Source organism: Pseudophryne corroboree, chromosome 4 (assembly GCF_028390025.1).
Source record: "Pseudophryne corroboree isolate aPseCor3 chromosome 4, aPseCor3.hap2, whole genome shotgun sequence".
Taxonomy (NCBI): Eukaryota; Metazoa; Chordata; class Amphibia; order Anura; family Myobatrachidae; genus Pseudophryne; species Pseudophryne corroboree.
Window position 1 is genome coordinate 578,663,203 of NC_086447.1, and position 144,179 is coordinate 578,807,381.

Genomic DNA, 144,179 nt, shown 5'->3' on the forward strand with positions numbered 1-144,179 from the left:
ACTACACTGTGTATTGAATGGGTGGTATTCAGTATACCGGTTGTTGGGATCCCGGCGCACAGTATACCAGCACCGGAATCCCGACAACCAGCATACCAACACCTTTTCTCCCTCTTGGGGGTCCATGACCCCCCTGGAGGGAGAATAGATAGTGTGGTGCGCGAGCCCGCAAGTGGCTCATTTGCGCTCATCCCGCTGTCGGCAAGCCGGTGGTCAGGATCCCGGCACCAGTATGCTGGCTGCCAGGAACCTGGCCACCGGTACCTCATACCACACCCTATTGAACAAGTTATATATCAATTGCTGCTCTGGGGTTTTGATGCTTTGAAAACAATGCAGAATCAGTAATTATCTTCATTAGAGTTGTTGATGCTTATCAGGCTGAAAAAGGTTACAAACCCATCTTTAAAGAGTTTGAACTCCACCAATCAACAGTCAGACAGATTGTGTACAAATAGAGGAAATTCCAGACCATTATTACCTTCCCCAGGAGTAGTCAACCAACAAAAATCACACCAAGAGCAAGGCATCTAATAGTTTGCAAGGTCACAAAGGAACTCAAGGTAACCTCTAAGCAATTGAAGGCCTTTCTGACATTAGCTAATGTTAATGTTGATGAGTCCACCATCAGGACACTGAACAACAAAGTTGTGTATAACAGGATTCCAAGAAGAAAGCCGCTGCTTTCCAAAAAGAACATTGCTGCTCATCTGCAGTTTGCTAAAGATCACCTAGACAAGCCAGAAGGTTATTGGAACAATGTTTTGTGGACAGATAAGTCCAAAATACAGCTTTTTGGTTTAAATGAGAAGCGTTATGTTTGGAGAAACGAGAATACTGCATTCCACACAGTGGTGATATCATGGTTTGGACCTGTTTTGCAGCATCTAGCCCAGGATGACATGCCATCATTGATGGGACAATTAATTATACCAGAATATTCTAAAGGAAAATGTCAGGACATCTGTCCATGAGCTGCTACTCAAGAAAATGTGGCTCATGCCGCAAGACAATGACCCAAAGCACACAAGTCATTCAACCAAAGAATGGTTAAAGAAGAACACATTTAAAGTTTTGGAATGGCCAAGTCAAAGTCCTGATCTTAATCCAATTGAAATGTTGTAGAAGGACCTAAAGCGAGTAGTTCATGGGAGGAATCCCACCAACATAACAGTGTAGAAGTTTTGAATGAGGTAAAATTCCTCCAAGCCGATGTCCAGGACTAATCAACAATTACCGGAAACATTTGCATGCAGTTATTTCTGCACATTGGGGGTCATACCAGATACTGAAAGCAAAGGGTCACATATTTTTGCCACTTAAAAATATGTGATATTGGATAATTTTCTTTTTAAAAAAATGAACACATCTAATTTTTTGTCTCATTTGTTTGATTTGGTTCTCTTTATCTACTTTTAGGACATGTGTGAAAATCTGAGGTTGTTTTGGGGAAAATTTCAGCAAATTCAGCAATTGTGAAAATTCTACCCACAAAGGGGTTAAAAGGGGTGAGATGATTATTGGGATTTACCTCTCACAGAGAAGAGACTGAGGTACTGTAGTTTTAGGCCAAATTTCAGCAGAAATACAACAAGCCATTCAAGACAAGAGTATGTTTGCTCCAAGGTACACTATGTCCTGCTCACCTCCTCTCTGCATTGCAAAGTGGCAGTGAGTTTAGGGGATAGCCTTCTGCCCAAGAGGCACAGCAATGCCACAAAGTGGCATGGATTTGTCCTAACACATTATTGGGGCTAGAATTCCACCTTGTAGCAATGGCTCTATCAACAGGTATGGGGTGACTCTCCTATAACAATGAGTGTTCAGATAACAGAGAGCCCCCTATTTGCTAAATCATGTTTGGCCAGAATGTCCAAATTGGACTTCAATTGAATGTTTACATTTGCAGTGAAATAAATCTTTACTCGGCAATAGCAACCAAAGTGACATTCTAGTTCTACATGAATGATACATGCACTATCTCTATTTGGTTATGTTGCAATGTTGGTCTTTCAAGTAATGAATAAAATTGTTTATTTTTCTAACTTATCCCCCAAACAAATAAATGTAGGTAGAAAAGAGTTCACCAGTGAAATATGCTAGAAAGCACAAGAGCAAATATATGGACAGTACAATTATGTGGCTAGATCGACATAAACAATGGAGAAACTGTGTACAACTGAATAAAGATTCTGGTCATTCATTTTTAGGAAAATGTGAAATAATGATAAAACAATGTTCTATTATAGTAATGTAACATTTATACAACCTGGGAAAAATCCCCTCTCTCTACTAGCAATATAATACTACAAGAGGTTTTCAGTCATTTTTATGGTAAAGAATAATATTTCTTTTCTTTTAGAATATATGTTGTAGGGAAAATTTCATGATGAAGTAATTTACTTCCCAGAAATCAATTGACTGTTTGCATCATTGCACTGGGTTATTTACGGACTTGCTTGCCAGTCAGGTACGCCAGAGACTGCGCTTACAATAAATGCAAAAAATAAATAAATACTGAAAATGAATAAATTGTACGTAAATATACCACAAGGCAATCTGTAATATGTTTACTTATTTTTTGCTGTAAATGCCCTGTTTCATTTTTCCCTTTGGTTTTGGAAATAGTGACATACATCAAAGACTACATTTGGTTTTCTTTTATAGACCTACATTACAAAGAGTTTCAATAACACTAAAACATGGCGCTACAAATGCATAATATGAAAAAGGAAATGTTTTTACAAGTCAGCCAAATATTAACAGAAGTACTAAAGAACCATTTTGTAAAATATAACATTAATCAAACTAAAATAGCATTATGTTCAGTTATTACACATAAAATAAAATTATAAATACCCTGTGTGTACAGCATTTATTATCCATGTTAGCACAAAATAATCTGTGTGCAGTGATTCCACTCCTGTTTTTCCCCTGTGTGAGAGTGGTACATGCCTTAAATTGTATTTATTGCTGTAAAGGCAGGGGCTGATATCCTGGTGCTCAGTCTATGTCTGGGAACCTGGCCATTGTCTTTATATAAATGTCAAATCACATACACAATATACAGCAAAGCCAATACAAGAATATATAGCACCTGCTGCCACCCACCCATCAACCAGTGATCAGTGAAATGTTTTTGAGCAGAATAGAAGATGTGAGTGATTGTGCTGATCGTGTTGGATGTAAAAACCTGTGCAGACACATTTGATGTTCCATACGTAGATTGCAGTATAATGGCATTCAGAAGGGCATTAGGGCATGTGGTAAGCAACAGGCTAAGAGGTATTTTTCCTACAAGGAAAAGTGTCTGAAATCCATATTTACCACAAAAACTGTCACTTTTTACTTCAGTTGCACCACCATTTTCCTGTGCACTGGTTTTATGGAAGGCCCCTGTTATATTGGTGTTTAATTATTGTGAAATATAATATTGTATTATATTATATGATCATACAGACAGCTTATTTGAGTATATTTGAGTATATGTTACTTGATTTTTGTACCCACCAGTGTACCAACAGCAAAGAGCACACTAGTAAACAGCCAAACCCCTCTACGAAAATGACATAACTTGTAGTTGTATCCCAGAGTAAAATGCTTTCCGTCATTTACTCAAAAATGTTTTCCAAGAGAAAAATATTCTTTACATTTCTAGTTGTAAACAGACTATGGGGCAGATTTATCAAAGCTTGGCAAGTGATAAAGTGGAGAGAGAGTAAGGGGGACATGTACTAAGCAGTGATAAAAGTGGAGAAGCAAGCCAGTGAAGCTGCCCATGGCAACCAATCAGCTGCTCTGTATACTTTTATAGTATGCAAATTATAAATGGTACGTCAATGCTGATTGGTTGTCATAGGCAACTTCTCCTCTGGCTCACTTCTCCACTTTTATCACTGCTTAATACATGTTCCCCTAAGTACTGGCCACTCAGCTCCCAACTGTAATTTTTCAAACAACGACCTGTAACATAACAGTGAGGAGCTGATTGGTTAGTACTTTATCTCTCTCCACTGTATTTCTATCCAAGCTATGATAAATCTGCCCCTATGTTTTATGAGAACTTCGTATATTTTGGAATTTCATTGACAATAGGAATCTAGCATACAATAATAATTTTACAGCTTGGTAAAAGTATTTTCTTGAATACTGTAATTAACGTTTGAGATTAGTATATTTTTTATTGGACCAATTAACTCTTAAGATCATCAAGATTATACAAACTGCATTCTATTGAACATAAACATTTTTGGAGCAACATACAGTACGCACAATTTACTTCCAAGTGTACATAAAGAGCACTGTGTTTGTTCCTATACCATGTTATGTACCTTTTGAAGGAGATAATATGTATTCTTTTTTGCCCATGCTTTTTGCATCCCCCCCCCCATCCTACCAAAACATTCTAACCAGAAGTGTGAAGACAAATGGCTGCACCTGACTAAGGCATTGGTACATACTGGTACACATTGGTACACACTAGAGTGATGGGCAATCGTGCAGATAGTCAGGCTGAATTCCTCTCAGCCCAGACCATGCCAGATAAGGTAATAAAGGGCAGAGCAACATCTCGTTCCGTCCTTCATTACACTGCACTGGGTCACACGCGATATCTTCTGATTGGCCGTACTGAGGGTGATACCAGGAGAGGTCTCCTGCAACCCATGGAAGCACGCAATAGTGGGTACACACTTGGTGATGTAGACAATTTGTCGTTCCAATACGGCAAATCTTCCCGACATCGCTCTGGTGTGTCCTCAGCATAAGTTGGGGAAATATTCCCCCCCCCCTATCTGGTCATACACTGTTACAGTTTGCAGAGAGCTGGAAAGAATCATTCCTTGTTCACCATTTCGCAGCAGTTACAATATGTATCAAACTGATTTATCGTGGTTGCTTAATCTGAGCTAGGAAATTTGATGTACCAGAACAGGGATGAAACTACAGGGGGTGTAGGTAGTTCTATTGTTATGGTACTCAGCAGTGAGGGGCCCTGGCAATTCTGAGTTGGCCCCCCTGCAAGGCTCCCCCAATGGTTCAGCATAAGGTAAGAAACAGACATGCTTGGCTTAATTCAGAATAAGGGCAAACATTTTTTTTATTGGTTAAGGGCCCAGCCATGGGGGTGCATCGTCATAAGGCCCAACATGTTCTTTTGAGTATGTAGGGCTTAACTACATGTATGCTGTCCTCTTTACATGCTGAAAAGAGGAGAGCAGGGGCTTCAGAAGAAGGGGAAGCATTGCTTGGCACCTCACCTATGGACCCCAATGCAATGATGACAATTCTACATTAATGAAGGGTTAATCAATCAAGTAGGACTGGCTGAAATGTTATTGTGCTGCCATCACATATACCCTAAAGTTCAAAGGCAGATCTACAGGGACATGGTCCAGAAGGATTGAGGTGACGTATTTGTGAAGATATCATGGGAAATATGGTGCTTGTGCAGAAGATAGCACTGTGCTGGACTGTCACACAGAATCTAAAACCTAGGCATTTCTTTTGTTAAAACAACACTACTAAGGTTATTTCTCTGAAACAAGGAGACAATGGTCTTAACTGTAGAGATCTGAGGAGAGGCTTATATTTACAGAAATAATACATTTTATGGACCTATTAATATCAATGTAATTTAATGACCTAAGGGGTAGATTTGCTAACCAAACTACTTGCCTATCTTGTTAAAAGTGTACATTTAACATTACCTCTAAAACTGAACACTTTTTTCCTATGGGCTTTAAACACATATCAGTCAATATCTATCAGTGGTTTCATTTGTGGTTCTAACATGCTAACATCAAGAAAGCCATTTAGTGTACATACATATATACCTAGTATTACATACCTCAATAACAACTGAAATCTTGACATTACAGACATTGTTACTGTAGGTGCACTAATACAGAGTCTAGCAAATGGAAAAAGGTAAAAAAAAATACCCTCTGTATTATTAATGTATACTTATATTGATGTTAACAATATGCCCACAAATATGCACTACTTCATTAAAAAATGGAAATACAAAAACTGTTGAGAGATTGATTTGCAAAAATGGCATTTTGCTATTCCATTTAGAATGTAAGCTCTCACGAGCAGGGCCCTGTTCCCTTTTGTGCATTTCCTTCCCTTACTTATACAATCATCCACTCCCTACTGCCTTATCACTGCAAATTGCAGCAATAATAAATTTTTCAGGGCTATTTAACAAAATCCTACTGTAGAGCTAGAGACTCTGATAAGCGTGTGACCTTGAAAGCGTCACACTCAGGAACTTCTTCAGGTGACTTACCTTTGCTGCCTCTCCTGCAGGTCAGGTTTTCGTATTGTGGAGCTGATGCATGAATGTCGCCATGTTGGATCTTGTCAGCTGACCCCATCTCCTCCAGTCAGAGTGCACCTTGCCTTATCTCAAGTTATAGAGTTCATAGCATACCTGTTATAACTAGAGATGAGCGGGTTCGGTTCTCAGTGAACCGAACACCCCCGAACATTCCATTTCGAGTCCGGATCCGAGTCCAGCTCGGGACTTCCCGCCAGACTCGGAAACCAGAACAAGGCAAAACGTCATCATCCCGCTGATTCTCGCGGGCTTTGGATTCCATATAAACAGCCGTGCATTGCCGCCATTTTCACTCCGGACTTGGAGAGTGAGGGAGACAGACCTCGGTCTCTCTGTGGGTGGTGGCATTGGGTGGGGTCAGTGTGTGCTCTGTAGGGGTGCTGCTCCAGTCATTGTGGTGTACCTGTGCTGTTAGGGGTGCTGTCCTGGCTGTCCTAGCTGTCCTGGCTGTCACTGGTGTTCAACTTTCATGTGCTGTTAGGGGGTGCTGCAGCTGTACATGGGTGTTGCTGTCCTGGCTGTCACTGTGTTGTACAGGAGGCAGGGGCACTGTCCTCCTGTATGCTGTAAAAATGTAGGGGTGCTGCTGTTAAAATAATATTACACTGGCTCTGTATGCTGTAATAATTCTAGGGTGCAGTGAAAATCAATGTACACTGGCCCTATCTTGTTTGCTGTAAAAAATCAGGGGTGCAGTTGTTAAAATAAAAGCACACTGGTTGTGTATGCTGTAAAAATACAGGGGTGCTACTGTTAAAATAAAAGTACACTGGTCCTGTATGCTGTAAAAATACAGGGATGCTGCTGTTAAAATAATATTACTCTAGCCCTGTATGCTGTAAAAATTCAGGGGTGCAGTTGTTAAAATAAAAGCACACTGGTCCTGTATGCTGTAAAAATACAGGGGTGCAGTGAAAATAAAATGTACACTGGCCTTGTCTTGTATGCTGTAAAATTACAGGGGTGTTGTGAAAATACACCTCTTTGGTGTGGAATTATTTCTCCACAAATCCAGACAACAGGTGTCAAGCCATCTTTTGACTTTGTCAATCCATAATAAGTAGGGTTAAGGACTTTAACCACCTTGGAACATCCTCCCTTATACGTCACCTGCAGCACATTCATCATAAGTTATTGCCAAGTTCAGAAACTTTGGGTAATAGCATAAGCAGTCCGCTGACACCTAAATGATGTGGTTTTGTTTGAATATTATTTCTCTATGAGGATGAGGATGTAAATACTGTAGGGGTGGGGGGATCTGAGGATGAGGATGACATCTTGTCACTGTAGAGCCAGTTTGTGCAAGGAGAAATTAATTGCTTATTTTTTGATGGGGGCCCAAACAAACCAATCATTTAAGCTACAGTCGTGTGGCAGACCCTGTCGCTGAAATGATTGGTTTGTTAAAGTGTGCATGTCCTGTTTATACGACATGGACAATACCATCTGACACGTCATTGCCACATCATTCCAAGGGTGCTGCCCTATATGGGGTGCTGCCCCTCTGCCCTATCAGGGATGATGCCCTGCTGCCTGTCTGCTGTGCTGTGTAATTCTCCAGGGGTGCTGCCTATGCTGTATAAATCCAGGGGTGCTGCCGTATAATTCCAGGGGTGCTGCTGTACTTGATCCTAGGTTTAAATGAAAGCCTAGAGCAGATATGAAACAAGCTTCAACATCACAAACAGATTTGTGAAAACATAGTCGCAAAGGTGGAAATGGAAATTGCCAAAGTGTTTTTAAATGAAGTGGGGAGAGACCACATTTGTGGCCAAAGTCAGTGTGACTCAGAAGAGACTGAATCATAATCCAGCGCAACTGACGGAGCGGTAGAAGTGATATTTTCTGCCGGAGCATTAGAGAGAGGTTCTTCTCAATTATTTCATGTTAGGGACTCATTCAAATGAATGGCTCCAATTAGTCAACCTTAATTTTGATCTATTTTGATGTTCCACATTTTGGGATTATTTTTTTTAGAAGATGCGTATTTGTTGTACAGGGATCTTCTTTTCTTAAGCGCTGCGTAGGGTTATCGCAAGACCTCGCTTTGTTAGAAGAACAGAGTTTCAGTGATCTTGCATTGCATCAGCTTTCCATTGCACTGCATCACTATAGATGGGCCAGGAGCTCCTGTGAGGCACAAACAGTTACTGAATAAGGCCCAGTATGGAGTCTCATGGTGGCTTACAGCCAGGAAGATGTCTGGCTTGCCGGGCTGAGGGATGCCATGGGCACAGAGGTTAGCATTGCTTCCTCCTACAGTCCTACTTATAGTATGAAATGAGTTTCGACTGTAGAGTGGTAAGCTCCACTAGGGTAAGGGCTCAATAACAAAAAGTTCACTGCACAGTTGTGCTTAGAAGTTTACCGAACCCACCCAAACTCAACTTGCCCCATCCGGGGCTGCTGTGGGGGCTCAGGAAGGGCTGCTAAAACATCTAAGGGGCTGCTTTATTTAAAAATAAAATAGGAATAAAATAAACAAGACACACAGGTATGCTCACATGCGTGTAACTGGGACACACAGGTATGCTCACATGCGTGTAACTGGGATCTGTGAAAAACAAAGATAAGACATCTGCCACAAAATATGTAAATGAAAATGCAATATATAAATGGATAAAAAGAAACCCATGAGATTTTTACAAAATAAGTCTCCAGACTCCGAAGAGGGGAAAATATCCAATCTTGATCCTGTGGTATACACTAGTTTGTTTGCATCCTAGCATTAGATCCAAGATTATCTTAATCCCTGAACATGAAGAAGTGGGTATAAATTTAGAGGCTTTGGCCCCTAGTTTTTCAGTTTGTCCAGTGATGTGGTAATAATTAATAATTATATATTTGCTTGGTTGAAGTCCTTTCTGTTCCACACCAATATAAGCCTGTGTGTTTTTCCTGATTGCGTGTGACTCTCTAATTTTTAATCACCTTCTTGACACTGTCCTCTTCCTATTGCCTCTTCTCATAATGTGAAAAGTCATCAAAGAAGGAGGTGGTATGTTTGTAGCTAGCTATGATTCAGAGAACTTGGCAAGCTTTTTCCAGGGGGACCACCTGTCGCTGAAATGATGGGTTTATTAAACTGTGCATATGGGTGGGTGGGAGGTCCCAAGACAATTCCATCTTGCACCTCTTTTTTTCTTTGAATTATGTGCTCTTTGGGGCCTAGTTTTTAAAAGTGCCATCCTGTCTGCCACTGCAGAGCCACTCCTAGATGGGCCAGGTGTTTGTGCCATCCACTTGTGTCGCTTAGCTTAGTCATCCAGCGACCTCGGTGTAACCTTTTTGCCTAAAAACAATATTGTGAGGTGTTCAGAATAGACTGGAAATGAGTGGAAATGAATGTTATTGAGGTTAATAATACGATAGGATCAAAATTACCCCCAAATTCTGTGAATTTAGCGGTTTTTATGTTTTTGTCAAAAATCATCCAGATCCAAAACCAAACCCAAAACCCGAAAGGGTGATTTTGTCAAAACCAATCCAGATCCAAAACACGAGCGAGGATCCAGATCAAAAACCAAAATACAAAACACGAAAAGTGTCCGCCGCACATCTCTAGTTATAACCAGTTGCTTCTGATGCTAACTATAGTGTTTGCTAATTGGGCCAAGCTTTGGTTAATTAAGATGGGGACCATGGTCTGTGGTGTTAGCTTGCCCGATATTGCTGATATCTCTGATATCACATGCATTATGCTCTTCTTAAATAGCACCGTATTTTAATTAGACAGAAACTGAGGTGTCCGCATGAGTGATGTTCAGGACAACAAGGGTTGGAAAATGTCCCCCTGAGTATAAAACTGTGACACATCTAATTACAGAGCTAGGAATAGGTCTGGAAAGCACGGTATAAATGTTTGCAGATGATACCAAACTATGTAGGGTAATTAACTCAGCCAAGGATTCAAAGTCCCTACAGAATGACTTACTAAAAATGGAAGTTTGGGAAACTAAATGGAGAATAAGATTTAACATAGAAAAATGTAAAGTCATGCCCTTTGGAACTATATATAGCCATGCAAAATGCAAATTAAATGGAGATAATGTAGGGAAACCGGTGATGCAAAAAGATTTGGGGGTGCTCATTGATAATAGATTTAACAACAGAACCCAATGTCAGAGAGCAGCAACAAAGGCAAATAAGATATTAGCATGTATAAAACGGTCAATTGATCGCGGGATGAGAGTGTAATCGTACCATTATATAAATCATTGGTACGGCCACACCTTGAATATTGTGTACAGTCCTCGGTGCCACAATATAAAAAAAGATATACTAGAGCTGGAAAGGGTTCAGAGACGAGCTACAATAATTGATAAAGGGATTTGAGGCACTGGAATACGAGGAAAGGCTTACTAGGTTAAATATGTTTACTCTTGAAAAAAGGCATCTAAGAGGAGACATTATTAATATTTATAAATTTATAAAGGGACAATACATGGCACTATCAGGGGATTTGTTTATTAAGAGATCTCTACAAAAGGACACATGGACATCCTCTGAGGTTAGAGGAGAGAAAATGTCATACCCAAAGAAGGAATGGGTTCTTCACAGTAAGGGCAGTAAGGATCTGTAATTCTTTACCAGAGAAGGTCGTAATGGCGGACTCAGTCATTATTTTAAGAATGGGTTGGATAAATTTGTAACTGAAAAAAATATCCAAGGATATAGCATCTAAAAGGATTGTATTGCATAACTACGGGTATATATGGATATTTACAGAATAGTATAGGATCTAAAGAAAGGTTGAACTTGATGGACAACTTGTCTTTTTTCACCCTTATTAATTTCTTACTATGTTACTATGAGAGGACTGTTGTCATTTCATTTGAAAACTTGTACAATATTTAAAAAAAGAAAATAAAATATTAATTTTGTAAGCTATCATTTGTCGTTTGCTAAGAATTTTTATTTGTAGAATTGATGATAGAAATACCATACCTCAAAAGCTTTGAAAAAAAGAAATCACCCTTTTTAACTAAAATGTAAGCGAGAAGTTACCTTTAAGGCAGATCTCAAAGCCAGCCTTTAATGTTTTAATACAATGAGATTCTGTATGGATGCAGGCGAATATCACACTTTACCTGTTGCAAGTCCTTTTTATGGGAAACCAAAGCAGGAAATTTAATTCATACCCAGGACCAAAGATCTCAGGAGCACACTGTTAGCATCCTTTTTATAGAGATCTGGGGATTTTTTTTTGTACGTGCAACAGTTTAAATTGGATATATAAGGTTAAATTCTAAATATTTGAAAGCAGCAGGAAGAAGGAAATCGTGTTGGCTTTGTGAAGTGTGAAAGAGGCACTCGCATGACCCATATAAGAAATATTTCAAGGCGAATATACAGGAACAGCCAATTATCTGGACATCACAAGCAGAGTAGGCCCAGCTGTACTTCAAACAAATCATTATAACTAATCCAGTGTGAGCAGGTAATTATTTCCCATTATACAGGGAGAAATGAGCATGAATAGCTTATCCCTACTTTTAATAATTTATAGAGTGTTTATTTTAACTAAGAAGATTTCCATCAAAATGTGTCCTTCATCATTAATTATGTTTCATTTTATGTGGCATGGTCAGTACAAATAGTGTTATAAAAAGAGATCACATTAAAATCTGTATTTTACATGATATCATATAATATAATTCAGTTATTATTTCTTAGTTCATGGACTCATGCCTGATTTTACCAAGCAATAATGAGGTCTATGAGCAGTGCTGTAACTAGAGATTTTGGTGCCCTGTGTCAGTTGAGTGTGGTATGGCTGACCGATGGTCTCCTGACTGCTAGTCAGCATACTGACGCCGGGATCCCGGCAACATACCAACACCGGGATCTCGGCGGGGATTGGCGAGTGCAGAAAGCCCCTTGCAGGCTCGGTGGCGACCTGCAGTCACCACGATTTCTATTCCCACTCTATGGCTGTCGTGGACACCCACGAGTGGGAATAGTCCCTGTTGGTCGGCATGCCAACCGTCGGGAAAGTGAGGGGGCGAGATGTTCGGGGAGGTCATGTGACCGTCGGTCTCCTGTCTGCCAGTCACATGAATACCACCCATGTCAGAGAGTACATTAGTGCCACCTCCCCCCAATCCCCTATTTTAAATAGGGAGAGTGAGCATCGGAAAAAGGGAATGGCCTGGGGGGCAGGACGTAGCCACGCAATAGTACCCCTAATTAAAATTATACCGCACAACAGTGTCCCTTAGTAACATAACCTCATACAGCAATGCCCCTTACACATTATACCCACACACTACTAGAGCACCTTACACATTATGCCCACACAGCAATGCCCCTTACACATGACACCCATACAGCAATGCCCCTACACATTACACCCACACAGTAATGTCACATACACATGATGCGCATACAGCAATGCCCCTTACACATTACACCCACACAGCAATGCCCCTTACACACAATGTCTATATTGCAATGCACCTTACACATTACACCCACAAGCAATGCCTCTTACACATTACGCCCATACATTAATGCCCCTTACACATTATGCCACACAGCTCATATAGCAGTATACAATCAGTGTTCCTTCACTTACAGATGTAGCCATGCTCATCTTCGCTGTGATGCGGCATGCATCTATATTCCTACATGCATGTGTTGGTTTCCTCCAGGTACTCCGGTTTCCTCCCATACTCCAAAAATATATTGGTAGGTTAATTGGCTCCAACAAAAACATAACCATAGTGCATGTGTGTGTGTGTGTGTGTGTGCGTGTGTGTGTGTGTGTGTGTGTGTGTGTGCTGTGTGTGCGTGTGTGTGGTGGGGAATATAGATTGTAAGCTCCATTGGAGCAGGGACTGATGTGAATAGCTAAATATTCTCTGTAAAATGCTGTGGAATATGTGTGCATGTGCACTGCACTATATAAATAACAGAAATAAAATAAATAATAGTTATCTAATAACAAGTTTGGGACCAATAGAGCGATTCTCCGTGATGCACGGAACAGCAACAAAAATTCAAATGACATACTTCTCCAGAATACCAAGATTTTAGTGGCTCTTAAGTTATAGGGTAAGGCATTGCTACTAAGCAATTAAGGGGGTCATTCTTAGTTGATCGCTATCTAGCAGTTTTTAGCAGCCGTGCAAACGCTATGCCGCCGCCCACTGGGAGTGTATTTTAGCTTAGCAGAAGTGCAAACGTTTTTATCGCAGAGCACCTGCAAAAAATGTTGGGGTATTTTCAGAGTAGCTCAATACCTACTCAGAGCTTGCGATCACTTCAGACTATTCAGTTCCGGATTTGACGTCACACACTCGCCCAGCGTTCGCCCAGCCACGCCTGCGTTTTCCCTGGCACGTCTGCGTTTTTCCGAACACTCCCTGAAAACGGTCAGTTGCCACCCAGAAATGTCCACTTCATGTCAATCACTCTGCGGCAACCAGTGCAACTGAAATGCTTCGCTAGACCCTGTACGTCGCTCATTTTTTTGCCTGATCGCTGCGCTGCGAACAAATTCAGCAAGCGATCAACTCGGAATGACCACCTAAGTATTCATATAACAATTTCTTAACAGACCTGTTTTTAAAGGAAAAAAAAATAAAAGCGTGTGATGCACAGGACTTTATGTTCACTTTCTGTAGCATCACCCACCAGTAAGTATATATTTATTCGTTTTTGTTAACTATCGTTATCCATTCAAAATTTTAAATATCAATTTTTGTCATAAATGCTAGTGGTTTTCTCAAACTGGCTATGCTTGCAATTGCAATTTATTCAGTTATTTTCAAATATTTCACAGTGTGGCATAACGTGAACTGGGGGTATTACAGGGGCATAATGTGAACTGGTTAGTATTTGTGTGGCATATTGTCTACTGGGAGGTACTTCGGTGTAATATACTGTAATGTGAATAATTAGGTACTTCATTGTGATATAATGAGAACTGATATGTACATTGGGGTAGTAAAATGTGAACTGGTAGTTACTTCTGTTTGTCATTTTTAATGATAAAATATCTCCTTAAACAAAACTAATGGTGATTGACCCTTTATAATTCTAATAACATCTCTGGTATATCATTTGGACAATTTTACTGGTAGGGCCCCACAAGTTAGTTGCCCCTGTTCCCCCACAAACCTTAATCTGGTCCTGTTTATGTTATATTTTATGAATTAGGAAAGTTTTTAGTTCTCCCTACTCTGCTTTTCTTTACTTTTAAAATATGTTAGATTTTCCTTTCATACTATAGAAGCTAAAGGTCAGCTGCTATGTTTCAATGTTTAGAGCGGTAACAGCGCTCGATTATTCAGGTCTTTACAGCAGGTGAACGTGGTTACGATAGTTATGTATAAACTTGTATCTGGAAGAGTCAGGGAACTCGCTAAAATATAACTTTTAATAAATATTATTAAAATAAGAGTTCTTTCCCCCCACAACTTTTGAATATATAGTATACATATAAAATTAGTAAACTGTGACAAAATATTACAAATTAGTGATATTTGTATAACAGTGGGACAATACACTTAATTAAATAGTCGCATCATATTCTCATATATAGGATAATAGTAATCGGTTAGATAATTAAAAATATAATAACATCAGTCCAGGTATACTGTAAGAGTACTCAGATTGGATATAACATGGAAAAATTAGCCTACTGCAATAAAAAGTCAAGCTAGTTTGAAAGCAAATTACAAGGGACAGAATAGTATATATGTGTGTGTGTGTGTGTGTGTGTGTGTGTGTGTGTGTGTGTGTGTGTGTGTGTGTGTGTGTGTGTGTGTGTGAAACATGAACAGGGGATAAGGTGACGTCTGCTGTCCCCTATATGTCACCAGGTCAGTGAACAAAGGATGAGAGCGTGACAGAGTTCCCCACATATAGTAAGGTAAGGTGGGAAAATGTGCACACTTTACTTCTGCTTTCCCTCATTTGCTGATACAGTGGATAATGGATGAGAAGGTCACTGTTCCATCTTATAGAGAACATCAACTGCATTTCACCTTTATGTGAATTGCATTGTATGGTGAATGTGATATTTCAGTAACAGGCTGTAGTTGTGAGCAGTTACTGATTACAAATTGAACAACAGAAGAAGAGGAAGGACCAATGCTGTCCTGGGATTCAGTATGAAATCTCGACTGTCGGGATCCCGGCGGTCATTATACTTACGTCAGAATCCCAACAGTAGAAATCCCGACCTCGAGTGCAGTGTGTCCCCTTGTGTGCTCGCGGCACTCACCATACTAATATATTCCCCCCTCGGGTGGGGGCATGGGGGGATATTGACATAAGTATCAGGGTGTCAGAAATCCGTGGGATTTGGTACCGTTGAAGACGGTTTAAGTAAGCAAAGGCTAAGCACAAGAGGGTTGGGGACCCTGCTCGTGAGAGTTTACATTCTAAAGGGGAGGGGCAGACAGATGGGTGACACAGATGGGGTAGACAGTGAGCGTAGAACAGAGGGTTAGGATGAGATTAGGCTGGGTTTGGTGAAGAAGTGGGTCTTCAGAGCCCGTTTGAAGTTTTGCAGAGAGGTGGAGAGTCTGAGGGGGAGAGCTAGAGAATTCCAGTGAAATGGAGCAGCACGTGACAAATCTTGGAGGTAGGAGTGGGATGAAATAATCAGTAGGCAGGAGAGGTGGCATGCAATGGCAGAGAGATAAGGACAGGTTGGAGTGTACAGGCTGATAAGGTCAGAGATGTAAGTGGGAGAGGAGTGGGTGAGGGCTTTGTAAGTGAGTGTGAGAGGTTTGAATTGGATTCTAGAAGCAAAGGGAAGCCAATGAAGGGCTTGAAAGAGAGGGGAGGTGGACCTTAGTGTGTGAGGAAGATGAACCGGACTGCAGCATTGAGAATATATTGGAGTGGAGAGAGGCATTTGTCAGGGATGCCATTTAGGAGGAGATTACAATAGTCCAGTCTGGAAATGACCAGTAAATTGATAATGGTCTTAGTAGCATCCTGGGTGAGAAAGAGTCTTATCCTGGAAATATTTTTGAAATGAAAATGGCAGGTGTGTAAGAGGTGCTGAATGTGTGGTTTGAAGAAGAGGGATGAGTCAAGGATTACTCCAACACAGCGCACTTGGGGGCTAGAGGAGATAGTAGTGCCATTAATTAATAATGAAATTGTGGGAGGTGATGTGTGGGGGGGTGGGAAGATGATCAGTTCAGTTTCAGACATGTTAAGTTTAAGAAAGCGCTGGGACATCCACGAAGATATAACAAAGAGACAGTTGGAGATATGAATGAGGAGAGCAGGGGAGAGGTCCGGGGAGGGAAGGTAGGTTTGAGTATCATCAGCATAGAGATGGTATTGGAAGTTAAAAGAGCTAATGAGTTCACCTAAAGAGAGAGAAAACGAGAGGACCAAGTACAGAACGTTGGGGCACACCTACAGTTAGTGGCAGTGGGGATGGGGTGGAGTCATGAGAGGAGACAGAGAAGGAACAGTCAGAGAGGTAGGACAGCCAAGGCAGTATCACTTAGACCAAGGGAGTGAAGAATTTGCAGAAGGAGAGGGTGGTTTACAGTGTCAAAAGCAGCACAGAGGTAAAAAAGAATAAGCAGAGAGTAGTGGCTCTTAGATTTGGCAGCATGGAGGTCATTGCAGACTTTTGGGAGGGCAGTTTCAATGGAGTGGAGAGAACAGAAGCCAGACTGGAAAGGGTCTAGCAGTAAGTGGGAGGAAAGAAAAGCAGTAAGGCAATTGTAGACAATACGCTCAAGGAGTTTGGATGCAAAAGGGAGGCGAGAGATGGGTCAGTAGTTGGAGAGGGTGTTTAGATCAAGGGTAGGTTTTTTAAGAATAGGTGAGTGTATGCTTGAAGGCAGAGGGAACAGTGCCTGATGAGAGGGAGAGATTGAGAAGGTGGGTGAGATGGTAACAGACAGAAAAAGAGAGGTAGTGGAGGAGGCGGGAGGGAATAGGGTGAAGTGGGGAGGTGGTGTGGGGAGAGGAACAGATGAGGACCATGACTTCATTACCAGATACATGGGATAAAGATGTCAGTGTTGGTGAGAGGGATGGGGAGGGGTGGTAATGGATAGAAGGTGGTTGGTTGCTGATGGTCTCGTGTGATGTGATGTACTGACGTAGAGCAGACAGTGAAGAGGGGAGACGAGTTGGGGGAGGGCAGAGGAGGGAGTTGACAGTGGCAAAAAGGCGCCTGGGGTTTGAAGACTGGGAGATGATGAGATTCTTGAAGTATGACTATTTAGCGAGGGAAAGGGCAGCACTGAATGATGAGCGCATAAGTTTGAAATGGAGGAAATCTGCCATAGAGCGTTATTTTCCCACTGTCACTTGTGTGTAAGCATTTTTGACGATATCTGGTGCATTTGGTGTGCCAGGGTTGAGGTTGTAATCTTCTAAGGTGAGTAGTCGTTGGTGGAGCAACAGAGTCAAGAGCAGAAGTAAGGGATGCATTGTATAGGGCAGTGGCTTGTTGAGGGCTAGAGAGATAGAGAATAGGAGATAGAACAGAAGTGAGTCAAACAGGGAGGAGTGAAGTCAATAGTCTCAATGTTACACTTAGTGATGGTAGCCTTAGAAGGTAGAGATGGAGAAGGAGAGAGGAATAAGTTAAAAGAGAGCCGGTGGTGGTCAGGGAGGGGAAAAGGGGAGTTGGAGAAATCATATATATCACAATGGTGTGTGAAAACCAGATCCAGTGTGCTCCCATTCACATGGGAGAGTGAGGAGGTCCACTGGGAAAGACCAAGTGAAGAGGTGAGGTTAAGGAGTTTAGAGGCAGGGGATTTAGTGGGGATATTGATAGGGATGTTGAAATTGCCTAGAGCACAGGTTCTCAAACTCGGTCCTCAGGACCCCACACGGTTCATGTTTTGCAGATCACCTGTAGATTTTTAAAATGTGACAGTTGGTGATACACAGTGCACCTGCTGGGTGACATGGAAAACATGAACCGTGTGGGGTCCTGAGGACCGAGTTTGAGAACCACTGGCCTAGAGTAATGCAGGGAATGTCAGAAGCGAGTTAGTGAGGAAACCAGGAAGCAAAGTTATCGAAGAATTTGGAGGTAATGCCAAGAGGGGGGGAGGGGGGGCGGTAAATGACAGCAACTCAAAAATTAACAGGTTGATAGAGGCATGTAGTATGGACTTCAAATGTGAGGGATGGTTCTGGAGGTATGAGTTGGTAGGTGTAGCTAGAAGGTAAAAGGAAACCAACACCATCACCATGGCAACCCCCTATTGTATGCTAGTGTCTTATTCATCCATTTTTCCAATAAAATTTGAGGTCTTAGGGTGGAACTAGAATAAGATTCAGGGAAATCTGAATCTCTGAAGTGTCATCTGTGATCTCCACCACTAATATGTATGTGTTTTCACAAAATAATAGTCATAGAACGTTGACCAATAATGATAATGTATGTTGTAAAAGGTAAGATACATAGTAGAGAATGTAGATAAAATAAAATCGAAGCAATACCTCTGATAATCTAAAAGAATCTCTGCAGTAATCCATACACAATTCATTCCAATCAATCTTTTGACTTCTAGAACCGACAGTACAATCTCTATAGGACCAGATTACTAACAGTATAATAATTACACCACTAATAGAACTTTGCACATGTCACCTCCTCCTTAAGCTCAAATAGCCTCTTTGCTCAATAACAACCACACACACTCTCAAAATTGCAGCATAGAAATAAACAGTGCAGTATAATATCATTGCAAGCTCAATCTGTTGGTGGGTACCAAAGTAATTGGCGTACATATAATATAAAAGTGAATTTTAGACTTTGGCTCTCTTTATAGCTGTTTCCCATGAAGCACTCTCTGCCCTGATTGCTTCTTTGACTGCTGAGTCACTCCCAGACTGAGCTACGTGATCAAACTGTAGTGATCAATCTGTGGCCATCTTGGAGAAGTCCATAACAGAGGTCATCTTTTTGGATGTGCATTATACAGTAGTTCCTAAAGTCTGCTAGGCATTACAAGCCAGTGGGACCAGGGGGCTACATATGCACTCTATATTTTATATAGATTATTGTTGTATATATCACTCTGATATTACTAATGTTTTTATATTGCTCTTTTCTACTCCCCGGATTTACTATTTTTGCATTAAATGCTTTGATTTATGTTATTGTGCTTACTGTGTCTCTGTGTATAGTGCCACCTTACCTTGGATGGCCTGTGCTGGTTTCAGCACTTTCTGCTGGCTTAATATTCCAACATATTCATAATTATTCAGATCCACCTTTCAGTTGTAAATACATTAATTTCATTTATACATTGGTTGTTATTTATGTATACAGGTAAAATTAACAATGCACACCGTCACAGGAAAAATATCAGTCTCTAAAGTTATGATTTAAACAGTTTTTCAGTACTCTGTAATAAAATTTGATGAAATGAGAGCAAGTTAAATAAATAATTTCCTTACTAAATTACATTTCTAGATTTATCTGTGTTTCAGTGGGAGATATTATTGATTAATCCATCAGTGAACAAACAGATCTACGATGCTGCATATATTAAATATAAAATGAATGGATGCTAAAGATGATCATTTTTAAGGTGCTGTTCAATCCTCAACTGATAGACTAGAAAGCACAACTCCCTTCAATATGGTCGCTCACCCTTGAAATAAGAGAAAGTAAATTGAAGATCATAATTCCATCATTAAACTTGGTGGTTCCTCATTAATGATGATTAATTATCACTGTCTTGTTTCATTACCCCACATAAATCCCGCTCTCTGGTTGCTTACTCATACTTTCATATAAAGCTTGTAAAGATGCTGTGACTCTGAACAACTCTGTAGCCCATTATGGAAATGGTCAAGTCATTTTAATGGAGCCTTATTCTCATTCTCTATCCCACAGTACATTGAATAAGACAAGGTCACATTGACCAGTCAGACAAGCTTTAAAATATTAGCCATTCCAAATTCCTTTCATTTTATATTATTGATTCAGAACACACTGACAGTTTCTAATGAGGCCAAGGAGAAGCATATTTTAAGCAGAATTAATCTTTATTACATAAGTTAAAATGAAATCTTTTGCCCTGTTATCTACACTGAACCATTTTATATATTTTAAAACCCAACAATAAACTTGCCATACTTTAGATTATCTGAAAGAATAATGCAACACCATCTAGGGGATTCTGCTGGTAATAACACCCATTTCAGCATCAACTATTTTTGCCTATTGCAGATACTGCATGTCTGAGACCACAGATTCTAATGGGACAGCCCCACTATTCGGACACTGTCCCACCTGCGGGCCGCAGTGCCCTCTGGGCAGGGGGTAGAGGTTGTGGGAGGCTTTGATCACCGCTGAACTGCTCTGCAAAGCAGCGAGTGATCACTGAATAGATGCCGTGCGCATGTACACAGCCTCTATACAAAGCAAGAGGTGAGCTGGCGGCTGCCCAGCTGCTCAGGGAGCACTCGGCACGCGCACAAAATGAGGAAAACATGACTGAGCCATGAGATCATGCCCATCCCAATAGAGGCCATGCCCACTTTCCATTGCAGCATGCAAAAGTCCCGATCTTCTGGATCTAGAAGTTGGGAGGTATGCATAGTATACCTATTATTTTACAGATTGTACTTGATAAATGCTGGCTAGAAGTTTATTGGTTGGTATGGGCAACCTCTTCATTTGCCCACCTCTCCACTCTTTAGAAGGTTTGACACATCTCCCCCATGAACCTGTCTCTTACTTAGGTATCCTCGCAAGACTAAGCAGCAGCACTGCATGGTGTAACTGAGTTACCACTGATCCCAGTTCATCACTTTGGTGCCAGGTAATAATTACTACCTCCTGTGAGGATGGAAGTGGAATATCTAAAAATATCTAATAATACTTTTACAACATTTACAGGGCATAAGCGAACTGTGGACGTAGGATACCCATGTGCTGATTCTGGGCGTGATGCAGCAATGTATATTTTGTGCTCAAACTTCCAAAAATTCAGTTTTCTGAGGTTTTCTCAAAGCATGTAGTGAAGAACTTCCAGGTCCTAAACCCAGAAGTCCTTCTATTGCAAAAGACAGCTCTTATCATTAGAGCTGTCCTTTGCGATTTTCTTCAAGCATACAGCGTTAATATGCGCCATTATGCTTGTGATGAGTGGTGGGACTCTCATTCATGCATCCCGCCCTCTGAGTCATACAAATCTTTATACATTTTTGCATATGCCCGTAAATTGGCCCAGTCTGTCTTTCCTTTAAAATATGCATTTCAGGGCAGGAACTTCCCTTTAATTTCAGTTTCCAGACTGTGCACTCAAAATATTCATTCTTACTCTATAATACCCCTTTTACACTGACAATTTTATCCCGGGATTTTGCACGTGAACGCGCATTATCCCGGGATTTTTGTCAGTGTTAAAGGGTACACTTACAATTTCACCCTCCTAATCAAAATTAGTGGTTGGGTTAACTGGTCTAAATGTTTTATTGTTTTCTTGTGAGAAAATTATATAATAAATATGTAAAATATGGCATATAGCAAACCACACTGATTGGATCCCTCTCAGAGGGGCAGTAATATAGGAGCCCATAGGCTTCTGATAGACAACAACATCTAAATCCATCCATTCTAGGGCTTGGTACACGTCCATGCAGTACACGTCCAAACCTCTAAAAACTGCATTTTTAAAGGTTTGGCTGGATTTTTAAGCTTCCTACATCCGGCCAGTATGTTACATTATACTGCATTCCCAGGACTATGATATCATTCTGCATAAACATCAGTACCAGTATCAATTATATATATAATATTTATAAAGGGGCCCAGACTATGCATTGTAATATCCATGCCATCTGCAGGGTATATCCTCCTAATGGTTTTCCTCTGTGGTCACTGGCCACACCCCCTGGGGTAGCTGGCCACACCCCCTGGGGTGGCTGGCCACACCCCTTAATCATGGACCACCCCTACCACTCTGCATTCCCCTTTATGCCCCAGTCTGACACTGTGTTTATAGAAGGAATAACTGTGCTGCATAAATCATAAATAATACAGATTCTCATAAAAGATTCTTTACATAATGTCATGTCTGCTTCAGGCATACTACAGTATTTTTATTTACAGGTTTTTAAAGCAAAATCTTAAATCAGTTAAGTTTTAATTCTAGTAGTTATGTTTATTGCTGGTATTATGTAGATACATTTGCAAGAGTATAGTAAACTGTTGTTTTGTAAGGATTTAAATCATTAATAGCTACCTGGAGCAATATAGAACTCACATCCCATCATGTTAATGATAAGTTGCTGAAGCAGGAAATTATACTGAATTTACAACAGACAGGAATTTCAGTCACCAATTTGCTTTTAGGCAATAACAAGTATATCGACATCAACAAAAGGACCATATGGTGGATTATTAAGTAATCTGCAAATCTTAATATTAAATTAGAAATAGCTTAAAGTCAAAGAAGCAAAAAAGTCACATCGCTAGCTTGCCAACAGGAAAAGAACCTACTAGGCAGCTAATTGAATACCCTTGTTAGTGTGAATCCCTAAAAATATTCTGATTACCCTGTAACTTGGGTTTATGCATATTGCCTACTTTCTGATAGCCACCTCTTAAAAGACTCCCCTTATGCTGCTAAGGACTTTTGGAATTCCCTACTTTATTCCACAGCTTTAAAATATTTAAAATGGAAGTGTGAGAGAGATAATTTTCACTTGAGGCTTTTGTGGGAGTGCTGTAATCTGTTAAACTATTTTATGAACAATGTTGTATAGTTTGAAAATGTTTGTACCAAAGTTATATATATCCAATAGATCTAGAATCTCATTGGGAGTAAGCAAGTTCAGGGAGAAGTTGTTAAATGTTGGGGAGTTTAAATAAAGTTATCTAAATGTCAAATTAAATTAGTGGATCTCTGTGCTGAAAATATTTAAATATACCACTTAATATTAATGTAAACAATAGGTATTTTACAGAGTTTTGAAAATCCATTTGTTTTCTTAGGACTGAACAGTGTAACTTGAACTGTATTTTACCAGGCAGTCAAATGAGGTTACTGGCAGCTAATTTTACATCCTGTGAGGATTTCAGCATCATTATTTATGCAATATGGATGCTGTGTTACACTCAAGTTGTTGCCATTACCATATTAGTAATTTTATCCATAATTAAAAATTAATTTGAGGGAAAGATGAACAAAATGCAAATTAAAAACTCATATGTATGCACAGTGGAGGAGAAAGTATATTTTTTGAAATATGCATTATAGGGAGATTATATAGGAATGTAAAAAAAAAAAAAAAAAAGGATGAAGGGAACTTTTGATCTAGTATTTCATCTTTCTATTTTGTCCCATGAGCCTGTGGAGTAAATCTAAAACTATTGACACTATTAATAAACATAGGGTGAAGCTGTATTGCTTCATTTGCACAATAAAACAAGTGGAACTTTAGGACCTAAAGCATTTCCTGAGTATACGATAATAAACAGAATGCTAATTCATAAATGACCTACTGTAAAAAAATGCATCCTTTGATTTATTCTGCTTTAGCTTCACTTAAAGACAGTCTTTAAAACGGTCTGACATTAGAATATGGAAGCTACTGGAAGTTCAGATACAGCAGTTATAATAAGTCATATGACAAAGTGCACCTTAGTGTTATATACTGTGGGTTGGATGTAATCATGCACGAGTTCCAGGGCCATGTGGGATGCTGGCCGAACATGGTATTGCCTTGTAAGTGATTGCCCCGTTAAATACACATCTAAGTTCACCAGGTATTCCGGCATGGCCACCGAACTCAGGCGTTTTTACTTCCGGCCCTGTATGTATTGTGTTTCATGTACAGTACATGTCATTGTTTTTTTTATATATATATATATATATATATATATATATATAATTTTGTATAAACAGCAAACCCAGCTATCCCCTAACCATGGTGGACAGACTGGATGGTTCTGTAATAACCCTATCCCTGATTTATCTTTTAATTTCAGCAGTTTGAGGTTCAGAATGATCACCTCATGTAACTAAATTGAAGCTGCACCATGTGTACATGGTACATAAAATATTGTGCATATCAAAGCATCATTATTTGCATTCTTCTGATTTCTTAAGCTGGGTACACACTATGCCATCTGTGAAGTCATTGATGGCATATAGGACAGTCGGCAGGCAAACACAGCCAGACATCTGCAAGATATATCGACATTGGCTGTGCTGCAGGGCTGATCTGATATGACTGTGAATCTGATATGACTGTGATAACATTAGCGGTCACTACTTTCCCTGTGGAGTGCAGTGTGCTGGAGAGTTCCGGGGATGGATCCTCCAAATCCCTCTGCCACTTCTGTTTGAGATATGTAGCCTATGGACCAGTGGTTCTCAAACTGTGTGCCTAAACACCCAGGGGTGCCTTTCAGGGATGCTTTGGATTGGTGGTCCAGGGCCAACACAAATTATTTATGGTCAATGTAACAGACAAATAAAAGCAAATCTTGTCCCTCACCACACAACTGAACATAAGGATAACATATAAACACAATTTACTTAATTTAATATTTCTTTCTAAATTTCTGGCCTCAAGGTGCTGTGACAAAAATGATGATGCTTTAGGGTACCGTGATTGAAAAACATTTGGGAACCACTGCTAAAGACTACCATGTGAATGTCATCTTCAGATGGCATTAAATGCTTCTGATTCCGGAGCATGGTAAATTCATCGAAAAGAAGCCCCCAAATATTTATATGGGGGCTGCGTTTGTGAACAAAACATGGGGATCAGAGCGATATCATTTCCCTGTAAGTACATTTGAGGAATACTTACCCCATAAAATGGGTAAGGTACAGTCTAATTTATTAATGATGTAAATTTTCTGTACAGTGACAGTGTTTAAACAAAGATCTCTTGCTGCCTATCCACCAGTTTGGCTTCAACCCAAAAGGAGACTTGTAAGTCTACCAAAGGACTCCATCGGTGTAGATTCAAGAATTTCAGCACCAGGAACAATGAATCTCTGGACTCCTGCATAGAAAATATATGCCTCCTCCAGGGGCGAATTTAGAGGTCAGGTCACCCCTAGGCACAACATTATCCGTCACAACCCGTGATATCACTGGCCCCTTTATGTTGGAGCCTCCCGACTGCCAAAATGGAACCAACCTCACCCCCCCCCCTCCACCACCACAATTTACTGATCATGGTCCCCTCTTCTCTCACCAGTTACAAATTTAAAAAAAATAAGTCAATAAAAAAAATCACCTGGCCTCATCTGGCCATTGGCCTAGCTGTGCCACCACCACGCCCCCCCCCTTCAGCAAGTGTCAACCCTAGGCCCGAACCTCACGTGTTTCATGGGAAATCCACCACTGGCCTCCCCTCGTCACTGCATCATACTGCACCTGTAGGAGTTACAGTAAATAATATATTCCATTTCAGTACTTAGAATACATAACAGTGTGTCACAACAAGACTCACTTGAGTATGACTGTCAAATGAGTATCCAGAATGTTTATGGATACTGTATCTTACTTGAAGCACCCATATAGTATTTAACCTACTCAACTAAATGTTCCTAAGAATGTAGCCTAAGCAACAACAACAAATGCCACCACACATGCATACAGATACTAATAAAATCATTATGGTATAATCTTGTAAATCTAAAAAATTTTTGAATTTAATTGTAAATCTGATTAATTCCTGGCCTTGGAAGTAGATTAAACACTTAAAAGGGTTACTGGTACATGTGACTGGCACAGAACAGAAACAAATCCCATTCTAGGGGAGTGAACAGTTGTATTGTTTAATTAACTCCTGACCATGTCATAATCATGATAAAGTAGAATCACTTTTACTATAATTAGATGTGAAATAGTATAAGATATATTTAACAGTTAAGCCATTATACAATGAATCAGTAGCACAAACAGATACTGTACATTCTTATTTTAGATTCCGTGTGTTTGTTTACATTGTGGCTTTTCTCCTGAAACATTTCATGCACTTCGTCCTCCACCTTCTCTATTTTTCTTCTTATTTTAAGATATTTATGTGTTTATCATCTTTACTGTATGACTTTATTTGCCAACATTTTAAAATAGTATTTATGGATGGAATCTATTACTGCTAATTCGCTGCCTCTAATCACATGACTTGCGATTCTTTCTCAGAGTCCTCCAAGCACTACATTCCCCATCATGACATGTGTGTACTGACTTTCAGTATAACGTGTTTTTGTATTTCAAGTGCTAGCTTAAATAATTGTTAAAGTATAAAGCCCAGAAAATAAGAATAGATCGTATTAATAGGTTAATAATAGGATTTTTATTGTGCAATTATCAACATTAAAAAACAGGGTTATTCTTAGAGACAAAATTATACTAAAATAATAACTTGTGATACGTGTCTTGGGAAATTAAGAAGAGCTGTCAAAAATGCATGATGTGAATAAATGGAGGTAAAGTAAGTCTGTACTTGCGTGTAGAGAGATTAGGATAAAGAAATGGTAAAAGTACTTTGTTGCTTGTGATTTGAAATAGAGTAGGTTAGCCATGTTATAGAATAGCGATCACAAGGCACAACACTATTGAACAGTACAATATAAAGGAATAAGCTACTATGTTATCAGCAGAGCAGCAGAGAGCAAATGATCAGAGCTGACTGTTATAGCTGAGCAGGATGTCATCTTTTGCTAATAAGCACATTCCTGCAGCAGGAAATGCTGGGCTTAGTATAGATTCTTTTGATTTGAAAATCTGCTGTGAGTCCTTTAAAGTCTTCATCTAATGCTTCTCAATCCCCATGGCAACCAAATAGGATTGTGCTGGCTAGCATTCAGGATTACTTTTTAAAGTCCCAATATGTTCTCTATGTTTTCTTCCTTATACAATGTACTGCAGTTCCAAGATTGTAAGGAGTGAACAGAGATGGAAGATTTATTTATCTTTCCTTGGACCAGTATATATATTTTTTTATTATACTGCTACTTGTTTTTCTCCAATATTATATATGTATAATTAATATTATGGATAAAAGCAAACACCCATCTATATTTACATTTAAGACATTTATAAACACACATTTATAAGCAGCCTTTGTTTTTCCAGCACTTTTTATGTTCTCTTTACCAATTCATGTAGCATTTAATCAGAAGTGGAACCATATTGTCACCAGTTACCAGTTTCATCAGAAGTGTAACTATATTGTCGCCAGTTACCAGTTTAATTAGAAGTGGATCCATATGGTCACCAGTTACCAGTTTAACCAGAAGTGGAACCATATTGTCACCAGTTACGAGTTTAATCAGAAGTGAAACTACTATATTGTCACCAGTTACCAGTTTAACCAGAAGTGGAACCATATTGTTACCAGTTACCAGTTTAATCAGAAGTGAAACTACTATATAGTCACCAGTTACTAGTTTAACCAGAAGTGGAACCATATTGTCACCAGTTACCAGTTTAATCAGAAGTGAAACTACTATATTGTCTCCAGTTACCAGTTTAACCAGAAGTGGAACCATATTGTCACCAGTTACCAGTTTAATCAGAAGTGAAACTACTATATTGTCACCAGTTACCAGTTTAACCAGAAGTGGAACCATATTGTCACCAGTTACCAGTTTAATCAGAAGTGAAACTACTATATTGTCACCAGTTACCAGTTTAATCAGAAGTGGATCCATATGGTCACCAGTTACCAGTTTATCCAGAAGTGGAACCATATTGTCACCAGTTACCAGTTTAATCAGAAGTGGAACCATATTGTCACCAGTTACCAGTTTAATCAGAAGTGAAACTACTATATTGTCACCAGTTACCAGTTTAACCAGAAGTGGAACCATATTGTCACCAGTTACCAGTTTAATCAGAAGTGAAACTACTATATTGTCACCAGTTACCAGTTTAACCAGAAGTGGAACCATATTGTCACCAGTTACCAGTTTAATCAGAAGTGAAACTATTATATTGTCACCAGTTACCAGTTTAACCAGAAGTGGAACCATATTATCACCAGTTACCAGTTTAATCAGAAGTGAAACTACTATATTGTCACCAGTTATCAGTTTAACCAGAAGTGGAACCATATTGTCACCAGTTACCTGTTTAATCAGAAGTGAAACTACTATATTGTCACCAGTTACCAGTTTAACCAGAAGTGGAACCATATTGTCACCAGTTACCAGTTTAATCAGAAGTGAAACTACTATATTGTCACCAGTTACCAGTTTAATCAGAAGTGGATCCATATGGTCACCAGTTACCAGTTTAACCAGAAGTGGAACCATATTGTCACCAGTTACCAGTTTAATCAGAAGTGAAACTACTATATTGTCACCAGTTACCAGTTTAACCAGAAGTGGAACCATATTGTCACCAGTTACCAGTTTAATCAGAAGTGAAACTACTATATTGTCACCGGTTACCAGTTTAACCAGAAGTGGAACCATATTGTCACCAGTTACCAGTTTAATCAGAAGTGAAACTACTATATTGTCACCAGTTACCAGTTTAACCAGAAGTGGAACCATATTGTCACCAGTTACCAGTTTAATCAGAAGTGAAAGTACTATATTGTCACCAGTTACCAGTTTAATCAGAAGTGGATCCATATGGTCACCAGTTACCAGTTTAACCAGAAGTGGAACAATATTGTCACCAGTTGCCAGTTTAATCAGAAGTGAAACTACTATATTGTCACTAGTAACCAGTTTTACCAGAAGTGGAACCATATTGTCACCAGTTACCAGTTTAATCAGAAGTGAAACTACTATATTGTCACCAGTTACCAGTTTAACAAGAAGTGAAACCATATTGTCACCAGTTACCAGTTTAATCAGAAGTGAAACTACTATATTGTCACCAGTTACCAGTTTAACCAGAAGTGGAACCATATTGTCACCAGTTACCAGTTTAATCAGAAGTGAAACTACTATATTGTCACTGGTTACCAGTTTAACCAGAAGTGGAACCATATTGTCACCAGTTACCAGTTTAATCAGAAGTGAAACTACTATATTGTCACTGGTTACCAGTTTAACCAGAAGTGGAACCATATTGTCACCAGTTACCAGTTTAATCAGAAGTGAAACTACTATATTGTCACTGGTTACCAGTTTAATCAGAAGTGGATCCATATGGTCACCAGTTACCAGTTTATCCAGAAGTGGAACCATATTGTCACCAGTTACCAGTTTAATCAGAAGTGAAACTACTATATTGTCACCAGTTACCAGTTTAACCAGAAGTGGAACCATATTGTCACCAGTTACCAGTTTAATCAGAAGTGAAACTACTATATTGTCACCAGTTATCAGTTTAACCAGAAGTGGAACCATATTGTCACCAGTTACCAGTTTAATCAGAAGTGAAACTACTATATTGTCACCAGTTACCAGTTTAATCAGAAGTGGATCCATATGGTAACCAGTTACCAGTTTAACCAGAAGTGGAACCATATTGTCATCAGTTACCAGTTTAATCAGAAGTGAAACTACTATATTGTCACCAGTTACCAGTTTAACCAGAAGTGGAACCATATTGTCACCAGTTACCAGTTTAATCAGAAGTGAAACTACTATATTGTCACCAGTTACCAGTTTAACCAGAAGTGGAACCATATTGTCACCAGTTACCAGTTTAATCAGAAGTGAAAGTACTATATTGTCACCAGTTACCAGTTTAATCAGAAGTGGATCCATATGGTCACCAGTTACCAGTTTAGCCAGAAGTGGAACAATATTGTCACCAGTTGCCAGTTTAATCAGAAGTGAAACTACTACTGTATATTGTCACCAGTAACCAGTTTAACCAGAAGTGGAACCATATTGTCACCAGTTACCAGTTTAATCAGAAGTGAAACTACTATATTGTCACCAGTTACCAGTTTAACCAGAAGTGGAACCATATTGTCACCAGTTACCAGTTTAATCAGAAGTGAAACTACTATATTGTCACCAGTTATCAGTTTAACCAGAAGTGGAACCATATTGTCACCAGTTACCTGTTTAATCAGAAGTGAAACTACTATATTGTCACCAGTTACCAGTTTAATAAGAAGTGGAACCATATTGTCACTAGTGATGAGCGAGGTTCGGTTTTACTCGGTTTTACTCGGTTTTACTCGGTTCTCAAAACGGCATCTTATTGGCTATCCAAAACACGTGACATCCGTGAGCCAATAAGATGCCGTTTTGAGAACCGAGTAAAACCGAGTAAAACCGAGTAAAACCGAATCCGCTCATCACTAATTGTCACCAGTAACCAGTTTAATCAGAAGTGAAACTACTATATTGTCACCAGTTACCAGTTTAATCAGAAGTGGATCCATATGGTCACCAGTTACCAGTTTAACCAGAAGTGGAACCATATTGTCACCAGTTACCAGTTTAATCAGAAGTGAAACTACTATATTGTCACCAGTTACCAGTTTAACCAGAAGTGGAACCATATTGTCACCAGTTACCAGTTTAATCAGAAGTGAAACTACTATATTGTCACCGGTTATCAGTTTAACCAGAAGTGGAACCATATTGTCACCAGTTACCAGTTTAATCAGAAGTGAAACTACTATATTGTCACCAGTTACCAGTTTAACCAGAAGTGGAACAATATTGTCACCAGTTGCCAGTTTAATCAGAAGTGAAACTACTATATTGTCACCAGTAACCAGTTTTACCAGAAGTGGAACCATATTGTCACCAGTTACCAGTTTAATCAGAAGTGAAACTACTATATTGTCACCAGTTACCAGTTTAACCAGAAGTGGAACCATATTGTCACCAGTTACCAGTTTAATCAGAAGTGAAACTACTATATTGTCACTGGTTACCAGTTTAATCAGAAGTGGATCCATATGGTCACCAGTTACCAGTTTATCCAGAAGTGGAACCATATTGTCACCAGTTACCAGTTTAATCAGAAGTGAAACTACTATATTGTCACCAGTTACCAGTTTAACCAGAAGTGGAACCATATTGTCACCAGTTACCAGTTTAATCAGAAGTGAAACTACTATATTGTCACCAGTTATCAGTTTAACCAGAAGTGGAACCATATTGTCACCAGTTAAAAGTTTAATCAGAAGTGAAACAACTATATTGTCACCAGTTACCAGTTTAACCAGAAGTGGAACCATATTGTCACCAGTTACCAGTTTAATCAGAAGTGAAACTACTATATTGTCACCAGTTACCAGTTTAATCAGAAGTGGATCCATATGGTCACCAGTTACCAGTTTAACCAGAAGTGGAACCATATTGTCACCAGTTACCAGTTTAATCAGAAGTGAAACTACTATATTGTCATCAGTTACCAGTTTAACCAGAAGTGGAACCATATTGTCACCAGTTACCAGTTTAATCAGAAGTGAAACTACTATATTGTCACCGGTTACCAGTTTAACCAGAAGTGGAACCATATTGTCACCAGTTACCAGTTTAATCAGAAGTGAAACTACTATATTGTCACCAGTTACCAGTTTAACCAGAAGTTTAACCATATTGTCACCAGTTACCAGTTTAATCAGAAGTGAAAGTACTATATTGTCACCAGTTACCAGTTTAATCAGAAGTGGATCCATATGGTCACCAGTTACCAGTTTAGCCAGAAGTGGAACAATATTGTCACCAGTTGCCAGTTTAATCAGAAGGGAAACTACTACTGTATATTGTCACCAGTAACCAGTTTAACCAGAAGTGGAACCATATTGTCACCAGTTACCAGTTTAATCAGAAGTGAAACTACTATATTGTCACCAGTTACCAGTTTAACCAGAAGTGAAACCATATTGTCACCAGTTACCAGTTTAATCAGAAGTGAAACTACTATATTGTCACCAGTTATCAGTTTAACCAGAAGTGGAACCATATTGTCACCAGTTACCTGTTTAATCAGAAGTGAAACTACTATATTGTCACCAGTTACCAGTTTAACCAGAAGTGGAACCATATTGTCACCAGTTACCAGTTTAATCAGAAGTGAAACTACTATATTGTCACCAGTTACCAGTTTAACCAGAAGTGGAACCATATTATCACCAGTTACCAGTTTAATCAGAAGTGAAACTACTATATTGTCACCAGTTATCAGTTTAACCAAAAGTGGAACCATATTGTCACCAGTTACCTGTTTAATCAGAAGTGAAACTACTATATTGTCACCAGTTACCAGTTTAACCAGAAGTGGAACCATATTGTCACCAGTTACCAGTTTAATCAGAAGTGAAACTACTATATTGTCACCAGTTACCAGTTTAATCAGAAGTGGATCCATATGGTCACCAGTTACCAGTTTAACCAGAAGTGGAACCATATTGTCACCAGTTACCAGTTTAATCAGAAGTGAAACTACTATATTGTCACCAGTTACCAGTTTAACCAGAAGTGGAACCATATTGTCACCAGTTACCAGTTTAATCAGAAGTGAAACTACTATATTGTCACCAGTTACCTGTTTAATCAGAAGTGGATCCATATGGTCACCAGTTACCAGTTTAACCAGAAGTGGAACCATATTGTCACCAGTTACCAGTTTAATCAGAAGTGAAACTACTATATTGTCACCAGTTACCAGTTTAACCAGAAATGGAACCATATTGTCACCAGTTACCAGTTTAATCAGAAGTGAAACTACTATATTGTCACCAGTTACCAGTTTAACCAGAAGTGGAACCATATTGTCACCAGTTACCAGTTTAATCAGAAGTGAAACTACTATATTGTCACCAGTTACCAGTTTAACCAGAAGTGGAACCATATTGTCACCAGTTTAATCAGAAGTGAAACTACTATATTGTCACCAGTTACCAGTTTAATCAGAAGTGAAACTACTATATTGTCACCAGTTACCAGTTTAATCAGAAGTGGAACCATATTGTCACCAGTTACCAGTTTAATCAGAAGTGGAACCATATTGTCACCAGTTACATATTGTCACCAGTTACATTGTCACCAGTTACCAGTTTAATCAGAAGCGGAACTACTATATTGTCACCAGTTATATAAAATTGCTAAAGCGCACTACATGAAACCATTTATATGAAATCTTCATATGAGATCTTTAACTTTCATTGGAAATGATAAACGGGTACAGGTTTAAAGGTTTAAAATAATTTAGTTCAATCACTAATTGGGACAAATACCACCATTTTAGACTTTTGTGGCAAGGAATGAATTACTGCTGCTTTGGGCTTCCTCATGCATGCACACCCCAGCCTACAGCACAGCGTCACAGTAACTCCTGAAGAGTAAAATATTGATGTGTAGCAGGGGCAAGCTCTCACAGGTTTGATCTGTGTGGAAAACTGCATGTTATTGTGCTGACCTATGAAGAGCAAAATTAGTCGGCAATTAGCAGGCCAACACTCATTGCTGAAGAAAACCAGTAATAATATGGCAGCCAAGCTGAAAACTCAACATGCCCCTAAAAGCACACTTAGCACAGATCCCCTGCAGGATAAATCTAAATACTAGCTGCTGAAACGGTGTAGGACATCATACAGATGTAATTGCATATACTCAATATTACTTTACAATGGCTAAGAAGTTTGTTATTAAAAAAAAAATACTCTTAACATCACATCATAGCCAAATGGTTTGCATGCATCCGTTATGGCCATAACCCTTACACAGCTTACTTTGTATATCTAACATATATGTCTAGCACAAAATGATATGAGATGTATTTAGAAATACTTTCACGCTCTATCTATAGCCTACAAACTGATTTTTACAGTAAAATTGACTTTCATGGTGTCACTTGGATTTAATCATTTAATGTGTAGAAACTTCTTTTGTGTTTCTAATACAGAAAGCTGGGCAGTGTCCAGTTACAGCAGAATGCAGCTATATAAAAAGACACACCATGCACTGCTAAGCTACATGTCCTTATCAGCATATTTTTATTCACTTGTACATATGTGATGGGACACCCATGAAAAAATCGTATATGTTACAGCTGCGTGATGATCAGTATTAACTCCTGTATGTACCTGTATGTTTTTCTGCCTCTTTTTACACAGTATATCCCAAAGGGGGTAATTCAGAGTTGATCGTAGATGTGCTAAATTTAGCACATCTACGATCATTTACTCTGACATGTGGGGGAACGCCCGGCACAGGACTAGTCCACCCTGCATGTCAGTCCGGCCCCCTCCCCCCCCCCCCCCGCATAGGTACAAAAGCATCGCATGGCGGCGATACTTTTGTACCTGGCGAGTAGCTCCCTACCTGCACAGCTTCTGTGCACTGGCAGGGAGCTACGCCCTGCATTCCAGGTCACAGCGGCTGCGTGTGACATCACACAGCCACCGTGGCCCAACACACAATGGTCCGGACATGCCTCCATTGTCCGGACCGCGCCCCATCAATGGCGTTCTAACACTGTTTGCATGCCCCCTTCCGCCTGCGCTTGCATCTGCCTGTCAGTTAGGCAGAGGTGATCGCAGCCAGTGAGATGCTGATAGCATCTCACTGGGCTCCTGGGGTGGGCACGTGCAGTGCGGCCGCTGCACGTGCGCACTCCACAAAGTAATTCAGACTGCGATCGCTGCCGCTGCAGCATTACAGTCTGAATTACCCCCAAAGTGCATTATATATACTGCCACAGAAGGAAACAACAATAAAACTCACATTAAAATCAAATTAATAATTTAATAAAAATGAATCTGCAAATACTCCTGTGAAGTGTGAAATGTCCACTGACATACATACTAGACTGGATGGTGACTAGAGTGGAAGAATTTTCCTAGAGTCAAGAGTCTAGAACGTCAGGGAGGGATGTCCTCTCCAGGGCAGGTTGTCAAAGTGTATCTAATAGGCTGTTATCTAAACTTAAGTAAAGTGATGTCTTTAGATTTAAGCTTCAAATTGGGCAGAAATTTATATGGGCTGCTCTTCAAAAAACTTTTCATTTAAACCTTACCCTAGCCTTCACTGTAGCAAGAGGGCTAACAAAACTGTTCGGAACACTAGTCATGGGGCTTGTTGTCCAACACACAAGAGGGGGCAGGAGGAAAAGCCCCTGGCATCTGTTTATTTCATTTAATGCCTTGGCATTTTTTTACTATTTTATAGTATTGCTATTGCTGTGGGTGCCTGCATATCTGCATGTCACAACCTTGAGGGTCCGAATAAACCCAAGAATTAAGATACTCATCTCTGACCTGTTTTGACATAAAAAATATTGTTATATATATTTTTAATGTCCCTGATTTACATATGGACCACATAGTAAACCTACTAAAAAATAACGGCTTGGTTTAGAAATGTCATTAGAATATCATTGTAATGCTATTTTGTGTGTTATATTTTATTACATCTGCTTATTTTCATTCTTACAGCATTATCAAAAAATCTTACATTTTTGGACCTACGCAAATTTGGATTTTAAAATATGGAACAAATCAAAGCTAAATGTATTTAAATAAAATAAATAGAAAATACAGTTATCTGTAGAAATGTCATAGAAGTATAATAAATATAGAGCTTCTGATTTAAAGATTGTTAAAGTCATGTACTTTGTTGCAAGAGATGTAGTCTGATCTAAACTTGTGGTCCAAAGCACAATAAGCTATGTATTCCATAATATAAAAGTGTAAGTACAAGTATCAGTAGCGCCAATATAATATGCAAGTGCATGAACAGCTCTGTTCTAAGCTTCTGTACAGAAACTCTGTGATCTTAAAAGTCCCAGTTAGCAGTTTTATACATTTCAAAATAAACACGGCTATGACATCACAACTGTAAACAAGCTATACAATAGAGGTCATCATTCATAAGTTGAAGGGTCTGGACATCCCAAGTACTCGACATGTGATAAGTCAATTATCCTGGCCTTGGTCCTAAAGTGCCTGCCGAATGGATGCCTCCAGGATCTGTGTCCAAATACCATGTGAGTGTCTCTCTAGAAAGTCCTTTTGTGTTTCAGTATCATGGGAATATTGAGTTTAGGGCCAATGAAACTATAAACAAACATCTAACTAGCATGCATTTCTTGATGGGTCTGAAAACATTCTATATATATTATCACATACATTTATGTCGTAGAAATTTGGTATTTTCATAAAACAATGCATATATTCTTATGCTGCTTAAAACAAGTCTAAACATGAGAATACAGTAATTAGAACTTGTAAATATATGAAACTACATTTTTAATGTAAGAACTTTGTATTGATCATATTTAATAGCTGCATGATGCAATCACTTCCGCAATGTCACTAGAAGTTTCCTAAAAAGATACAGAACAGAATAAGTCCAAACAGTACATAATTTGCATACCTTGTATATAAATTACTTTTAACCCTATAGTACACAATGTGTGTACTGGCAAGCAATAAAAAAAGATACATTATTAGTTTTCGTTGCAAATCCTTTTTAAATGCACCAATTTTATATACCATATGTATAAGTCATAACCTCAACCATTATCAACCTTAATATAACTGGGGACCTGTCTTAAGAAATGTCTTCATCCAATATATCTGACTCTGACAAGATATACATACAATGCAACACTAATGCATCTAAAAAATCATGCAAATGAAAAATAAATTCTTATTTGGAGATTTAAAGAGATCTTATTATTAGTGGAATAAATATATCGCCAATACCGTGAGTGAAAACAGAATGTTAAATATATTCTACTTTCTACTGTAGAGATGTGCTGCTGGCACTTTTCGTGTTTTGTGTTTTGATTTTGGTTCTAATTCCACTTTCGTGTTTTGGGTTTGGCTTGGTTATGCCAAAACCACCCTTTTGTGTTATGGTTTTGGTTTTGGATCTGGATGATTTTTGAAAAAAAACATAAAAATCACTGTAATTAATAATTATACGTCCAAATCACTGGAATTAATTGGCGAAATCACTGTAATTAATAATTATATGTCCAAATCACTGGAATTATACTGCAAAATCACTGGAATTATATGTCCAAATCACTGGAATTAATTGGCAAAATCACTGTAATTAATAATTATACGTCCAATTCCCTGGAATTATACTGCAAAATCGCTGTAATTATACGTCCAAATCACTGTAATTAATTGGCAAAATCACTGTAATTAATAATTATACGTCCAAATCACTGGAATTAATTGGCAAAATCACTGTAATTAATAAGTATACGTCCAATTCACTGGAATTAATTGGCAAAATCACTGTAATTATACGTCCAAATCACTGGAATTAAATGGCAAAATCTCGGTATTGCCTGCCTAGTGAAGTGGAATCTAGATGGGATTTGGTACCGGGGACACAATACCTCCATCAATTGTCTAAATCCCACTGCACTAATGGCGGATACCGAACACATGTCTAACACCAACATAAGTGTCAAGGCCTCAGTTATGAGGGCTTCCATCGTCATGTGAAGCTGGACCACTAGTCATGAACATAGGCCAGGGCCTCAGCCGTTCCTTGCCACTCCGTGTCATAAATGGCATATTGGCAAATTTCCGTTTCTCCTCACACCATTTCAATTTCTTTTTTGGGGTCTTTTTACTGAACTCTGGCTTTTTGGATTTTATATGCCCTCTACTATCACAATGGGCATCGGCCTTGGCAGACAACATTGATGGAATTTCATTGTCTACGTCATGTCCAGTGGCAGAAGCTTAAGCACTAAGAGGAAGTGGTTCTTGATCTTTCCCTATTTTATCCTCCAAATGTTTGTTCTCCATTATTTTTCTGGAGTTAGATAACACAATATGCGGCACAAGAGAGCGTACCCATACACCTCACAGGGTAAACCTTGTAAAAATTATTTGGATTAAATATTAATAACCCCTTTATTTGGAGTAAATAATATACAGCACAGGACAGCACCACTGAATTTATATGGCAGCACCACTGGACTAGATTTATACGGAATTATATGGATTTATATGGAATTATACGTCAGGATAAATGGAATTATATGGCAGTATCATGGGAATTATACGGCAATATCACAGGAATTATATGCCAGTGTCACGGGAATTATACGCCAGTATTCCGAGAATTATATGGCAATATCACAGGAATTATACGGCAATGTCACAGGAATTATACGCCAGTATCACGGGAATTATATGGCAGTATCACAGGAATTATACGCCAGTATTCTTAGAATTATAAGGCAATATCACAGGAATTATACGGCAATATCACAGGAAGTATACGCCAGTATTCCGAGAATTATACGGCAATGTCACAGGAATTATACGCCAGTATCATGGGAATTATATGGCAGTATCACAGGAATTATATGGCAGTATTCTGAGAATTATATGGCAGTATCATAGGAATTATACGCCAGTATCCAGAGAATTATACGGCAATGTCACAAGAATTATTCGCCAGTATTCCGAGAATTATACGGCAATGTCACAGGAATTATATGCCAGTATTCCGAGAATTATACGGCAATGTCACAGGAATTATATGCCAGTATTCCGAGAATTATACGGCAATATCACAGGAATTATACAGCAATATCATAGGAATTATACATCAGTATTCCGAGAATTATACTGCAATATCACAGGAATTATACGCCAGTATCATGGGAATTATATGGCAATATCACTGGAATTATACGGCAATATCACAGGAATTATACGCCAGTATCTCGGGAATTATACGGCAATATCACAGGAATTATACACCAGTATCACGGGAAATATATGGCAATATCACTGGAATTATACGTCAGTATCACAGGAATTATACAGCAATATCATAGGAATTATACATCAGTATTCCGAGAATTATACTGCAATATCACATGAATTATACGCCAGTATCACGGGAATTATATGGCAATATCACTGGAATTATACGGCAATCACACAGGAATTATATGTCAGTATCTCGGGAATTATACGGCAATGTCACGGGAATTATACACCAGTATCACGGGAAACATATGGCAATATCACTGGAATTATACGCCAGTATCACAGGAATTATACACCAGTATCACAGGAATTATACGGCAATATCACGGGAATTATACACCAGTATCACGGGAATTATTCGACAGTAACACTGGATATATGGCAGCAGAGGACACCACCACTGTGACTGGTCACTGAACTGATGCTGCACAAGACACTACTCCTGGTCTGATGCAAGACAACAAAGCAAAAATGCAAGGTACTTATACAGCAGCCAGCAGCACTGGGAACATATAGCAGCAGAGGACACCAACACTATGACTGGCTGGACTGATGCAGCATAAGACACTGACTACACTGGACTGAGCAGCACAAGACAGCACTAGACTCGCCACCCCACTTTCCTGCCCCCACACAGACACTGAGGACGGAGACACGTCCTCTCACTACACTGTCCGAGACTGGAGTGAAAATGGCCGCGACGAGCGGCTCCATATATGGAATCCAAATCACACAAGAATCCAACAGCGAGATGAAGACGTTTTGCCTCGTTCGGGTTTCCGAGTCAGGCGGGAAAACCTGAGCCTGACTCGGAACCGGGCTCAGAGCGTGAAGTCCGGTAGGGTTCGGTTCTCAGAGAACCAAACCCGCTCATCCCTACTTTCTAGGGGTTTGATTTACTAAAATGGCTAAAAAGGAGAAGTTGATGTGTTACCCATAATTATAATGTAATACACATAATTTGAAAGAAATATGAAAAAAATCAAAACTTTTCTGTGTAATAGTCAGCTCATTCTGTATTTTGATGGGTGATTTTGCATGCTTTCATTGTACTGGAAGTTGAACTGACAGTAAGTGTTTTGCTTAGATTTATTCCCATCCAACCACAGCACAGAGGATAATAAAATGGCATTATTATTATCCCAGCTATATTTGAATATTATTAAGCCGGAACTTTGCATCTTTTCGAAATGACATTATGCCACAAAATTCAGTTTGCACAGAACTTGTGCTAGAACTTTACTTTCTCTTAGAACAATTTAAAAATATGTTAAAAATTATATATATATATATATATATTAAGAAGAAAAGTAGCAGCGGCACTCCGTTGAAGTAAATGAACAAACGTGTATTCATTTACTTCAACGGAGTGCTGCTGCTACTTTTCTTCTTAATGTGAATTACCGTTTGCTGCGGAGGGCACCCGGACTTGTCACACTACATTGTGAGTGCCGGGCTTTACAATACTTTATATATATATATATATATATATATATATAGCTCCTATATAATTGCCCAGATCCGTCACTCTGTGCCTGTGTATATAACGCTGGGCGTGGCTAGGAGCTCTCATTGGGTTAGCAGCAGGTCGATCACACCCAGTCCACAGCTGATTGGGCGAGAAACGCCCTCCCACACAGGTTACATCCAATGGAAGGCTCTGCCCTTTGGCTGCTGTGTGTTCCAAGAGCAAGATTAACATTAGGGCTGATGGAGCTGCAGCTCCAGGTCCACACCCCAAAATAGGCCATCTGCATCTGCAGCAACATACCCTCCTACAATTTACACATAAAAATCGCTACAAATTTGAAAAGGGGGGCGTGGTCATGGGTACAGTGTCGTGGCCACGCCCACTTTCATATACTTTTAATGGAAGTTTGGAGAGAAATCGGTACAGACCATAAAAAAAGGTACTGTACCTGCCAGGGGGGAAAAAAATCATTTTACTGCAGCATCCTATGTCCTGCTACCAGTCCGCCTGACCCCTCTGGCATCAATAATCCCCACTCCCTAGCTGCGGCGCAGGTGGAGCAAAAGCTGCTGCGGCCACCGGCATACATGTGTTTGAAAGCGGCGCAGCGGAAGGCTTTCATAGCCGTCCCTGCGCCGCATACTCTCTGAGCCCCGGAGCCTCCTCTGCGTGTGATGTCACACAAGTGCCTCCCTGCCACAGCAGCCCCACGTCACACCCCCAACCACAGCACCTACTAGGTGATTCATCAGGCCCTGTGTGCGCTGTTCACGCTGTTGCAAGGGGCCCTCAACCATCGCACGCCCTTTGTCCGTGCAATATTTAACCACTCACACAATTATGATTGGAGGTAATACTCCATATAATAGAAATATTGCATGCCACAAGGGTGTGCAAGGGTTAAGGGGGCGATGGTGTGAAGCGTGCCCCTAGGGCGCGATGATTCACCTTGTATATATATATAGCCTGTCTCCAAGGGGACTCAAAGCACTTTACGTTTGAGAGGAAAGAAGCCGTATTACAAAGGAGGCAGCTATCTTGGGCACACCTTTGTTATAGTGGGCTAATACAAAGTTTGAAAGACACACTACTAATTACAATGCGGGGCAGATGTATTAAGCCTGGAGATGTTTATAAAGCAGTGATATAGAAGTGATAAGTGGAAGGCGAGAATGCACCACCCAATCAGCTCCTAACTGTCATTTTTCAATATCACCTTCCACTTTTCACTTCTTTATCACTGCTTTATCATTTCTCCAGGCTTAATACATCTGCCCCAAGATTCTCAAATCATTAAATCATGTTTATTATTCATCTCGCCTATTATGGTGAGATGAACCTCTATGGCAGCCACCATGGGAACCGTATAGAGGTTATAATGGGTGGGATGAGCAATATGAAGATAATATTACATTTTGGGGAGACACAAAGTTTGAGACACAATATACAAACAAGAAGATGCATATAGAAACATGTTCTGCAGATTCATCCTCCTACCCACAAAAGTACGAGGCAACTCAATTGTTTTGGAAGCACTACAAAGTATACAATGGGAGGGATATGCAATACATAGAGATATGATCCATATTGGGGAAATATGCAACACTTGTAATACAAAAAACATACAGAATCATCAGTTCTGCATTTTGTCATCCTATCTATAAAAATGTTTAAATAAATCTAAAATTACATATCAGCAGTAACTTAAAATGCATGCAAGTATTCTTTCTAGCCATTGTGTTTAGAGTCTGACATAAAGTTTATGTCCCCGGGAAGAAGGTGCGGGTGCCATGTTGCCAGAGACCTGCGCATGCACAGTTGACTCGCATTATGCCAGTCTACTCGCAGCCGGAGAGGAGGGGGCCCGAAACGGAGGCTGCATCACTGCCCTCTCCTCTCTTAAAACGCCCCTGGGTAGGGCTTTATAGATTATGGGGGAGATGTTCAGGCCTTGAAAAGAGATAAAGTGGAGAGTGATAAAGTACCAGCGAAACAACTTCTGACATTTTTTAGTACAGCCTGAAAAATGAAAATTAGAAGCTGATTGGTTGGTACTTTATCTCTCACCAATTTATATCTCTCCAAGACTTGATACATCTGTCCTTACAGGTTTTGAAAGTTCCTGTCATGCACATTCGGTCCTCTGTTTTGCAAATAATTGTGCGCAAAATGTATGGAATTACTTTTCCAAAGCATGTGTGAACCTATGTCCGGGCTGTTGTGGCCATTCCCCATCCATCAGGCAGGATATACATACTTGCATTGGAGCCTGCCCCTAGGTTCAGGGATGTCTATGTGTGTATATCTGTACATGTACCTTTGTATGTGCAAGGAAGACACATTTGTGCAAAATGACATGTTCAGTACTGTGCATCGACATATTTTGTTGTATGTAAAATAACGCTATTGTGCCTTTTTTACTAATTTCTAGACCTGCGTCTATTTCTACTTATTAGTTACCTCAGCGTATTTTCTTTTAGAAATTTTCTCTGTTCTTTAACTCAGTTTATTATGGCACGTAGCTGTTTATATTATAAAGCTGACTTTTGCATTTTTTTTAAAAGCATATTACCTAAGTTAAAATAAATACAATTAGCAAAAAAAAACATAATAACATAGAAAATATAAGTTGAGAATAATTATGCTTTTTACAAAAGTAGATCAACTGCATATAATAAGTAGCTATAATAACATAAGACTTATTTTTGAGAAAAAAAATTGTGTCATAATAAAATTTGTATTTTTTATAACATACATTAATCAGTACTTTGAAATTATTTTTATTGCTGAACAGTAAAAAAAGACAACAAAAAGGCATACAATTATATATTAGAAGACCCAATGGTACATATTATTACCTGCAAAAGAGCACAGCTTTGAACTGTCATGCATTGCTGAGACTTGGTTAATACAGAAACCACAAGGAGTTTATGCTTGTCAGAATGACTCATTGCATGGACCTAAATTGAGTATAACATGCACTCAGTGCTGAAGAAGCAGCAGGGAACGTGAAATGTACCTAGCTGTGTACAACATGTTTTCATTCATTATGCAGTATGAGCTCTAGTTGTCTACATATCACACAAACTTCTGGAAATTCCTTGTTTGCCTGTGGGTAAAGATTGTTCCAGTAGATGACACAACATCTCTGCCTGATTAACTTTATGGTCAGCAGCAATTTAGGAGCCACACTCAGTTTAGGACGTAATGTAGTTATAGCTATAGATATTGTATAATTCAATAGCTCAAGCAAAGCAGTTACATGTCTATCTTGGGCATATTATGCTAAATCATGTAAATAGTTTTGCTCTTAAAACAAAAACAGCAATGTGGTAACGGAAGAGCTATGTTTCAGCGCACAGGTTATACTTGCCAACGCTTCCTGAATGTATTTAGAATAATTCCTGAAATAGTAGTGATCTCCTTGGGGAGTCCATCAGTCTCCCTGAGGCTGGTCTTGGTGTGCGCAACATAATGATTATTTCATCACTATTTTTCAACCATAACGCAAACACTGGATAGAAAAATAAGGAGGACTGATGACTGATGACCACATGAGTGTAGGGATGGGTGGATTAACCATTGAGGATTTCCTTTAATTGTTAACATCAATGGTATTAAACTGTCAATGGGGAACCATAAATGGTTTGCACCAATCTATGAAAATTTCTGCTGTGGACCAATCAGGGCAGGGGTGGGGTTTGGCAGGCCACCAGGGGTGGCACTAATCTTTATGCCCCGGCTCTAAGAAAAGGAAACTGCTGACAGGCCGTCACTGTTGTCTGAGAACCAAGAGATGGAACTACCAGCAGTGCAACAGGGCCCCCAGCAGTAAAGGTGGATTTCTCACTAGGCATGTGAGGCATGTGTCTACGGGCAGCAATTGCTGGGGGACAGCATACCAGGATGATGAGGCCAGGTGATTCTTTTTTTTTCTTTTTTTCTTTCCAACTTAGTTATTTTTCAACTGACAGGAGTAGGACAATGGGCAGCAAATTGTGGTCCAGGAGGTAGTAGTTGGGTGAGGTTGGGGCTGCTTTGGTGGTACCGATGTATTTGGACTGGCCCTGAAATTAATAGAACAGTAATGTGATGGGGAGGGGGGCAGACAATAATGTGCCTAGGAGCGGCCTGACCCCTAAATTCACTCCTGCCTATCCCCAGTAACACTGAGCTGCTGTCTGCGGTCCTCCTTTTGTCACTCATAGGCAGTAAGGTAAGTCTAGCGTTAATATCCCAGGTCCAGCCCAGGTCCATCTCTCGCAGCAGTGACTGCTTCTCATCAGCATGATGCTGGCTCTTGTCTTCAGCTGCACCTCCGCTGTAAGAGCTGCCTCCAGGGATAGCTCCACCTGTCAGCCTGAAATTCACTGGTGCTAGGGTCCGGTCATGCTGCTGCGCCCACACCGCCACTTCGAATGTTCTGCAACTCTGCCCAACAGCACATCACAGTGAAGCTCCTCCCTCTGCCAGATCACCTCAGCCCACTCACATGTGGCTCACAGACAGCCATCATCAGTGGGACTCTGTTAGTGCAGTCCATTCTTGCCACAGCCACCTCAGAATGCCCAACGGTCAGTGTGGGCTCATATATATAACTGTCTTCCCAAGTATCCTAATGATTCCCTCTGTGTCAGTGCTGCTGGATGTCTTCCCCAGGCACTGTTCTTGTGCCTTCCACTGTCACCAATGGTAAACAATGTTGGCAAATATGTATAGTATATAGATAGGAGATTGGCAGACCTCCTTAAACGTACAGTGCTTCATACACAGTACCCTTTAAATAAAAATTCCATATATAAGCCTCTTTTATTTTAAGATGTGATACCTCTTGTATGTCATTAAAGAGCGCTCTAAGTGGGGTATCACATAAATGGCACTTCTACTGTGCGGCACAATGTGTTTAAGGGGTACTATTGTGTGGCATAATGTGTAAGAGGCACTACTACTGTGTGGCGTAACGTGTATAAGGGACACTACTGTGTGGAATATTGTGAATAAGGGGCTCTACTGTGCAATGTAATGTGAATAAAGTTGCACTACTAATTTGAATTGGAGGTGCTATTGTGTGGCCATGCCCCTTTTCAATGAGACTGTGCCCCATTTTTTGGAGACCCTCTTTGGAGTATGTGGTGGAGCCCAATGCATATGGTTGCAACCAGGCTCACCACTCGCTAGTTCTGCTACTTTGAGATCCATCAGATCTTTGCCATCGGCGGCAAAACCACTGACCATTGGTGGCAAACCAGTGGTTGTTAATCATCGATGGTCAATGGCCGTCCCTACATGAGTGACTATGTGCCCAAGGATGTGTTATAAATTACATAATCCTGGAGGAAGAGCGAGAATGAAGGTAATTTAAGATGCTAGAAATTACATTGTACAGTCATGGCTATGGTAAATCATCCTACATATATATTTTCAAGGAAGCCATTAGGCACAAATGTCTGAACATGCATCCAGGCTGCTCAGTGCATGTGCTTGCCAAAGGCAGATGCAATGTCCGATGGTACTCTGATTAATACATCTTGTCAGATTGCACGGCAGCCGATGGGTATCTAAATAGGATGCCCATCGGCCACAGCATTAACATATAGCCGCAACCTGCATTAGCATCCACCTCTGAATCATCCAATAATTATCTGCTGCGGGGCTCGTTTATAGTTGAATGTAAGTGAATTTTATGGAAAGTCTCCCATACTGAGCAGTGCATGCTCTCTTCAGTGCTCTGTGCATGGGTGTCGCTTTCACAATCACCATACAATGTTTATCAAAGTAAGCAAGTGTGGCCCAGTTACATGTCATATTTGCATGAATCGGCTTTACCCTGCCTGGCTGAAGTGGCCGTCCCAGGCTATTGAAAACATGATATCACTAGGCTTTAGCGGCAATCCCAGTGTGGAAAAACTTATACAGTAGCTCTTTTGATAAACATTCTCAGGGCTTTCATTCTCAGGGGTATATTTAGTAAAATGTGTTGAAGCCACTTCTTTATTATCCACTTTTTTCACATTTTATTATTTCTGTATTTATATGAAATCTCTACCTTTGCAGTCCAAACTATAAAGGCTGGTCCCAGCGAGGAGAAAATTGGGCTGTGGAGGACCTTTTTTGAAGTCTTTTGCAAATGTGAAAAACAGCAAAATAAGGCTTAGCGGGGGCATGAGTAGAATTGGTCAGGAGGGATCTGCAAAGCCGCTGCAGTGCCACTGCTCAGAGAAAACAGAAAGAAAACTGTTTATTTCCTGCTTTGCTTTATCCAGGCCAACAGACATAACACCATCAGGGGCAAACGCAGGATTTACCGAGGGGGGTTTCCACATAAATTTATATATAAAAAAATATTTATTTATGTATATATATATATATATATATATATATATATATATATATATCCCGGCGTCGGTCACGCAAATACATCCCAACTGACTGACGCAGGGACCAGAAGCACACTGACACACACACACACACACACACACACACACACACACACACACACACACACAGTATATGGGCACACTGACACACACATTGTACAGAGGCATGCAGACAAATGCACACACAGTATACAGGGGGAGCTGCCAGCCATGCAGAAGCACATACCTTCTCTGTTATAGTGCAGCTCCAGCTCCCCCTTCGTCACCAAATGCTGCACTGTCAGTCTACGGCTACCCCCTGTTTGTTTCCCTGCATCGCGGAAGGGCTGGGAGCAGGGAGGACACACAGCTGTGCTGTGCTCTCTGTGTCCTGGGCAAGCGGGCAGGAGAGCGGGTAGGTGCTGGTGAGCGGGTGGCCGCGGCGGTGTAGAGCGTGAGTGACGGATGGTCACTCACACTCTGCAGTAGAGCAGCTCCCTCCTGAGTCTGGTGCTGTACGTGTTATGCGTCAGGCTGGCACTGGCTGTTGTGAAGTCTGAGCTCTGCCCCGACGAGAGTTCCATGCAGCAGCAGCTTTAGTGATCGCGATCATGGTAGCGGTCGCGATCACGGTTTGTACTGAGATGGAGACACAGCTGTCTCCGTCTCAGATAAAAAGAATTTGGCTGGTCAGGGGGGGTTTCTGGGTACTCACAACCCCCCCCCCCCCCCCCCCCCTGCGTGCGCCACTGCAGAAGTAATATTCATTTTGCACAAAATCCATTTTATTAATGCTACATTATTTAAACATTGTTCCGGCAAAGCTCCCATTACTATCTATGGAGCTGCAGCAGTAGTGGATTTACCACAAGGCAATCAAAGCGGCTGCTTAGGGTCCTGTGGGTCCCAGGGGAACCGCCAACAAGGGTATACATAGGGCATTTTCTGCAGATTGTTGCAATCTCTGCCGAATTTGTCCAAGAGCTGGGCTGGCTGTATACTCCTGGCAGGCTACCAGTTATTAGACAGCTGTTGGGTGACGAGTCCAGTGCACACCTGTGACTTCAGTCCTGCAGTACTGTGCAATGAACTGTGCATGTGACCCACACATGCATATAACGTCAGATGCGCAGAGAGAGGATGCAGGACGCGCACAGAGAAAAACATGAGGTCTTCCAGTGTACTTTAATCATTTTTATTTATCTTTGTATAACATATGGCTATTTTAAATTCCAATCACGCGGGGGCAGGTGTGTAGTGTTATTTTAAGTACATCATCCGTCTGCTATAATCAGAGGGGCAGTAATATATAATATATACAGTCACACTGACTGAGGGGTGTAATAATGGCTATTATAAGAGATTGGGGACCTGCTAGGTTGCTGCAATCTATAAGGGGGGGACGGGGAGTCACTCACATATAATGCAGTCAACACTAATGTGATTACGTGTAATAAAAATAATTATATGGTACTGATGCCTACATTGTATATATGTACCAGCCCCCCACCCAACACTGATTGTAGCATCCCCCATGCCTTATTTGTCCTCCATCCCTAATAATACCCATTATTGCACCCCTCAGTCAATGTGACTCCATTATATCAATGCCTAACCCTACCTCTCCTCACTGATTGTTGCAGGCACTACAATCAGTGAGGGGGCGGAAGCACTGGTATACATTATAATCAATACAGTCACTGACTGAGGGGTGTAATAAATAATAATGGGCATTATAAAATGCTGTTATAAAATGCGGTCAGTGAGTGAGGGGGATAATAATGAGTATTTTAGGCGATGGGCCTTGCAACAATCAGTAATCCTGAGCCACTCATATACAATGCAGTCAATGAATGAAGGTGTAATAATAGGGTATGGGGAGCTGCTACATACAGCGAGGGGAGCACTGATCTAAAATGCAGTAACTGAGTGGTGTAATAATGGAAATTAGAGGTGAGGGGACATGGTGCAATCAGTGAAGGAGGAAAGTAATATACTGTAATACAATATAAGGAGGAAAAACAGCAAATAATATAAGGGGCATAAATCAGAAAATATAGTGCTATGGATTGTTTGAGGGAGGGGGCCCTAAATTGGCCTCTTGCTTAGGGCCCTATGAGGTCTAAATCCACCTCTAGTCTGCAGAAATCTGACAGGGAAAAGAATATACGGAGAATTCTGTGATTTCTCCACATTTGTTTCTTTACTATGATCCCAGCTATCTCCAGCTAAAATGCTAGAGGAAAACCTATTTAAATTTACTACATACTTTACCTTTTAGTTAGTTACCTTTTTTGGTTTACACTACGATAGCATATTTTTTAAATCTGAACTGATATCTTTTAGATTGTAAGATTACAAGAGCCTTCTTCCCTCATGTGCCTTTCCTTTTCTTACTTACACAATCTTATACTCCTTACTCCCTCTGATGGCACCTAACCCCTGGTTTTCCATACTTGTTCTATATTGTCTTAAACTGTTTTGCTCATTTGTTTATGTACTGTGTAATGGGGGAGCTGCGCAGGGGTGTTCCAATAGAGGATGGTCCCGTGTGCACCTCCGGGTGGGCCCCCTCCTCTGTACGTCGCTATAGACTCCAGCATTGTGCCGGAGTCTACTGTGCATGTGCAGGTCTCCGGAAACATGGTGCCTGCCATGATCCTGAGACCAATTTGGCTACTGCGCATGCGTATCGGCCATTTTGGTGGCAATTTCCGCTGCGACTGCAGCGCCCTACGCTGGACTCCAAAAAGGTAAGTATTAAAATGGGTGCAGTGTGTGCGGGGTAGGCCTGCACACATTGAGCCCATTATAGAAAAGCCAATGGTGCTGCGGATCCCTTATGGCACCTTATAAATAAGCGATGATAATAATAATAATAATAATAAAATAATAAAAAATAATAATAATAATAATAATAATAATCTCCTGGCACATACCATGCTAGGCACTTTTAAGCTTTCCGGTACAAATTTTCTCTACTACATGGTTTTTTAGCTCTTTCATATAGCTACATATCTCAGATACAATTGCTGGCTCTTACAAACTTTTCAAATTCTCACTGTTGTCAGAGTACTGTATTTCCCTCATGTCCACATGTAGCCTATTAATTGATTATATGAATATATTGATTTTGCTCCTTGTTGTCTGGAAAGGTCAAAGAAGCATAAAATCGAAAAAAAATTTACAATTAAATGACAACATTCCAAAGTATGAAGACATGTCATTTATTGCAGCTACTGTAGATGGAGGTGATCTATATGATATTCCTGCATAAGGGATGCCGCCTGTCACTATACCGACAGCGGCATCCCGTTTGCTGTAATCTTGGTAGACAGGATGCCACGCATTGAGCTTGCTACGCTCGCCACATGTTCTACTCCCACTCGGTGGGTGGCGTGGACCCACCAACTGAGTAGGAATACCGGGAGGGTGTTGGGATTTCATATGTCAGCAAAATGCCAGCTGTCGGGATTCCGGCGTCGGTCTCCTGACGCCGGAATCCTGACAGCCGGTAGGTACATTGACAGCATCCCTAGATGGAGAATATTAAGTGCATGCCAACATGTGTATAGATGGTATCACACTTCTGCTTCTTTCAGATTCATCATGAAGCTTTGTTGAATTCAATTTTCCTGTTAACAGACTGACTGCAGTAGGCTTATTTTCCACAATAATACCCATAGTCCCTTGCAACAGAAGTAATGCAGTGACATTTATCACAACTCACTGGCCAGTTTATAATAGCTTTTTCATAAACATTAATGCCAGTTGTGTACCATTAATGTGTAGGACCTGCGTGCCTGTGTGCATGTCACTGTTTTCTACCCACATATCACCCCTAACCTTTTCTTTGGAAATATATTTACATTAGCATAAATATTAAATAGGTGCTATTTCTGATGCGTACAGTGAACTGCCTTTAGCTAATCAGTTTTCCATGCATTTAAATAGGAATATTAGAATGACTGTAATTACTTCAGTTTTCAGTGCCTTATCCATCATTTCATTGACTTTAACTGAAAATTACTTTCCCTGAGTAATGAGTATAAACTTCATTTTCAGTACTTGATAAAATTGTTCCTTTGTATTCCTTTATATCAGACATTTAAATGCACAATACTTCCATCTACAGTAGTATATATGAAAATAATACTATAATAAGCATAAATGATTAGATCAACTTTTTAGCTGAGTACATACCTTTTGTATTTATGTAGTACACTCGATATACACTCAAGAACTTGCACGTGACTTTTTGCATTTGGGAAATGCCTTCACAAACTAAAAAGGCAGAAAAATCAGAGTGCAGTAAGAAATGTGCTGCTCTGCTGAAGTGCAGTATGAGTGCTGAATATAGTTTCCATAATGGCACAGGACTAGACCCAAATACTGCTGCTTGCACTGATCTGCCAAGCTCGGGCCATTGATGTGCCTACTCTGCATTTTGTAAAAGCCGCTCTCATGTCACCCAACTCTAACCATCAGTCTATGCAAAATTCTGCTTATCCACAATTATGATCACCTTTCTCCACAAACCCATGATATTGGCAGACGTCTAGGTGCACTTGTACAAATTAAGTTACACTGTGGAGCTAATTCTGCACTGAGCCTCAGACACTTCCTGCTTTGTAACTAACCTGCTATTCATACTAGCTTAATGATATCATGTAGCTCAGAAACATTTTGGAGCTCAGTTTGGAGCTTTGCAAACCTACTGTATGCAGAGTCTTTCAGTAAATCTTACACAATTTCAGCAATAGATTCTGATTACTGTTCACACAAATTAATACTTTGGGCGGGATTCAATTCTTTTCACCCCTTTCCACACTCGTTCTGTTTCTGCCCTCAGGGACGTTGTATCATTATTTCAGCTCGCTACCCACGGAGTAGCGAGGCACCCAACCCTTTACACAGCTAAACCTGATTTCTATGGGCGCAATATGCACAATAATGTAGATCATTTTAGAAAGGAAATTGGGTGTGATACATCATTTGAATCTCACCCTTAGAACATATGCGTGCGCAGGGGGGTGGGTGCCAGGTGCGCACAGGCACCCCCTAATGTCTGTCACCCCCTCACACACACCTGCTGCAGTATCGGCAATCACAGAGTGTGCTCATTTCTGTCCTCCCGCCCATTGCGCCCGCCACCCCCTCCGCTCAGTCTGGCTGTCATTCATTTGTATGGTGCAGCATCACTGACGTAATCCTACTTCCAGTTCCTCTAACCTATGGGATGTGTCATGATGATGTCATGCCACGTGCATGCCCGCTCATGCTCCCACCCACGCTCTCTCTCTCCTCATCATGTGCCAACGTTACAGAATACAGCGTTCCTCTTGAAGAAGGACAAGTTCAAATTCAATATCAATATATATTTTGAGAGATTAGGATATAATCTATGGTAATAAAATATACAAATTTAACATATAGATAGATAGATAGATAGATAGATAGATAGATAGATAGATAGATATCTGTGCATCAATTCTCTATATTATTTAGTTTGCATTGAGTGCCAATATGTGGTGGTAGACATTGTTGCAGTGAAATGACAGTGGATGAATTATTCCATCCTGAGGATTGGAAAAATAAAGGGTGAGTTATCAACAAGTTTTATCATATGCAACAAGCTTTAAAACTTGTTACGTATGATATAGTGCTTCAGCCAATCAACTCCTCACTGTCATGTGTTTGAAATATGACAGGAACTGATTGGCTGGATCATCATTTATCAGTGTTCTGTGTATTACCCTGAATGGATGCATGGGACCATAGTACAATATTTCAAACTCTGTTTTATCTAAAGCCAGCTTTTATAACTAAAGCAGGCTTTGCTTCAGAAGGCGGCATGAATTTTGATAATATATTGAATAGATGGCTGTTTTTAATGTGTTCTATAATAAAATGCAATTTTCCATCATTTATTTGCCAATGACTGAACTGTAACATGCCTAATGTTTTAACTACAACTCTGTATGTGAGTAAAGCTGTGACCACTCTGTCGCCCTCGCTCCCATTCTCATGTGTAAGTACAAGGTATACACTTTAGTCTGACACAGGAGAGACTCGGGTACATCCAGAAGAATTACATAGTATGTCATTAAGTTGAACAAGTGGCACGGAGTCTCCTTAGTTTGTCACTCCTCTCGCCACTAAGATTGAGTGGCCCATCCCGTGAGTGCTCTTAACTTTGTGTTTAATACAACAATTTATTTAAATATAAATCATTGTAAGTTTGAGAGCCAGGCACTGTTACTGCCATGTCTGTATAGTAATGGCCAGTCTTATTTTATAGCGGGGCATAAAATCAGCCCTGTTCCCCGGACATGTGATGTCATGATGACATTCCAAGGTAGGGGAAGGGGCCACCAGGCCCAGGAATAAAATCAGGACCAGGAGCACCTTTTGGTACAGGGTGCCTGGCAATCCAAATGTCATGGGGCAATGGTGATGCTACTCCCTAGGAGTTTGTTTTCTTTTTTGTGTTGTAAATCTACTTTTTACACATACAGAAAATAAAGGAAATTGCAGAAGAACCTCTCAGTTTTTATACCAAACATTCACGACAGGTTTAAAGATGCCAGTGCGTATTGCTATCATTAAAGTAAATATTTAGTGAATATGTTTATACTGTATATGTAAAGTAAGGGTAAAGACCAACTTGACCGAAGAGGGGTAACAAAATAAGCTTCTTGTGAAATGTATAGTTTTATTATTTTATTACATTTCTTTTGCTAAATTATGTAAAATAAATGGCATATGTTACAACAATCTGCACTGTGTTAAGGAAGAATTATGCATTCATATCCAGGACATCATCAGCATATTTTACCAAATCCTTGAGAAAACTCTAAGTAGATATTGACTTGTGCGACAATAACATGATTTATTGGTACAGGAATTATTGACCAACACAAAATTTGAAACATTATTAGTCCGTGAGGAATAATAAATCTTCATCATGCCGTAACAAGAAGTCAATATGATTATGCTATATGCCACCGTGGTTCAAGTAGTCCTAAAAACTCCTATATCATTAAAAGGAGACATCGAATTTATTGGACCTGACATAGATCATGTATATATGGCAAACTTGTGGAGGGAAAGTACTGGATATATTCTTATGTGTGTATTAAAAGTATAAAAAAAAGATATTTTTATTTATTATTCCTTTTAATACTGAAGACCATAGTTCAATTCACACTGACCTCAGGAAATGTATATTGCAGCAAAGTGCCTCCAGTTATCTATAAATTAGAAAGAAAGGCTGAGTCAGTAAACTAAGAGATGTTATAGTTATGAGGGGGATACAACGTAATCTAGATTACTGTACATGAGTAATGCCTACAGCAACTTTATGCTACATTACCCTTAAACAATGTGAACACTCCTTGTTGTCCGATACAAATATATCAGTTTAAAAAAACAAGAAGCCATGTAAAATGTAAAACTAATGTTCCAGGAAGGTATTAAATGAACCCTCATTCTTAATGCCAAGCTGAAAAAAGACAGGGCAATGGGAGTATTTGTTTTAAGTGCATGCTTGTCTCTGGCATACCCAGCGGGGGGCACAAGCTTAGTGTTCGTAAGGATCACTCATTGTCACCGATTCACTCCACATTGTGCATAATTCTTGATAGGGGTAGAGCTATGGGGAAGTAGATACTTAGTCAACAGTAATGCTGTTCACAGCATTATGTCAACAGGACAATGCTGACATGGCTGTAATGTTATTTAATTAGTTGTAACCGTGTCAACATTATAACTTTAAATATGATTCTTTAATATCATATTTAAAGTTATAATGCTGACACAGTTACAATTCTTTACTTAACATTACAACTGCATCAACATTGTCCTGTCAACATAATGCTTTCAACATTTTGACTGTCGACAGCAATAATGTCGGCAGAGCTTCAAATAATGATATGAATAACAAATAGACAGCGCTCATGAGATACCTCCTGTGTTAGGCAAACTAACTTGGAAGACCACAGCTCTCATAGGTGGGTCATTCCGACCCGTTCGCACGCAGCGGTTTATCGATGCGGTGCAAACGGGTGCAGAATGCGCATGCGCAGCAGGGGCAGTGCACGGGCACGACGTTGCCCAGCGACAGGGGTTGCCGGGTTACGTCGCGGCTTAAGAAGAAAGTGGTCGCAGGATGGACCGCAAAGAAGATTGACAGGAAGAGGGCGGTGCAGGGCGGATCCGGACCGATTGGAGCCGTTTTCGGGGAGTGGTGAGTAAAACGCAGGCGTTCCCTGGAGAACGGAGGGCGGAAGAGTGACGGCAAAGCCGAGCCCATCATTGCTGGATCCATCGCACAGGGTAAGTAGGTACAGGCCTAGTCTTGTTTTGTGTGAAATTTTTTTAGCTTAGCAGGGCTGCACAAGCGATCGCAGCCCTGCTAAGCTAAAATACACTCCCCCATAGGCGTGGGCTAGCTGATCGCAGCAGCAGCAAAAAGTTGCTGGCTGCGATCAACTCGGAATGACCACCATAATTCTGAATGGGGTCTGCAGACTGGGAAAATTCTGAAGATGATGCTGGTCATTCTAAGCCTTCACTGTTGACAATTTGTTGCTGTGCCTAATGCACAGTTAGAAAGCTGGGTCAGAACCCAAGATTTAGGGGTCTATTTACTAAGCCTTGGGTGGAGATAAAGTACCAGCCAATCAGCTTCTAACTGTCATTTTTCAAATCCAACCTGTGACAAGACATTTAGGAGCTGATTGGCTGACACCTTATCTCGATCCACTATATCTCTATCCAAGGCTTAATAAATAGACCCCTTAATATGAATGAGTTTACTATACACTCTTTGCTGGAGCCTGGTAGACACTCTGCAGATCAGATAAACACTCTGATCTGTGTATACACATACACACTGAGCTATATCTAGCTTAGTGTGTACAGTCTTCAATGGATCAGGCATCCTAAATATTAAACTGCTCATAAGATGCGTCCTCCCGATGTGATCATTTGCAGGAGTGTTTTAACCTGCTTAGTGGCTAAAGCTCCTGCATACATACCAGGCCAATCAGCCCTTATTAAGTGATTGGGAAGATGAATGTATATGTGTGTACCTAGCTTTACTGGAGCTGCTGTCATGACATTAGTTTTGATGAAAAACCACAGCACAAAACCATTCTTATCGCTGCAATATCTGGCAATAAGAAATTATACTTTTGAGGCCAAATTGCAAAGTTTCTTAAACTGCACTCCCCCCTGCAAGTAAATATATGTATTGCTGTTAGTTGTGTGCTTCAGCAGCTTTTAGATAGGGAATGGTGAATGGTGAATTTCTTTAGATACCTCCTTGTTTACTGCTCCTCCTTGTCTTCTTCTTGTGTCAAGGCTCTGATCCCTTGATCAATAGGTATCAAAATGAAAAATATTGCAAAAATATTAATAAAATATATATATTATATAAAATTTATATATTATATATAATAAAAAAAAATCTTCAAAGCAATGTAGTGGTTAGATTCTGCCACATGTGGTATCTCCAATTTGGATTTAATATGGTGAAATGCTGTCACACATTGCCAATAAAAGTTTCACATCCACTTCAGAAGGCAGTCGGTTACATAGGTGTATATTGTACTTATCATCATCAAATATGGATTGGTGTGTAATAGTGACTTCCTAATTATATGCTACTTTAAAAAAGTATAGTATTTCCATTACTAGTGTACATGATAGTTCTTAACTGAACTTTATAAGTTTCTTTTCAAAACTGATTTCAATAAACATACTGCATGTCTCATGCTGGATTACAGTATATGAATTTAAGCAAGAGCCAGTAAATACGATATCAGCACCACAGAGACAGGGCCTGTTTAGACTGATATAAATAGACAGGGATCATTCTTCCTCGAAGTCAGGTGAGAATCTAGAGATCTAGAGTGGCAAAATTATGGGACTAATCCAGAATATGTTTTATTTAATTTAAAACATTATTGCACTAATTAGGTTACAGGGATTCGGTTAAGACACCGGCTGTCAGGATACCAGCAGTCCGTATACCAATGCCGGAATCCCAACACTTGTCAGAATGCTGACGCTGGAATACCAACAGCCGACAGGCAGGTTGGACTGGGGGGAGGGGGGTTAAGATTAGCCACCACCCGGGGGGGGGGGGGTTAGGGTTAGACACCACCGGGAGGAGGTTAGGTTTAGGTACTAAGGGGGGGAGAGTTATGATTAGGCTTTGGGGAGGTGGGGGGGTTTAGTCTAGGGATTACTGGGGGGAGGTTAGGGTTAGGCACTAAGGGGGGTGGTTAGGGCAAGGCCGCAGAAAGGGAGGGTTAGGGCTAGAGGGTAGAGGGGATAGAATACTTCCCTCACCCCTGTCGGGATTTCAAAGATCGGAATACCGGTCACACATACTGAACCCAGGTCACAACTATGCTGCTGGGATTTCCAAGCTTGCTCCACATCTCCCCTTCTTTCTGTTATTCTTACATTGGCTTCAGAAAGGATAGTATACCATCAGCATGGGTAGCACTGATATATTCAGTGGGGCAGTTCATGTACAAACAACAGCAGACAGGCCCTTCAATGGGAGAATTTTGCAGCAGTGACCACTGATTTGCAAGTATGCTTGTTTTTTTCTTGTTTTTCATTTGGCTCAATATGTAAATTAAATGTCAGGGCTGGAGCAGTGTTCTCCTCTCCTATGTCTCATGTATTTAACAATGATGCATTGCGTATAGAGCTCCAGCTACAGGCCTCCACATAATAATAGGCCTACCATCATGGCAGCATAATGATGAAAAGATGCCTAGCTGGCCACACAGCTATAAATCATAAGAATTAAAATTGCACTTCTAGATTTCTCAAAACATTCTGCACTTTTTTTTTCACTCTTAATGTATTTAGGGAGACAGTGGGGCTGACAGTGTAGAGGGTGTACACACCCACATAGCACCGGTCACAGATCCTCCCCTTCTCAGTATAGGCCCTTTAACATTTTCAGCATCAGACCCAGGTGGCCTTTAATCCGACCCTGCTTTGCCCCTATGACCAGGTTCGGATACAGATGGTGAGAAGCTCCTTTGGTTCATCAGTGCACACGCCCAAAAGAGATGCCATTATGCCGGTACCACCCCACTTGCTGTGACAGCACCACTGTCTCAGAGCAGATGACTTGCATGTTGGAACAGTACCCACTTTCAATAAACAAAATATTAATATAATAAAAAATAAAGTGCATTCAGGTGCATTACAGTAGCGCAACACATGCCTGGCTTACTGTAGTGTGTTCTTAATGTCAATTTAAAATGGCAAATTGATAATAAATCTATCCCTGAGCAGCAGACACAGAGCTCAATTTGACATTACTAGATACCAGTGGAATATTTAATTTTTATGAACATTACTTACATGTCCATAGAGATCCATCAGTATCCTCTGCCTCAGTATTGTCCTCTACTGAGTTCCCAGCAGCTTACTGCTGCCAGGGAAAGTTGGTTAACTAATGTGCATATGTGACGGTCGTCTGCGAATGCTCTTCAAATCTGCTGGGACACAGCAAAGCCTGGAAGCCTTCACTGAAATAGGAAAGTCGGCCAACAATGGGGATCATAACGCTATGCCCTCTACAGATGGTGTAAGTGGTACAATCAGAAACAGCGGTAAGCAAAGCTTACAACTGTTTGCTAAATACACAACAGATGTCACAACCCATTTAGCAAGTTATGGTTCATTATTAAATAAAATTCTAAATATGGTAATAGCTTCAAAACTGTTTGGACATTATTGATTTATCCGCGACTGGTGGCCTACCTGGGCATTTCTTTCACTATGACTACTTTCTTACCAACAGGAAAGTGGGGGCACATTAATGATGCGTAACAAGCACAAAATTGCCCCCATCACACTATAATGGACCACTAAATGAGATTTACATTCTATATGATAGCAGAAATGCCAAGAAGATCTCAGTTACATACTGTATATTTGCAAAGATATGTTTAAGGCACCAGCAACTTCACGGCATCTCTGATATGGTGAATCTAACACTATCATAGTATAATAGTACCCACTTTGGGTCATACATATCTGTATTTCTACATGATAAAAGCACATACTTTTATATATTTTGAAATTGAGAGCTAAATCACCTGGAGGCACCCCAATATCCTCCAGATGGCACTACAAGGACAAGCATGCCCTATAACTACTGATCCCAAAAATAATTAGCAGAACAGGGTATACAAAACTGGCAAGTTGCTCAAATCAATTTATTAGTCAATATTATTAATACTATTGCTTGCAAGGGAGTGGTTAACCTAGACAAGAAAAAACACAAAATTCCTCTAGCACACTATCACATTAATGATGCACATCTACTGAGCATAGATAGAATCAGGTAGTATTTTTAATAACAGTTTTTCTCTAATTTCTAGTTTTTTTTTTTTTTTTACAGTGAACAGGGTTTCTTCAATTGTATTATGTTTACTGAGCATGTGGTTGAATCTAAAAGCCGTGTTGAATGGAATATTAAACATAAGCCTTCTTGTGAATTCTATAACATTATCATTTATTCCTACAAATGTGATTAGATCAGTATACTGCAAGTTAAATAATAAAAACAATTAAATATTTAATTTTGTAACCTCCGCACAACCTTGATATTCTATAGTATGTGAGAAGCCATTACAATCCTTTGCAAAGTTACTATATTTACTTAGCTAAAATGTAGTCTTTAAATAATTAAATAGCTATTCAAAGCTCCAGAGTTTTGTGGCACAATTTTCAAATTAAATGTAATGGCAGTCGGCACTTAATAATGTGTGATTCAAATAACTTGTGTAATGTACTTTAACTGTCTCATGTCTAGAAACAAATGTCTACTTTATTGTATCATTCTATAAGCTTTGTTTGCTTTTTTACATATTACAGTAGTAGGTTTCAGTACATTTATATTTGTCATTCAATGTTGTCAATTCATTAAATGATAAGATTATATATAAAAGGGTTAGAAGAAAATATACTATAGTAAAAAAATTAATTATGATGCACACAAGAATACAAAATAAAGAAGATCATTTCAAAAATTGCAAATAATAAAATAAAGTGTGAGATGCTAAAACAAAGAATGGTAAAAAGAAATATATTATTTTTTTTATAAAGCAACACCAAAATATTCATTTTCATCAAATCAACAATTACATCCTACCAAGTTGCAAAATGTGCTATTAAGAGCGGAATCCTACAATTATCCTTGTTTCATATAAAGTGTAAGATAAAAGACAATTTGGTAAGAAAGATCAGCTTTAACCCAAAAGGTGTACAAATATATACAGGGCAGTAGAGAATGGGGCCAGGCTCGGGTACTTGGGGGTGGGGCCTAATGAAAGGATGTGTGGTCATGCCTTCTTAAAATCTTTTTAAACAAAAAGATATTATTTGTGATGTTGCTGTGCACTTTGCAGTGTGGCACTAGGGCTGCCATCAGAAATTGTGGGGCCTGGGACTGTCTAAATAGACACCCACCCCCTTCCTTTCCAAAAAGAGGTGAGGGAGTTACAGCATGGGACATCAATTGGTGCATAAACCCTAGACACACACACTGCCCTATAACCACACACACTGCCCATAGCCTCACACACTGCCCCATAGTCTGCCCCCATAGCTGCACACACTGCCATACAGTCTACCCCCTTTGTCACACACACTGCCTCATAGTCTGCCCCCGTAGCCACACACACTGCCCTGTAGTCTGCCCCTTAGCATGCTTCCATAACCACACACACTGCCCCATAGACTGCCCCCGTAGCCACACACACTGCCCTGCAGTCTGCCCCTTAGCATGCTTCCATAACCACACACACTGCCCCATAGACTGCCCCCATAGTCACACACAGTGTAAAAGTCCGACCATACACGCACTTACACACTACCCTTGGGCCCCATGTACCTGAACTTATGTATGTACCTCCTGCTGCTCCAGTGTCAAGGCCAGCTCTGAGTCTTCTGTTTCCAGGCCATCTTGTGTGTGTTGAGCCAGGAGGAGCCTGCCCGCCCCACAGCCGGTGGTAACAGAGGCGAGGGCAGGCCAGGATATGCTAGTAGGCAGAGAGGGTGGCGGTGACTCACTAACAGTGATGTCACTGGCACAGCGCTTCAGCCGCAGCCCAGCTAAGACATACAGCTGCGGCCTGGAAAATACTTTAAAATAAAATAAATATAAAGGTCAGCTCAGCGGAGCAGGTACTGGCAGCCAAGCATGAAGACACAGTTCAGCGGCATTTTGAATTTGTTTACTCCTAATTGGCTGCCAGCCCTTGAACTGCGATTGACTCAAGGACAGTGGCAAATTCTAAATGCCATCTGCTCCTGGCTGCCACCCAGGGCCGCCATCAAGAGGGATGCGATCATAGCAATTGAATCTCACTGCATAGCCAAAGGAGATTGCTGCTGCATAGTGGCAGCAGCCTCACTGCACCCACCAAGGTGCAGGGCTGGAAAGACTGACAGACGTAGCTGACAGGTATGGTGGAAGAGGCATAGGTGTTTTTATAATGGGTGTAGTGTGTATGGAGCACATGGGCCCCTGGGTCCAAGGGTGCCCACACCGCACACTCTGCACCCATATATTATACTTACCTCTCTGGAGTCCCATGGTGGTAGCCCTGCAATGCAAATTCCCAAGTGATTTGCAAATGCACACTGGACATGTCCCCGGGAACAAATCGCAGGTGCCCCCCTCCCTGGATATATACACTATGTTATAATAACCATATTTTCCACAAAATGGATAACCAGGAATATAGTCCAATGACAATTTTGGTCACTGCACCAGAGAAGATGGAAGATTGCATGTGTCCAATGTTCTTTACATTCGTAAACCAAAAAAGTCTGTAAGAAGTAATTAGGAAACTAGGCATTTTATCTTCCAATCAAGCATTATTTACGATTTTGCAAAAAAGCAATCAAGGCAAATTGAACAAATTTGCAACTGGTGGCACCAAGACACATTCAAGTAGGGCAGCACAAATGGTGTCATGGTTAACATTACTGCCTCACAGCACTGTGGTCATGGGTTCAATTCCCAGCATGGCACTAACTGTGTGTAGTTTGTGTATTCTCCCCGTACTTGCGTGGGTTTCCTCCAGTTACTCCGGTTTCTTCCCACAATCCAAAAATATACTGGTAGTTTAATTGACTTCCACCAAAAATGTACCCTAGTTTCTACTTTCTATGTATGTGCATGTACATGTGGTAGGGGATTTAGATTGCAAGCTGATGTGAATGGCCAAATATCTCTGCAATATGTGTGCACTATATTAATAACTGGTAGTAATAAATAATAATAATAATAATAATAATAATAACAACAACAATAATAATAATAAATATATATATAATTCAAGTTCAAGATGCAATTAGGCTATATCCACAAATTATTTATTTTACTTCAGTATAGTATAGTGTTTCAGTTGAAGGATTCTAGAAACAAAAAACAAATGAAATCCTCGTTAAGATAATTAAATGGGTAGGCATGGAAAATGAGTACTACTGTAATCTACATAAGGATAACAGAGAGATATGGATGTAGCCTAAGATAAATTAATAAAAAAACATCATCTGCCAAGCTGTCATATTATATTTGTTCCCAACAGTTTCCAATAATTATTTTCCAATCGAATGCAGTAACATATCAGATGTGTTCCTGTAATAGCAAAAGTTGATAGAAAATTGTGTTAAAAGTAGTAGAAGGTCAGATGTAACAAGATGAGTGGTAAAACTAAGTTTAACAGCACACACAGATTTCTTTCCAGTGCATATATGTTGAGATATGAGATACACTTAGCATTACTACTACAGGGTTAAAGCTTGGACACTTTCTTTTCTAATTGGATGCCTGGCTGAAAATGGATAGGTTTTTGAAAGATGCTTAGAAGTTGCCCTTAAAGACCAACCCTTAATTGTAATAGGAGGAAAGCTGCAGAGAAATCAGTGGTGGGAAGTATAGGATTGCTCAGTAGACTGTGGCCAATTTGCAGGGATGTCAAGTTCTTCTCACTTTCACTGAAGTACTTAACTTCCAAACAGTTGGTAACAGCAAACTGTCTACTTTTTAAGAAAAGAAGTTGAAATATTCACGGAACCCAAATTACTAAAGTAATAGTAATAATAATAATAATAATAATAATAATAATCATCATTTAATGTGGTTTAACCTCAATTGTTCGTTTTATGGCCTATATTGATAGAAGCCGGTTTTAGATCATTTTACCAGCTGAAATAGCTAATAGCAAAATCATGGGCAAAATAAGCATTTTCTTGATATTTTCTTGTTTACTGAAGGAAATTGCATATGTGTTGTCTTTTACGGTAAGCTATACAGTGGTATTTTGCTTAGGTTCTTCTTATGGGAAATTAGTGTTACTTTCAACTTTGAGAGAAAGATGTTAAATTTAAGGGAAATTTAAGGGAACCTAACTGAAAAAAAGTTATGTTATATTATATATTAGACAACTGTAGCAGATTTGTGTGTAGGAAGAAGTTTAGATTGTGCGACCATGATCAGTGACACTGATGTATTGACTTGAAAACTCTCAGGAACTCATTCATTCTTGCTATACCTCCTTACTACATAGACCAGGCCTAGCCAAACTGTGGCTCTCCAGATGTTGTGAAACTATACATCCCAGCATGTCCTGCTGCAAATTTAGCATTACCTAAAAGCAGCGATGGACTGGGCCTCTGTTTCCGCCCGGGCATTTGTGAACGCACGCGCACGTTGCTGGGGGCACGCCGTCATGATTACAGGGGCGTGCCGCGAGTCAAGGCGGCATGGACTTGTGGCACGCCACCATTTCTATGGCTACGCTTGCTGGGGGTGGGGGCACAATGCGAGTCCGAGGGGCGTGGACTCGCAGCACGCCCCCATTTCCATGGAGACCAGGGGGGCTAAACCAGAAAGCTGGAGGCTGCACTGTGCGCGGCCTTCCCGACTCTATGGGGGACCAGACTGGCCCTCCTGCCCATCGGCCCTTATGGCATTTGCCAGAAGTGCCAGATGGCCTGTCCAGATCTGCCTAAAAGTAATACTGTTGCAGGGCATGCTGGGATTTGTAGAGTCTCAACAGCTGGAGAGCCACAGTTTGGCCAGGCCTGACATAGACATTGTGGGCTGATGTTCAGCATGGCAGATATGGTTACTGAGTAAGAGGAATGGCATTGCCAATGTGCATTACTCTCTATAAGGACACCTCTGGTGAAGTGCATGTGCAGAATAGAACGTTCCTCCTGGGAAGTAGAATGTCCCCAGTATATGCCGTTACCTTGCACCACTCACCTCTAAGATGGGAAACTCATACTTCAGGCTCATTTACAAAAAAAAGAAAAAAAGATATTAAGCACCCAATTGTGTAGTTTATTTCCCAACATGGATGATGTAAGAGTTGCCATCATTAAGAGGAAAAAAATATTGTAGGAAAATAGCATACTGTTTGTATAATCAAGCAGTTACTTGTGTACAGAAATCAGGGTGTGGTGCAAAATGTGGACAATCAGAATGTTGATATCAGAATGTCATAATTTCAAATGTACACATTAGACGGCCAGAGAGTCCGCACATGATAAAAATATGCTGTTATCTCCGTACAGGGCATTCACAGACTGGTAAGTACCATGCATGCCCGATACATTTAGCAGCTTTTTAGTACTGCACATGTTCGAGAAAAGAAGTCTATGCATTACATTGTAAGAAGAGTCTGGATGTCAGTGGAACTTGCAGTAAGCATCCTGAGATGCACGGAGGTGCTATGTTTTTATCACAAACTGCTATAAGGATAGCATACCGTATTTTGATAAATTGCAGACACACCACAGTTCCCATAGCAAGCTATAGGACACAGTAAACTCCAAAATGAAAGGAGCCACACAAGAGATCAATGATCTCTCTGTGGTGACCCATTCATTAATGGCAGGAAGCTATATAACCCCTTTTTCTACTGAATCTAATGGAAAAAAGGATTACATCTGCTTGATAGATAGACCCAATGGCGGAACTATTGGCGGTACTAGCAGTACATTTGCATTGAGGGCCGCCGCAGGGAAGGGGCTCACAGTCACCAGACTTACTGTACAATGAGTCACACAGCCCCCCAGTCACATATAGTAGCATGTGATGGCAGCGCATATTTTGGGTCCCGGCCAGAGAGGGAAGAGAGGCTTTTCTTTCCTCTCCTCACTTCTCAAGCACTTGGCACTGCCGCTGATTGTGAAGGGTGAGGATGGGCCGCTCTCCCATCTCCTCCCCTTTCCTCTTGAGCACCTCCTCCTCCCAGATGCTGCTGACTGTAGGGCTAACAGTCCGTCAGGAGGGGGAGAAGAGGCCTCTCTCTCTCTGCTCCTCCACCCAGACCTATTACGGTACAGCTAATGAGGATGGCATGGCCAGGACTGGGGAGGAGGGGGCCGCTCTATGAGTTTTTCCCCCTTCCATCCCCCTCCCTCACCTCTGCTGCCCCTCTACATGTGGCTATTCTTGGGCACCTGGGACATGAGAGCATCACGTCTCACCAGGATCTTGTGCCCGACCCCGGCACCTGCTGTCATAATGGGTGGGAAGGAGGAGCAGATACAACGTGACAGTTAGAGTCAGCCATTTCCCTGTGCAGTAGCAGCCCCTGGTGAGAACACACAAGCGTCTAATGCTTTTTTATTTATTTATTTATTTGTGTGTGTGTGTGTGTGTGTGTGTGTGTGTGTGTGTGTGTGTGTGTGTGTGTGTTTAGAGACAAATGTCTGTATCTATCAATATACTGTATATAGTTGCTGGTGTGGACCCAGAGTTTGTGTGTGTTTACAGTATGTATATCTGTCTCTCACTATCTCCCTGTCAGCCACTATCTCCCTGTCACCCTCTCCATCATCCACTGTTTCCTGTCAGCCACCCTCTCCCTGCCACCCACTATCTCCCTATCATCCTCTCCCTGTCACCCACTATCTCCATATCATCCTCTCCATCACCCACTATCTACCTACCATCCTCTCCCTGTCACCCACTATCTCTCTGCTACCCTCTCCCCATTACCCACTATATCCTTGTCACCCTCTCCCTGTCACCCCCTGCGTCCCCGTCACCCTCTGCTTCTTTGTCAACCTCTGCCTCCCCATTCACCCACTGCCTCTCCCCACTGACTCACCTGCCACTCTCTCCCTACACCCACTGTCTAGCTATCACCCCTGTCTCCCACTATCTTTCTGTGACCCTCTGCCTTTCCCTTCACCCACTATCTTTCTGTCACCCTCTGCCTTCCACTGTCTCCCTCTGTCTCTCCCTATTTGCCTCTCCATGTCGCCCATTGCCTCTCCCTGTCAACATCTGTCTCTCTCCATTGCCCTCTGCCTCTCACTGTCAACATCTGTCTCTCTCCATTGCCCTCTGCCTCCATAATCATCCACTGCATCTTCCTATCTGCTTCTCCCTGAGACCTTCTACATCTCCCTGCCACACCCTAACTCCCCTTCCATCCACTGCCTCACCCTGATACCCACTGCTTCTCCCTGTCACCTTCTACCTCTGCGTCACCCACTGATTCCCCAGTCACCACCTACCACCCTCTGACTCCCCAGTCACCCCCTCCCTCTTCCCATTACCCACTGCTTCCCCAATCACCCACTGCCTCGCCCTATCTACTTTTCCCTGATACCCGCTGCCTCTCCCAGCCACCTCTACCTGGCACCGACTGACTCCCCAGTTATCACCTGCCTCTCCATCACCCACAACCTCGCCCACTATCACCCACAGCCTTTCCCGCTGTCAACCACTGCATCTCCTCATAGGATGGAGGAGTGGGGCCCGGAGAATATTTTTGCACCTGGGCCCACCACTCTTAAGTTCCACCACTGGATAGACCCCTTAAACATCCTATGTAAATACATAGAGTAAAAGTTTGTAATTTACACAGTTTGCGCCTTTAGATATGTTTCTACTTGTGTTTTAAAAAATGTACAGTTTAGAGCATTGTACAAAAAAAATTAAAACATCTGCACCAAGCCTTTTTTTTAGCTGTAGCTTAGTCTAACTAGTTTCCAGTTTTTATAAACAGAGCATCAGTGTCACACATTGGGGTCTTAGCATTACTTACAAGGTCCAGCAGTTCATATCTCTGTACTCCACTCATCAGCCAAACTTCCAAAATATAAACAAACAACTAGCAGCATTGGTGTGGCAATGTTAGACTCTGTCAGGTGAGTCACCTAAGCATCCCAGGCATGCTCACTGTGATCTTCAGCTGCTGTGCCCGAGTGCTGCTGTTATACCAGAGTACCTACAACTACCATTTGCCTCTGGAAGTATCTTCAGTCACTGTTATCTCCTAGTGCTGTTCCTAACCTCCGGTCTCCAGTTCCTCTGCATCATCCAGCAGACCCCTTGCTTACTATCTGCTCTGGACTTTTGCCTTCGCTGCTGTTACCATCAGGCTATTGGTTTCACACTATACGGCTGGTTAGGGATGGGTCTCCCTGCTCTGACTGTTTGCATGCATCTTGGGCCAGTTCTGAGTGCCATAGGTCCAGTTCCAGGGTTGTGATCAGGGTGTAGAGGTTGTGATCAGGGTGTGGGTTCCAGGGCTGTGTGACCGGGTGCTCGTCAGTCCTGAATTCCCCATTCCTGGTTTTCAGTTTCTGAGTTCTGGGTTCCTGGCCTAGGTCAGTGTAAAGCACTAGGCTGCATGACTATTGCAGTTGACAGCTTTGAGGTAATTGTCTCTGGTTACTATCCTGAGTTCTGAGATCCGATTCCAGTCCCAGTACTATATGGTGCTGAGTTCCCATGGTAGGTCTCCTGAGTCCTAGTAGTTGGTTCCAGTCCTGCTAGCCTGGATCCAGGTTACAGGGTTGTGGAAGCCACGAATGGTGCCAGGTTGCCACTTCGGTGAGTTCCAGTGACATATCCTAGCACAACTCCAGTTCAGCGGTCTCCTTCCAATACCGCTAGTGTTTGCTGCTGCTTGAATTCACTTCATGAACAAGAATTACATAAAGACTTCTCGTTTCCCCTTTGCTACAATAAAGCACAAGGGCCACAAGACAGATCTAAAAAACCACAGAGCCTTCCTAAAGATATATATTCAGACTGGGAAGTGAATTATTTATGTACATTCAAAATAAAATTATTGATTTGAACCTTGAATACTAGTTACTATATAAATGTGATTAATGGTGGTCATCATGTTTGTCTATGAAAAGTAAACATTTGTGCTACAGGTGAGAAAATCAAGTTATAGGTCACTAACCAGAGGAACTTGAAACTTTATTTTAGGTTTTCCCATGAGATGGTAACGTTTTACAAATACACGTGAAACATGCCACAAAACCATATGTAGTGTTTTTGAGAAATTCATCTAAATGGATTATTACTGTAGGTTTACATTCTAACAAAATGGTAATGTTTGGAAGTGACTGACTAACTAAGCTTTAAATGTGCATACAACAGGTTTTCAGTAATAATTCCCAGTAGCACCCTGAGGCAGAGGAGGCAGCGATAGATAGCTGTTTATCTGTGGGAGAATAATGGATTCTGTTCTACAGTTTTCATCTCAGTTTTATCAGAAACATAATTTTGCAACCTTCTATATTTTTAAAACTCATGAAAATCTGGCAGTAATGTAAAGCATGTAAAATTGCTTTTCTTGCATTGGGTCTATCCATCACATGCTTGGGATGGAAACAGTACTCAGCAGATCTGATGAGTTTGCACTTTCTGAGTTTCCATTATCCATTCTTGACCTGTGGAGCATCTATCAGTTGGGTCTTGGTGAAACGAGACAGGAAAAGGCTTTGGGATCATGCATTCGATTATTTTTTCCTGCATATTTCTACCAAGAACAAAGCTAGTATGTTTTTCTGCGTGGAGCAGTGTGATAAATTACACAACACACAACTTTCCTGCATTTTCTACAGATGGGCATGTTAGAAAGAGGGCGAGAGCACTGGCAAAGCATATTATATTTTTAAAATCATTTTAAAGGGCATTAAAAGTCATTTAGAAATTGATTCAACGTATTAATATAAATACAATTGTTTGGCATTTGCAAGACAGTTTAGTTCTCAAACTTTTACACCATAATCATCATGATACTGCTGTTGGCAGACACGTTTATTATAATAACTTGTGAAACTTTTAATTTAAAAAATAGTGATTGGAATAAGATAATTAGACAGCTGTAGATCATTTTAAACTAGGTAACAGTAGGGAAGGTAAAGATAAAAGTGTGTGGGGGAGCACACATATTGTAGGTACTATATACTGTATAGTGACTTGAGTGAAATATTGGAGTGTTTAGAACAGAGCAGTGTTTACAACAAGTAATTAGTAGGTGCATGAAATTAAAAGTAGCAGTAAAAATAAAAACATGTATGGTAACAGATTGAATGATTATGGAAGATTTAGGGAGGGGGGGGGGGTTTACCAAAGCTTGGAGACAGATAAAATTGTGAGAGATTGAAAAAAGGAAAATACCAACCAATCAGCTTCTTTTATTTTACAAGCTGTGTTTGAAAAATGACAGTTAGGAGCTGATTGTTTGGTACTTTATCTCTCACAATTTTATCTCTTGCCAAGCTTTGATATATACACCCATAAGTGTTTACTAGTGGGTATGCAGTAACTGAGACTTGGCTACATGAAAGTCATGACTGGGCAGTGGATTTCAAAGGTTATAGCATGTCATTAAGGCTAGGAAAGGGAGATCCAGATTTCACCTCCCTGAGGTGGGGTATGACACTAATGGCAAATCCCTTCAGTTCAGGGGTTCCCAAACTCTGTTCTCAAGGCACCCAAAACAGTCCAGGTTTCAAGGAAACCCATGCTTGATCACAGATGGTTAAATCAAATGTACTGAGGTACTAATAGTCACCTGTGCCCAAGCATGGTTATCCTTAAAACCTGGACCGTTAGGGTGCCTTGAAGACCGAGTCTGGGAAACAATGCTTTAATTCTAAGCTGTTAAAGTCCTACCAAAATGGGGGATTTTGTTTAGATTTATACAGTAGCCTTAGTGAGTTTTCTAGTTTGTTAGAGAAAGAATTAAGATGTTTTGGGGATAAATATATACTAATGAATTACTGTAATTACATTATTCCCAGGGGTTTAAGAATTGAAAAGTGTCAGCACATGGCATGAATGACACAGATTATATGGATAAGTGGATTGGGTGCTCTTGATCAATGTTGCTTTCAGTTAATTGGTATTCTGATTGAACAAAGGGCTTAATCGCATTGAGAGGGAGTTAGAGGAGATTTGCAATGTGCTGAAACCTCATATCAATTCTGACAAATTTCTTATATGAAAACTCAATTTTCTGACCATCTATCAGATTTTAAATATAAGATCAATTGAGCAATTTGATAGGGATTCTAATGATTTATGAATTAAAATTATAAACAATGAAGCAATTTTTACAAAGATTGCAATTTGTTTCCCTTTGGTAATATTTCACTTCAATCTTTCTCATTGGAGGGAATTCAGTTCAAAGCAATTTGCTGCTGTGATGCCCGTCTGTGCACTTATCTGCCAACATTGCAAGTTTCCCTTCATACCTCTATGGGGTGCAAGGAAAATTGTGATGCCTGCAGGGCACAATGTGCCATTATGCATCCTTCACTTTAAGTTGAAATCCCCCATAGAGTGATATAGAACAACTTTCCAATAGGGAAATAAAGTAGGTTAAAACCAATAAAGTGTTTTTTACTTTTGGTTTCATTAATGTGATTGATTGATTGATTGATTGATTGATTGATTGATTGATAATTATATCAACAAAGAAAATAGGATAACAGCTCCGAGATCAGAAAAGAAAGCTAACCTGAGGAAAAATATTATGTTGAAATAAAATGCTACTGGTTTACATTTCACCCAGCTAATTGGTAGCAGTGGTTCCCAAACTGGGTGCCGTAGCACCTTGGTGTGCTTTGGGGAAGTTGCATGGGTACCCTGGGTTGGTGGTCCAGGACCAATTCAAACAATTTATTGTCAATGTAATAGGCAAAACCAGTGCTTGAGGCAGAAGCAAATCCTGTCCCTTGCCACATAACTGAACCTAGAGATGACCTATAAACACAATTTACTTTTTTTACTTTGTTTCTGAATTTGTCGATAAGAAACTTTTGGCCCGGGGGTGCAATGAAAAAAATCTGATTCTCTAGGGTGCCGTGATTCAAAAAAGTTTGAGAACCACTGGTTTAATGAGTTCAGTGCTATCCAAAGTCCAGTTAAAAGAACATTTCCCTAGTGATATTTGCTCAAGATCTGTGACAAGGAGTAGGAGTCAGGATTTGTGTCTTCAATTGCCTGCCAAAGGGGTTGATATGCCTGAGGAGCCAACCTGCCTTTTTTGTCTCAAAGCTTCCAACTGCTGGGCTGGTGTGAGGATCAGTGGCGTAAATTCATCACAGTCGCCTGGAGGCAAGATAAATGTTGGTGCCCCCCTATTTCCTATATTAAGATAAATATATGTATGTATGTGTGCGTATATATACGTGTGTGTGTGTGTGTGTGTGTGTGTGTGTGTGTGTGTGTGTGTGTGTGTGTGTGTGTGTAGTGTTCTGAAAAAAATGTATATACTGTATTTATACATTTGTCTTTTATTTTAAATCACACATTTCTTAGCAGTCAGACCCAGGATTAGAACCCATGACCTGTTACACTAACAGCAGACACTTTACTGATAGAGTTATTTGCTCCTGTACAAGAAACATGAGAATTCTAACTATATGAAGTTATGTGTAATTGTCAGAGAAGTATCTTCATATAGTAAAAATTCTCATATTTCCTATACAGGAGCAAACAGCTTCATCAGTAAGGTGTCTGCTTCCAGTGTAATAGGTTGTGGTTTCTAATCCTGGGTGTGATACTTGTAAAATGTGTATATTCAGTATAATACAGAGGGTGTGATTTGTAAGGTGCAGGGACTAGTGAGGAAGTCGGCCACTGAAAAGACAGCGGCAGCTATCAATTAACTTAATTCAATGGTGTCACAGAATGGGAGGAGAGGTGCCCCCCTTCAGAGCAGGAGCCCGGCGGCAGATGACTCCGTTGCCTCCCAGAGTTCTGCCTCTGGTGAGGCTGATTGGTTAGAAGGTTCATGTGAGCAGCCAGATCAGAAATCCCAGCACTATGTTTTCTATGATAAGATATACTACAAAATACTCCCTCATATTTCAGATCGATATATACCTGTGCAGAAGGAAGAATCAGGGAATTGTGTTATAGCAGTGGTTGAAATTATGAGGGATTACCATATAAGGAATGCCACTAACTAGCATATATCACTAACTGCTTAATAGGTAATATCTATAGTTGATAATTTTAACACTATGGAATTAGGATGGCAGAATGTAAGGGCAAGGACTTGTTCATGTAATATGTTTAGAAAAATATTTGGAACATGTGCAGTAATGCAGTGATATTACTATACACACATCTCCTCTTCTGAGGTCACAGGGGTAGATTGAAGTTGGGTGGGTGGAAAGGAGTTCATAAAATCCTTTTTTGGAGGTTCATTCTGTATGGTCCTGGTTCAACCGAGAAGTCTGTTCTAACTTCCCAGAACAGATATATTGCATTGAAATCACTTCAATATTGGTTTAACTTTAGACCTAAGATTATATACACACATAGTTTAATCCTATTATATTATTTAAAACCTACAATAGAGACTGATTTCTGTCTACTCATCAGAGGAACACAAATGCAGGAAATCTGCCATAAGAGGCTTTTCTAGAAAACTTTCAGTACAGTACATGCAGTTTAGAGGGGGTTATTGTTTCAAAGGATGGTATACGGAATTCAGGGATTTATTTGCATCTAACTGTGTATAGTTTATTCAACGCTTTTATATTGTACTCTTGTATTTTTTGTAATTTATGACAGAAATTGATTTTACACATTTGTATGATTTATTATGGTCTATATTCTTATATCATTGATCCCACAATATCCATACAGAATAAAATATGTAGGCCTTGCTATCCAGACACTCAGAGAGCAGATCTATGAATAACAATGGCATACTCCCATGTACAAGACGTTTCCTGTGCCACTAAGCATGGAAGTTCCTAGACAAGGATCCTTGTGGCTGAAATGCTTTGGAGAGTGTGTGTTCCATGGATATTCTATCAGCCCATTTGTATAGTGTGTGTGCAGGGCATTAGCTGATAAATGCTTTCAAACTCTCTTGTAAAGTCTGTTCATTAGGTTGGGATTTGGTGTACTGCACACGTTACAGTATCTTGTTCCCAACCTCCTAATTCCATGGAAAGTACACACTAAGCTAGAAGTTGCTCAGTGAGTACGGGTGCATACCCAATCGATAATTGCTCTGTTAGATTGGAGCATTTATTGGATCAGCAGAATATATCTCCTAGAGCAGAGGTTCCCAAACTTTTCTGAATCATGGCGCCCTAGAGTATCAGAATTTTTTTCACGGCACCGCTAGGCCAAAAGTTTCTTATTGAGGAATTTAGAAAGAAATCTTAAATTAAATAAATTGTGTTTATACTGTACGTCATCCTTAGGTTCTATTGTGTGGTGAGGGACAAGATTTGCTTCTGTTTGTCCCTATATTTTATGATAGGCAGCCACTAGCACCAGTATTGCCTATTACATTGACCATAAATAATTTGAATTGTTTCTGGATCACCAATCCAAGGCATCCCTGCAAGTGTCCTGAAGCACCCCAGGGTGCTGTGGCACACAGTTTTAGAACCACTGTCCTAGTGTGTACCCAGCAGAAGAGTAAGCTATGTACTTCCTTACCACATGGTGGTTATAGCAAACTCACTAACAAACTTTATACATGGATTGGATGCTTTTCTTATGAGAAACAGTACCCTGAAGTATAATTAGAGTCAGGATGGTGGTAGTCAGTCCTTGATGCCACATATTTTAACTAGCTCACGGGCCAAGATGGATCTGGTCAGATGCAAGTCTCTGAAATTAGGATGCTTTGGCTGCTGAAGGGAAAAGCTTCCTCTTGGGACCTTGGATCCCTGTCCATGGTGTTATAAAATAGGAAAGCAACTAGCAATCTTCTCTTTCTGCTGCACGCCACGCTCCTGTTTGTGTCTTCAGTGTGCTGCCATGGCTTATTGTTTCTGTCCCTACATTCTGCCTACTCCATGTACCTACTCTGATTCCAGTCCCCTGCTACATCCATACATTGATCTTACTCAAACCCTTGCTGCCTGCTCTCCTGTGTATCAGACCTGGAATATTACCATGACACTGCTTTGCTTCTTCCCTTGTCTGCTTAAAAGTGTTTAGAACCCAAACTACCCCTGACTACAATCAGCGTGTTTGTGTGCCAGAACTCCAGAATGACTGACACACAAACACAGATGTGGATGGGATGTGATAAATTTGACGCAATCTGCAACGCAATAATTGAATACATTGCAGGGATATAATCCGCTTCACACACATATCACTGTTCCTGCCTATGCCCAGCTGCCTTGATTCTTTCCCCACTACCTGGCTCCTGTCTCAACTGCCCAAAAAACCCCAGTTGCAGCCCCTCTGCCCTACCCCCTGCTGCTGTGTTTGTCCCCCCTGCACCTGTATTTGTAAAGAATTAATAAAACTTAAGCTTACAGGTATGTGCACCGGAGGGGGTTGAGCAGTGGTCTCCTCTCTGGCCGGCGGATCAGCTGTGTGCAGTCAATGGGGATGCAGTGAAAGTGCCGGACAGAGAGGAGACGACTGCACAGCCCCCTCCGGTGCACATACATTTGTCTTTTATTCTTTTATTTGTTCTTTACAAACATAAGCACAGGGTGACTTCGGTAGCAGCAGGGGATAGGGCAGAGACGGTGGCACTGGGGGGGTTTATTCAGGCAGCGGGGACAGGAGCCAGGCAGAGGGGAGCAGGAGACGTACTTCAGAGACAGGAGGCGGGCAGCAGCTTGCATTTAATAATCAGCCTATGGTCTATGAAGACACACAAGGCTGATCACAGACACTGGCACCGGGCTACTGTTCTGCATGTCAAATGGCAGACAGGGCATAGCAGGAGTAGGAAATTGAGGAGGACTATGCAATAACCCTATCTGAAGATAGCATTATTATCATAGGGCTCCCTATTGTTTTGGGGGATTTTGTTTACATTTTTTTTAGTAAATTTGGCCAGATCGCATTTCCCATTACAAGTATGGGAAATGAGATCTGGTTACTTAAAAATGCTATATGAAGGGCTTTGGAGGAGAATTTTACAAATTCTCCTCCAATTGCCTTTTAGTACATTCAGGTGATACTAAAATTATGTGCCAAGGGTGTACAAACTGTTACACCATTAGTTTTATATGGTCCACCTTTGTTAAAGCATAACTAGATATATGAATGATTACACCTAATGATCAGTTGAGTTGTACCCAATTTCAATTTTTGCATACTTGAGCAAAAAAATCTTTATCATCTTGCTATTATATAATGTAGTATGATGGATTTATTTGAATAAGAAAAGTTCACATACATAACTAACCAATCAGCTCCTAACTATCATTTTTTAAACACAGCCTGTAATATGTATTGTAGAAATTGATTAGCTAGTACTTTATCTCTCACAATTTTATCTTTCTCTGAGTCCTTGATAAATTCCCCCTTGGTGACAACTTTATCAATACTACAAAGGTGTTATACTCGGGGGTGTAGCCAGGGTGGCTCCAGTGGAGCGCTAGCTGTAAATGTTTGAGGGCACACAGTCACCTGAACCCCCACCCACCCCCCACCCTTCCCTCCGCCCGCTGTACCACGGACAAATATACAGGCAGCCGCAGAGCAGGAGGAGAAGCAGAGGGGGTGCACACTGACTCAGACTCAGAGACTAGGTAGGGAACAGGGCAGGCTAGAGGTAACAGCAGGAGACACTGACAACTGGCACATGCCCGAGCTCTGCCACCCTCTTTATATGTCTCACTGACTGCTTGTAGCTGTGAAGCTGGGTTAATTCTGGCCTGCTTCCCCTCTCTCTGCCTTGATTGCTGCAGCACATCTCTCTTGTCTCTGCCCCGGCTGTTGCACCACCACTCTTTGCCCCAGCTGCTGCAGCACCTCTCTCTGTCCCAGCTGCTGCTGCAGCACCTCTCTCTGCCCCGGCTGCTGCAGCACATCTCTCTACATTGATGCTGCAGCATCTCTCTCTGCTCCAGTTGCTGCTGCAGCACCTCTCTCTGCAATAGAAGCTGCAGAGTAACATGTATAAGTGGCTCTACTGTGGCCTAACGTGTATAAGGGGCTCTACTGTGTGGCATAATCTGTATACAGGGGGCTACTGTGTGACGTTAAGTGTATAAGGGTTACTACTGTGTGGTGTAATGGGAATTGGTACTATTCTGTGTCCACACCCCTTTATTTTTGGTGTGCTCTGTCCCTATTTTAAACATGAGGGGCACCCAAAGGAAACTTTCTCCCTGAGCTCCACAATGTCTAGAACTGGCCCTGTAACCAATTTATTTATTTTTATTTATTTTTTTAAAGCAATTTTAATTTATTGAAGCATGTATAAATTACATATCAAAAGCTATATTGACATATATAACAATGGTATTATGTGATGTATTACGTTATTAATCACAAATGTAACATGCACCCAATTCAGTATAGGGTAGAGGGCACCGAAACATACCCTTGTTCCGGGCACCATGGCACCAAGCTACACCTCTGGTTATACTTACTGTATATACCGTTTTGCAGTGGCTACGTTATTCTTACTGTTAGCTAGGCTGAATATTTGCTGCACAACCTGCGAGTTTAATTTGCACAAATGACATTAAAATCCCAGTTATTCTGCTAATTTACAAAGAATTTGAACTCTAGTCAACAAATCTAACATATGTTGCACTATTAATGAGCCAGTATCCCCTTACGTCTGAGCTTGACTGAAGCTGTTGACCTGTGTCTACAGTACTGTGCACATTCAATCACATGTGTACACTTTTGCCCTCCATTATGATACAGTGTCATAATAGGAAGATATGAACATCTAAACAGCAACTGGGAAAACCGGAGAGCACAGATTAATCAATGCCGCTTCACGTGCTGAACTCTTTCATTGTGTTCATGAAGGGAGCTTTCACGTGATTTAAAAGTCATGCATTTGGTAACAGGAAAGTCTTCTAATTACAGACATTGACTTGTCTGAGCCACAAGAATAGGCACATTTTATGACTCTTGCTAAGGTTCCCTATGAACTGCAGATGTTCAGAAAGCAAAGGGTGAATGCAAAGAATGTAGATGCAATTTGAGGATCAATATCTAGTGTAGTGTAGTGTAGTGTGTGTGCGTGTGTGTGTGTGTATATATATATATATATATATATATATATATACGGAAGGTCCCACACTCTCACCCAACGCAGGTAGCGGCTGGGGTGCCAAATCAAAGTCTAATCCAATATTAGGGTCAGACTCATTAGTACAATACAGTGTTTCTCCACACTTCCGTGGAGAAAGATAGCACTCTCCAGACTGGACAGATATAGTATTAACAGATAAAGTCATTTATTCACAAACTTGGTTCCATATCACAAGTACAGTATATGCACAAAAAGGGAACTCACCAACGTTTCAGTCCTGTATTAGGACCTTTCTCAAGGTGTCTGCCAATCAATCAATCAATCAATCAATCCATTAGGAATATCCACAGTAGCAGCTTCAAGAGGGAACCAGGACCTGCATAAGTGCCTCCCAGGTCCCCTATTTATACCAGAGTGCTAAAGGACGCCGGGATCATGCGCTGCGATCGCCGACGCGTCACTTCCGGTTAGACCGGAAGTACTGTGACGCCGGCGCCGCGCTGTATAGACAGTCTATTCAGTAAAGCTCACTAGTGTTAAAGATCATACTCCCTATTAAATGGCTCTCAATGATCTAATTTAATGTCCTTACGGCCCGCCGTGTGGTTTATCCGGCTAGACCGAAGGTTGCTATGGTAACGCGCAATGCCACTACGTCACTTCCGGTCTAAACTGGAAGTAGTGCGTTCCACGAACGCGTTATTATGCATGCCCACAGTATGCAAGGTACAGCCCCTGAAAAACATTATGCAAGGTAGTGCCCACATTATGCCAGGTAGAGACACTGATATACATTATGCCCGGTAGAGCCACATTGTGTCAGGTAGAGCCCCTGATACATATTATGCAAGGTAGTGCCCACATTATGCCAGGTAGAGTTCCTGATAGACATTATGGAAGCTAGAGCCACTGATACACATTATGCCAGATAGAGCCCTCATTATGTCAGGTAGGGCCCTGAGACACATTATGCCAGGTAGAGCCCCTGATACACATTATGCCAGGTAGAGCCCCTGATACATAATATGCCAGGTAGAACTCCTGATACATATTATGCCAGGTAGAGCCCACATTATGCAAGAGTGAGAGAGAGTATGTTTATGTGTCTGCAGCTGTCTGTTCCTAGAGCACACTTTACCTCATAGTACACACTCCAAGAGCTGGAGAAGACAGTGCTGCCCAGCAGTAACAAGTAGCTGCCCTCAGCAGCTAACTATCGTAGGATACCAGAAGGACCACAAACTGCACCCATCAAACCACAGCACTGCCCGGCCATAACAAGTAGGCGCCCGCAGCAGCTAACTACTGCGGACACACATTACAGCGCTGAAATGTGGGTGTTGCCCGCGGTTCTGCATCCACAGTCCATATGCACTGTGTGCCAGGCACCTCTGGCACACACCTAGTTACTGCTCTGCCACTAAAGAGAAGAAAAGTAATAAATAAATGACCAGAAATACTATTGTGTCAGAGCCAGATTAAGGGGGGGCCCAGGCGGTGAGTACACCCAGCTGGAGCTGCTCTGTCCCTGCTCTGGTGCTGCTGTATCCCCTCTCCAGCCTCCAGCAGCAGATGCTGGACATTGCCTGAATCAGTGCCCATGCTGCCCGAGAGGAGGGGGGAGGCACTTCCCAGCCACATGCGGGACATCACACAGCTGACGGCATGGGACTTTCACTGCACTCCTCCCCCGGCAGCGTGGAAATCTCCTTTCCCGGCAGCCTAGAGTCTTCTCTCCCCCCTGCAATGTGGGGCCTTCCCACAAATGGCTCCTGTTGCCAGCTACACTGGTCACGGGGTGAGTGCATCGTTCGGAGGTTGGCCTTGTTGGGGTGAGTGGGGAGGCGCACGGCAGGTGTGGTTGCTGATGGGAGGGGGGTGCCTTGAGCTCCCTGAGGGCTTAACCCGGCCCTGTATTGTGTACTGACAAGAGGATTAATCTGTATTTGTTGAAGAAGATGAAGGCTGATTTACTCCCCACCAACCTTGGTGTAAAAACTACCCCAGAGTGGCTAGAAGCCCGTGTATAAATGTACAACATTACTATATTCAAGTTTCAAGCTGTGATTAAGAATTATAAACATTTTTTATTATATGACCCTGCCTGTCCCTGCTATGTGCCTGTGAGCAAAGTATAAAACCCATGATTTATCTGTTTCCTAGCTGTCCTAATATAAAGTAAGCGTACAGCAGCATTTAGCTAGAGTAACCAGCAAAGAAGTACTGCAGCATTACACAATACCACAGGTGTAAGAAATTTAAGGTGCAGCTGCAGCAATCGCAGTCTGAAGCCCTTTGTGGAGTGCGCCCACGCCCGGGAGGACCAGTAAGACGCTAACAGCATCTCAGGGCTGCGATCGCCTGTGCCTGATTGACCTGCAGAGGCGGTTGCGGGGCGGAGAGGGAGTGCCATTGGTGTTAGAATGCCGTTGGTTGGGTGTGCTCTGGACAACACAAGTGTGTCCGGACCATTGTGGGGGTGGGCCATGGTGGCTGCGTGACATCACACGCAGCCGCTGCGACCCAGGGGACGGCGGGCAGCCGCCTACCAGCGCAGATGTGCTGCGCAGGCAGTGAGCTACTCGACGGGTGCGCAAGCATCGCCGCTGTGCAGTGCTTTTGCACCCTTGCGGGGGTAGAGCCTGACATGCGGGGTGGACTAGCCCTGTGCTGGGCGTCCCCCCGCATGTCAGAGAAACTAAATTTACCACATCTATAATCAGATCTGAATTACCCCCATAGTCAGTAGGTGACTGATTGTAAAGCTCATTAGTAGTCAGTAACAGTATGTTGACAACCAGTCAGCGTTTAAGGACCTACAGGGAGGCCCGCAGATAATTCCGACCCAAAGCTGATTCCTGGTCTGCCTGTAACTGTGTCTCAAAAGCAGTTTGCATCAGTATCATCGGCATGGCAGGGCTCCACTGTCGGCCTCTGCCCCTACATGTGTATCCCCTGTATGCTCCTGTTGGTGGCCCGATTTTGGATTTCTTTATTAGTCTGTTTTATATATATTATATTTGTATGAAATAGAAAACAGCCATAATCAGTAATGAAAAAAAATATATTGCCACATCAATGAAAAAACTGCTGCTGGGAGCGCAGATTATCAGGGACTCTGTAAACTTCTAATGTACATACTCATAGCAAGAAAGTAACTGGTTATGTAACATGCTTAAATCATGTTGCACTGCAGGTGGGGCAGATGTAACATGAGCAGAGAGATTTAGATTTGGGTGGGGTATGTGGGGTATGTTCAAATTGAAATCTAAATTGCAGTGTAAAAATAAAGCAGACATTATTTACCATGCACGGAACAATATAACCCACACAAATCTAAATCACTCTGCACATGTTACATCTGCCCCACCTGCAGTGCAACATGGTTTTGCCCAATTGCTAACTTTTTGGTTTGCTATCAACTCTGAATAACCCCCTATCTTTGGTTATGGTATATAGAGAACTGTTCCACACTGTCACACACTGTTCTGCAGTAGTTGTCCCACAAGCGTCTCTTTTCTGGTCAGCCAGTTCTGCCACAATCACCACTGCTGCTCTGCCCCACGCTGTCAGCCTGAGTACAGATCCCCGCTGTTAGTCTCTCCTGCACAGCAGCCAACTCCACTCTGTGTCTTGGCACTTCCTGCAGGACTTTGCCAATGTCTGCACCCTCTTACCAGCGTCTCCTCTGCTGCACACAGCATCTCCCTGCAGAACAGCCCTCTGTCTCTTTCCTGCAGCAAACAAACACGACTCTTAACAGCTCTGTTTTGCATGTAGAAAACAGCCAGCCAGAACCTGCTGCTCTAGGCACCCATAGGGCTGTAACACACTGACCGGTTTCTCCCGGATGGCAAAAAGCCGGACAAACTTTGTCCGGCTTTTTGCCATCCGGGAGAAACCGGCAGAGTCGCTCACACAGAACGGCTTTGAGCCGTGTGTGATGCTGTGCGCATGCGCAGCATTAGACACGGCTTGAGAAAAAAAACGTTGTGTGTGAAAGCTCCCCTTCACACACACGGTTTACTGGCTACATAGACGGCCCGGCGCCGGCCCGGCAGCCGGACCTTCCAGTGGATAGTTCCGGCTGCAACCTGGCAGCCGGGCCGGGGCCGTGCAGTGTGAAAGGCCCTGTAGCCTCTCACTGTTCATTACAATGCCGACACGGGAAAAAGACATCCGGCTTTTTCCCGGCCGGCAAATGCCGGCTCGTGTGTTTTAGCCCATTGGGTTCTAGTGCCTCTCATGTTTGCCCTGCAGCACCGGTGTCTGCAGGCATTTAGGGCACCCCTTTCTCTGCTCTCTGCTGCTTAGCTCTGCTGGGGTATCATATATATATATATATATATATATATACATAGGCGTGCACAGCACAATTTATTAGGGGGTGCACCGTCGGAGGGGTGTGTCTAGCACCGCCTTTTGGGCGTGTCTAGCACCATCTATTCACGGTCAACGCAATATAAAATATCCACCCTTGTACCAATCCTAATAAAGCAGATACATTGTCACATGTTGTGGTGTGCACCACAAACACCCCTGATGGCACTCACTGCAATTCCACTGCTCCTCCTCAGCCTGGTCTGGCTCCCCCTCTCTTTCCCCTGCAAGCTGCAGCAGCTTACTTACAAGTCAGTCACTCACTGACACTGACAGTCGCAGACTAGTACTGCTGCTGCTGGAAAAACGAGTGACGTGTCTGTGTTGCTGCTGACTGCCTGCCAGTATTGAATTTGTCTTCCTAAAGGGCTCCATACACTAGTACGATTTTACACGATTTCATACAATTCCGATATATCCGTCTGATATATTGCATGAAATTGTGTACAATCGTATGTGTTTTAGATCGTATCCAATCTGATGCGCGTCCCCGTGGTTGTCGGATAGGATCCCCTAAGGTTGTTGGTGCTGCACTAATGATATATCGGAATTGGATGGAATCGGATGAAAAAAGTTTGTTTTTTGTGCATGTGATATATCGCACGCGATGTATCATAGGGAAGTGTGACTGGCATTCTTAGGACACTCCCAGCCCCCGTAGCCCTCTATCCAGCCCATCAGATATATCTTATGGTACAATTGTATGCCGTACAATATATTGCATGCGATGTATAGCGGCTTCATCAATTGCATGCAATATATCTTATGCAAAAATAGCACAAAAGTACCAAATCGTATAGAATCACTCCCGGGAAGGTCCCGGGGGAGTTCAAGGGAAATTACATCCGACTTCAGCCTCAGACATATCCTTGTAGTGTATGGGGCCCTGAGGAACGCTGGCTGCATGCTGATCCTCATCAGTGGCTGGCATTGGCATAGCATAAAGGAGAGAGGTGGGCATGTGGCGGGTGGGCCTGCAAGTAGCATGACGTAATCACATCACATCACGCTGTTTTTGTACATAGAGGTGGAGCCGAGAGTTTGAAAGCCGGGGGCAGTGGCACCCTTGATTAACCCAGGCGTCCGGTCAGTAATGCAGTTCTGACAGGGTGCAGCACAGAGGGGACAGTAATCAGTCTGCTCGGCAATCGCTGCATCAGGCATGCGAGATCGGGGTGCCAGACATTAGGGTGTGCCTGTGCGCACTAGGCACCCCCCCTGCGCACACCAATGTATATATATATATATATATATATATACATATCCCTTTAACACAGCATTAAAAAAAAATATAGTCACTATGTACAGATATGATTGTAGCAGGAAATTAAGATCTTTTTTTTCCTTTATGGTAAATGACTGTCATGGAAAGACGAGGGGTCATTAGGGCCTTTTCTGAAACCTAGTTCATTTTCAGACTGGCTGTACAACTGAATAATCAATGTCATTATCTCTGTCTCTCTTATCTGAGTCGCATCAGGATTGTACAGTAGATCAATATAAACAAGAAAAGAAAGCAATGCTGCAGGTCCTGTGGGACTTGTTACTTGCCTTACCAAAGACCCGTAAGCTGAGTGCTGGAAATATTTTCTACTCCTTGGTCGATTGGAATCCATTGATAAATCTTTTAACACAAATTTTCAATTATAGCAGGTATGCATAAACATACTGTAACCAGGTTCTAAAGAACATGTGCCATAAAAAAGAATGGCGGCATATATAACAAATGTTGCGCATTTAGAAAGCACTGACACATATACCAGTCACATGTAGGTCCATTTACTAAACATAATGTATATACGCTGGATGGAAGGATTATTCTCACTCTCAATCTATAAGTATATTGATGAGGACACCCGCTGAAAGGTCCTTGGTAAGGATGACAGTTCCACATCTTAGCTTTATCTTGCCAGTGCCACGATTGGTAGAAATGTGTATACATTTCATTATATGCAGGCTTACACGGATCTCATGTCAGAAGAACATATCAAAATGGATAGGTCATTTAAATATGTTAAAACAAAAGCTTTACCAGGGATAATTATTTAGGAAATTTATAGGATATGGAAAATCAACACAAATCAAAACTACAACACTGAAATATACTTATAGTGTACAATTAAACCCTTTAAGTTTTTTCCAACAGCATGATATACTGGAGTTCCTCTTGGGAGTAATTATATTCCATTTCCAACCCGCAGCTAGATTTTGCACACATAGGGCTTTTAAGAGAGGAGGGGACCCGCGTGCAGCTTCCGTTGCAGGACCCTCCTCTCCGGCAGCTTGTAGACTCTGGCATAGTGCTACTGCGCATGTGCCCACGCCTTGTTCCCTGGGACATCTCCAGTGGCCACGTGACCATTTTCCAAGTGATTTGTGCCCGCACTGCAGGACAGCCGCTGCGGGACTCCGGAGGGGTAAGTATACTCTATGGGTGCAATACGTGCAGTGTTGGCCCCCCTGACTGAGGGTCCCGTGTGCACCGCACACACTGCACCCATTACAGAAACACCTATGTCCTTACACTATGACTAGATCATTTTCCCAGCTTGTCTGAGTACTAGACCTTTTGAACATGGATTCCCAGTACATGACAGGCATTCCTTATGTTGTTCAGAAATATATGTTGGTGAGCTGCATTCCCTGTGTTATTTGTGACTACCTAGGGACTGGGGCAGACTGAGGGGTAAAGGCGCCCCTAGGCACAACAGTAACGGACGCCCCCCACCTGCCTAATTTTATTATTTTTATTGATTGATTATAAGCCCTCATTTGATGATAGCCAATTTAATAAAATGTTTAGTTTTAATTATGAATACATATTTACTACTGGTATTTTTTGGCCTGACAGTGCCAACACAAGCATCCACGTGCCACCCCTAGGCATGTGCCTAATGTGACATTCGCCACTGCTTAGGGAGGGACTGCGCGGCCATTAACACTGATGATATTTTCTACTTCACCTTTAGTAATTACAAGGAAAAGGGTTGCAAAATGATCCTTAGAGGTGGGAAGGGGGCCATAAATATTGTGTAGCCAAAAAAAATTGCTGGCTAGTTATGGTGGTAGAGCTGTATTGAAAGTATGAGCCTACAGTCAGGGAATCTGCTAAAAGATTCAGTTCATTAGGGTTAATAGCATAAGATTAGAGATAAAAAGTTAAAAGTGTAGTAAGATTGATATTACATAGTAAGTTGCATGTAGTGAGTTACAATGTTACAATGGCTTTTCTCAGAGCGTTCCAAACCAACTGTATTCAAACTTGTTGGATACATGTGCATATTATTACAATTACAAATACAATATAAACTAAAATACATTAAAACATATGTAGTTCAGATCACAAGTTGCGCAAAATATAAAACATGAATCAATACATCTGTTCAAAGCAAACATGCATAATAGAAAATGACATCCTGAAAACAGCATAAAAAAACAACTAAAACAAGGACTGAATAAAATGAATGACAAATCTGCTGGATTAGTATCAGTAATCTTAATATGCTTTTGCAATGAAAGTCTATTTTATGCTCAGAATATGTCTCTCTTATGAAATTAAATTGATAAGAGTCAGAAGTGTCCTAAAAGCTTCTGCATTCATTGCTTGCATAAAGTAAGAGAGGTCCTTGTAGACTTCAATGGATCCTCTGCATCTGATTAAATCATTGCATTCTGGGAATATGGAAGGAAGTTGTGCAGAAGATGTTATGTTGGACCCATGCAGCCTCTCCACCGTGGTTGAGCTCAGGCCCGCTGAGGTGCCTTTCTGGAATATAAAATACACAAACCAGGGACTACTTTGTGTCTACAGAAACCTACCATTTTCCTTGTTATCTTTCTGTTGCTGTCATCTCTGGTGCTATTCTAGTCACAGACATAGCAGGTCTTACACTGATATACAGGTTGAGTATCCCTTATCCAAAATGCTTGGGACCAGAGGTATTTTGGATATCGGATTTTTCCGTATTTTGGAATAATTGCATACCATAATGAGACATCATGGTGATGGGAGCTAAGTCTAAGCACAGAATGCATTTATGTTTCATATACACCTTATACACACAGCCTGAAGGTCATTTTAGCCAATATTTTTTATAACTTTGTGCATTAAACAAAGTGTGTGTACATTAACAGAATTCATTTATGTTTCATATACACCTTATATACACAGCCTGAAGGTCATTTAATACAGTATTATTAATAACGTTGTGTATTAAACAAAGTTTGTGTACATTGAGCCATCAAAAAACAAAGGTTTCACTTTCTCACTCTCCCTCAAAAAAGTCCGTATTTCGGAATATTCCGTATTTCGGAATATTTGGATATGGGATACTCAACCTGTATCTCTTTCTAATTATCCTTCATGAAACAAAGTTAAGGATGACCAGGACCATTGACGCACCCTGTCACATTAAATATTACCAATGAAAGAGGCAGCTACCACATTATACGCCAGACATGTATACCTGCATTAACCCTGTTACCCTGCATCCTGTTATCTGCCAATTAATTAATTAACCAATAAGCCTGGTCATTCCATCCCATACTGCTGACACCCATAAATATCATAGGTTCTGCCACTACATTATGACATTACAATTCCCCTGAAACAATGTTACACAGTCAAAGACAGAATAAGGAGACTATTCCACAGTATACTTTATAACACTTCCCTTATCCGTAGATGTAGTCGTTAAGTACCCAGAAGCACCACTATGTGTAAATATTTGAACAAAATGGACATTCACTAAGACAAAGGACATTATTAATAAATATAAAAATTGTTGTTATTATTTTTATTTATTTTTTGCAATTTACTTTTCTGTTTAAAACCTTTTAGTATTTTTTTTAACAGTTTTGCACTGACAATTCTCAATCAGATAATATGGGATGGGTTTTTCCTAACTACCATGAAAAGGTGTGTATTTATGATGTACTTTAACGCACACATTTACAATACACATGGTATATACAGTATTTCCTTGAACAACCCAGTAACTCCCTACAATGAAATAAGAAATCTGGAGGTCAGCTTTAATATGAACGGATGATTGCTGTCTAGAGGTGAGATGGGCAAGAAGGTAAGGTTTTGGTCTATTTCTTTGGGGCATTTGAAAGATTAGTAGTTTTAATGGAAATGAAAATCTGCTTTTTCAATTACATTCATCTCAAAAGCATCAGCTCTGCAGTGTAACAGCTGGGTCTGATATTTTGTGATGGTTGTGCCAGTTGATTCGTTTCATCACTAAATTTCATTACAGATTCTTCCTTGAAAATGTATTTTATTTGGAATGCCAGCATTGCGTGTCCCTTATTTCAGATTAAACTTTAGGTAATAGTAAGTGAAAATGACATGTACCTTTCCTCTTTGCTTGATGAAATTATATTTCCTAACTGTCTATTGTAAGGCAACACCTCTTGCATAACAAGTGGCCTAATCTGATATTTTAGGTGACTGTTGGATGTCAGGATTTATTATGCTGCAGTCTTGTTGGCACGAATAGAGTGGAAAGAAAGACCTCGCACAGATGTATTCAGAATGAACCTAAGGGATATCTTCTTTGATAGGGCGCTTGGAAGCATTAATAGCTTCTCTGCTCCCCTGAGGATGGTGCAGAGCTATTTGCCCCTTCTTTTATTGTTGCATATCTAATTTGCAAATTTTATTGTTCTATTCATTCTATCATTTCCATCGAGAATTAATCTGGCAGAACAGTGATTTAGCAACCGTGTTCAGCTGGTCAACGACTGTAATGTGTTGAACTTAGCTCTTATTCTTTGAAATAAAAGAACATGGAATTCTGGGTAATTGTCGATGTAATCTTTTATGTTTACTAGCTATGTCTTACCCACTTTATACCCTTCACATAAAAGGACATCTCATATCAATAGCATTTGCATTACATTTGTAATTAATTTTCACTCGCGCTATATCCCTTAACTGATAGATAATAAATCTGAGCGTGTGCTGCAGGTGATGGTGACAGGTTCACGACGACCTGACATCAGAGATGTAGTATCTGCAGTACATACTCATGATAAATTTTGCTGATGTTAATCACTTGCTCTTACTAGCCAATCTTAAATATATGCAAGTATTGCTGCACTACAAATTTGTAGGCTCTATAAGATTTACTAATAGTAACATAGTAACATAGTTAATGAGGTTGAAAAGAGGCAAAATTCCCATCGGGTTCAACCTGTATTCGGTATTAGCTGAGTTCATTATAATGTCCCTGCTGAAGTAATGTTTTATGAATAACAACTATAAATCATGTTCTTCCCAGATTATCAATGTTAATATTTTAAATGCTATAACCTTGGATATCTTTTTCAGTCAGAAATGTATCCAATCCGTTTTTAAATGCATTTACAGAGTCCGCCATTACCACCCTCTGTGGCAGCAAATTCCAAATTCTTATTACCCTAACAGTAAAGAACCCTTCCCGATGTTGCATATGGAATTTTCTCTCCTCTAGCCTCAGCGGGTGCCCTCATTTCCTAAACAGAGTTCTTTTGATAAACAATTCCTCTGATAACTCTTTGTAATGTCCCTTTACATATTTGAAGATAAGAAAAAGGGATAGAAAGGATTGTCTCTTGGTTGGCGCACAAAGAGAAGAAATATTGATTTGATTTTTTATTTTAAATATTTTGAATAAATATAAAATATAACTTTTATTATCAACAAATAAAAAAGAGATGTGAAATATATGAGGTAATATTTTCCAATGAAATATACCTTTATAAGGAATAAAAATGTATTGAATTCTATTCACTGTGTGTAATTTGTCATTTTACTGAATATCCATAAGAACAAGGATCACCATACATCTGAGAAAAAACTGTATATAGATTTTTTAAAAAGAGATACGTTGTATCTAGTCAGGTTTGACAGTGTTGCGGTTTTTGTTGGAGACTAACACCGCTGCATTGTAACTACTGAGGACAGATTTCATATGAGTATAAGTCTCCTGCATATATACTCATAAACCAAATAATAAATGTGTTTAGGGACCGCTAATCGCGTTTCCTGATATTGGTAAGCTGTCCGTACACACACACCAAAATTGTCCTCGGATACTACAACTGAAACATAATAGTTTATTGTATCATTTGAAATGTAATGGTATACAACATACAGGACACACACAGATCTAAATGTCCTCGGACATCTGTTCCTAAGAGCTGAACCGCCTATAATTTAGCATAGTTCAGTATGCATACATTAGAATGGCAGCATACAGGACGCAGACAGACTGAGTTATCCGCATGCTTCTGTTATTAACAGCTGAGCCGTTTGTAGCTAGCGTAATTCAATATGTGAGCTATCCATATATCCACATTGAAATTATGTTTAGATGTTTTAATCAAAGCACATTGATACATTTATGAACACTTTCTGAATGGCTTTCCGTGTCATCTAAAATCTAGTAGTGTATAACATGCGGGACACACACAGATCAGAGTGTCCGTGGACGTCTGTTACTGACAGCTGAACCACTTGTAATTTGGCGTGGTTCGGTATGTGGGCTGTCTGTATACATACATTGAAATTGTCCTCAGGTACTTATAACTACAGCACATTGATTTATTGTGCTGTCTAGAGTCTGATAGTAATCAGCATACAGGACACAGACAGACTGAAGTGTCCACGGGCATCTATTAGTGACAGCTTAACCATTTGTAACTAACGTAATTCAATATGTGAGCTGTTCGTACATCTATATTAAAGTTGTCCCCAAATACTCTAATTAGAGCATGTTGATACATTTATTCAACACTTTCTGAATAGCTTTCCGTGTCATCTGAAATTTAATGATATGTAACATACGAGACACATACGGATCAAAGTATCCGTGGCCGTTTGTTATTGACAGCTGAGCCACTTGTAATTCAGCGTGATTCAGTATATAGGTTGTCTGTATACATGCATTAAGGTTATCCTCAAGTACTTTTTGACTAAAGCACATTAGTTTATCATGCCGTCTAGGATCTGATACTAATCAGCATATAGGACACAGACAAACCAAAGTGTCCACGGACATCTGTTACTAACAGCTGAGCCGCTTATAGTTAACGTGGTTCAAAGTATGAGCGGTCCGTGTACCCACATTATGATTGTCCTCAGATACTTTAACTGGAGCACATTATCACATTACCTAGACACTTTCTAAATAGCTTTCCATTCTAGTATTTCTGAATAGCTTTCCGTGTCATCTAAAATTTAATGGTATGTAGCATACGAGACACACACAGATCAGTAATTCAGCGTGATTCAGTATATAGGCTGTCTGTGTACATAGAGAAAACACATGGGCAATGGCTGCCCCGTTACATCGGGCGCTAATAGATTGATTAAAGAAAACACCTAATATATAATGGTTGTCTGTATGCATACATTGAAATTATCCTCAAGTACTTTTTGGCTAGAGCACATTAGTTTATCATGCCGTCTGGGATCTGATACTAATCAGCATACAGGACACAGACAGACCAAAGTGTTCACGGGCGTCTGTTGCTAACAGCTGAACCGCTTGTAGTTAACGTGGTTATATGTATGAGCGGTCCGTGTATCCACATTAAGTACTTTAACTAAAGCACATTAACACATTAATTAAACATTTTCTAAGTAGCTTTCCATTCTAGTATATTGATCCTGGTCCTATAGCATATATTTCTATTTCTTAATTAATTTACAGCATTTTTTTCACAGTGAGAGTTTTTACAGCAGGCACATCCGTGCCGCTTTGAAACGACACCCAACGTGCACGTTTCACATCAGCTTCATCAGGTGATGTGATGAAGCTGATGTGAAACGTGCACGTTGGGTGTCGTTTCAAAGCGGCACGGATGTGCCTGCTGTAAAAACTCTCACTGTGAAAAAAATGCTGTAAATTAATTAAGAAATAGAAATATATGCTATAGGACCAGGATCAATATACTAGAATGGAAAGCTACTTAGAAAATGTTTAATTAATGTGTTAATGTGCTTTAGTTAAAGTACTTAATGTGGATACACGGACCGCTCATACATATAACCACGTTAACTACAAGCGGCTCAGCTGTTAGCAACAGACGCCCGTGAACACTTTGGTCTGTCTGTGTCCTGTATGCTGATTAGTATCAGATCCCAGACGGCATGATAAACTAATGTGCTTTAGCCAAAAAGTACTTGAGGATAATTTCAATGTATGCATACAGACAACCATTATATATTAGGTGTTTTCTTTAATCAATCTATTAGCGCCCGATGTAACGGGGCAGCCATTGCCCATGTGTTTTCTCTATGTACACAGACAGCCTATATACTGAATCACGCTGAATTACTGATCTGTGTGTGTCTCGTATGCTACATACCATTAAATTTTAGATGACACGGAAAGCTATTCAGAAATACTAGAATGGAAAGCTATTTAGAAAGTGTCTAGGTAATGTGATAATGTGCTCCAGTTAAAGTATCTGAGGACAATCATAATGTGGGTACACGGACCGCTCATACATTGAACCACGTTAACTATAAGCAGCTCAGCTGTTAGTAACAGATGTCCGTGGACACTTTGGTTTGTCTGTGTCCTATATGCTGATTAGTATCAGATCCTAGACGGCATGATAAACTAATGTGCTTTAGTCAAAAAGTACTTGAGGATAACCTTAATGCATGTATACAGACAACCTATATACTGAATCACGCTGAATTACAAGTGGCTCAGCTGTCAATAACAAATGGCCGCGGATACTTTGATCCGTATGTGTCTCGTATGTTACATATCATTAAATTTCAGATGACACGGAAAGCTATTCAGAAAGTGTTGAATAAATGTATCAACATGCTCTAATTAGAGTATTTGGGGACAACTTTAATATAGATGTACGAACAGCTCACATATTGAATTACGTTAGTTACAAATGGTTCAGCTGTCAGTAATAGACGCCCGTGGACACTTCGGTCTGTCTGTGTCCTGTATGCTGATTACTATCAGACTCTAGACAGCATAATAAATCAATGTGCTGTAGTTATAAGTACCTGAGGACAATTTCAATGTATGTATACAGACAGCCCACATACCGAACCACGCCAAATTACAAGTGGTTCAGCTGTCAGTAACAGACGTCCACGGACACTCTGATCTGTGTGTGTCCCGCATGTTATACACTACTAGATTTTAGATGACACGGAAAGCCATTCAGAAAGTGTTCATAAATGTATCAATGTGCTTTGATTAAAACATCTAAACATAATTTCAATGTGGATATATGGATAGCTCACATATTGAATTACGCTAGCTACAAACGGCTCAGCTGTTAATAACAAGCATGCGGATACCTCAGTCTGTCTGCGTCCTGTATGCTGCCATTCTAATGTATGCATACTGAACTATGCTAAATTATAGGCGGTTCAGCTCTTAGGAACAGATGTCCGAGGACATTTAGATCTGTGTGTGTCCTGTATGTTGTATACCATTAAATTTCAAATGATACAATAAACTATTATGTTTCAGTTGTAGTATCCGAGGACAATTTTGGTGTGTGTGTACGGACAGCTTACCAATATCAGGAAACGCGATTAGCGGTCCCTAAACACATTTATTATTTGGTTTATGAGTATATATGCAGGAGACTTATACTCATATGAAATCTGTCCTCAGTAGTTACAATGCAGCGGTGTTAGTCTCCAACAAAAACCGCAACACTGTCAAACCTGACTAGATACAACGTATCTCTTTTTCAAAAATCTATATACAGTTTTTTCTCAGATGTATGGTGATCCTGGTTCTTATGGATATTCAGTAAAATGACAAATTACACACAGTGAATAGAATTCAATACATTTTTATTCCTTATAAAGGTATATTTCATTGGAAAATATTATCTCATATATTTCACATCTCTTTTTTATTTGTTGATAATAAAAGTTATATTTTATATTTATTCAAAATATTTAAAATAAAAAATCAAATCAATATTTCTTCTCTTTGTGCGCCAACCAAGAGACAATCCTTTCTATCCCTTTTTCTTGTTCTCAATCTTATTGTCTGTGGCAGCACCCCCAATACAGTATTAGGTATAGTAACCAGAGTATGTGTATCATTTGGGGCTTTCCTTATACTTAAAAGAACATATTGACCTTTAACTTGTGCAGAGGGTATTCCCCGTCCCCTTTTCCTTGCTGAGTATCATATTTGAAGATATTAATGATGTCTCCTCTTAGACGCCTCTTTTCCAGTGTATACATATTCAACCTGGTAAGCCTTTCTTCGTAATCCAGTCCCTCTAGCCCTTTAATCAATTTAGTAGATCACCTTTGAACCCTTTTGAGTTCACAGATTTCTTTTTTATAATGTGGAGCCCAAAATTGAACACAATAATCCAGGTGTGGACATACCAATGATTTGTACAGCGGCAGGATTACACTCTCATCCCTTGTCTCAATTCCCCGTTTTATGCATGCTAGCACTTTACTTGCCTCCTTTGCTGCACTTTGACATTGTATACAGTTATTAAGCCTATTATCAATAAGTATCCCAAAATCTTTTTCCAATACTGTTACCCCTAGATTTTTCCCATTTAATGTGTAGGATGCAAGTTTGTTTTTAGTCCCAAAGTGCATTGCTTTGCATTTTTCTATATTGAACCTCATTCTCCATTTAGACGCCCAGATTTCAAGTTTAGATAAGTCATTCTGTAGAGATTTCACATCTATTTCCGAATTAATTACCCTACACAGTTTAGTATCATCTGCAAAGATTGACACTGTGCTTTCCAGGCCTATTTATAGGTCATTGATAAATATGTTGAACAGTAGTGGCCCGAGTACGGACCCTTGCGGTATTCTGCTGACTACTGGTGCCCATCTGGAGGACATCCCATTGACCACTACTCGCTGTACCCTGTTATCCAGCCAGTTACTTATCCATGTACAAATAGTAGGCCAAGCTCCTTTAATTTGATGATCAGTCTCCTGTGAGGTACTGTTTCAAAGGCTTTTGCAAAATCTAAATAAACCACATCCACTGCTTTTCCCTGGTCAAGATTGTCGCTCACTTCCTCATACAGTAGAAGCTTACTAAGTTAGTTTGACATGATCTGTCCCTCACAAACCCATGTTGATTCCTACTAATAATCTTAGCGGTCTGCAGATACTCCTGTATGCTATCCCTTATAATTCCAATATTTTCCCCACTATAGATGTCAAACTAACCAGTCTGTAGTTACCCGGATGATTTTTAGATCCCTTTTTAAATAATAGTACTATCTCAGCTATTCGCCAATCTTTCGGTAACATGCCTGATCTAATTGAACTATTGAATATAAAGCATAGAAGTCTTGCTAGTTATGACCTAAGCTCCATAAGAACCCTCGGGTGAAGTCCATCTGGGCCAGGTGATTTATTCATCATAATTTTGCTTAGTCTCTCCCGGACTACTTCACTTAAACAAGTTTCTAGCCACGAATCATTACTGTCACTATTGTTATGCACTACTCCCACCGTCAGTTCTTCTCTGGTGAACACTGATGAAAACAATTTGTTCAGTATTTCTGCTTTTATTTCGTCATCATTTATTAATACTCCAAATTCATCTTTTATTGGACCTATGTTTTCCTTTTTTAACCTTTTACTGTTTGTGTATTTAAAAAACTTTTTAGGATTGGTTTACTGTCTATAGCGATTTGCTTTTCATTTTCAATTTTAGCTGCTCATTACTTTTTTGCATCTTTTATTGCATTCCTTCTAGTACTGGAATGACTATTCCTTTCCATTAGATTTAAATGCTTTGAAAGCATGCTTCTTTTTATTCATTTCTTCCTTGACCACCTTATTAAGCCACATCAGTTTGAGTTTTTTACTCCTCCGTTTACTGCCCATGGGAATGAATTTGTGAATATTGCTATCTAGCAACCCTTTTAAAGCATCCCCCATTTCTGTTGTGTTCTTGCCATGAAGCAAACTTCCCAGTCAATGTCGTTTAGTGCACATCTTAGCATACTGAAGTTAGCTTTCCTGAATTAAATGTTTTGGTTGATCCCTTATACTGTAGCTATGCTTCTTGAAACTGATGTCAAATGTGATCATATAGTGATCACTGTTACCCAAAGTTCACCCAACTTTAGTGTTTGATATAATGTCCACATTATTGGTAATTACTAGATCCAGAGCAGTTTTACCTCTAGTTGGGTTCTCAACTAATTGAGACAAGTAGTGATCCTTAAACGTATTTAAGAACCTGTTGCCCCTAGCTTTAACACATGATTTGTTAATCCAATTTATATCAGGATAATTAAAATCCCCAATCACTAGGATGTCCCCCAATCCCACAGCCTTTTACATTTTCTGCAAGAGTTGTTCTTCCTCATGTATGCTAATATCCAGCTGTTTGTAGCACGTGCCGATGACTAGTTTTTTTGCATCAATACCCCCACTTGAGATTTCAACCCATAGTGACTCCACATTATCTCCAATCCCCTCGTAAATAACCTCCTTTAAGTATAATTCACAAGATCTAATATTTTAGTGATTCTGCGCACCACTGGGGAACATCAACCCAACAAACGTCTTTTCCACAGGCAATGTCTTATACAATCTTCATCAAATTTTCACTACTGGATCCAGAAATAGCATAATATTCCAAACGTTTTTCAATCCTCCTTCCTGGTGGTGTGTCTCACTTTGCACATGTGTAGTCCACACTCATCCCAAAAAATGAAAGAAAGGATAATATGGTGAAGTACGTTTTAATCCATAGAAATTAAAAAAAAAACAACAATCCAAACACTTAACAACTTTAAAAATCCACCACTAATAATACAGCATTCGTACCAGATTGTGTGGGGTGTCAATAGTGCCCACCCAAAAACAGCATTAGATATTCCACTACCCTCCCGGGTTAGATTAGGGTACCGGATAGAATGCTGGGCTGGATACTCCTGAGTCCCCTACACGAAAACTGGCAGGCAGTCTGATCACCAGTTTAAGACATGGTTTAACATAAAGACATATACCTCCTCCTCTTTTGTTAGCCATGTACCTCCTAAAAAGAGAATACCCCTCCAAGTTTGCAACCCAGTCGTGAGAGTCGTCCCACCATGTTTCCATAATACCTATAATAACATACTGAGCCTTTGATGCTAACAATTCCAATTCCCCCAATTTGCCTGCTAGGCTTCTTGCATTTCCAAGCATACATTTTAGTTTAGTGTTTCCCTTGTCCATTTTTTTCTTAAAGGTATCCTCTCATTGTTCACAACTGCCTTCCTAGAGTTACTCTTACTGACTGTTCGTCTCCTCCCTCCCTCTCCACCCACATCATACTTAATACAGCCCACCTTACTATTCTCTTTGATCCACACATTGAGTCTTTCAAAACTCTCCGCCCCGACATAAGTATTTTCCCTTGACGCTACATGCATCATTTTCTATATGCTGTAATGATGACCCATAATTGTTGTTAACTAATGTATTGGCAATACCTTTGGTAATACCCTTTTACCCATGTAAATACCCTTACCGGCTGCTCTTACCCTCCCCCCTTCTCCACCCCCATTTAGTAGTTCACTACCACCATCCTTACTATTCTCACTGCATGACCCATAGTTTCGAGCTAAACCCTCACCCAGGCTCCTAGTTTAAAAGCTCCTCCAACCTTCTAACCATCCTTCCCCCCCAGCACCGCAGCCTTCTACTCATTCAGGTGCAATTCATCCCGACAACAAAGATGGCGCCTGACTGAAAAGTCCGCCCAGTGTTCCAGGAACACAAACCCCTCCTTCCTACACCAGTCTCTAAGCCACACATTTACCTCCCTGATCTCTTTTTGCCTCCCTGGGTTAGCGCATGGCACAGGTAGTATTTCGGAGAATATTACCTTAGATGTCCTTTCCTTTAGTTTCTGGCCTAAGTCCCTATAATCTTTCTTAAGGACATCCCACCTACCGCTAACTTTGTCGTTGGTGCCAATGTGCACCAAGACCGCTTGGTCAGCCCAAGCCCCTCCCAACAATCTATCTACCCGCTCTGTGATGTGCCGTACCCAAGCACCTGGGAGACAACAGAGCATATGGCGGTCGCGATCCCAGTAGCAGATTGCCCTATCTGTCTTCCTGATAATAGAGTCCCCTACCACCACAATCTGCCTGGGTACCTCTCTATCTTTCATCCCGTCTGTGGCGGAGGGACCACTCCTCCGGTTGCTAGAGGGAACAGTTTCCTCGAGCTCTGTCATTTCCTCACTATCATCCACCGAATCTTCATCCAGTCGGGCTAATTTGTTCGGGTTTGATAGTTCAGAGATGTCGTACCTCCCCCTCTTTTTCTTCCTTCTAACAGTGACCCTGCTAACTACCTGACTATCCTCGTCTACCGGTGTGTGTCCCCTGCAACTCCTACACCGTTCTATCTAAACTTTGCTCAAGATTATGAATATCCCTCAGTCGCGTAACGGTCTGCTCTAGATCAGTTACTGTACTTGGGCTTCTAGGGAAACCGTTCGCACACATCTCGTGCAGATGTATTCACACTGGGTCGGCTGCTCCAGGTGTGCATACATCTTGCACAACATGCACTGAATGAGACTCTCAGTCATGCCCCCCCCCCTCCCCCATTGCTAATGGTAACTTTCACTTAAATCAATCCAAAACCAAATACTCCCGGCGCTATGATTGATCCCAGATGGATGCTGCAATACCCAAGGGTTTTTGGTTTTAACCCTTTATATAATAGTCAGAAAATACAGAATACAGGAACTGCGCAATCCAATCTGATGTGGATTTTTATTTATACATAAAATTTACTTTTTACATACATCCATATACTAATTGATACCGGCCAGCATCACCAGTGATGCTGGCCGGTATCAATTAGTATATGGATGTATGTAAAAAGTAAATTTTATGTATAGATAAAAATCCACATCAGATTGGATTGCGTAGTTTCTGTTTTTTCACTTATATCACCTCAGAGGTGTTCTATGTACTTCTGGCCAGGGGTTACAGATTTCGGGTGTGTGGAGGCACCTTCACAGTTTTGCAATTGAGTTCTGATTTGTAGATATACCCCTAAGCCTTAAGTACTGATATCACAAGTTGTTGGTTTAAAGGCTGACTTCTTGTATGTCCATGCAGTCAGCTTTCCACTGTGGTCCTGTTGTTCAGCCGAGCATCTGAAAAGTGAGATCCGTGTAATTTGGCTCTTTCTGTTTAGGATTATAATGTTTATAGGTACAGTTATATGGCTCAATTGCCAAAAATAGTAGTACAAGATTATTGATGAGGAGGATAAACATAACAGTACAAGATGGCAGGGCCGGATGAAGCCTTCGGGGGACCCGGTGCACTTAAGATGGGGGACCCTACTGCTTTTATCAGTACTGGCCCTGGTGGGTGAAAGATTAAAAAAAGTTTTAGAGGGTTAGGGTTATCTCTATAGAATATATATATATATATATATATATATAAAACATATAAATATACATATGTTTTATATATATATATTTATATAAATATATATAAAATATATATATATATATATGTTTTATATATATATATATATATATAATGTATAAATATATATACACACACATATGAATGTATATATCTATATATCTATATATATATATATATAGTGTATATGTGTATATATATATATATGTATATATATATATGTAAGTATGTGGTCATATACCTGTGTGTGTGTGTGTGTGTGTGTGTGTGTGTGTGTGTGTGTGTGTGTGTGTGTGTATATATATATATATATATATATTATACGCAGGTATATGACCCAGAGCCTAAAAATCAATACAGCTAGCCTTACGTTCTTTGTGTTGCTGACAGAGAAGCTGTGACAATACAATAGAAGAGCTCTGTGTCTCTCCTGCAAGCAGCCCACGCCGCACAATCTCCGATGGGCGCTGGCGTCTTGCTCCAGACACCCAGTGCACCCCTCCTACTTCCCTGCAGCCTGCGAGCACAGCCAATGATTGAGCCGCAGGCTGCAGCTTCATTCATTGTTGGACAGATGAGCCATCGCTCAGCTGCCCTGTCTGTGCTCCTGCTCGTTAGCCCACCTGACGCAATATACATACAGTGGGATCAGGAGCTGGGAGCGCAGCACCGGCGCAGATCAGATCGGTAAGAGAGATACGATCTGTGGTGGGTGTTGGGGGCCCTTTTGGAATGGGGGCCCCAGGGCACCCCCCTTTATCCGGCTCTGCAAGATGGACACAGTGTACACAGTATCGGTGACATGCGGTCAGGTGAGGCAGGTGACCTGTCATACTCCAGTATACTTCAGAGTTTTGACTATAAAAATTATAAGAAAAATACAAAGAAGATATACAAACATAGTCTTTTTATTATTCTAATAACTTTTATAGTCAAAACTGGATTATGACAGGTGAGCCACTGCCTCACCTGCCATCCTTGTCTGCATATAACTGATCAAAACTCACCAAATTTCCAGCATTATATACTGCAGCACCTTTGTATAATGCTCACATATATGTGTGTGTGTGTGTGTGTGTGTGTGTGTGTGTGTGTGTGTGTGTGTGTGTGTGTGTGTGTTAATCTGGCTCTGACACTAGCCATTGCCTACCCAGCCATTTACCTCACCACACGTTACTGCACAGTATACACAAACACAAAGTCCTGACTAAACTGCATAATGGAACCTAAACCATCAAAGATTAATACTACCTAGTCTAAACTGCTAGGTAAGTATGGGCTTGAAGGAATTCACCCTTGTCCAGTTTGTTTGCAGTCTTCTCTGGTCCCATATTGGCTCACTCCTCATCCAGTGGAGGGTTAACATTGGACAGGGCTGAATGTTTACCTAGGCAGAGAGGTGAGGGTTCCCCTTCCTGGTAGACAGTAAAGTTGTTAGAGATATGTGTGTACAGGCTTGAGTATGCAGCAGAGTTTCTATACACACCAGCAGATGCCTTACAACTATGAAAAGCCTTGTTACTTTACAAGTGGAGTTGTTTTATTTAAGGTAAAGCAGGTACAACTGTATTCACTGTTATACACACTGGTTGTTGGTTGGTTGGGGTGTCATACAGCGGTGCAGGATGTTGGAAATGATGTGTGTGCATGTTTTGATATTGCAGAGTTATATAGACACATACCAGTGGATAACTCAAACTATGAAAAGCTTAACCAGTGGTATGGGTTTATTGAAAGATACCATGTACAGCCATACTCACTGTTACATGTACACTGGTGACGGAATGTAACTTGAGTGGAGTGTATACTGCAAATGTGTAGCGGTGCAGGGATGCTGGAACATATGAAATAAGCAGAAGAGTTCTGTCTCCCACCATATCACACTACACAGTCTCACACAGTAAAGAACAAGATAGCCCCTGCACATGTTCAATAGTGATCTCAGTGAACATCTTGGGATATTGTATGAAGCCTCCCTGGAGAACAGAAAGATTTGAGGCACTTTGACACAGTCCCGAGATGGCTCCACACATGTTAAGTAGTAACATTGGTGGACATCTTGGTACATAGAGTGAAGTTTCCCTGTAGGAGTAGCAACATTGAGTGTGTGCAGCAGCATACTCCACTTTCAACAAAAAACATACAACCAGTGCGGCAAGGATGTATTTTTATTTTTCAGGCACTGTTCATTGTACAATTCAAAATGATACTGCAAATCTTTTTACAAATCACTAGAATCCCAAACATGTTCCCACAACAGGAGTGGTGCTATTAAAATACTTTTAGAACTGAGTTGTTCTGGATTACACTTTTTCTCTAACTTTTAAATACTGCTGTCCCTCAGCAGGATAATAGCTAACTTGGATCTAGTCACAATACAATCAAAATCAATGCAAGTTCTAAGAATCATAAAAATAAAATCCAACAATATATTTACAATTTGACCCTATTCTCACTAGAAATATGTTGATCTATACATTGTGGTTGAGTTGGTGCACTTTCTTACCATGGTTACAGATGTGTGGAGTGGTTCCGCTGCTCCAGAAGAACAGGGAGATTGTAAATTTGTAACTAAGGTTCAGAGTTCTGGAAAATGCTACATTAATGTTTCCATTATTTATTGTACATGATCTCTGCAGTGTAGACATATGGCCACATACATCACAGATGAATGGGGGCCATATGTACCAATTACCCGAAGGCCGGATCGGATAATCGGGAATATTAAACATTTTGAAAAATCTAGATTCCCTAATCTGGATTCAGGCATTTTTAATATGCTTAATTTCCCTGATTTCTCAATAGATTACAGATCAGTGCTGGCCGCGATTTGTCAGATCCGATGGCGAATTGGTAGTGCTGGTGGGATGTGCGAATTGTGGAAGCTGATGTATGGGGGCTTTTACTGAATATAAAACTGAACAAATAAGCTGCATTTTATGAAAAAAGTATTTTCATTACACTTAAAGTCTGCAGAGCAGATTTATTGAACAGATAAACTGAATCTTTCTTTACACTTAGGGCATATAATTATACACAGCCCGAATATATGAAAACTCAAATGCAGGGACAGATGCTCAGAAAGAAGCTCATCCCTGCAAAGTGTTCAGAGTGGAGTGACCACATCAGTGGTCACTTCCCTCTACTATTGGGACTCTAGGTACACGGCTCTAGGTACACGGCTGCTGACTGCGCATGTGCAGCTGTCATTTTGCGGAATCTAACCCATAGGCTACAGTGGCTTATGCCATCTTCAGATTCATTCTGGAGCTTGGTAAATCTGACAGCTTCACAGCCCTCATAGAAACTTATGGAGATAATCTGCTGTAGTCCCTCCATGGTGCATTCAGGGCATATTTAATATCTGTGTGTATCCCAAAACATGGGTGTTTTTCGGAGGATATCCTGCAATTTTGGGGCAGATGTATTAACCTAGAGAAGGCATAAGGAAGTGATAAACCAGTGATATGTGTAAGGTGATAAAGGCACCAGCCAATCAGATCCTAACTGTTAATTTACATATTGGAGCTGATTGGCTGGTGCCTTTATCACCTTACACACATCACTGGTTTATCACTTCCTTATGCCTTCTCCACGTTAATACATCTGCCCCATTATTTGTTAAATAGGCAGTGAAGGTTTACTGAACAGATAAGCTGAATCTGAGGTACAAAAAGCCTTTCATCCACTTCTCCACTTAGAACTACTTTCCAGTCACTGCTCGCTGGTCAGCAGCTTCACTCTCTATGCACGACACTGAACAAATGTTTTTTTCTATTTTCCTTTGTTCCCTCTCTGTACAGCAGAGTCCCCAAGTAACCGCAGAACGATTTAACAACATGCACAGATTACTCTACAAAGTGGAACTGAATGCTGAACAAAATACAACATATAACTAAAAATACGAAAAATCAATCATATATGTATAACACAACACAAAAGAATAAAGAACAAATGCAGTAAGGCAGTAATGAACACTGCACACAACATGGTGAATGAATCGCATGGAGAGCTGCAGTCCAATTGGAACGGATGCAGCGGCTAGGTCCCACCAACCGGCGGCACAGTCGCACAACAGTGATACAGAAATGTCAGGGACATAGAGTGTCCAATATACAATACCAGCTCTCTAAATCATGACAGCAGCGGACTGACCGTGGGTGTGGACACATGGAGGAAAAAGATTCAGGCTTCAATTTGGCAGACCAACAGGAATCACAAGGATTAAACAGCAATGGAGTCAGGAACATGAACAGATGGAAACTGTCAATCACAGGGTACACATGGAGAATTACAGCAGTGAAGTCACAAGGCAGCAGGAGTCATACATGGAAAACAATCAGGGAATACCAGAGATGAAGACTGACAGTGTCTGTGCACACAAGGAAAGCTAAATCCAAGCTTTGATAATTGATACCTGATTCTCTGGCAATGAGGAGGTGATTCCACGGACGTACAGTAGACATAGGGCCGACAGGTTATGGCTAATTCAATCTGGGCGTGAACTCATCCTGAATTAAGCTAAAATCCTTTTAATTAAACTGAAATCCATATTCACCAGAGTGAAGTGTAACACATAGCTAGAGAATGCATTACATAGTAAATGGACATAAGTGGTATGCAAAATAGGTTCAAGTGATTACTGTTACTACATATGGCATTTACATTAAGGCCAATGGAAAAAACAAGAAAAAAATTCAAATGAATATATAAGGTGTCCTTAGTGCTAGTCAAGAGACACTCCACTAATAACATAAACAATCTGTTTGCTTGGTGTATTTTATTTACTTAGAATATTCTTGGATACTCTCCAGTCCCTTCTTATTACTTTCACCATATTATATCAGTCATCAGTCAGGTTTTCACAAAAGGGGCAATTCAATTACCATTGCATTGATGTAGCTCCTTGGTTATGTGCCCGAGCTAATTAATTGCTCTCGATGTAAACCCAAAACTAGAGGATTTCTGCCTGCACCGTCCTGAGCACAAATCTGCGTTAACTAGTGCCTTGGAGTTAGTAGGGCTAGTCACGGGCTTACTGAATAATTGCATCTGGCACTTAACTAAGAGTTACAGTGTGCCGCTACTAATCCCTGGGCATTAGTCATGGTAAAATGCATCTCCTGGTTTACTGTGTGTCAAGTGCAATGAAGTTATTAAATAGCTCCGGGCATTTAACCCAGGAGCTACATCCCCGTGATCCTAATTGAATCGCCCCAACGGCTGGAGTTCATAATTGTACTTCGGCTTTCTTCTTCTTTATCTTAAATTCATAACTTTTGCTCATGAATGATTGTGGCTGGACTCTGGTTCTCCAGCCTTATCCTTACACCAGGGACAATACATCACTGGAATCAGAGACACAAATGCTCTGGGTGCAGCATATTTGGCATGCACGGAGCATGTAGTTCACTGTAATCCTAATTCTCTCTCATCACCCCCTCCAGTCTTTGCACCCCCTACCCCCCATGTGATCCATCTACTTTTTACATGTCAAGAAAAAAGCCACACTGCAATAACGCTCCAGTAAAAAGTAATTGAATCTGTTGTAATAAAATTCATAGATTGTTTCTAAAAATGTTCCCCTTTTAGATTTCACAAAATAATATATCAAACAAAGGGGGTTACTAAACCTTGGATGGAGGTAAAGCGGATGAAGATAAAGTTTTTGAAACCTATCCTGTGACATGGCAGTTAGGAGCTGATTGCCTGATACTTTATCTCCGCCCACTTTATCTCCATCCAAGGCTTAATAAATCAATACAATATACAAAATACTTAAGCAATCAATACAAAACAATTCTGAGTGTAGTATCTTAACCACTTGCTTGGCATTATCGTTAGTGATGAGCGGGTTCGGTTCCTTGGAAACCGAACCCCCCCGAACTTCACCCTTTTTACACGGGTCCGAGCCATACTCGGATTCTCCCGTATGGCTCGGGTAACCCGAGCGCGCCCGAACGTCATCATCCCGCTGTCGGATTCTCGCGAGATTCGGATTCTATATAAGCAGCCGCGCGTCGCCGCCATTTTCACTCGTGCATTGGAAATGTTAGGGAGAGGACGTGGCTGGCGTCCTCTCAGTTTATTAATCTTGATGCAAAAATATTTGTGCTTATTCCTTAATTGTGGGGACTGGGGAGCAGCTGTATTATATAGCAGGAGTACAGTGCAGAGTTTTGCTGACAGTGACCACCAGTATACGTTGTCTGCCTGAAAAACACTCCATATCTGTGCTCAGTGTGCTGCTTTATTTTAATGTGGGGACTGGGGACCACCAGTATAATTAATATTATATAGGAGGAATACAGTGCAGAGTTTTGCTGACAGTGACCACCATTATACGTTGTCTGCCTGAAAAACACTCCATATCTGTACTCAGTGTGCTGCTTTATTGTGGGGACTGGGGAGTCGGGACCACCAGTATAATATTATATAGGAGGAGTACAGTGCAGAGTTTTGCTGACACAGTGACAACCAGTATACTATATATAGCAGTACGGTACGGAAGGCCACTGCTGTACCTACCTCTGTGTCGTCATTAAGTATACTATCCATCTACATTCTATACCTGTGGTGCATTTTAGTTTTGCAGTTTGCTGACACAGTGACCACCAGTATACTATATATAGCAGTACGGTACGGAAGGCCACTGCTGTACCTACCTCTGTGTCGTCATTAAGTGTACTATCCATCTACATTCTATACCTGTGGTGCATTTTAGTTTTGCAGTTTGCTGACACAGTGACCACCAGTATACTATATATAGCAGTACGGTACGGAAGGCCACTGCTGTACCTACCTCTGTGTCGTCATTAAGTATACTATCCATCTACATTCTATACCTGTGGTGCATTTTAGTTTTGCAGTTTGCTGACACAGTGACCACCAGTATACTATATATAGCAGTACGGTACGGAAGGCCACTGCTGTACCTACCTCTGTGTCGTCATTAAGTATACTATCCATCTACATTCTATACCTGTGGTGCATTTTAGTTGTGCGCAGTATATATAGTAGTAGGCCATTGCTATTGATACTGGCATATAATTCCACACATTAAAATATGGAGAACAAAAATGTTGAGGTTAAAATAGGGAAAGATCAAAATCCACTTCCACCTCGTGCTGAAGCTGCTGCCACTAGTCATGGCCGAGACGATGAAATGCCATCAACGTCGTCTGCCAAGGCCGATGCCCAATGTCATAGTAGAGAGCATGTAACATCCAAAAAACAAAAGTTCAGTAAAATGACCCAAAAATCAAAATTAAAAGCGTCTGAGGAGAAGCGTAAACTTGCCAATATGCCATTTACAACACGGAGTGGCAAGGAACGGCTGAGGCCCTGGCCTATGTTCATGGCTAGTGGTTCAGCTTCACATGAGGATGGAAGCACTCATCCTCTTGCTAGAAAAATGAAAAGACTTAAGCTGGCAAAAGCACAGCAAAGAACTGTGCGTTCTTCTAAATCACAAATACCCAAGGAGAGTCCAATTGTGTCGGTTGCGATGCCTGACCTTCCCAACACTGGACGGGAAGAGCTTGCGCCTTCCACCATTTGCACGCCCCCTGCAAGTGCTGGAAGGAGCACCCGCAGTCCAGTTCCTGATAGTCAAATTGAAGATGTCACTGTTGAAGTACACCAGGATGAGGATATGGGTGTTGCTGGCGCTGGGGAGGAAATTGACAAGGAGGATTCTGATGGTGAGGTGGTTTGTTTAAGTCAGGCACCCGGGGAGACACCTGTTGTCCATGGGACAAATATGGCCATTGACATGCCTGGTCAAAATACAAAAAAAATCAGCTTTTCGGTGTGGAATTATTTCAACATAAATGCGGACAACAGGTGTCAAGCCATGTGTTGCCTTTGTCAAGCTGTAATAAGTAGGGGTAAGGATTTTAACCACCTCGGAACATCCTCCCTTATACGTCACCAGCAGCGCATTCATCATAAGTCAGTGACAAGTTCAAAAACTTTGGGTGACAGCAGAAGCAGTCCACTGACCACTAAATCCCTTCCTCTTGTAACCAAGCTCTGCAAACCACACCACCAACTCCCTCAGTGTCAATTTCCTCCTTACCCAGGAAAGCCAATAGTCCTGCAGGCCATGTCACTGGCAAGTCTGACGAGTCCTCTCCTGCCTGGGATTCCTCCGATGCATCCTTGAGTGTAACGCCTACTGCTGCTGGCGCTGCTGTTGTTGCTGCTGGGAGTCGATCGTCATCCCAGAGGGGAAGTCGGAAGACCACTTGTACTACTTCCAGTAAGCAATTGACTGTCCAACAGTCCTTTGCGAGGAAGATGAAATATCACAGCAGTCATCCTGCTGCAAAGCAGATAACTCAGGCCTTGGCAGCCTGGGCGGTGAGAAACGTGGTTCCGGTATCCACCGTTAATTCAGAGGCAACTAGAGACTTGATTGAGGTACTGTGTCCCCGGTACCAAATACCATCTAGGTTCCATTTCTCTAGGCAGGCGATACCGAAAATGTACACAGACCTCAGAAAAAGACTCACCAGTGTCCTAAAAAATGCAGTTGTACCCAATGTCCACTTAACCACGGACATGTGGACAAGTGGAGCAGGGCAGACTCAGGACTATATGACTGTGACAGCCCACTGGGTAGATGTATTGCCTCCCGCAGCAAGAACAGCAGTGGCAGCACCAGTAGCAGCATCTCGCAAACGCCAACTCGTTCCTAGGCAGGCTATGCTTTGTATCACCGCTTTCCAGAAGAGGCACACAGCTGACAACCTCTTACGGAAACTGAGGAAGATCATCGCAGAATGGCTTACCCCAATTGGACTCTCCTGGGGATTTGTGACATCGGACAACGCCAGCAATACTGTGCGTGCATTACATCTGGGCAAATTCCAGCACGTCCCATGTTTTGCACATACATTGAATTTGGTGGTGCATTTTTTATTTAAAAAACGACAGGGGCGTGCAAGAGATGCTGTCGGTGGCCCAAAGAATTGCGGGCCACTTTCGGCATTCAGCCACCGCGTACAGAAGACTGGAGCACCACCAAACAATCCTGAACCTGCCCTGCCATCATCTGAAGCAATAGGTGGTAACGAGGTGGAATTCAACCCTCTATATGCTTCAGAGGATGGAGGAGCAGCAAAAGGCCATACAAGCCTATACATCTGGCCACGATATAGGCAAAGGAGGGGGAATGCACCTGACTCAAGCGCAGTGGAGAATGATTTCAACATTGTGCAAGGTTCTGCAACCCTTTGAACTTGCCACACGTGAAGTCAGTTCAGACACTGCCAGCCTGAGTCAGGTCATTCCCCTCATCAGGCTTTTGCAGAAGAAGCTGGAGACATTGAAGGAGGAGCTAAAACAGAGCGATTCCGCTAGGCATGTGGGACTTTTGGATGGAGCCCTTAATTCGCTTAACCAGGATTCATGGGTGGTCAATCTGTTGAAATCAGAGCACTACATTTTGGCCACCGTGCTCGATCCTAGATTTAAAACCTACGTTGTATCTCTCTTTCCGGCAGACACAAGTCTGCAGAGGTTCAAAGACCTGCTGGTGAGAAAATTGTCAAGTCAAGCGGAACGTGACCCGTCAACATCTCCTCCTTCACATTCTCCCGCAACTGGGGGTGCGAGGAAAAGGCTAAGAATTCCGAGCCCACCCGCTGGCGGTGATGCAGGGCAGTCTGGAGCGAGTGCTGACATCTGGTCCGGACTGAAGGACCTGCCAACGATTACTGACATGTCGTCTACTGTCCCTTCATATGATTCTCTCACCATTGAAAGAATGGTGGAGGATTACATGAGTGACCGCATCCAAGTAGGCACGTCAGACAGTCCGTACGTATACTGGCAGGAAAAAGAGGCAATTTGGAGGCCCTTGCACAAACAGGCTTTATTCTACCTAAGTTGCCCTCCCTCCAGTGTGTACTCTGAAAGAGTGTTTAGTGCAGCCGCTCACCTTGTCAGCAATCGGCGTACGAGGTTACTTCCAGAAAATGTGGAGAAGATGATGTTCATCAAAATGAATTATAATCAATTCCTCCGTGGAGACATTCACCAGCAGCAATTGCTTCCACAAAGTACACAGGGACCTGAGATGGTGGATTCCAGTGGGGACGAATTAATAATCTGTGAGGAGGGGGATGTACACAGTGAAAGGGGTGAGGAATCGGAGGATGATGATGAGGTGGACATCTTGCCTCTGTAGAGCCAGTTTGTGCAAGGAGAGATTGATTGCTTCTTTTTTTGGTGGGGGCCCAAACCAACCAGTCATTTCAGTCACAGTCATGTGGCAGACCCTGTCGCTGAAATGATGGGTTCGTTAAAGTGTGCATGTCCTGTTTATACAACATAAGGGTGGGTGGGAGGGCCCAAGGACAATTCCATCTTGCACCTCTTTTTTCTTTAATTTTTCTTTGCATCATGTGCTGTTTGGGGACAATTTTTTTGAAGTGCCATCCTGCCTGACACTGCAGTGCCACTCCTAGATGGGCCAGGTGTTTGTGTCGGCCACTTGTGTCGCTTAGCTTAGTCACACAGCGACCTTGGTGCGCCTCTTTTTTTCTTTGCATCATGTGCTGTTTGGGGACAATTTTTTTGAAGTGCCATCCTGCCTAACACTGCAGTGCCACTCCTAGATGGGCCAGGTGTTTGTGTCGGCCACTTGTGTCGCTTAGCTTAGTCACACAGCGACCTTGGTGCGCCTCTTTTTTTCTTTGCATCATGTGCTATTTGGGGTAGAGATGAGCGCCTGAAATTTTTCGGGTTTTGTGTTTTGGTTTTGGGTTCGGTTCCGCGGCCGTGTTTTGGGTTCGAACGCGTTTTGGCAAAACCTCACCGAATTATTTTTGTCGGATTCGGGTGTGTTTTGGATTCGGGTGTTTTTTTCCAAAAACACTAAAAAACAGCTTAAATCATAGAATTTGGGGGTCATTTTGATCCCAAAGTATTATTAACCTCAAAAACCATAATTTACACTCATTTTCAGTCTATTCTGAATACCTCACACCTCACAATATTATTTTTAGTCCTAAAATTTGCACCGAGGTCGCTGTGTGAGTAAGATAAGCGACCCTAGTGGCCGACACAAACACCGGGCCCATCTAGGAGTGGCACTGCAGTGTCACGCAGGATGTCCCTTCCAAAAAACCCTCCCCAAACAGCACATGACGCAAAGAAAAAAAGAGGCGCAATGAGGTAGCTGTGTGAGTAAGATTAGCGACCCTAGTGGCCGACACAAACACCGGGCCCATCTAGGAGTGGCACTGCAGTGTCACGCAGGATGGCCCTTCCAAAAAACCCTCCCCAAACAGCACATGACGCAAAGAAAAAAAGAGGCGCAATGAGGTAGCTGACTGTGTGAGTAAGATTAGCGACCCTAGTGGCCGACACAAACACCGGGCCCATCTAGGAGTGGCACTGCAGTATGTATGTATAAAGAAAGAAAAAAAAACCACGGTTAGGTGGTATATACAATTATGGACGGGCTGCCGAGTGCCGACACAGAGGTAGCCACAGCCGTGAACTACCGCACTGTACTGTGTCTGCTGCTAATATATAGACTGGTTGATAAAGAGATAGTATACTCGTAACTAGTATGTATGTATAAAGAAAGAAAAAAAAACCACGGTTAGGTCACTGGTATATACAATTATGGACGGGCTGCCGAGTGCCGACACAGAGGTAGCCACAGCCGTGAACTACCGCACTGTACACTGGTTGATAAAGAGATAGTAGTATACTCGTAACAACTAGTATGACGACGGTATAAAGAATGAAAAAAAAACCACGGTTAGGTGGTATATAATACAATTATGGTTGGACGGACTGCCTGCCGAGTGCCGACACAGAGGTAGCCACAGCCGTGAACTACCGCACTGTACACTGGTTGATAAAGAGATAGTAGTATACTCGTAACAACTAGTATGACGACGGTATAAAGAATGAAAAAAAAACCACGGTTAGGTGGTATATAATACAATTATGGTTGGACGGACTGCCTGCCGAGTGCCGACACAGAGGTAGCCACAGCCGTGAACTACCGCACTGTACACTGGTTGATAAAGAGATAGTAGTATACTCGTAACAACTAGTATGACGACGGTATAAAGAACGAAAAAAAAACCACGGTTAGGTGGTATATATTATAATACAATTATGGATGGACGGACTGCCTGCCGAGTTCCGACACAGAGGTAGCCACAGCCGTGAACTACCGCACTGTACACTGGTTGATAAAGAGATAGTAGTATACTCGTAACAACTAGTATGACGACGGTATAAAGAACGAAAAAAAAACCACGGTTAGGTGGTATATATTATAATACAATTATGGATGGACGGACTGCCTGCCGAGTTCCGACACAGAGGTAGCCACAGCCGTGAACTACCGCACTGTACACTGGTTGATAAAGAGATAGTAGTATACTCGTAACAACTAGTATGACTGACTATGACGGTATAAAGAATGAAAAAAAAACCACGGTTAGGTGGTATATATTATAATAATACAATTATGGATGGACGGACTGCCTGCCGAGTTCCGACACAGAGGTAGCCACAGCCGTGAACTACCGCACTGTACACTGGTTGATAAAGAGATAGTAGTATACTCGTAACAACTAGTATGACTGACTATGACGGTATAAAGAATGAAAAAAAAACCACGGTTAGGTGGTATATATTATAATACAATTATGGATGGACGGACTGCCTGCCGACTGCCGACACAGAGGTAGCCACAGCCGTGAACTACCGCACTGTACACTGGTTGATAAAGAGATAGTAGTATACTCGTAACAACTAGTATGACACTATGACGGTATAAAGAATGAAAAAAAAACCACGGTTAGGTGGTATATATTATAATACAATTATGGATGGACGGACTGCCTGCCGACTGCCGACACAGAGGTAGCCACAGCCGTGAACTACCGCACTGTACACTGGTTGATAAAGAGATAGTAGTATACTCGTAACAACTAGTATGACTGACTATGACGGTATAAAGAATGAAAAAAAAACCACGGTTAGGTGGTATATATTATAATAATACAATTATGGATGGACGGACTGCCTGCCGAGTTCCGACACAGAGGTAGCCACAGCCGTGAACTACCGCACTGTACACTGGTTGATAAAGAGATAGTAGTATACTCGTAACAACTAGTATGACTATGACGACGGTATAAAGAAAGAAAAAAAAATACCACGGTTAGGTGGTATATAATTATACAATTATGGATGGACGGACTGCCTGCCGAGTGCCGACTGCCGACACAGAGGTAGCCACAGCCGTGAACTACCGCACTGTACTGTGTCTGCTGCTAATATAGACTGGTTGATAAAGAGATAGTATACAACAATATACTACTATACTGGTGGTCAGGCACTGGTCACCACTAGTCACACTGGCAGTGGCACTCCTGCAGCAAAAGTGTGCACTGTTTAATTTTAAATTAATATAATATTATGTACTCCTGGCTCCTGCTATAACAACCTGCAGTGCTCCCCAGTCTCCCCCACAATTATTATAAGCTTTTATACATTGATGTGCAGCACACTGGGCTGAGCTGAGTGCACACAGACTGAGTCACACTGTGTGACTGCTGTGTATCGTTTTTTTCAGGCAGAGAACGGATATAGCAGAGAACGGATATATTAAATAAAAGTTAACTTAACAACAACTGCACTGGTCACTGTGGTAAACTCTGTCTGCACAATCTCTCTCTCTCTCTCTTCTAATCTATTCTAATGGAGAGGACGCCAGCCACGTCCTCTCCCTATCAATCTCAATGCACGTGTGAAAATGGCGGCGACGCGCGGCTCCTTATATAGAATCCGAGTCTCGCGAGAATCCGACAGCGTCATGATGACGTTCGGGCGCGCTCGGGTTAACCGAGCAAGGCGGGAAGATCCGAGTCGCTCGGACCCGTGAAAAAAAAAGTGAAGTTCGTGCGGGTTCGGATTCAAAGAAACCGAACCCGCTCATCTCTAATTTGGGGACTATTTTTTTGAAGTGCCATCATGCCTGACACTGCATTGCTACTCCTAGATGGGCCAGGTGTTTGTGTCGGCCACTTGTGTCGCTTAGCTTAGCCATCCAGCGACCTCGGTGCAAATTTTAGGACTAAAAATAATATTGTGAGGTGTGAGGTGTTCAGAATAGACTGGAAATGAGTGGAAATTATGGTTATTGAGGTTAATAATACTATGGGATCAAAATGACCCCCAAATTCTATGATTTAAGTTGTTTTTTAGGGTTTTTTGAAAAAAAAACCCGAATCCAAAACACACCCGAATCCGACAAAAAATTTTCGGTGAGGTTTTGCCAAAACGCGTCCGAATCCAAAACACGGCCGCAGAACCGAATCCAAAACCAAAACACAAAACCCGAAAAATGTCCGGTGCACATCACTAATTATCGTATCAGATACAACCACACCAGGATGGGCTTTACCTGACATGGGGGTGGATGTACTTAAAAAAAATGTAGTAAAAACCCTGTTTTACCACATTTTCATATGTAATAACCTTGGGAACTCTGATTTCCGATGTGGAGGGTAATGCTGACTTTTGCATATGGGCAATGGGCTTCTTTTCACAATCTTCCTGAGAGGGATGCAATACGGATCCCTTCCATCATACACAATAGAAGCTTATGGACTTCTTCCTGAGAGGGAGCAGATCCCTCCCAGTACCCTCCCCCCCCCCCCCCCCCCATGCGCAGAGGGCCTCCCAGGGCAGCTCTTTTTGGAAGTAAGAGTACATATGCAACTAGTATCATTGCAATATTTGGTAGAATATAGGGGTTAATTCAGACCTGATCGCTCCTCTGCGAATTTGAAGAGGTTTGCAATTAGATAGTCGCTGCCCAGATTGGAAACCCACCCCATGCAAGTCTGCGTATGGGTTACGAAAGTCCATTCGCAACTCACTCACCATCGAATGATTTTTCCAGTCTGTGCATAGCCCAGGACTTACTCCTACAGTGCGATAGAATCAAGCTGATCGGGTCCGGAGCTGACGTCACACACAATCCCTGAAAATGCTTGGTCATGCGTGCATTTTTCCTGACACTCCCAGAAAATGGGTAGTTACCACCCCCAAATGCCAGCTTCCTTTCAATCAACTTGCGTATGCCTAGCGATCCAAAAAGTTGCTGGATTTTTTTGTAGTTTGACCTTACGCGTGCGCATTCTGACCCGTACGCATGTGCAGTCGATCGATAATCGGCCGCCTTGCAAATTCGCACAGCAGTGATCAGGTCTGAATCAGGCCCATAGTCCGCAGCTTTAGTATACCTCCCAATATGACGCTCTCCAGGAGGGACACCATACTCTGCTTCTGGACTTTTCTCTTAATTTATGATTGCCGGCACCTGTGTTGAGCAGGTTAATGAATAAGAAAGGTGTTTCAGCACAGGTGATGGCAATCATAAATTAAGAGTAAAGACCAGGAGCAGACATTCTGTCCCTCCTGGAGAGGGTCATGTTTGGAGGCATGGCTTTAGTACAGTACATCCCACCCATGGTCACATCTGATGCAACCAGTCAGAAAAGCTCACTGGTCATGATGGCCTGACCATTAATTGTCCAATAATTGGCCAACAATGATTGTACCAATGTTTAATTTTTGTTTTTATAAAATTGTGTTGGATATATTTTAAATAAATGTTCTTAGTCTAATTCAATCAATCATACAAATAAAGAACAATTTCTAAGCAGTTTTTGGGGGAAAATTAGCCAGTTAAGTGGTTAATCAATATATGTAATTCATACTTGTTCGTTTCTGTTCCACTTTTTGTATGCAGCCAATAACAAACAGTATTTCAATTAAGCACTGGAGCAAGTATAGTCTGCAGAATATTGGTGTATAAATCTGCCACCTTGCAGATTGCTGGTGGACACATAAATTCTTGCCTAGTCTTCACGCTGCCACCTTACTACATCAATAAATAAGTGTGTGTTCATTTGTAGGCACAAAATGTTGATAGCATGAATTTCTAGACTGCTTACTTTACTGCATAGTTATATTGAATAACATCCACATAGTATAGCTGCACTGTACTGATATTCATATATAGCAATACGTCACCAAGCTGTCAGATTGGGCAAATTGCTAAAATGTAGATGATAAATGTGTACTTGTTATGTACTGCATAGGATTATTGATAATGTAGTTTAAGTTCAGACCCTCCAACATGACCCCTCCATCAGGTACAAAATGCTCTGCTCCCAGACTTCCCACTTAATTTATGATTGCCGCAACCTGTGGTGAACTAGTTAATTGAGGAGAAAGGTGATTAAACACAGGTGTCAGCGGTCATAAATTAAAAGGGAAGTCCAGGAGCAGAGCATTTTGTACCTTGCAGAAGGGATCATGGTGGATGGTTTGTAATTTCACAACATAAACCCTACCACATATTCAGACTTGTCACTGCCTTTATTAAATATACAGTATGTATATATATATATATATATATATATATATATATATATATAGTTGTTGTACAGCTGGATCGGCACTCTAATAATAAAAATAAGTACCTGCGTGCCTTCGTAGAAAATATATACAAAGCAAAGAACTCTCTTGGCAGAGAGAGTAATACGCGGCACTGCAGGATTTGTATAATAATGAAAAATTTACTTCAACGTTTCGGTACCCTAAGTCCCGTCGTCAGGAAACAAAGCATACATGAAAACAAACAGTGTAATCTTACCTTATATCCCCTTAGTGCCTGTATTCTCCTCCTCGCCTTCTCCCAGACTGCGCCGGAGCCGGGGCGCCGCCAGCGGGACCCGGAGGGCGTGTCGCAACCCAATGACGTCATGGCCACAGTTCCCGGCGGTTGCTAGGCAACCAACTGGTGCGTCTCCCCGTTCACTGCGCCGTCTGTGGGAGGCAATAGGGTTAAGAGAAACTGCAGGCACACACCCACCAGATGTTAAATAAAACATACTAATGTGTATACCATAGATTACTATGTGCAAAAGACATATAGAAGCAAAACAAAACATCAGTGTGGATCGTTCACTAGGCAAACAATGAAGAATAAATGTAAAACATCAAAGAAGGCTCACTGAGCTAAAGGATGGTAAATAATACAGCAGGCAGGTGGATGGTATACATAATCAAATGATCACTAAATATCCAATCTGATATAGAGAGAAGGCACACTAATGAAATATTATATATCATATCACAGGGGAATTTAAATAAATAAGCAGAGTAGACAAAACAGCTATAGCAGAGAGTTCCATGTAATTCGTTCATTCAGGCCATTTGGTGCAACAGTATTTAAGCGAAAAATCCAAGAGGCTTCCAACCGTAGCAAAACCTTGGTGCAGTCTCCCCCTCTATTGGATACAGGTATCTGATCAATGATCATGTAAGCCAGACTTGATAAAGGATGATGATGAAATGCGTTGCAACAGGTTGATCGTTAGGTTTGTCATTTAAAGCTGCTTTAATGGCAGAGCGATGGAGTGCCATGCGTTCCTTAAACTTGCGCGTAGTCATCCCTACGTAGTACAACTTGCATGGACAGATGATTATATATATAACGTAGCGTGAGTCACAAGACAAGTTGTGTCTAATTTTGTATTCCAGTCCCGTATGTGGATATAGAAAGCTGGAACCAGTGAGTAAAAACTTGCAAGTTTCACATTTCGGGCACCTGTAGCAACCTAATTTACCATACGTAGATTTCTTAGATGGAATGGTGATGTCTGAGCGGACCAAATGGTCCCGCAGGTTTCGGCCTCTCCTATAGCATGCCATTGGTCGCAGATCCTTCAATCCGGTTAATGAATGATCAGTAGCCACAATAGGCCAAAGGGCTTTACATGCCTGTGGTACAAGAGCGCTTGCTGTGTCAAATGTAGTTATCCATGGGAAGACGTCAGTCTGGGATCTCTTAGAAGATGTTTGTAGTAGATCACACCTATTCAGAGCCATAACCCGGTTCTTGGTCTGCAGGAGTCTTTTCAAATTATATCCCCTGTCATGAAATTTATGTAAAACAAGATCAAGTTGGTGTGAGAGATCATGTCTGTCGCTACAGATACGTGCCGCTCTCAACATCTGGGAGTACGGTAACCCATTTTTTAAAGGTGGCGGGTGATGGCTACTGGCCAAAAGGAGAGTGTTGCGGTCAGTTTCTTTACTGTAAACTGAGGTGGAAATATGTTTATCTTGAAGCTTGATTTCCACATCCAAGAATGAAATAACTTGTTGGCTCCATTTATATGTAAACTTGATGGGATTCTCCAGAGCATTGATCTCTTGCATCATGGTGATAAACAAATCTGGACTTCCATCCCAAAGCATAAATAGGTCGTCTATATAGCGACAAAATAGACGGATATTCTTGTTATATTTTCCAGAAAAAAACAGCTTTTCTTCTTGTTTGAACATATATATGTTGGCATACGCCGGAGCAACCGCCGATCCCATTGCGCAGCCGGCTTGTTGCAGGTAGATGTGTCCATCAAACAGAAAGTAGTTGCGATTCAGGATTAGTTCAAGTAATTTCAGGAAGAGATCAAAATCCATTTCAAAGTCTGTGGTATGACGCACCAGGAAGTCTTTCATTGCCGTTAGGCCATCACTATGAGGGATAGAGGTATATAGACTCTCTACATCCATGACACACATGATGGTGTCATCGGAAATGTTGGTTATACCCATTAATCGATTCAAAAAATTAGTGGTATCTTTCAAATATGTTGGACGCTTGACTATATGTGGTTGGAGTAATATGTCCAAATACTGAGAGATAGGTTGATACAGACTCCCACGTGCTGATATAATTGGTCGTCCCGGTGGATTCACTAACCGTTTGTGAATCTTGGGGAGAGTGTATAATATAGGGATAATGGGATCTGGTTGTATCAGAGCCGTCTGTAGAGGTTGTTCAATCAATTTCAAATTGAACGATTCCTGCAAGATGAAGTTGAGTTCTTTTTGATATTTCGCAGTAGGGTCAAACGTCAATTTCTTATATGTGGTATGATCAGAGAGTTGTCTTTGTATTTCTCTACGGTAGTCGTCTATATTCTGTACGACAATCCCTCCTCCCTTATCAGCAGGTCTGATGGTGATGCTCTTATCTGCTTTTAGTGTTTTTAGCGCATTCCACTCTGCTTTGCTTAGATTCGAATGTCTCTGCAATGGAGTTGAGGTGTAACGAGTCATGGAATTATCTAATAGTCTCGTGAACGTCTTAATGCTTGAATTTGAAGATATTGGATCAAAATTTGAGCTAGACCGCGATTGAATGAATTTTGCAGTAGGATGATTTGTCGAAACAGAAGCCTTATCTTGAAAGAACTCATTGAGTCGTAGTTTCCTATTTAGACGGTGCATATCAATTTGCCAATTAAAGTCATTGTGTGGAACAGTCGGTACGAAAGATAGGCCGTGGTTCAACAAAGACACCTCATTATCAGTAAGTGGACGGTCAGAAAGGTTGAATACTAAATTCACTTTTTGGCTTTGGACTTTATGGTCCCTTTCGTTTTGGCCGCCACGGCGGGTCCTGGATCTTTTGATGTTTCCGCCGGGCGTGTAATAACCCCTAAAGGGGGCCTCCGATGGTTACCAGACCCGTCAGATACCGCTGGTTAACTGGGACTGAACCGTCTAGATATTATAATCAACGCTCTAAGCCACACTGGCGTTCACGGAAAAGCCGCAACACATCAGCGTTTTCATCATCCCAGAGTGACAGCGATTTCGCAGGACCCGAATCTGACGGGTCTGGTAACCATCGGAGGCCCCCTTTAGGGGTTATTACACGCCGGGCGGAAACATCAAAAGATCCAGGACCCGCCGTGGCGGCCAAAACGAAAGGGACCATAAAGTCCAAAGCCAAAAAGTGAATTTAGTATTCAACCTTTCTGACCGTCCACTTACTGATAATGAGGTGTCTTTGTTGAACCACGGCCTATCTTTCGTACCGACTGTTCCACACAATGACTTTAATTGGCAAATTGATATGCACCGCCTAAATAGGAAACTACGACTCAATGAGTTCTTTCAAGATAAGGCTTCTGTTTCGACAAATCATCCTACTGCAAAATTCATTCAATCGCGGTCTAGCTCAAATTTTGATCCAATATCTTCAAATTCAAGCATTAAGACGTTCACGAGACTATTAGATAATTCCATGACTCGTTACACCTCAACTCCATCGCAGAGACATTCGAATCTAAGCAAAGCAGAGTGGAATGCGCTAAAAACACTAAAAGCAGATAAGAGCATCACCATCAGACCTGCTGATAAGGGAGGAGGGATTGTCGTACAGAATATAGACGACTACCGTAGAGAAATACAAAGACAACTCTCTGATCATACCACATATAAGAAATTGACGTTTGACCCTACTGCGAAATATCAAAAAGAACTCAACTTCATCTTGCAGGAATCGTTCAATTTGAAATTGATTGAACAACCTCTACAGACGGCTCTGATACAACCAGATCCCATTATCCCTATATTATACACTCTCCCCAAGATTCACAAACGGTTAGTGAACCCACCGGGACGACCAATTATATCAGCACGTGGGAGTCTGTATCAACCTATCTCTCAGTATTTGGACATATTACTCCAACCACATATAGTCAAGCGTCCAACATATTTGAAAGATACCACTAATTTTTTGAATCGATTAATGGGTATAACCAACATTTCCGATGACACCATCATGTGTGTCATGGATGTAGAGAGTCTATATACCTCTATCCCTCATAGTGATGGCCTAACGGCAATGAAAGACTTCCTGGTGCGTCATACCACAGACTTTGAAATGGATTTTGATCTCTTCCTGAAATTACTTGAACTAATCCTGAATCGCAACTACTTTCTGTTTGATGGACACATCTACCTACAACAAGCCGGCTGCGCAATGGGATCGGCGGTTGCTCCGGCGTATGCCAACATATATATGTTCAAACAAGAAGAAAAGCTGTTTTTTTCTGGAAAATATAACAAGAATATCCGTCTATTTTGTCGCTATATAGACGACCTATTTATGCTTTGGGATGGAAGTCCAGATTTGTTTATCACCATGATGCAAGAGATCAATGCTCTGGAGAATCCCATCAAGTTTACATATAAATGGAGCCAACAAGTTATTTCATTCTTGGATGTGGAAATCAAGCTTCAAGATAAACATATTTCCACCTCAGTTTACAGTAAAGAAACTGACTGCAACACTCTCCTTTTGGCCAGTAGCCATCACCCGCCACCTTTAAAAAATGGGTTACCGTACTCCCAGATGTTGAGAGCGGCACGTATCTGTAGCGACAGACATGATCTCTCACACCAACTTGATCTTGTTTTACATAAATTTCATGACAGGGGATATAATTTGAAAAGACTCCTGCAGACCAAGAACCGGGTTATGGCTCTGAATAGGTGTGATCTACTACAAACATCTTCTAAGAGATCCCAGACTGACGTCTTCCCATGGATAACTACATTTGACACAGCAAGCGCTCTTGTACCACAGGCATGTAAAGCCCTTTGGCCTATTGTGGCTACTGATCATTCATTAACCGGATTGAAGGATCTGCGACCAATGGCATGCTATAGGAGAGGCCGAAACCTGCGGGACCATTTGGTCCGCTCAGACATCACCATTCCATCTAAGAAATCTACGTATGGTAAATTAGGTTGCTACAGGTGCCTGAAATGTGAAACTTGCAAGTTTTTACTCACTGGTTCCAGCTTTCTATATCCACATACGGGACTGGAATACAAAATTAGACACAACTTGTCTTGTGACTCACGCTACGTTATATATATAATCATCTGTCCATGCAAGTTGTACTACGTAGGGAAAACTACGCGCAAGTTTAAGGAACGCATGGCACTCCATCGCTCTGCCATTAAAGCAGCTTTAAATGACAAACCTAACGATCAACCTGTTGCAACGCATTTCAGAGATCATCATCATCCTTTATCAAGTCTGACTTACATGATCATTGATCAGATACCTGTATCCAATAGAGGGGGAGACCGCACCAAGGTTTTGCTACGGTTGGAAGCCTCTTGGATTTTTCGCTTAAATACTGTTGCACCAAATGGCCTGAATGAACGAATTACATGGAACTCTCTGCTATAGCTGTTTTGTCTACTCTGCTTATTTATTTAAATTCCCCTGTGATATGATATATAATATTTCATTAGTGTGCCTTCTCTCTATATCAGATTGGATATTTAGTGATCATTTGATTATGTATACCATCCACCTGCCTGCTGTATTATTTACCATCCTTTAGCTCAGTGAGCCTTCTTTGATGTTTTACATTTATTCTTCATTGTTTGCCTAGTGAACGATCCACACTGATGTTTTGTTTTGCTTCTATATGTCTTTTGCACATAGTAATCTATGGTATACACATTAGTATGTTTTATTTAACATCTGGTGGGTGTGTGCCTGCAGTTTCTCTTAACCCTATTGCCTCCCACAGACGGCGCAGTGAACGGGGAGACGCACCAGTTGGTTGCCTAGCAACCGCCGGGAACTGTGGCCATGACGTCATTGGGTTGCGACACGCCCTCCGGGTCCCGCTGGCGGCGCCCCGGCTCCGGCGCAGTCTGGGAGAAGGCGAGGAGGAGAATACAGGCACTAAGGGGATATAAGGTAAGATTACACTGTTTGTTTTCATGTATGCTTTGTTTCCTGACGACGGGACTTAGGGTCCCGAAATGTTGAAGTAAATTTTTCATTATTATACAAATCCTGCAGTGCCGCGTATTACTCTCTCTGCCAAGAGAGTTCTTTGCTTTGTATATATATATATATATATATTCACATATTTATGCGATCTCTCACTCACAGGCGCAATTTGCTTCTTCCATACTCTGCTACTTGTGAGCGTGACTATTGCATTTCTTCTCACAGTAACACCATTCTAAAAACATAAATTAATTTCTTTATGATTTAAAAATCCATAGCATTTCATTTTGCTTACATAGAATTTTTTGTGTGGCTGACTAGTCTTTCAGTTTGATAAATACAAAAAAAATAAAAATGGAAATTTTCCATTCTGATTATGAAACTACATTTATTCATTCATTTTGTGCGGCTCAAATATTACAATTTTGACAGGAAGAATACACAGTAATCGCAGGACTTGATATTAAGAGGTGACAGTGAAATGGGCCTGAAGAAAAACTATTCTACACCTTGATGTATTTTTAGCAAATAAGGTTTTTTGAACAATACAGAAGCAAAATGTACTTCTGCAGAAAGTAATGGCTCTGTCAAGTCACATAGGCTATAATGACACTGAAAAGCATAAGCTGTGCTTGAGAAGTTCAGTTAAATGAAAACAACGGCTTATAGTCACAGTCCCTGGTGACCCTCAATATGACAGGTCCAATGCTTTCAGCACAACAAAAGGTGACTCTTTTCAGAAATGTAAAAAATCAGATATCACCTGCATGCCAGGATTGCTTAGAGTAGTAGTCGGTGGTCCACAAAGTTTACTCATTTGCTGCACTTTAATACAAAGATCTATTTTCAGCACATGTGTTGCAGCATACAAATGTATTACATAACAGATATACAGCTGGAAATGTTTTGGGGACCTAACACTACCTTCCTGTGTCTAATTCCCTGTAGAATGTCAACCAGTAACCACCCTAACTAATCATCCATAGTTCCCAAACTCCGCCATTTCAGTCCGGGTTTTCAGAATATCCAAGATGTGGGACATGTGACTTAATTAGTATCTCATTCAACTTGATTTAACCATCTGGACTCAAGCATTGATTTCCTGTAAACCTGGACTGTAAATGGAGGAGTTTGGGAAACTCTGGCTTATAGGAAATTGTCCAAATACACTGCACTGCTGATATTGGAACTGGAAGTTGTACTTTGTTATATACAGTATCTGTAGAATACCCCAGCAGTTGCCATGGATTCTCAATACACAGATTCCTTTAGAAATATGCATTAGCTATTACAGTGTATGGACAAGAGATAAAATATACAATGGATCAGGCATGTAATTAAAAACACATTCAATAGATACAATAAATATGTGCAAGCATGGCGTAACTAAACATATTGGCCAGTAAAAACAACTCCATTAAGATTACATAAGCACAAACAACGTGTCTGTGTTTAGTAACTGCAAGAAGTAAATATGCCCACTACATTAGAATCAATGTTGCAAACAGATTGGTATGTCAACACAGACAACATGTTGACAGTCAAATTGCCGTCATTCACAATGTTGATGTGGACACACATAATATCGACATGGAATTAATCACAACATTATGAATGTTGACAGGCAGAATGTTGATATTTGGTTTTAGGGTTAGGGTTAGACTGCGATGAGGGTTAGGCTGTGGTTAGAGTTAGGGCTACAAACAGGGCTGGCTCCAGGCCTATTAGCACTCTAAGCGAGAAAATTTCAAAGTGCCCCCAACCCCCACTGCCAGAAAGGTGGGCGTGGCATCGCAACTTTATATTATCAAACTATAAACAAATATATTTTAACACCCCCTCTACACACATAATTAGCAGCCTTACACATAATGCCCACAGTAGTGTTCTTTACGTAATGTCTCCTGTATGGTGTCAGATACACATAATGACCCCAGCAGTGCAGTGCCAGATGCATATACGCCCCCAGTAGTGTCAAATACACATACACCCCCAGTAGTGCCAGATATAAATTATATGCCCCCAGCAGTGCCAGATACACATATGCCCCCAGCAGTGCAGTGCCAGATGCACATTATATGCCCCCACAGTGCCAGATACATATTATATGCCCCCACAGTGCCAGATACATATTATATGCCCCCATAGTGCCAGATATATATTATATGCCCCCACAGTGCCAGATACATATTATATGCCTCAACAGTTCCAGATACGCATTATATGCCTTCACAGTGCCAGGTACACATTATATGCCCCCATAGTGCCAGATACTGTACACATAATATGCCCTCACAGTGCCAGATACACATAATATGCCCCCAGCAGTGCCAGATACACATATGCCCCCAGTAGTGCAGTGCCAGATACACATTATATGCCCCTACAGTGCCAGATACACATTATATGCCCCTACAGTGCCAGATACACATTATATGCCCCCACAGTGCCAGATGCACATTATATGCCCCCACAGTGCCAGATACACATTATATGCCCCCACAGTGCCAGATACACATAATATGCCCCCACAGTGCCAGATACACATAATATGACCCCATAGTGCCAGATACACATTATATGCCCCCACAGTGCCAGATACACATAATGTGCCCCCACATTGTCAGATACACATAATATGTCCCCACAGTGCCAGAAACACATAATATGCCCCCTCATTGTTAGATACACATAATATGCCCCCACATTGTCAGATACACATGTGGCCCCATAGTGCCAGATACACATAATATGCCCCCACATTGTCAGATACATGTGTCCCCACAGAGCCAGATACACATAATATGCCCCCACATTGTCAGATACACATGTCCCCACAGTGCCAGATACACATGCCCCCACAGTGCCAGATACACATGTCCCCACAGTGCCAGATACACATAATATGCCCCCTCATTGTTAGATACACATAATATGCCCCCACATTGTCAGATACATATGTGGCCCCACAGTGCCAGATACACATAATATGCTCCCACATTGTCAGATACATGTGTCCCCACAGAGCCAGATACACATAATATGCCCCCACACTGTCAGATACACATGTCCCCACAGTGCCAGATACACATGCCCCCACAGTGCCAGATACACATGCCCCCACAGTGCCAGATACACATGCCACCAGAGTGCCAGATACACATGCCCCTACAGTGCCAGATACACGTGCCCCCAGAGTGCCAGATACATGTGCCCCCAGAGTGCCAGATACACGTGCCCCCACAGTGCCAGATACACATGCCCCCAGAGTGCCAGATACACGTGTCCCCCAGAGTGCCAGATACACGTGTCCCCCAGAGTGCCAGATACACGTGTCCCCCAGAGTGCCAGATACACGTGCCGCCAGAGTGCTAGATACACGTGCTCCCAGAGTGCCAGATACATGTGCCCCCAACAGTGCCAGATACACGTGCCCCCAGAGTGCCAGATACACATGCCCCCAGAGTGCCAGATACACATGCCCCCTCCAGTGCCAGATACACATGCCCCCTGTAGCACAGTAGTGGGCCTCTCCTGTTGCTGCCACCGCCTCTGCCGCTACTTCTGTGTGAGGGGAGGAGAACGCAGCGTGTGCCTCTCCTGCCCCTCAGTGCCGTCTCTGGCAGTCCCCTGCCTGATATCAGCCTCCGGGTCCGTCAGCCAGTCAAAGCTCGCAGTTCGGCAGTAGCTGCCACTCCCGGTCCGCGAGCTCTGATTGGGTGATGGACTGCTGACTGATTTAAAATTGCGGCTGGCTACCGGCCACCCTTAGGAGTCAACGCCCAGGGTGGCTGCTCCTACGGAACGTGACTGGAGCTGGCCCTGGTTACAAAAGTAACATTTTCACACATCAGATAAAAATATTAGTAATCGTCATTTATAACAGTGAGGGTGGAATGTACTAATGGTAAAATGTGGTTAAAACTCAGAACCCTCCATTTTTGGAGGTTCCCTGCATTTCCCATATGTAGAGTATTAAGCTCCGGAAAGCCAACGAGCATTCATATACAGTAGGACTCCTAGGTCATATACCTTGAAGTACAGTTCTAATCAAAATACATACAAAGTTAATAAACACTGCTATGTATGCGATAAGTGGCTGGATATATTACATGCAGTGCATGCAAATACTGTACATCCTTCCCTTGGTGCCTGAAGAATGGCAATGCAAGATCATATACTCATTATTCCAGTATAGACAATTTACTTGAACTGTACAGTAAGGCAGAAGATTTTAAACGCAGACATTACTCCCTTATCCTAGTCCAAACATACAACCACTTTCATACAATTACATTTGTCTCCCTAATACATTCATCCCTGCAATAGCGGTTTGAAGAATTGAAATGATAATCCTCAATAAAACAAACGCTCATGATGTCTGATTAGCCATTCAAAAATATTTTCATTTCAACCCCACAAAGTAAATTTCTCTTGAGGCAAAATAATCAGTATAGCAGCAACATGTAACATTTCTAGAAATAGAATCTCGGATCACTGACCTCACCGCTGAACACCAACGCATATCATTTAAATGGTTGGCTCATCAGCTGACAGGTCTTTAGGGCCAACTTGGTGCCCTCCTGTAAACTAAAACAGCAGTCAGGTTGAAATATTCGGTCTGGGACAATAAAACAGACCATATATCTGCAATTTGAACCTTAAAAAAACAATTGGTACATGTCTATGAAAAAACTTTATAACATGCCAGATAATTTTCTGACTGTTTTGTCTTTGCCTGATGCAAAAAAAAACACATAATCGAGTTTTTGTTCTATCCCTAACCTTGTTATCTACTCAATAAAAACATCACAATTCTAGGAACCCTTGAAATAATGATAGATATATATATATCAAATCAGTCTCAGACCCAGGTGCAGATGGACTTATAAATATAAAGAAATCCAAACACCTCTCCATCCAAGGCTTAGACCCCTAAGACTTCTGCTCAATGGGAGGTTTCTGTCCTCCCCGAGCCCAGGACGCAGCAACAGCATTTGACAGGGTGAGTTGGAGCTTCAGGAAATTACCTTTAACCCATGTGTGGTATTTTATCTCTATATTATATCAAAAACCTTTTGCATCTCTCTCTGTCAATGGCTTTGTGACAAGCCCAGTTCAAATTATCAGTGGCACATGACAGATGACACTTGTTGCTACGATCTTCAGGTTTGCCATGGAATTTCTTTTATAACGTGTACTTTGTAGGTTTTTGTGTTGGATGCAAGAAACATTTGATTTCAAAGTTAACATTTTTTGAAAGTTTTTAGTATTATCCAACTTATATCTCTTTATAATTCACCTTAAATTAACCAGAGTTCATAAACCAAACAATATTACAATATAATCAACATTATATAAACATAATATAAGCAATATTAAAACAAACTGTATTTCAATTATATAGCGTTAATGACCAAGCTACACATATTAGTATGAATCCTTGAATGTTACAGAGAACGTTGTTAATTAGAATGACATACAGCACAGGTTCTCAAACTCGGTCCTCAGGACCCCACACGGTTCATGTTTTGCAGGTCACCTGTAGATTTTAAAATGTGACAGTTGGTGATACACAGTTCAGCTGCTGGGTGACATGGAAAACATGAACCGTGTGGGGTCCTGAGGACCAAGTTTGAGAACCACTGACATACAGTAATGAAAACAGTCTCTTAAAAACAAAAAGGAATAAAAACAAAATCACATACTGTATATATTTGTGTAACTCTGGTATCAGTGAAAACAGAACATTTCAACTGCACGATGTGTCAGTGAATGACGTCTTTCACAGAAATATAGACTGTTAATGTGCTAACAATATATCTTTCATTGACTGTACAAATGATATATTGCATAGCATGTACCCAGCCTTAGTCTGGTAAGATATAACCAAGTTTTGTTTTTAAATTATTTAAAAAAGCCAAGTCCTTTCCCCCTTATCCTCCTTCTTTGCGGGGTCACTGAGAGTACTTATAATGCTATATATTTTAATTGCCACATTACATAAATATGAAATATCCCTGGGCGTCTCTTGAAGTCTATGGGATATTGTAGTTTAATGTCTGCATTTATTTTTAACCCCACCAAAGGTTTGCCCTCTTTTACCCCTTTTAACCTTTGTATCCTTTTTCCAGGATACAGAGCGAGATCTAACATAGCATCCATTTCCACCAATATGTACAAATACAACACATAATAGTCTGAGAACAGAATTGTGGTTGCTCCACTCTAGAGTCACTGTGTTTGTTTCATTTATACAATAATCTCCACCATATATAATAAATAATAATCACTCCTCCACCCCTGGAAAATGGTCCTTTTAGGCTAAAATGGGAACATGAGATGGGGTCATCCTCACCAGTGAAGAATGGACTGCTATTCAGCAAAGTCTATCCAAGGCTTCAATAGTCAAGCAAATGATGGAACATGCCTATACAGTAAGCTTTATTATAGGTGGTATATCATCATCCAATGTCTATGTCTACTTCATATTACTGTATCATTGGATCTGTGCACTCTGAATGCTATTTTTGCTCATACATGGTGGGGCTAAATTAGTGAAATTCTGCAAAGAAATTAAATGATACTGACTTACGTCCTGTCACCAACATTCTTACTTTTATCAACCCCAATTTCAAAAGCCAATTAATACTTTAATAAACTAATTCAGTGTATATGCTGTCACAATCATCCATCTCTTACAGCTATTCTGACCGATATTTGTTATACCAATATTGCCAGACTCAGGTAAATCAGTCGTTTACACTGCCCATTAATCCGTAATGAATACATTGCCTTCCAGGCTGATCTGCCTAGATCCAGCTGTTTCTTCCGCCACCATTACCCACCCACGCCATTATTTCCCCTCTCTTTCATTATCTTCCTAATTGAAATGTAAAAAGAGGACAGTTTGAGATTTGGGCCTTTATAATCTTTAGAGATGTGGGAGGAGATGTATTAAACCTTTGAAAGAGTAGATACATTGGCCAAACTATCCAATCAGCTTCTATCTGGCATTTATCAAGTATATTCTATAAAATGATAGGTAGACGCTCATTGGTTGATACAACATCACCACTCTTTAGAAGGTTTGATACATTCCCCCCTTTATTTTATATTTATAAAATTGCATTTCTATAAATAAATTAGTGTTGTAATAATCTCATGAAGAGGGCTACATATGTGTTATAACGAAATCCTAAAAAAAACAGCTCTGAATGACTGCATTTGGCCTGTTGTAAATCCTTGTAATTTTTTTTTACCACGTTGCAATAATATATAAATACTGTGTCAATAATAAGTTACTTTTGGTAGCATATTCTCATAGTCATGAGTTTGCAGCCCTCAACAGTGATTTTCTAAACGGTGCGAAAATTAGGTGGTTTAAAAAATATCTAAATTGCAACTCAAAGGTCATTACAATTAGATTGAAGGAGTGAGTCACAGAATTATCAGGCCAATGTGTTAGTTACTTCATGGAAATAAACTTTGTTTTGGTTGTCGTAAAGTGTAGGAAATTCAATAAATTGGGAAGAATAGCCATAGAAAGAACAACAAATTATTATTTATTCAGCTCTTTTAATCTAAGTGCATTGTTTTAATAAACAAATTAATTCCCGGAACCTTTTGTATATCACATTAGTAGCTTCAAACACTGAGCAGTTTTTAATTTAGATCTTGTGACTAATTCCTGATAGTGCAGGGATTTAATGCTTGCCTAAATTGGATTAATGTTCCTATTTATATAGACTTAATTAATACTGCTAAGCCCAACATCTATTAATAGTGTTGCAATTATGCTGTTGTTATTCAGCAAATGTACTGTAGTTCTCAGCAGTGTGCTGCTCACTGTAGTCCTTCAGTGTGGTTATAAAGTTGAAGAAATGCCTCCCTTCTTTACACAGAGGAATCATATCAGTCTCGCTCTTTTGTGCGTAAATAAGCTGCTTGCCATAAAAGTAATGCATTTAGCAGCATGTTTAAATCTTTAGGCAAAATTAATTGAGGAGCGTTAATTGTTCTCTGTGGAACCTATCTACATCAGGTGATAAAGCTGCTGCTGTGAGTGACAGAACCTGATAGATGTGACAGTGGGTGCACACCCCTTCATAAGGCGCTTGACCTTGCCAGTAAAAGACGCGTTGAGGTACCCTATGCATCACCTGCACACACAGGCTGCCATCTCTCACTGTCTCCGTTTTACAGCCTGAAAAATCTTTCATTACACAAGGTTTTACTGCCCTGCATAAAACTGCATAGGATTTTTACGTCTTCCACACTTTATTTGTGTACTAAACTCCTGGTAGAGCCTTTTTATGGATTATCTTTTTAATGCATTTCCAAGCAATTATATTTGCTGCTTTGTAGTTCAGTAATTTAAAATATTAATTATGTAGAGATATTAATAATATAATCTGAAATTCAGCAAATTTAAAGTATCTGAATCTGGAATAAACTGGATATATTTTAAGGCTAATAATTGGGTCTAGCACACAATAAACCCAGTGTTTTTTACTGTATGTTTTAGAATACAGTAGTCTGTATGTGTTTGCACTGGGTGGAATATAGGTCTTGGGACTACACACAATTTTCCTTATTTCATATTATCCTTAAATTGTATGGATGGCTCTGGGTTTTAGCTTCTGGTGCAGGGTTGGGTACCAATGGTCAAAAGTTATCATGTTGACATTCATCATCTCTACATGAATGATATGTTAACATGATACACATGATACACTGTTGACAAAAGGTCCGTAGTGTCTTACCATGTACTGGTTGCTGCATGGGCTCCAGTGTACTCTTCCGGATCCAGGCAGTCATGTAAAGATCAGTTCCGACGTCAATGTCTCAGCAGCTGCATTCTGGTAAGTATTTTCCCCACTATCCCTGATCTTAATCCCTAACCCTCTGCCTATTTCCTAACCCTAACACAACCCCCCACCTGGGAGCCTAACCCTAACCTCTCCCACAGCTTAACCCCAACCCTTCTTGCGGTGCTTAACGCTAACCATCAGAATGGCAACATTTTAGATGGCAACAGTTCAGAGAATGTCAACATGCTGCTTGTTGATAGGTTGAACCATGTTGACATTCTAATGTTGACATTGCGGTGTCAATATGGTTGCTGTCGACCTTCTGGCCGGACACTCTGTTGAGGACATTTTGGGGCTGAACTAGAGATGATGAATGTACAGTATGCCTGTTTATGCAGCGTATTTTGTGTGAAATTACTTTGCGTATGCTAACTAAATGGCGGCACGCAAATATGGAGAATGCATTTCAATAGTATTTATACTTGTGACCGAAGTTGCGGAATAGGGAAGTGATGAGGTGTATTCATGTAGGCAATGTTCAGTAAGGATGTGTTCATGCAAATGTGGGCTAAGCAAACCTGGATGTACAGTAATCTTAACTTTTCAACTTACTACAGCAGATGCAATTGTACAGTACATTGATAATGATGACTAGTACCACACCAGACACACATGCTACACACACGGATGCAGCCACATCTCAAAATGTATAAAGCCCTGTATATGGATGAATATAACACTATTACTGTGCAGACTACTTTAATCTGTATACAGATTTACTTCCAACCTGCATAAGGGCCTTCTTATCATTAAAGTCTCAAGTTGTGTCTATACTGTATAAGCAGTAGAGAAATAAGAGGGAATCTTATCTACTTATAGTGTGGTTTGCACTACTCTTCTGACTGTGGATCTAATTCAGACCTGATCATAGCAACAAATTTGTTAGCAGATGGGCAAAACCATACTGCACTGCAGGAAGGGGACAGATATAATATGTGCAGAGAGAGTTAGATTTGGGTGTGTTATATTGTTTCTGTGCAGGGTAAATACTGGCTGCTTTATTTTTACACTGCAATTTAGATTTCAGTTTGAACACACCCCACCCAAATCTAACTTTCTCTGCAAATGTTATATCTGCCCCCCCTTGCAGTGCACATGGTTTTGCCCAACTGCTAACAAATTTGCTGCTACGATCAGGCCTGAATTAGGCCCTAAGTGAGGTTGTTAAGGTCTAATGTATGACACCACAGAAACAGATAGTATAGAAAATATCTAATTACTCGATCAATATAAAATAATAATGAATGATTACAATCAAAATGATGTACACAAAAAATGTGACAATACTTGAGGTGTATCCAAAACAGGTATACTGTGACTGCTCAGAAATAGACAGTTTATTAGCATTAATGCAGAATAAAATTGAAAAACAAACAAAACCGTAAAAAGGAAAACAGAAAAACAGATTGGTTCAAAAAAGTCTCTTTTGTATGCAGATAAATGAAAGGTAGGTTCACCAATGGAGAAAAAAGGAAAAAAAGGTGGGTTAAACTTTTACTTGAACCATTCAAGTTGAGAAATTGGTAAGATGATTGGCTGATATTGTCCAAACTGTCCCGCTCTCCTAACAAATATAGTATGCACATGATAACTTTGGGTACCTTATTTGCTCATTCTGTCCGGGGATGATGACTTGCTGTCTATTGAGGCAACACTGACAGCAGTGACAAATCCAAGGTGCCCTGGGCTGGTCAGATGCTGATGGGGACCCGCATCTGGTGGTCTGTCCTTGGTATGGATGTCCCCAGAGCATAGGTCACTGCCTGTCTCCTTCCTTTGCCTGGGGAAGGAGTGTTGATGGTTCTGGCTAATCACACACTCCCTCCACTACAGAGTCTTACCTACAGATCCCCCTCTGCGTGTGATGCCTCCTTTCCAATGTTTCAGCGTTCCCGGTCAGTCACTAACATGCTCAACTCATAGAGTCTGGGATGGTTTATCGGTATAGAGCAGTTGGGATAACCATGTATTGGCAATATGTTAGTCCTTGTTACATGGGTGTGTGTGTGTGTGTGTGTGTGTGTGTGTGTGTGTGTGTGTGTGTGTGTGTGTGTGCTCTGACGCATATTGGCTTCCTAGACTTCCTCAGAGATGATGAGTATGAGCGGTCTTTTTAAAGACCATTTAGAAAGACAAGGCAAACCATCAACACTCCCTTCCCAGGCAAAGGAAGGAGACAGACAATGACTGTATCAGACCGGCTGACCAGGGAACCGCTACCAGCCAATTTGTACTGGGACAATGTTTAGAGGCACCCAGTTCTTTGCACTCGATGCAGGTAGCAGGTGTAAAGAGCCGGGTGCTTCTAAACATTGTCCCGGCATAAATGGGCCTGAAGCTGTTTCCCGGTCAGCCAGTCCGATGCTGGGTGGTGATCTATGCCCCAGGGGACGTCTATACCAAGGAAGAATCACCGGACGAGGGTCCCTGTCAGAATCTGACCAACTTGGAGCCCCATGGATTCACCACTGCTGTCAGCAACACATCAATAGACAGTGAGTCATCATCCCTGGACAGAACAAGCAAATAAGGTAACCAACGTTATTGTGCACATATTATATTTGTTAGGGGAGTGGGACGCCGCACCCCGTTAACTCCAATACAGTTTGGACAATATCAGCCAATCATCTTAATGATTTCTCAACTTGAACCCCTCCTTTTTTTCCTTTTTCTTTTTTCTCCATTGGCGAACTTACCTCTCATTTATCTGCATATAATAGAGACTTTTTTGAACCAATTTGTTTTTCATTTTCCTTATTAGACTTTGTTTTTTTGTTTTTGTTTGTTTTTCAACTTATTTACCATTAAGGTGAATAAATTGTCTATTTCTGAGCAATCATAACATACCTGTTTTGGATACGCCTCCAGTATTGTCACTTTATCTGTGCATATCCTTTTGATTGTAACTATTTATTGTTATTTTATATTGATTGAGTCAATAGATATTATTTGATACTATCTGTTTCTGTGGTGTCATACATTTGAACTAAACAACGTCACTTAGTAGAGCAGTGCAAACCACACTTTCTTACTGTACTGTATACATGATGATGTCCTCATGTTCTACTATTTTCTTGGCATTGTAAGTTAATATTTATTTATAGTGAGTATTTACAATGCAAAAATAAGAATTTACAGCTAAATCCAGAGAACACGTCATGTTGTGGCTTATAGCTCATCAAGGTCAGCCAAGATAGCGCCAAACGTAACATCCTATATAATAAAAGTCTAACACTGCTCCTCACCTTTATGGGGGGATTCAAATATTATGCGTGCCCGCGGCCACTAGATGGCATCCAACGGAGCAAGTCAATTGTTGCTCGGGCACACATAACCGCTGGTGCTGACATTACTGTTATGTTGTTCTGTCATTTCGACAGGCTGGTAACTAGTACTTTCATAATAATAATCAAAATAATGCTTAATATATATCACAACTTTCTCCCAATATTATTCAAAGCACTTTATGGTATTGCAGAGGGCAAGGCAGCGAGATTAGACGCAACTCAGTTGCTGTTCTTCTAATTATTCACATTAAACACATTTAATTTGGTTGGGTTCATACCCATAACCTCAGCACAGTGATGCAGCAGTGCTAACCACTGTGCACCTGCCCAGCAGCATAATAATAATCCTGGTCATTATATTTCAATGTTGCCAACTATGTAAACAAGGGCGTAGCTACCATATGTGCGGGCAGTGCAGCTGCTATGGGGCCCAGAACTGAGGGGGGGCCCACCATCCCTGTCAAAGTTACATGTGACCTATACATTTTCCACCATTGGAGGTACATAGTGGCACTTACAAATGTTTGCTTTGAGGCCTACAAATATCTACTTTTGGCCCCTGGAACTTCTCTTTGTAATGTGGTTTAAAATAAACTTGAGGGCACTGTAATGTGCCATAATATGAATTGGGGACATTGTATGTCATAATGTGAATTGGGGATACTGTGTGGCATAATGTGTACTGGCAGCACTGCAATGTGACATAATGTGAATTAGGTCACTCCTATGGCTCACAAATAAACTACACACTACTATGGGGCATACAATAAAACTAGGGCACTACTATGTGGCATAACATTAACTATGGCACTACTATGGATCAAAATATGAACTAGGGCATTAGTATGGGGCACTAAATTAACACCTGCTGTGGAGAGGTGTCACTCTAAAAGCATTGGGACAGGGGCACCTTCAAAATGTTGCTATGGGGCCCACAAAGTTCTGTCTACGCCCCTGTATGTAAATACAGTGCAAGAATTTTTTGTAGATTACTCTGTGAGGCTTAAAGAGTGGAAATCAGCAAAGTAAGTTATCAGCAATGTACTCTAATGAAAAATTTTATATGATTGGTTGCTAAATATAGTCCAATTATTTCAGTGCTGATACAAATCTTTTATTCACACTTGCAAAAGTGATGAATGAGATCGCAATTTCTATTTATTTATTTATTTTTACGTTTTTGTCCATGCCGCATTTTTTACAGCTGCCCCGGGTGAAAAACAAAGACATATCAGCATCTGTAGTATTGATCCACATGCTGGCAGCATTTTATCAGCACTTTCCCTCTATCTCTCCTCGTATCTGCATTCCAGAAGACAAAGCAAGAAAATTTGAAAAAAGGGATAAAAAATCACTCAACTGCACTAACCATTAACCCTCTACTTATGATAAAGATTGCATCTCAGAGTTATGTCGTTACTATTCTAAGGATCATTAGCTCCTCTGCATTCCAGATATTCACAATTATTCTATTCTATATCTAGTATAGCATAGCGTTAGCAATTCATGAGTCTGCTATGGAGCCTAAAGCCTGGGCATCCTTTCAACACCTTACATGTTCACCTGTACCTGACAGTGGTGCCACTGAAGGCAGACACAAAGGTGGAAAAAAGGAAGAGTCAATGGAAGCAATGCTACACCAGTGAGATCCGGGCCAGGCTGATGCAGCTGTGCATTCTAGGTCTCCTAGTGATGTCAGACAGCATGACTCAATGGCTTGGACTAGTGGTTCCCAAAGAATGTACCACAGCACCTTGGGGTGCAGCAGCACACTTGCAGGTGGTCCAGTTACAAGTCAAATGATTTGTGCCTGTCTTTTTCACAGGCTGTATTAGTTAGTGGAGCGCTTCTCAAACTGTGGCAGGTATCGCTCACAGCTCATCAGGTCCCACAGGTACAAAACACTCTTAACAGACAATCAGCGTAGCTGTCATCAATTGGCAATCAAATGTGGACAGAGGAGAGACTGAACAAAGTATGCTGAAGACGTGTGTCTGGAAAAGTGTGGTGCCTTGTGTGGAAAGGGGCGTGGTCTCCCGCCCTCCATATTTATCACTCTAGGGGAGTGCCCAGCATTGCGGCCCGCAGGTAGGACTGTGGGATAATTTCAGAAAAGCTGGACTGGGCGGAATGCCACCCAGTGCACCCCCACACATATGCCCCACAGTGCCCATGCTCCGATCAATGTATGCTACACAATGTTCTCCCCCACAGTGCCCCCAAGTACTTACCTTCCATGGCCGGCTGCTCTTTAATCCTTCCAGCTCTGGGCTCTGGGCACCCGAGTCCCCTCATTGCAGTCAGCTGCCACAGTCACAGTACTCAGTCACATCCACAGTGCTGAGCGACTGCAGCTTCCACATTATGACATGAGGCTGCTGCCACTGAGCACTGTGGAAGTACCTACTGGTGTCCTGCCACACGCACTGTATCCCGCCCCTGGAGCCTGGACTGAGAATGTCTTTGTCACTCATAGCTGTACTCCAACTGATAGAAGTAGAAAAGAGGAAGTGGAATCAGAGAAATGAACACTGGAAGTAAGGGCTGTGTCCTGAAGGGTGGTCTTCAGTATGCCGACTGTCGGGATCCCAGCGCACAGTATACCGGCACCGGAATCCCGACAGCTGGCATACCGACACTTTTTCTCCCTCGTGGGGGTCCACGACCCCCCTGGAGGGAGAATAAAATAGCGCACCACCGTGCCCACAGCTCACAATATTGTTTTCATCCAGTTTAGGCCAAAAGGTTGCACCGTCGGTAGTTGGATGACTAAGCTAAGCGACAGCAGTGGACGGCACAAACATGTGGCGCTTAAACTTCCAACATGGCACATCTAGGAAACAGAATGGCACTGCAGTGACAGACAGGGTGGCAGTTTAATAGAATATACAAATGTTTGTCATTTAGACAGTTAGTAATGCTCCAAACAGCACATAATGTAAAGAAAAGAGAATCAAGATGGAATTGTCCTTGGGGCCTCCCACCCACTAGGACTAGTAATTAAACACTGCGGTTTAAGTTCACCAACAGTGTCGCACAATACGTGTATGAGTATGAAATAAAATATATTACTGTGGTACCACCTTCACCCACAGCGTCAACAATATGTGTGCGTGTCAGAAATAGTAATCGAACACTGTGGTTGACCTTCACCAACAGTGTCGCAGAATATGTATATGAGTACGAAATAATAATATACTGCAGTCTGACCGGCAGTGTCACAGTACTTATGAAAATAAAATAAAAATTGTATAGTACACTGGGGTTCAGCACGAACAAAAAAATATATATATTTTTAGGCTTTTTGTTTTTAGCTTTTATTATTTTAATTTTACACTATGGCGGAGCCCCAGGATGGACGGACATATCACCCCTGGACTGATACAGCAGACAGAGCACCCCTGGATTGATACAGCAGACAGAGCACCCCTGGACTGATACAGCAGTGAGAGCACCCCTGGATTGATAAAGCAGACAGAGCACCCCTGGACTGATACAGCAGAGAGAGCACCCCTGGATTGATAAAGCAGACAGAGCACCCCTGGACTGATACAGCAGAGAGAGCACCCCTGGATTGATACAGCAGACAGAGCACCCCTGGACTGATACAGCAGACAGAGCACCCCTGGACTGATACAGCAGACAGAGCACCCCTGGACTGATACAGCAGAGAGAGCTCCCCTGGACTGATAAAGCAGACAGAGCACCCCTGGACTGATACAGCAGAGAGAGCACCCCTGGACTGATACAGCAGAGAGAGCTCCCCTGGACTGTTACAGCAGAGAGATCAATCCTGGACTGATACAGCAGAGAGAGCACCCCCTGCCTGGACTAATACAGCAGACCGAGCGGGTGTAGTACGGCTGACCGGCGGACTCCTGACCGCCGGTCAGCTTACCGACGCCGGGATCCCGGCAGCATACCGACGCCGGGATCCCGGCGGGGAGGGGCGAGTGCAGCAAGCCCCTTGCGGGCTCGCTGCGCTCGCCACGCTGCGGGCTCGGTGGCGACCTGCGGTCGCCACGGGTTCTATTCCCACTCTATGGGTGTCGTGGACACCCACGAGTGGAAATAGTCCCTGTTGGTCGGCATGCCGACCATCGGGGCAGTGATCCGTCTGGCTGGTGGAGGAGGTCATGTGACTGTCGGTCAACTGACCGGCGGTCACATGAATACCACCCGACCGAGCACCCACCCCATGCCAGACAACACAGTACTGAGATGGACACATCCATCCAGTACACTCTCCATAGCGGGAGTGAAGATGGCGCTGATCACCGCTTTATAGAATGCAAAACCCACAAGACTCCGACAGCGTGATGATGACATTTTGCCTCGTTTTGGGATCCGAGTCTGGTGAGAAATCCCGAGCCAGACTCAGATCTGGACTCGGATTGTGAAGTTCGGGTGGTTCTTGGTGACCCAGACCCGCTCATCTCTAATATATACGTATAAATATTTGCATATATAGGGGTATATTTAATTCAAGTCGGATCCTTTCCGACAAGCATTGTCGGAAAGGATCCGACAATGCACTATTCAATAAGCTGCCAAATCCGACTGTCAGATTTAAGCCAAAATCAACTGTTGGATTTGGCAGCTGCTGCTGCTGCTGCTGCTCACCCTGGCGCTGCTGCTCACCCCGGCGCTGCTCCTCACCACGGCACTGCTCCTCACCCCCGCACTGCTCCTCACTCCTCACTGCTCCTCACCCCAGAGAGCGAGATCATCAGCTCGGCAGAGTGGATGGAGGAGGCGGCGGCAATGTCAATCCGACTTTTTACAAAGTCGGATTGACATTGTCGGAAACGGGACCAAAACCTGTCGGACATGGTCCCCTTTCCTACAGAAGCACGCGGATCGGCGGCTATTCTGCCAATCCACGTGCATTCCGACATCTTTCCCGGATTTCCCGACTTGTTGTAAAAAACGGGGCCGCATGAATAGTTTGGATCTCCTTCTGACCAAAACCTGTCTAAAACTGCCGTCTTTACGACAAGATGGCAGTTTCCGACAACAATTGAATTATTTATTTGATATTAGTTGGGTGGCGCCAGGCAGAAAATCTGCCTAATCTCCTAATGAAGGTGGCCAATCCTGGGATCAGGATCAGCGGGATCCTGGGATTTCAGATAAAAAATGCCAGAATTTGAGTCCCAGGATCACGGGATTAAGCTGCGCAAGATTGTATTTTGGCCAGGGAGCACCATTGAGCACTAACACTCAGCTCAGCGTCAGAAACTGATTGTCCCAGTTGCACAGGCCCATGCCAGCTTGGCCCACCCCTTCAGCTATACCCACTAACCTCCAACTCACCATCATCTTAAGCGGAGTAGGACGCCAGACTCAGTGCCCAAAGCTGGTGGACTGTGAGTGACACATGATGAGGTGACAGTGTGTCAGTGTTACTCACACTGGCGGCGCAGCCCAGGCTGCGGCTGCCAGCCAGAGATGGGTTTGTATTTGCAGGATTCGGCTGGCTTATTTTCAGTCAAAATCAGACACAGACAGTGCTGCCTGCCTGGGCCTGGCCCTGCTCGTCACTCCTCACTGCCAAGTGCAAGCTCTGCTGCTGTGCTGTTCTGTGGAGTGGACTGTGGAGAAGTGGACTGAAGAATCCTGCTTGGATTCATCCTTACTCCTGACCTGTCCTGAAGCGGAGCTACCTGAACACTCTGCCCCTGCCTGATACCCTTTACTGTCCTGTTCTTGGATTAAACTCTTATGTTTGGAGGTGAAGGTTGAAGGGTGAGCCAGTGAGTTAATTTTCTGTGGGAATGGGAATGGGCTGCTTAGCTATTTTATAGCTGTCGGGGATGGGTAGGTAGGGTCACTGAGTGTGCACTGCACATGAGTTTTATATTTTTCTTGGGGCTGGACAACTGGTCCATGATATGTTGATGAAATGTATGTTATTTTATGTGTGGGGGTGGGGGCCATGACTGTTATTTTATTCCTGTGGGGGTTTGGAAGGGTGGGCCTGCAGCAGCCAGTTTAAGCGGGGAGCGGAGGTCTGTATGCAGCCTCTGAGTGCCTCTACTGCTGCCTGCCACTGCCTCTGGACCTTGGGGACCCCTCTACTCACAGTGAGTATGTTTTTTTTCTTTATTTTGTACTTGAAACTGGAGGGTGGAATTAATTGAAGTACAATTTGATCCCGTGATTCCTGGGATTAAGCATTTTTTAATCCTGAATCCCAGGATTGGAAAAATGTTCTGAGACTGGCCTTCCTATTTCTTATTTAGCATAAATCCGACTGGCCAGTCTCAGTTAATCCTATTAAATGTCAAGATAAACGTGGACCCATCTGTAAAGTGTACGTTTGCTGTGAGAAATAATGGCGTAATATATATCATCTTGTGATGTCTTTAGTATGGATTTTTGGGTGATAGATGTACAGAAACATAGAAACAAAGAATTTGGCCCATCTAGTCTGCACCTTTTTTAACCTTATTGTTACCTCATACTCTACTATATCTTTGTTTCTAAGTATATCCTTATCCAAATCACAGAGTTAGACAACAACGCCCAGCATCTCCCGCGGTACGAAGCAATGTGCATCCAAGCTGTAATAGCAGCTATGCTGTACTAGAATCCTGGTTGTCATGGTGATATTGGTGACGAGCTGTAACCATACTGTACATAAATATCTGGGGAAAATCAGACTTTTGGTGTTAAAATGCATAAGCAAGACGGGTGCAGACTGAATTGAGAATTCAGATGTCTTTTATGGTTCCAATTGGTTATAATCTAAGGGCTGAGCTGGAGATCTACTAAGCCGTGCATCAATAAAGGACTCGGGGGATCTCTAATTTACAGTATTAATATTGTTCTGGAGATACTGTATGGCCTCCAGAACTGAACACCGCATTCTAGATAAAGCCATTCCAATGACCTATACGGTGGCATTAATACTTCTTTCTTCCTGCTCCTGATTCCTCTCCCTATGCAACCAAACATCTGACTTGCCTTCCTCATTGCTTTGTTACACTGCTTACCTGCCTTTAAGTCCCTGAAATAGTGACACCTACTGTAGATCCCTTTCCTCCTCAATAGTTTCCATTTTAGTGTCATTAAACTATAGTTTGAAGCTCCTGAGAATTACTCTAGTTTATCTAGATCATTAATCATTTGTGTTTCCCCTCTTGGTGTGTCTATCCTGTTGCATACCTTTGTGTCATCTGCAAAAAGGCATACTTTCTCCTCAATACCTCTTGCAATGTCACCAATAAAGATATTAAAAAGCAGTGGTCCAAGTACAGATCTACAGATCCCTAGGGTAATCCACTAGTAACCTTTCCCTCCTGTGAATGCACTCCATTTACTACATCTCTGTTTTCCATCCTGCAAACAAGATCTTATCTATTTAACTATTTTAGAATCCAATCCCAATCTTTCAAGTTTACTTAACAATCTGCGATGTTTGTCAGTGTCAAAAGCCTTGTTAAAGTCTAGATAAGCTACATGTACGCCCCCACCCCCTCCGATACCTGCTGCGATCCCTCCATTCCCACTGGTTTCTACGGGAGATAAAAATTCTTCCATATTTACCAACTTCCAGAATGTCCCTGATAACTGCTGTGGTATGAACAAATAGTACATAGTGATATATATCTAACGGTATCCAGGTGATAGATCTTCAATGTCTAGGTAGACAGTAAATAGGTCAACACCATATTGTCGACATGCATTAGGTCGACAGTTATAAAAGGTTGACAGATAAAAGATTGATAGTGCTTAAGGTTGTCAAGTACATAAGGTCGACACGACAATAGTCAACACACAAATGGTCAATGCGTGTCTTTTAGGTTTTTCACATGTTTTCCCAATATTGACTTGATTTACTGTGTGGACTACGATTAGGAATAGTATAGAAACAGACAAAATCAGCTGCGCAAAGTATCAGGGAAAGGACAGTACAATTTTAGGAGAACCGATGTATGTATATAAATTGATTTATTAATGAAAAAGCATAAAATAGCAGTAAAAGATGACATAAAATTGTTGGATATAAAAAGGCACACCTTGACTAAGTTTATCCGTTTAAACAGACACCAAATTGTGTCGGTTCTCTATATGGAAGTCCACAAAAGGAAATAAAGTCCAGCTGTTTGTTGGAAAGCAATAGATGGTAATAGCCGTAATGTTATTACTGGAAGTGAATGATCAGTGCAGTAGACATCCCATAATAATAAATTGGGGGAGTGATCCAGTGTTATTTATTGTTCAATTACCTCTCCTTAGGTGGGCTGGTCCAAAGCCGAGCGTCCTCGGCGATGTGTCCTGCAATGCCCACTGTGCGAATGCCGCAGGGGAGAGGGAGCCGTGGATTCACTGTAAAGTGTATGCCGTGTGCTGGTTTATCCGGCTGACGGGGAGCCGTATGTTGATACGGGCGGCTCGAGAATTCAGATCCGCGGCTATTCTGGGATCTCTGTGGAGATGAAGGACGGCTTGCGGGGAGAACAAACCCGCTAATGCTTTCAAATCGGATACCTCGGCAGGTGTGCAGACAGGAGGCGTGGCCTAACTAGTTTCGTCACGTGACCCGTGACTTTCTCAAAGGAATATACCAGCCTCAATCTGGATCCACTTTTAAAGCAGGATAATTAGTTAATTATGTACAGGTGTAAACATTCATTGGATTGCTCCTAGCTAATTACATACATCGGCTCTCAAGGGATACAAAGCTGATACAAATATCCAGCTGTGCTGAATTATAATCCCAACACTTTAAAAGTACTAAAAATGTGTCTACATTAATTCAATATAATATAAAAACGCTCAGAAAATTAATAAACTTAATAATAATAAAACATGATAAGTAATGATAAATAAATAAAATAAAACAACAAAGAATGAAGCCAAGGGGCGCAAAGTAAAAATAATATTGGTAATAATAATATTTTAACCAAGGGGTCTAAAATTATATTAATTATATTAATAGAACTATATAATAATATATGCAAATATGTGTTATGCAAATACGGATAGAAAATATATAATAAAAGAATGACAGTAATAACATTACGGCTATTACCATCTATTGCTTTCCAACAAACAGCTGGACTTTATTTCCTTTTGTGGACTTCCATATAGAGAACCGACACAATTTGGTGTCTGTTTAAACGGATAAACTTAGTCAAGGTGTGCCTTTTTATATCCAACATTTTTATGTCATCTTTTACTGCTATTTTATGCTTTTTCATTAATAAATCAATTTATATACATACATCGGTTCTCCTAAAATTGTACTGTCCTTTCCCTGATACTTTGCGCAGCTGATTTTGTCTGTTTCTATATTCTCCAACCAAACACCCACATAGTGTTTTTCAGCCGCGCATGTATCAGGGTAATTTGATTATTAGCCTCCTGCAATTGAGGCGCTGTAGAAGCAGTCTTCTGTTTTTTCTCGATTAGGAATAGTAACCTGCCCGAACCATGATGAGCAAAGCAAGCCCGCAAGGGTCTACGTTTCTACTGATGATGGTCAGAGAACATGAAATATACAAAATTTGGTCCAAAAAATATTTTGACAATTTTTATATTGATCATTGTCATGTTGACCTTTTTACCCTGCTGACCTTTTGTACCTGTCGGCCTTAATCACTGTAAACCTTTCTTCTGTCGCCCTGTTGTACTGTTGACCTAATGCATGTCAACCATATGTGGTCGACCTATTGACTGTCTACCTAGACATTGTAGATCTATTATATCACACCTACTGTATATCTAACACAGAGTTCATTTAGAGCAGAAAGGGAATTGTATTTCTTAGGTTCAACTGGAAGCTACCTTTATAAGTGTTCTTTTTATTTAAATTAGTTACTATTGAGATTAGTTAGCTACTAAAAGTAGCAGGACCAGCCTGACCTATACTCTAATTATGCAGGTACATAGGGGCTGCAAAGAATACAAATGCTCATATCCGTATGGTGACAATGCAGCACACACACACACACACACACACACACCAGAGAAGAAGGATCCCAGGGCTCCACTTCCCTCTCAGTACTTCCTTTGGCCCCGGCCTGGCCCAGTTTGCCATGATGACTAAGGGGCACATGCTATATGGCTGCTTACCAGATGTAATAGGGTTAGTAGTTAGTGAGTTGACTACTACTATAGTGATGTAAGTGAAGTGTGTGGGATTTCAGAGAATTAAATCCATATGTTGCCCTAGATTGTACCATGACCTCCTAAATGTTGAGCAACTCTGACCATTAAGTGTAGTAGTCACCAAACACACACGCAGAATACGTTCTATAAATCTGTCCTACAGCGCTCTAAGGGGGGTATTTATCAAAGCTTGGCAAGAGATAAAATTGTGAGAAATAAAGTACCAACCGATTGGCTCCTAACTGTCATTTTTCAAATACAGTCCGTAAAATGTAAATAAGAAGCTGATTGGTTAGTACTTTATCTCTCACAATTTTATCTCTCTCCACGCTTTGATAAATACTCCCAAGTCATGCATTTGTGCCAGTATTTGAAACATTTTGTACTAAAATAAGCTATTACAAATACGTCTTGTGTTTGGAGCACTGTTTTATTAACATCAATGATATATTCTGACAACAGTGCTTGCTGAAATGCCCGACAGCGCACAAAGCGCCCATTGACTGGAAATAAACATTTCAGGTAAAACACACAGTTTACCTTTGCAGGCATAAAACCATCTATATTATGTTTGACATATATCATGTTTTCTCATACATCAAAATTAGTTGTTTTAAAAAATGTTTTTCCCATAAAGGTGAAACATATAAGAGATTTTACAAACCTATTTGGAATAAAAACACTGTTACCAGAGATTAGTTTGTAGAAATAGCATTTGATTTGGCAGACTGAAATGTAACTAAACAGATTGCATTCTTTTTGGTCAGTGACTATAAACAAACAAACTGCACCAACATACATCTCTTCACTCATCTCAAAATATCTCCCTACCCGACCTCTCCGCTCTGCAAAAGATCTACGTCTCTCATCCACACGCATTACTTGTTCACACTCAAAATTACCCTCCCACGCACAATAAGACTCGCCTCTAGTCTCCAAACCTTTAAACGCTCCCTAAAAACTCACCTCTTCAGACAAGCCTATCAAATTCCAGACCCACCCACATAACCTTCAGTGCTTCCCTATCTAATTACATCCTCTCTGTACAGTATACATAACATCACATATTTTGTCTCTTTACTCTCACACCCTCCTGACACTTGGCCAACATTGCGGGGTGATCATATCATACAACCCATTAAGAACCTAGCAATCTGGTGGACCATTATGCAATAGGTAGCATCTATCCTTGTGTATCAATGCCTATTTCCCTATAGATTGTAAGCTTCCTACCTCTATGTCTGTCTGTTTCTACCCAGTTTTGTTGTATTACTGTTGTTCTAATTG

At 41.3% G+C, this 144,179-nt stretch overlaps 2 long non-coding RNA genes across 3 annotated transcripts; one reads left to right on the plus strand and one right to left on the minus strand.

Annotated features, from left to right (window-relative positions):
• Positions 1-36,104: 36,104 nt before the first annotated feature.
• On the plus strand, positions 36,105-102,561 carry LOC134909986 (uncharacterized). 2 transcript variants are annotated; one of them, XR_010176077.1, is made up of 2 exons: positions 36,105-36,195; positions 101,742-102,561. It is a non-coding gene; the product is annotated as an uncharacterized LOC134909986 (long non-coding RNA). The 2 variants fall into 2 exon arrangements; XR_010176076.1 differs by having other exon boundaries at positions 36,108-36,195; positions 101,739-102,561.
• LOC134909987 (uncharacterized) lies at positions 36,187-114,795 on the minus strand. Its single transcript, XR_010176078.1, has 4 exons — positions 114,644-114,795; positions 54,004-54,042; positions 50,993-51,073; positions 36,187-36,534 (listed from the first exon to the last, which is right to left on the minus strand). It is a non-coding gene; the product is annotated as an uncharacterized LOC134909987 (long non-coding RNA).
• Between the last annotated feature and the right edge of the window lie 29,384 nt (positions 114,796-144,179).